The following is a 144,179-nucleotide window of genomic DNA, read 5'->3' on the forward strand; positions in this document are numbered from 1 at the left end:
TCCACTTATTTATTTCAGCTTATTTTTCTAGGAAAGTTTTCAACTGTTCATTAAGAACTATTTGTTTTAGCCACTGCTCTTCAGTTCACCCTAGAGTAGAGAAGAGAAGAGAAGAGAAGGCTCTATGTACCCCTACATACAGGGAAACTGAGGCAAGACCTGAAAGAGGAAAAATGATGTGTGTAGAGTCACAAGGGGTGCGAGAGTCAGAAGCCAGAGGCATCCTCTCTCAACTGGGTCACTGGACTGAACGGACAACAGAGAACATTTCAGTCAGGAATGGGCTCAACATTAATAATACATAGCCTACATTTTTAAAATCTTAATTTCCTGAGACAAAAATGAGCTATCATTGTCATCAAGGGTAAAAGAGTGATGATTTTTAAACATATAATAAACATATAGAACACATACTATTAAAGAGCAAAGTAAAAAATAGTGATACCTTTGTTAAAGTAATTGGTCACCCTTGGAATAGAAACATAAATTATTGCTGCCCATGGAGAAGCAGATGCATCCTACCTTCCACCAAGTACTTGTTGAACACAAGGCAAGAAAGAGATAAAAGGAAAACTGAGACAGAAAGCCCTAACTGTGGCTGGTTGTTGTTGTTGTTGTTGTTGTCCTTGTTGTTGTTTTGAGCTTGCTTGTTGTAGTTCTATTTAACAACTATTCAGATGGCACTTTCTAAGCAAGTATCTGTTCCTTGCTTAAGATCACAACACATCCTTGCAAAAGGACCATAAAATCCTTTGAGGAAGGTGATGTAGTAACCCTTTTCCTGAGAGAGTTTAATGCTAAAGTTATGCAATGAAAAGTGCCAAACCCAAGGAACCTTGGGTTCCTCCCCAGAGCCCTTCTCAGAACTCAGCCCTGAACTGTGTCTTACCTTCTCCATAGAAGTAACAGTTGCCTAAACCCTCAGTGTTTGCTGACGGTTGAAGCATTCTTGAAAGTCTCATTAATCTCCTCTCCATGTGCTGTAGGCAAAAGTTTCAGAACATTATAGAGTTTTCTTAATTGTAAGACAACAAATTAATAAAGTAAAGAACTTCAAGAATGCCACACTGGTCAGATGCCCTATCCAATCTCTTTAACTGTAAAATCCTACGCACACCCTATTTTTTTTTTTTTCTGATAAACTTGAAAACTCACTTTTAATAATCCATTAACACATTTCTTGGGTAACTATTTTGCTTATAATACAGAATTATGAACTATGGAAGATTTTTGCCAACTGCAATGCTCTGTTTTGAAGATTGTAGTTTTGTTGGAACAGTAAAATAGATTTCCCTAAAAAAGGAACTAACAGACAAGTAATAGCAAAATTACACAGAAATAAGAACTAAGAAGTTAGGGACTTGCTTTTCTCAGCTACCACAGTTTCCTCAACATATATTAATTATTAATTTTAGCTATTAACTTACTGTGTCTCACTTCCCTATATGTTTCCTCCATTAGAATATTAGCCCCTTGAGAACAAGAATCAATTCTATTCATTATTCTATACTCTGTACTTGGTATGTTATTTGGTACATAATGTATCCCCAATATGTACTTGATGGATGAAAAATAAAAAGAAGGAATAAGTAACAAATGCTTATGGGAGGCAGTGTCCAGTGTAGTAGATTGGCTAACCTATCAACTCAGGCAGAATTTCTAGTCTACCTTTGAAAACAGAAGATTCTGATGTTTTTTTATCTGTCTTCCCCATCTTAGATTATCATTATTAAAATGATAGTGGTATCTGTCCTTATCAGGTGATCTCACTATGGAATGAATCTCCCTAAACAGTAAAGACTTGGAACAACATGGGTATACTTAGCTGAGGGTTATATGGATAAATAATCCAGGCCATCCTGTGGCTGTCTTCTTGCTCTGGCTCTTTTGCGAATTTGTGTTCAGTTACCAGGTGAGCTGGAGAATGTCTGGCCCACGTAGGGTCTCACCTTCTAACCAAATTAGCCTGGGGGAGGGTCTCTCACGCAGCAGCTTTTAGAGCTCAAGTGTTGACTTGGGGACAGTTAAAAGCATATAATGTCTCTTAAGGCTTAGACTCAGAATTAGCACAAAGTCACTTCTGGCACATTCCATTGTTCTAAGAAAGTAGCTATGGCAGTTCACATTCAAGGAGTGGGGAATAGATCCAGTCCCAATGGAGGCAGGGAAGCCCTTGCAATCTACCAAACTCAGAATTAGCAAGAGGAGTAAGAAACCAAAACATTGGAAGGATTTATACCAGTGTCCACCACACAGATCACAAACTCGATGAGCAATACTGGTTGTTACTGCTTGAAGCTGCCTTTAAAAAAAGAGAAGTACTTGAGAATTTTATTTGTAGGGCTCAAACCCTCTTCCAAGAACAAAACATAGCCATATGTGTTTTATGCATGAGCCAGAGTGTCTACAGAGCAGCTACCAGTGAGCAGTATCCCCAGAGGAGCAAGAACTGTTCACACATCTGGAACCAACAATGTCTAGAGCCAAGTCCAGTCCTTGGAGCAACAGTAAACCTTTGGGTTTGGGTAAAATTCTAGCCAATAGGGCCATTGCTTTTACTTCTATCTTGAGAGCTCTTTGCTCTCCATTAAACCACATGTTGGTCATGACTTGAGGATATCTCAGACCATGTCTAACCGAGATTTAAATTTTTAAAACCTACTGAGTTTGTGTCTGGTCTCTTTGTTCTTTTGTTTGGAGGGAGCTGTGTGGTCTTTCCTTTACTGAATTTTATTCTACCTGTAACATGGAATCACCACTTCCCCGTTTTTGCATTTTTGCATGTATTCTACATGGCAGCAGTCACAAGGGTCAATTCTCATGAAGTAGTATTCATGAAAAGGGTCAATTCTTTCATGAAGTTGTACTCATGAAAGAAACACAGTGGAGGCCAGGCTATGATGTTTATACAATTTGGTTATCCCTCAGAAAAAATATGCATTAGAAAAGTTACTAGGCAGGAAAATATTTACAGCAAAACAGTCCGTCATGCTAGGCACCCAAGCAAGCCTAGAACTGCTTTACAGATGTTCTTACTCTGTCCAGTCCAACACAATGTCTGTGGACAACTGGAGCTCCCATAAGCCTGGATCTCGGCCACCTAAAAGGCTGGTGAGAGCACTCAGAGCTGAAGGCTGCTCCCTTAGACAGTGTGGTTATTTCAGGGTCTTCCCACTATACACAGCTCAATGCAGATTAGCTGATGAGTACGTCTGATAATTCTGCGGAAGTATAAAGACTGCCTAGATTAGATGACGACATGATTGTTGTTATTGTTGTTGTTTTTTCACAGACAATCCTCTTCTGCCATGTGAAATCTATCCTGCTGGGTGCTCTTGAAGAGTCCCGTCCTTCCTACCATTTTAAAAACAACAGTGGCAGAGTTGCAAGCCACTGATAGCGCTCAGCGGGATAGATCAAACACACAGATGCAATTTCTGTATGTTGAACAGTGAAGTGGGATAAAATTCAAATGCTTACAATCGCTTAGTAGCTGCCATCTGATTGCTGCAAATTGAATCTTTCATAACAGGATTTATTGTAAATAGTGCCATTGCATTTGAGAGTCCAGCAAGCATTGCAGTCAACGCCTATGCAAGACACTAGAAATATGAGGTTTACAAGATATGCATGGTCATTTGCTCACTGATAACCAGTGGATTTTTTTGTTTGCTAGTTGGTTTTAATATTGGTTGCTTACAGAATACCCACAGTTGTTGCTATTTTCCCTCTGAAATGATGAAACATTATCATATTTACTAGCTTTAAGATGCAGAAGGCAATGCACCAAGCACTTCATCTCAAGACCTGCTTCACCATGAGAAGTTCCTACTTCTACTTTCCCTTTCCAATAGATATTAGATCTATCTAATTAACAAAATCACAGGTAGATACAAATTCTTAAAATGTGCCTTTTACACTGTTGGAAAGCACGTCAAAGCACGGCAACTCTAATATTCATAATCAGTGAATATTATCTATTAATATTATCTATATTAATAGTAAAAAGAAAAAAGTTTTAAAAAATTCAAAACAGAATTTAATCCCTCCAAAGTATGTTTTAATTCCCTCATGATACAATGCGAAGGCTGTAATTTAAATGATCTTGTCATTATTCTATGTTGGGTTGAGTTCCAAGTATGACCAACAGGAAATAGAAGTTGAGCATGCACTTTGCATGCATGAGAATGTGGTTAATACTCCACATACTTAGTATCTTTAACTCTTAATGGCATTGAACCAACCCCCAAAAGGCAGTGTGATGCAATCAAGCAGTCTTTCTTTGCAAGACCCCCATAAGAAATGTTCAAAAATGAAAAGGATTTTAGAATTTGGACCAGATAACTTCATTTGTTTTCTTTCTTTCCTTGGTCCTAAAGAGCAACAACAACAATTAGATCCTATTTGTGTCTTGTTATGTGTTCAGTTTTGCTGGTAAATGTGAGGGGAGAATGCAAGACCTCAACTGGACCAGAATACAGGAGTCTTACTCTCCAGTAAGGCAGAAACCTGGAGAGCAAAGGGCCTTTGCAAGGGTTTTGGTTTTATTCCCCTTCATTTATTTGAGTAAACATCTCACATGCATGTTAATGTTATCATTCTAGCTGGGAAATTCCCCATTTCTAAGCCTTGAAAATTTCAGCTTCCCCCCCCCCCCACTTAAGCAGGTGTCTTTCCATCTCTCATGAATCGAAGGAGGGGGGTTGTAAGAAGACAACCCTTGGGTGATTTTAATAAGTTTACTAACCAGAGCACATTAGAGTGGATCATATTCTATATTTATTGACAAACAAAACTCAATTTAATTCATGTCTAGCATTGTTGTATAATCATTTTATTCAAGGGCATATTTTTCTCTTTCTGCCCATCCTAGTGTGGGGTGTGCATGAGGAAGTGGGGGTTCTTGGACACCTCCAACTCCCATTGACAGCCTAAATGAGGGTACCATACATCATGAAGAACATGTCCTCTACTAAAATGCACATGTCTTTCTGGTCTTAGAAATGCACATGTCTTTCTTTAAGGTCCTAGAATCAGGCTGAGGTCTATTCTGAATGCTAAGCAAAGCCAACAGTGTGAGCCCTATGGGATGGCCCTTATATATCAAGTGAACTCCCAAGTTGAAAGGTTACATTTATGAAATTGCGGCTGGGTCCCCTAACAGTTAATCCTAGCTCCTGCAAACCAAAGACTCTTAATTGAAATACAAATCTGACAATATGATAATGTTTTAATAAAAATGTGGTTTCTGTACTCTTATGTGTCAAAGGCTGACAGAGAACTTCAAAAGAGGTTGTTTAACCAGACGAAAATAATAAGAGAAAAAATATGTTTTCCAACAAAACCATAAAGCTTGAATAGTACACAGAGAAAAAAAAAAAAGCAAGAACTGTCCTCTGTTTTACCAACTCTGCTTCCCCCACCCCTGGCGTGTGCCCTCAGCCCTCCTAGGCAAGGACTGGTATCTTGCAAGTCAGCCCCATGCCCTAGATACCAAGACAGGCTAAAGTGGCATCCTAGCATACTTTGGGATCAGACAGCTTCTGCATTTGAGAGTATGAGGGGGGCTGGGGGGTGGGAGGGAAAACCCAGCATACCGATGTTGTGAAAGCTGCAAACAACAGCATATACACAGACACAAAAAAAGTTTGCATATTGCACAGAGCGCTTGAAGATCATAAATCTATGCATGAGAAAGATGTAGTGGAAATTTTGGGGGGGATTAGAGTTTATTTTTGTCATCTCTGTGAGACAGCTACTCATTCATCCAGATCACAGCTAAGAAAAAAGCTGGTCACAGAAATTAGCAGTTTCAGCTCAGCAGCGAAGTCGCCAGCCTGTGAAGGCAGAGAGAAATTGACTAATTAGCAATGCGCACTAAAACTTGACGGTTCTTTATAGAGAGAAGAGAAGAGAGAGGGAGAGAGAGGGAGAGGGAGGGAGGGGGGGCTCGCTTTTTCCCCTTCTTTCTTCCAAAGATGTTTGAAATCGCAGTCATTTACGCTCGACAATTTTTACAATAGCCTTGAGCCATAATTTTGCGAGTCTCTCCAGCATCCATCCCCCTGTATGGTCTCTCTCTGCTGCCCAAGCACGACCATTTCTCTCCCCAACCGTGGATTTCCTATTACTCTCGTTACGACTCACTGAGCCCCAGGCCCAAGGATAATGATGTGTTGTTTCTTGGTAGCATAATTTGTCACACGTACATTTTTTCTTCTTCTTCTCTTGCAGAAAGCTCTGCTCCCTCTCTCTCTCCCTCTCTCTCCCTCTCTCTCCTTTCTCTCTTTTCTCCCTCTCCTATATTTTCTTGCTGTTGCTAATTCATGGTGATCAAATGATGTACGACAAAATAAATTGTACAGAGTGACTGCCTGGAGTTGGGAGCCAGAAGGTGTGTTCCCCTCCCAAGGAGAGAACAAACCTTTAAAAGGGAAGGACAATTGATTTTGGGGGGAGCTTAAGTGAGCCCTGACTTTGCAGCTGGCTGACAGCAGGTAAGTTTCTGGCCTTGGGTTTGCCTTGCCTGTATTTTCCTTGTCTTTTGGGGTTGTTGTGGGTGCGGGAGGGGGGTACTTATGGGGGGGGTCGGGTATCAAACGCTTATAAAGAATAAAACTCCCATTGCAAGAAATAAGCAGATGGGAGGTGGAAGCAAGGGGGGAGAGAACAAGAAGGAAAGACTAGGAAAAGATGGGGGGGGGGGGGGGTGGCTAGACAACGAAGCTGGGAGAGCAAGAGAGAGGTATGACCGGGGCCACTTCCAGTGAGGACTTAAATGTTTCCCAGCAAGCCCGAGCTTTAGGGGAGGGGGCTTGTCGCCGGGGGAGAGAGGTTAGGGTCCACCTGGAACAGGATGGGAAAGTGAGTGGAGAGGAGCCCAGTCTGATAGCAATGAGAAGCCGGCGATCCAGAAGCGGCGCCGGGCAAGGCAGAGTGAGCCGCAGCGGAAGGGGCAGGTCCGGCGGGTCCCTCGGAGCCGGGCGGCGGCGGCGGTGGTCCCGGCGGGCGCGCGGGCGGGACGCGGGCAAGATCCCTTCCTGTTCAGCCCTGAAAGGTGCAATTACAGATTAAGGACTCGGTGTGTGGATTTCACCTGGCCTCCCCCTCCCCGGCCTCATACCACCTAGAAGCGGGAGGCTCAGACTTTTTACAGAAGTACTTCCAGGGCTGGGGGAGTAGGGGGTGCTCGAGTGGGGGACCTCTGGAAGCTGAAACCCGGGGATAGTAGGGATGCTTGTCAACCCAAGATCCTTCTGGGTGCCGAGCAGAGACCCCTCCGCACTGGACCGCGACCCCACCCCCACCCCATTCCCGGGCCGCCACCCCTCCCCCAACACCTGCCTTCTAACTTGAACTTCTCATAGTTCCTCCTGTTAAAGCGACTGCTCACGGTGCTCGAGAGAGAGGGAGACCAGTCTACACCAATCCCTCCTGGCCTCTAGTCCCCTGCTCCAAATCCATCCTAGCACCCCAACTTGGCCCCAATCATCCTCGGGGCCGCCCCGCACTGGAAGGGGAACTAGATGACTGAACTTCCGTGCTCTGATATATAGCAAAGGTGCAGGGGGGGGGGGGTCCGAGGTGGGGTGAGTACTGTGGGTGGAAGGAGTCTCTGGCCAGGTTTAAAGGCGTCTCTGGAAAATTAGCAAAACGGGGTGGCGGCGAGGGAAGCCAACAGTTTGCGAAGCGGGGAAGCGGGCAGGGCCGGGGTGAGGGAAATGAGCTAGAATTGATAAGGACAGCTCCCGCCTCTGCCGAGTCCACTGAGCGGGTCCCCATCGCGCTCCGCTGCACTTCCCCGGGAGAAGAAAGGGCTTTATCTCCTCCCTCAGACTGTGAGCCTAGGACTTTTTCGGGGCAGCGCGGATAACCGAAGGTGTCCCCAGCTTTTAGAGAGCTAAGAATCGCCCACCCTCACGCCTGCCCCCCCTTTTCCCACCCCACCCCCAAACTGGGCCAACTAAGAAAAAGCAAAGCTTCCAGCACCAGTTGACCTGGAACCGCCGCCGTCGGTCGCCTCTGAGCTCTCGGGGCACCCCCTGACTCCCCACTCCCGGCCTTTCCGTTCATCCAGCCGGGCATGGACTCGAGCCCACGAGGTGTCACGGCCTCAGCCTCCACTTTTGCCGCCGCTGCTGTCACCGCTGTCGCTGCCAAGAGAGGAGCCTGGGTGCTTTTAGGAAAGTGAGGGGCGAAGTGTGTAAGAGGTAGCAGGGAGCAGAACCGGAGTCCCGACCCCAGACGAGGACCCTTCTGGAGGCGCTCAGGACCAGGCGCCTTCACACATCCCTCTTAGGTTCGGATCCTAAGCGCACAGGGAGGGAGCCAAGCAGGGGCCTTGATTGTTGTTCCTCTCTCCCCTCCACACCCTTCCCCACCCCGGCCACACCCCACCCCCTACACCTCCCTGCTCCCCCTCCCATCCCCCACCCCTGTCTGCCAGGTTGGAGGAGGGTTTAAAGCCAGGTGCGCAGAGTCAGCTCGCCATGTCCAGATCCGGGGACAGGACCTCCACCTTCGACCCCAGCCACAGTGACAACCTGCTGCACGGTCTCAACCTGCTGTGGAGGAAGCAGCTATTTTGCGACGTGACCCTGACAGCCCAAGGCCAACAGTTCCACTGCCACAAGGCCGTGCTGGCCTCCTGCTCGCAGTACTTCCGATCACTCTTCTCCAGCCACCCCCCTCTCGGGGGAGGGGTCGGCGGCCAGGACGGCCTGGGGGCCCCCAAGGACCAGCAGCAGCAGCAGCCGCAGCAGCAGCCTCCACAGCAGCAGCAGCCGCCGCCACAGGAGGAGCCCGGGACTCCTTCCTCCTCCCCCGACGACAAGCTGCTGACCAGTCCCCGAGCCATCAACAACCTAGTACTGCAGGGCTGTTCGTCCATCGGGCTGCGCCTAGTGCTTGAATACCTCTACACGGCCAACGTGACCCTCTCCCTGGACACCGTAGAGGAAGTGCTGTCGGTCAGCAAAATCCTGCACATTCCTCAGGTCACCAAGCTCTGCGTTCAGTTCCTCAACGACCAGATCTCGGTGCAGAACTACAAGCAGGTGTGCAAGATCGCCGCACTGCACGGCCTGGAGGAAACCAAGAAGCTGGCCAACAAGTACCTGGTGGAGGATGTGTTGTTGCTTAACTTCGAGGAGATGCGTGCCCTGCTGGACTCGCTGCCGCCCCCCGTGGAGTCGGAGCTGGCACTTTTCCAGATGTCCGTGCTATGGCTGGAGCACGACCGTGAGACCCGCATGCAGTACGCGCCCGACCTCATGAAGCGCCTCCGCTTTGCGCTCATCCCCGCCCCGGAGCTGGTGGAGCGGGTCCAGTCGGTGGATTTCATGCGCACCGACCCGGTCTGCCAGAAGCTGCTGCTGGACGCCATGAACTACCACCTGATGCCCTTCAGGCAGCACTGCAGGCAGAGCCTGGCCAGCAGGTAGGAGACAACAAAGAGGAAGGCGGGGTGGGATGGGGTGGGGGGTTGGGGGGAGTTGGAGAGGCCGGAGGGAGGGGAGGGGGCAGGGAGGAGGGGAGAACTGGGCGGGCTGGGTGGAAGGCTCCTGCACGTGGAAAACCATTTCAAACACTTCAGCTGGTGTGAGGAAAGTTGATTTTAGTGTGTCAGAAGGGGCAACCTGACCTAATAGCATCCCTGAGCACTTGAACGCCCAGGTTCCCAAATCTTCAGGGCAAGAAACATTGAAGATTTCAGACTCAGGTTCAAACTGAACAGATAGGTGGGGCCCGAAGGCCTATGCAGTTTAGATGGGCAGCTCAGGGCATCTTGGTCGGTCAGATCTTGCTCTGCCCGCCCCTTAAAGTGGACCTGTTCAAGGAGACGGAGTCTGTGGTGCAGAGCTTTCTTGCTCCTTCCTTGAGCCAGGAGGAACTCTCAGACAGGGTCAACAGAAGAGAACTGTGAAGTCTTTCTGTCATGCACTCAAGTTTTTAACTGTTTGTTTGGTTTTTGTGCTGTGACTGAGATCTGCTCTTTCTAGACTGAACGCCCAAAAGGAGTTGTGGATTCCTATTGTTAGTTCTAAGGATGGCATCCTGTGGCCAAATGAACTTTTCTACCTTGCAGAAAACACTTTCTTTTCACTCTTTAAAGGAGAGCAAAGGTCATGGTTTCAGGGTGGTGGGCTGAATCTTGCCTGCTAACATCTATCCCCAGGAAGTCTAAGGAATTGACAGTTTGGAGTCGAAAGACAGGGAGCAGGGTCTTGCACCTCCAGTTGCTCTGTGTGTCTAGCGGGAGTCACAAAGAAGTTAGGGAACTGTAGATGCTGTCTACCATTGCCCTTTAGAAAGTACCTGTGTGCGTTGCAAACAGCAACTCATGTCCAAAAGGAGAGAGAAACCATGCTTTTGTAAAGTGCCGCAGAGATGAGAAGACTGCAGAAACTGACAATCCTGTTTGATTGACTCCAATTTCAAAATCCTTTTAAATGGGCAAAGGACTCTTCTGTTGTTTGTTGTTGTTGTTGTTGTTTGTTTGTTTGTTTTTTGAAGAGGCATGGTATCCCCTCCTTTTCATGATTAAGCATCCTGTTTTCAGATGCCAGGCTGCAAAAGAACATGACTTGAAAATCTGCCAGGGCTAAGTCCCATACAGAGTGATGCCTGAGACCACTCTAGGCAACCTTAGAGAGTAGATGCTTTTGTGTGTGTGTGTGTGTGTGTGTGTGTGTGTGTGTGTGTGTGTGTGTTTTCCTGTATGTGTTTCCTTACACTATTTCTACCAGTCTGAGGTAACAGAAATTTAAAGGCATTGACGTTATCTCCAGTTGTTTGGCAACACTGCTGTTAAGTTTAAGTCCACAGGAGGGATGGGAAATCTTGAACTTGTAACTGTGGATTGACTTTTTTTGTATCGTTCTGGGAGATGGGTTTGTGTATTGTGGTGTCAAGAGGTGTCTGTAGCAGAAAGAGTAACACAAAGCCCCCTGTACATCAACAATGAGTGCACGACTCCATGTCAGAACAAAATAGGGAATGTGTTATGTGTTTTCACACGCCTAAAGATTAAAATGACAAGCTCACTGTGATAGGCAGATATTGCCATGCCTAAGGGGATTGGCAAGTAACCGTCCACTATGTTAGATTTTATCATTGCTGATGACCTATGACTATATTCATTAAGCACATATGCTACACAGTCATGAATTCAGATTATATAGTTAGACACTTGAGACTACCTTTTACATTAAAACACATATAATTTAGGATCACTTCAGAAACCCAAAGGAGTTAATCAATTTTTAAGAATAAACTTGTTGCCCGATGAGTAATTTGGGCAGACAAGCTTTGTAAACTAGATCTAGTAAATAATTTCTGGCATGCTCAATGCACTCTTCTAAGTAAGTATGCCCCAAAATTCAATGTCAGGAGAGTTCACTTTCAAAATGCAAAATGTTAGTCAGAAATCCTACCTTAGTCTGGAATCAGCACACCAGCTGGGGCCTGCTGGCTCTGTCCTGGTGGACGGCTAAGATACCAGGCTGCCTGGCTCCGTGACAGTACCTCACAGCTTCACTGGGCCACATCATTTGAAGGGTATGTAGTGGTGTCTGACCACTGAATGCTTACAAGTGTCATGATGCTGCAGGGATCTGATACTTCAGCAGGAGGAGGAAACTGTATTTTCTCCTTTAGAAGAGGAAGATGTAGAAAGAAAAATAGTTCAGCAAACCTATTGCCGATCGATCTCAGGAATATAATTTCAACTCCATTTTGCCATTGGTAACTGTGGCATTTTCAATTTTAGGGACCAATCACATTATTCTAATTTTAAATCGTAGAAGAATGCAAAATTTTAACTTGAATGTAGACACAAAATATTCTAGGTTAAAACCCTTTTCTATTAAATGAGCTCCAAGTTATACCAGTGTGATAGAAAATGGTCCTCTCTGTCTTGCATGGAGGTCAACAAGAAGTTAGATATGTCACGGTATTGTTGTTGAGATTATGTCACTTTCATGAAAGACAACTGAACAGAAGGGCATTCTATTTATTACTTTTCCTTTACCTGTAGTTTTTAAGAGTCCAAATATGAATTCATGCCTCAAATTTAGAGAGGAGACGGGGGAATTATAATTGACCAGTTGGTCATAATGAACAGGAAATACAACCAAATAGAGTAGATGAAAGAATTCATGTGTTTAAGAACATATGTGGTATCTGCAGAAAATAAAGACTTTAATATAATAATTTAAAATATGACTTCAAATATGATTAAGTAATTCTGAATTTGTATTATCTGGAAAAATAAGCAGCCGAGGAAGTCTTTAGGGAAGAGTGGAATCGATTTTTAGTTTTCTCTAGTTGCTCAGTTCTGATAATGTCATATGAACTCAGGCGCATGTTCCATTTAATAAAGTAAGCATTAGTTCAATGAATGAAATAAGATACTTGCTGTCCCATCTTCGAGTAATTAGAAATTTAAAATGACAAGACTTGACAAAGGATATGAAATTTTAGACAAGAGGAATGCATTCTAGTGGTTTGTTGCATGGGATAGTAAGTATAGATAATAATAACAATAGCTAAATTAGATTAGAGACCTTAACATTTTCATAGAAAATGAGAGAAAAGAAGATAATAAATATGTTAGATAGCTTACCTTAATCTTTGCATATTATATACATATACCAAAATATCACATTATGCCCCAAAATGCACATCGTTTATCAGGTTTTTTTTTTTTTTTGAAAGTGTTTAAACATATACACATAAAACGTTTTGAAGTCAGATTTCTTGACTGTTTTCTTTAGGTTTATTATAATATGAGGACAACTATGTCCATTTAAAGAAAAATATGAATTAAGCTCGGGGAAAAGTTCCTGGGAAAGTCACCACTAGATTCTTCTATAGTGTGAATATTTCATGTAATACAGTCAGTTAGCACTGAAGAATATCTAGCTGAAGATGTGTGGACTAATGGAGAATAAACCTAGTTACATGTCCACTTACAATACTGAAGGTCTCAGTCTAAATCACCTAAAGTAACCAAAAGTTTCTTTTCTCTTTGCATTTTTTAATTTTATTGCATAATTTAGTAATGATATCAAATTGGACCGTGGTAGTTGACTTTTGCCTCTATTTTCATTGCAGATTCTACAATCTAAGCTAAATAGATGTTGTGCTACTGATGTTTGAATGAACTAAGATTATGAAGCAAGAAAGATGTGTCATTCATGTGTTGATCAGGCCATAGTTACTGTTGACATATAAAGAAAACACAAGTGTGGGAAACATCCATGAAAACAATGATGTAGCTAGTATCTTGTTCTTTATAGAGCCACATACTGAAGTGTGTCTTCAAGCAGTTTTATTACATAAAATACAGAAAGCAACCACACAAAGCTTTTACTTTCTGTCTGTCTGTTTAAAGATTGCACGTGTTAATATTAAAATCTATTTTCATATTTAGAGTCCTAAGTGTCTAATCCTAGCATGTCTTGCAGTGCTAAAAAGCAATGGCCTTTGCTAACAGGAAAGTGCAGCTCCTGACCTTGGTGCCTGCCAGCTGCACTGCAGGACAGTGGCTTTTACTGGCTCTCTTCCTAAGAATGACAGGCCGTGCACAGCACACCAATCGACATTCTGTAAACTGTTGCTTCCCTTCATGCCAATTTGATACCCTCAGATTAGAAGTTGTTAGGTAGTTAGATTTTGTATCAGAAGTTACTCAACCATTCAGAATACAATTTGTTTATTATATGAAACAAGGCCATTGATTACAAAATCATATCACAGGTATGGGAGGCCAACAGTTCTCCTAGAATTCAAAGGCAATTAGAGTACATACTGGTGTATTCTCTACAGGTAGACAACTTACTGACAAAAATGGACATTTTCAATTTTTTTCATTCTTGGATTTCTTCTTCTGTTATAAACAAATTGAGATTCACTCTTTAATTGGCCCATTTGTCGAGTATCTGAAATTTCCTAACAGGAAAATCCTGGTTAAAATTGTGTTGCCTTAGTTAAGTATGGTGGCTCGTGCCTGTTACCACAAATACTTAGGAGGCAGAGGCAGAGGCAGGGGGATGATGAATTTAAGACCAACCTGATCTACCCAGCAAAACCTCATCTAGAAAGAAAGAAAGAAAGAAAGAAAGAAAGAAAGAAAGAAAGAAAGAAAGAAAGAAAGGAAGGAAGGAAGGAAGGAAGGGAAGCTACTTATACCAAATGCTATTGTAAATACTTTACAAACATCAATTTTATATTCTTATCATTAGCCTGATCTTGTAGATGAAGTTGTTGATGCACAGCGATGTCAAGCCTGGTGCCCAGGCTTGCACAGAGAGGTCAAGCAGTGTGGTACCTCAGTCTGTCCTCTTTGATACACTAGGTACTTCTAATGATGATCACCTCTACCCTAGGCCACTATTCTGTGACTGACCTCGGACTCACATGTAGAGTTAAAGCTTTCCTTTTGGAAAGGGTTAAACATCAATGTATCTGACTTTAAAAGTACTTAGGGAGGGTTGGGGAGGAAGCTTGCAGCACAAGGTGAGGATCTGAGTTTGACCCCCAGCCCTCACACAAAGCCAAATGTGGTCCCGAGCTCTTGTAATCTCGACACCAGAAAGTCAAAGACAGACAGTGTGATCCCAGCAGGGATAGCTGAACCAGTGAACTCCAAGTTCAGTGAGAGATTCTGTCTTTAAAAAGTAAAGGGCATCTGAGGAAAACACCTGGCATTGACCTCTGACCCATGCGCACATGTGTGCGCACATGCAGACATGTTGGCACAAACATACAAATATGTACTACACATGCATAGAACACACACACACACACACACACACACACTCAAAGAGAAGTGTTGTTCCTGTTGTCAGCAACTCCTTTTTGTATAAAAAGCCAAAGAATAATGTTTGGCTATTAGGACCCAAACTCTCCACTGTAACAATGCTATTCTCACAGCACAACAGCAGAGTAGACTGTATCTGTGACTAAGCACAGGTACGCTCTAGTAAAGCTGCCTTTGTAGATAATGAACCTTCAGGTAATTCTCACATCAGTATTTTTTGACCACTTAAAAGCATGCGAACCATTCTCAGTTTTGGAGCTGCGCAAAACTAGGAAGTGGACTCATTTTACTCATTGGGCCATGGTTTGTCAACCTTTCTTCTAGGCACTAAGGTTGTATCAGTGAACAAAACAGACAAAAACTAACCAGATATGGCAACACGCTCCTGTGATCCTAGCATTCCAGAGGCTGAAGCAGGATTGCTACAAGTTTTAGGTCAGTCTGAATAGAGTACCAGGCTAACCAGGACTACATAGTTCAACCGTTATCTTACTGTACGAAGCAAAAGGAAACTAGAAAAGCAAATGATCTTATTCTAATGGAAGCTTCCCATTAGTCCTCTGCCTTCCATTTCGAAGTTTCATGACTAATTCTACCATGTCAAGTTAGAATTTTATGTTTCCGTGGTAAGACCTAAGAACTTATCAGCAATCCTAGACAACTATAGAATAATCAATCCAAAAAAAAAAAAAAAATGAGTTAAATGCAATGCTCAACTTTTATAATCACATGAGATCCAGAACCTGCAAAAAGTAAACACTTCCTCCTTCCCTCCTGCTGTCTGTCTGTCTGTATCTCTGTCTCCTTGTCTCTGTCTCTCTGTGTCTCTCTTCCCCGTCCACATGGTTTTTATCAGTATAGTAACTACCACTAATTGAACCTTCTCTAGGAGCTTCACATACTACTTCTATAGTTCATATTGAACTCTTTCAATCTTTCGAGAGACTAGGAAACTGAAGTGTGGTTTGCCGATCATTAGAACAATGTTTATGTTGAATACTCAGCGTGGGGAGAATACCCACTCATGCTGAATGTGTATTGTAGATATGGCTAAAATCAAATGCCGATCTATACCTTCTGCATACTGGCTTTACCACACCACAACATGGACTAAACTTGGCAACCTTTTAACCCCTACAGTTATCCAGTCAAGAGAAAAAGCAAGAAAATACAATAGAAAGCCAGAATTCCAGCCTTCTGGTCTACCGCGTTCTAATTATTAGTCTTCAGAATATGGAGCTTTCAGAATGCTGAGAAATTAAAGGCAAATGCACTTAAACACATATGAGAACTTTCAATCTAACTATGAAAAATAATTACAAAAATACAATAAAACTACACAGCTCAAGTTTGAACCAAAAATCACTTTCCTGGGACTGCTGTGGTCTAGAGCTTTAGGGTGACAGCTTTTTTCAGTGAGACAACAGAATTCTATTCATGTGAATGGTATTTCAAGGAACTGTGTACAAGAGGTACAATGAGCTACAACTATAAAGGTGCTCACACACTTTAATAATGTAAAACAAGATGCCCTCATTGGAAATACCTTTTGTTAATTGTGTTTCAAGAAAATTATTTTGTTCACTGTTTTTGGCACAACTGCTTATGCCATTTGTCATTCTAGAATTTCAAGAACACATTTATTTCCTACATCTTTTGCATTGACTTCCAAGATACTTTATGAGACTTAAATTATTAGTGATAACATCTTTAATAAAAACAGAAAGCAGTCATATTTTATATAAAATAAGTAGGGATAAGAACTGTTAGTTTCACAATATATGATATATGGAATATGGAGTTTTTAGCTGTAAATATCAGAGGGTTTTATCTGTTCACAAATAATATGAATGGAAATGAGTTAGAACAGTTTGTAGTGTTGGAAGGAAAATGATCGACATGGTCGAAAGCCAATGATGGGGGGAGAGAAAGAAATCATGGGGAAAGGCAAAAAGAATAAGAAATAGCAAGAAAACTACAAAATACAGGGAGGCAGAGAAGGTATTAGTCGACAAACTACACAAACAAGGGAAAAACGAGAACCAATAATACAGGAAGATGGGGGAGGAAACTCTAGAGATTAAGGTTTTGGTGTTGGGCAGGTTTATACAACTCAAGAAGCACTTGCAACCCCTTATATACACTCACCTTATACACTCATCTTATACACTCACCTTATACACTCACCTTATACACTCACCTTATACACACCTTAAAGTTAGCATCACAATCCATTGTAAGGTAAAGAGTTGTTACTTCTTAAAACAACAACAACAACAAAAATATGTTTACAAAGAAGTCTACCATGCTATCTTAAGCCCTATGATTTGATTCAGTTCAACAATTACAGTTGTCCACTAAGTGTTATGTCATTAAAAGACCAAGTGACTAAGATGTCATTAAAATAAATGCAAACCTTTATTCTTATGTTTCATAATGCAGTCGTTTTAGAAGTGTCAGAGATCAAAGATAACACTGTCAAATATAGAAGGTGAAAATATAACTGTATTTTATGCAAAACTATCTCAATTCCCAGCATCCTTTGAACTGAAAAGCAAGGTGACATTCACTACCTTGGGTGGCTTCTCTAAATCTACATGCATGAGTAGATCACCCCCACAAAGGGAATTTTGGGTGAGACACTGCAGTCTGTCACTAACAAAAAGCTGTGCTGTGGAGTAGCTGCACATTTTCAGTGGACTGTGCAGGGGCCCAACTCCAGACTGGGCTCCGAGATACAGAGCTGGACAACAAGAACACATTCCTGAAATTTCACAGCTTACAGTGAAAAGAAATAAGAGAAGGAGGTGGGGGAGGATATGGGGGGGACAAAGGTTAGTCAAACTAGTGCTAGATTAGCACGGAGTAAATACCTTCTTATGAGAAATCTGAAATAGAGGGTTCTGACCTTATCTGACTACCCAAAGATGACTTTCTCTGCAGACAAGGTTGAAGATGAGTCTTGAACAATGAGCTACCCAAGGAACAAGGTAACAGATCTGGGGAAAGCCAGGATATGTGACTGGGTGAGGCCAAGGCAAGGCAACACATGCAAAGCCCCCAGGCAGAAAAGAGTTAGGCACCTTCCAGGAACCAAAAAAGAATTTGTGTCTAGAGGCTGTAGTAGAGACTGTCTCATCACAGAGAAAGATGCAGTCCCTGCGTAAGAGCTCCCACCACAGAGGCGCATTCTACAGAGGAAAATCAGCTTACTTTTTAGTTGAACTGTGAAAATAGGCAAACAATTATGCAAATGCTGTTGCCTTTGAGTTCATAGACCTAAATGACTGCCATTGCTTTTCTTTAGCAGAGTCCTGTATCCATAAAATGGGCTTTACTGTAGTTTGATTTCCTGGAGTTCTGGTTTGGACCAATTGAGGTAAAAAAAAAAAATACTGCTCAACAACAGATGAAGAAATCAGAGAGAGAGAGAGAGAGAGAGAGAGAGAGAGAGAGAGAGAGAGAGAGAGAGAGAGAAAGGAAGAAGTATAAACAAAACATTACTAAAATGTATTTATAATTAATTTTTAAAGCCACAGGAACCTGAATTTTCCTAAATACACATTTGCTTATCAAGGAGACTCTGGGAGATATTTGTAATTTCATCTTCAGCATAAAATTTTAAGATCAACAGAAGGAAGTAGAAGGGGCCTAAAGGTGAAACCAAGGGCATCAGCCAGGGGGAGAATTAGAATTCCTGGTGGCTTTCAGCAGCCGTATGTAATCCATCAGAGGGCAATAGTGGCCTTTAAGACTCCAGAGTTTCCGTTTCATAGGGAGGAGTGGTCTCCTTTCAGTCTCCTACGTGCCAACTCCAGAGTCCCCCCCACATTCACACATCTTCTCTCCTCCCAGAGTGCCTGTGAGCAGGGCTGGTAAATTGCACCTGTGCAAGGACTCTGAACTTCTCAGAGCTCAGCTGGGCCACCGTATGGAGCCTGGCTCACTGGAGGCTGCAGAGAAGTGAACTGAAGAATTACAGTCGGTTTCACTTCCCTGCCTTATGTCTCTTCAGGTGCCTCTGAAGACAGGCAAGGCCAGTGAAACGGAGAGGGGGAGGAAGAGAGAAAGCATCAGTATCCAAAAGGAGTCCTTGAAAACACAGAAACACTGTAGAAAAATGTGAACTGGAGGATGTTTGCATGTGTCTGTGTGTGTCCACAACTAATGTTCTTTGTTGGCTTCTAGTTTCCTGTACAGTGACTTCTGTGAGTTTTTTAAGAAAAGCAAATGAACATTTGTTTGGTTTATGCATTGGAAATGAGGTAGTGGTCCATTCTTAGTCTAACATGGTGTTGGGGAATTGCTGGGTTGGGAGGGTCAATTTGTTGTCCAAAAGAAAATTGTCTTATTTATAAAAATCCCTCTTAGAACAAAGCAACGGAATGCAGTTTAGCCCTGATGTTTAGCATCCCTTAAAAACAAGTAACACACAGATATACTGTGTAAAATGAAAGGGTTGCAAGATGGGGGATAAAATAAGGGAGTCGGTAGGGCAAACTTTGGAGAGAACGCTTTCATGCTGCGCACACACAGTTGACTGTCAGCCTGTTCTGTTTCCTATGCTTTTACAGGGGTTTGCTGGGGCCGGGGAAGCATCCTAGTCAGCATGGGAGTATTGCAGAGGCAGAAGTGTGTGCCTAGTAGCACAGACCAATTTGGTGGATTGGTTACTATAGCAACTGTACCATCACTGTCAGTGGCAGTTTCTGTAATCTCCGTCTCTTAAGGAGTTCACAAGCATCCGTTCCAAAATGACAAAAGGACGAAATAGAGGGACATCATGGAAGAGACACACGAAAGGTCAAGTTTATAATGTAAATATCCTAAACAGCTTTGCTGCATTCTTCGTGCTACCTAAAAGTCAGACAGATGTGGGTTCAAATCCCACCTCAGTCTTTTATAAGCTGTCTCTACCTTGGGTAATTTACTTAACCTATTTTCAGATTCCCCACCTACATCACACACATAATACTACTCACCTTGCTTTTCAATTCTAAATGTTTGGCTGCTGAATGCAAAACATAGGCATTTTGTGCTATGAAGCCTGGCCAGGAATTCTTACAGAAATAGCTCTATAGTGCATCTTAGATATTTATCTATGTTCCTTTTAGGGAGGATGCATAACCTATCTAGGGCAGAACTCATAGCCTCAGTCCTGTCACTGTGCTGGTAGCAGGATGCCTCTGCAGAAAGAACGCTGCCTGTTTTACCTGCTGCCTCTTGATTCACATTATGCTCCTTTTACCCATCTCTGAGTTACCAGCAGTGCTCTGTTCATCCTTGAGTGACCTCTGTCCTCTTGGTCTGTGTCAGCAGTCAGAAAGGCTGGACAAACCATGGTAGCTTCATACATAACAGGCTTATTGAGTTCTAACGCACATGCTGTACCCCTTGTCCATCCAAAGTGTGTGGTTTAGTGAGCGTGTTGTGCTAGAAGAATTGTGAAGACGTCATCACACCAGGACATTTTATCACTCCTTCTCTGAGAATCCCATACCTATTGGATCCTCATCCCTCACCAGCTCCCTCTCGCTCCATCACAGCAATGTGAGTATTCAAATACTGTGTGAGCATCTCATATAAAGCCTGGCTGGGGATACTTAGAGGGTAACTACCAATCTAAGGTTTGTTCTCACCGATTTGCCAGTTCTGACATTTCACATAAGAAAAAATAGGAAAATATATAATCTGCTTTGATTGACTTCTTTAATGTGGCGTAGCACATACAAGTATCCACATCATAACATGCAAAGTTGCGATACTTCGCGTGTTTCCGTGTCTGCTTGTAATACTATAGGTTTTCCTTTGAACATTCTCTTTATCTCTGAGCAGTAGTGATCTGTTGCATGAATGTGCCAGGTTTTATCTTTAGGCAAGTTGATGAACAATTGGACTGTTTTCTGCTTTTTGCTATTATAAATTGCACTGCTATAGGCGCCCATGTACAATTCTTTAGGGACCTATGTTGTTGGGGTTTTGGTCTTGCTTTTAATGTTTCTCTTACTTACTGTGTATGTGTGTGTGTGTGTGTGTGTGTGTGTGTTCCTGAAGAGCCTGCGTTTGTCAGAAGATGCATTGAGTCCCTGGGAAATGGAGTTAGCAAACTACTTTGAGCTGCCATGTGGAGAAACCTGAGTCTTCCTAAAGGGCAGCAAGCATTCTAAACCATTACGCCATCTCTCCAGGCACTGGGGCTATGTTTTTATTTCCCATGAGTAGATTTGCTGCTGTCTCATAGAGCAACTCAGCTGGCCTAAGCCAAGGGGAGCCTTTGGAGGGACTGTGCACCATTTTGCGTGTGGGGAGCAGAGTGTGAGGTTCCAGCTTTCCCACAGCTTCAACCATACTTACATCTTTTGTTGTAGCTTCCCTGTGAAATGTGGAGTGTGAAATGCTGTGTCACTGTGGTTTGCATTTCCTGACTGGCTACCATACCAAATGCCTTTTCATTTGCTTATTGGTCCCATATTTGGTCTTAGAAATGCCTAGCCAAATACTTTGGACATTTGTGTGTGGGGGGGGATTCAGGGGTTTATTATTTGTCTCTTTAATATGGAACTACACATGTTCTTTCAGCTTTGTAGGAAGGCATCTTATAGCTTCTTAGTCACAGCCCAGACAGCTTTCTGCAGGAATTGGATGTTGTTGCTGACAAAAGTTGAAAAGAAAATTCACATAGAGATACTGTGGAGGTTGTTCTGCATTTGGTGCAGATGACTGTTACTAAAAATATTGATGTTTGGTGTGACCAAAAAAAAAAAAATACCCATTATTGATGTTGGCATTGTTTGCTTTTATCTTTGTGTGAGTATTTTGACTTTGTTGATTCAGCCATTGTATTTCTCAAATGGTAGTCTAGACTTAGCTAAGTCTTTAATTGTAAAAATAAATTCTTTATCCCAGAAATAATTTACTTAAATACCCTTAAAGGCACACAAGTATTTATTTCAACACTGTTGAATAATTGTGTGTAATAGTTATTCTAGAGGAATGAAGTGGAATTTCTCTTTGACTGCTGAGACAGTGGTGACTCAAAAGAGTCACTTCAGGAGAAGAAATGATGTCAAAAGAAAAACAAAACAAAGCCAGGGGACTCTGAGTTTAACAGAGATGCAGTGCTTTCCTGTGTCAGCAGGGAGGAGCAGAGCAGTGGACCTTTAGTGGTGTTTGAGCCACTGCTGCAGAAGGCTTCACCATGGTCTGCCAAGGCAGAGTCTGAGCTGGAAAAGCTAAATTCTCCATCAGAATAGCTTGGCAGCTTTCTCTTTCCTACAGTCTCTTTGCAGATTTCCTTGAGGACAAAGGAATCCCTAGGTTTGAAAAGAAATAACTCTTTCTACTCTTGCTCCCTTGGGCACTGTTATTCCACTGTGGTTAGAGTCTGTCACCACGTGGGAGCACTGCACCAAATGATTTGGGAGGTTTAATCTAATATTTTTGGGCAGAGCACTTTCTAAATTATTATGAACAACTAATTTTGTTTCTGTTAAGACATACACACTTCCGTTAGAGAATGGGGCGTTGATCAGTTTTTGGGGTGCTTGCCTATCATTCGTGGGTTTGTTCCCCAGTACCACATAAACCCAGCATGGCCCCACATATCTATAATCCTAGAATTTGGGAAGTAGAGGCAGAAATAAGCAGAAGTTCAAGGTCATCCTTTACAACTTACAAAGATAAGACATTCAAGGTCAGCTTGGGATGCGTGAGATGCCTGTCTCAAAAACGAACAAACAACAATACCGTAGACTTCTGGCATAGTTCTGAGTTTGAAATGTTGGGGACTTAGAATTTAAACCAAAATTTCTTTATCTAGACATTCAAGGGAATTGAGGTATTAATTAAAAGCAAAGGAGAACATAGTTTCTAAAATGCACTACCTAGGGTTTGTTATTGTTCTGGGTTTGTGGTTGTTTCCAGGGGCTGGATTCGTTGTTTGTTCAGCCTGTAGTGAGCATCATCTACCCTGAACTGAAGTTTTAGAAAAGATGCCCAACTCCAGATAGAACCCTTAGAATCATGAAAGGCCTTAACTGGCACCCCGGCCTTCTCAGATTGAAACAAGAGGGAGCAGATACTACAAAACTAAAATACTTAGGTGCCACCTTTAATGCATTCAAAGAAATTCCAGAACTAGAGAGCAGCAAGTGTAGGTGGTAGCAGGTAGGGTAATGAAACTAGATCCCTAAGAAGGGGACATCCCCTGTGCAAAAGAAGAACCTTGTTCACAGCTCACAAAGACTGGAGTGGCAGTCTCCGAGCCTGCATGGGTCTGCTCTAGGTCATCTGCATATATGTTATGGTTGCTTGCTTGGTGTCTTTGTAAGAGTCTTAACAATGGGAGTAGGTGTGTATCTGACTCTTACACATGCCTTTTGAACCCTTTTCCTTTTACCTAGTTGCCTCACTCAGCCTTGATAGGAGGGTTTGGGCCTCGTCTTACTGTAAATGTTATGCTGTATTCGGTTAACATCTGAGGGAGGCTTGCTTGTTTCTGAAGAGAAATGGAGGAGCGGTGGATCTGGGGAAGAGAGTCAGTGCTAAAAGGTGGTTCTGGAAGGAGTGGAGGGAGGGTAACTTCAGTCAAGGTGTATTATATGAGAGAAGAATTTTAAAAAGAGCCCTGGAGCCTTCCATCAATGCAGCCAAACTATAGTCCAGGCTCCAGAAAACAACAGTGTCCTATAAAGAATCTACTAGAATATTCTAGAAAGAATTTTTTCTAGAGAGTGCTTTGATTTTTTTGTTTGTTTGTTTGTTTGTTTTCAAGGAAACTTCAGCCAGAGTCAGAGTATGAGAATCATTCAAAATTTGTGAAAGCTCAAAGAAATGGAGATGTATAATTTTACAGATCCTAGACTCCACCACAAAAGTTTTATCTGTTTCCCCAGCTTCCCTTTATCACAACACTATCCTGAAGACTCACCATACACATACAGCTTCAGAACACCAAAGAAGTACTAAGGACCGGACTATGTCGTTGCATATTATATGCAATCCTTTCACAGTGCAGGTGACACAACACAGGGCTCTAAGATGGAGTGAGCATATGTGAACTCCGGAGCTTTCTCAAGGAAGCCATACACGTCTCATCAGGATGACCCTTCTCTCATATCTGTTCCCAAAACTGAACATGAGACTCACTCACTGATCCTTGTCAGTCCTTTGTGTGTATGTGACAGTTCTTCCAGGGAGGCTTGTATTAACCCATTTGATCTGTGATAACTTATCTTCACAGATGTGGTGACTGGAAGCTGCACATTTAAGGCCAAATATAGCAGGGCTATTTTTAGGTGCTCCTCTCTACCTACATGGAAGGTCTCCTCCATCCTGTTTATGGTCTTTTCTCCATGTTTTATGCAGTCTCCTGTCTTCTTCTCTTCTTACCAAAAATTAGTACTGTTAGATCAGAGTTTCTTCTGTAGAAGTTACTTAACCTGATTGCTTCCTTTAAAGGCACATAGACAAGTGAGTCCAATTCAGGTTTAGAACTTAGGTGTCTGTCTGAATTTGGAGGTGACACAATTCAATTTCTCACAAACACCAAAACTAAGACACAGAGTTAGACAACAGGAGACAAAGTAACCTAGGTTACCAAGAATTCCCACAATGTCTCCTAAACTTTGAATAAAAAAAAAAAAAAAAGACCCCACAGGGCTGAAAGAATTTGTTTCTATTTTCCATCTCTCTGTAGAAGTCAGGAGAAAGTAACAATACTAACTTATTGAAAAGTAAGTATGAAAAAATCTGTTAGAATTTGTATTTTAAAATTTGGATTTATTAACATGAGCAAAGGGGAAATATTTCTGAGGGAACATTTTGAAATTATTAGTCCTTAGGGAATCTACTGCCTTTTGATGAAATTTGGGTACCTGCTGCCCTCAGGCATTTGGGGAACAATTCAAACCTCACAGCGGGGTGTCCACAATTCAGTTTTAGGTATGCAGTAAACTTTGTCAGAATAATTTGTTTCAACGAGTTAGAGATCTGACGATTGTATAGGTTATTGCAGTGGACTGACTTTGATTAGATCTCAGAGGCCCTTGTTAATGTCCCTTCAGAGGGGCCCATGGGAAGGTCTCCTAGACCTCACTGTCTTCCAGCTAGGGTTCTCTTTGGCACCATTGCCCCCTCCCCCTTGGGTTGTTGAAGCAGCAAAGAACCTAAACAACTGGCTCCCTATAGGGAGAGAAAGGAAAAGAAGAGGAAGATAAGAGATTCCTATTTCACTCACAACAGCAGGGTGTCCCTAAGCTGGATCCCACAGGCCACAGCTCATTGTCTCTGCAGCACACCCACCTGCGCTCCCCTCACTCCCAGGTGACAGATCTTCCTCAAACAAGAAAGAACATCATCTTCCTTTACTTTAGCCCTAGGATGCTTTCCTGGAATCACCTCCCCATCCTTCAAACACACCCGGGCCTCCTTAGACAGTAGCAGGCCAACTTCTTGTAAAGAGACACCTCTGCCTTGCCAGAGAAAGCCTGGAGTCAACATAGCCAGTTACTAACTAACTTTTCTTGCTGTCTCCCTCCCTGCATGGCCACTCCTGCAGTGACTCTCCAACTGGAAAGAGCCTGCTTGGCAGGAGGCTGGCTCCAGTGCCTCCAAGCCAGCTTCAGAGTTTCCCCACGAGGAATCTCTCTCTCTCCAAAGTTACAGTAATGGAGAAAAACAGCTCTGGATCACACAGTGGGACACTACCACTGTTCCTTTAAGGTCTTTTGAACAGTGGACTTTCTTTTCTTCAGCGTATCATTTTGTTAAAACTCGACTCTGAGAGACATTATGTTAGTGGGGTATGCTAAAATCTAACTTGACTTTTCTTCATTATTCCATGTGTCTTTCTGTCTTTCTGTCGTTCTGCAGCTTTTGCATGCTCCAGATGTCAAGCTTTCCTTAGCTCAGAGAGGCATCTATGTTTCTTCTGAAATCCAGCTACACAGGAGACAGAGAGCGAGAGAGAAGTCTCAGCAGTGAGACTTGTTCTTAGGAAGGACGTGTAGTCTCAAACATTAAATTCAGGCATTACTTGGGAGTGCATTGCTCTGTAAGCTAAACAGAGCCTAAAGGGCTTTTTCATGGAGCTCTGTAGAACCTCCTCTTCTCCCAGATACAGGAGAAGACCTTTCTCCTCTTGCATAGGCATTGAATATTGGTAGCACATTGTGTCCCAAGAGTAGAGAGACCCTGCCTTGTAAATGGGAGGGCTGAGCTGAGAGCTAATATTTGCCATGCAGCTTCCTCACAGGGATGTGGGGAGGATTAATGAGATGTTATTTCTGTTACAACTGATGCTCTTCAAAAGAGAGACACTAAGCACTAGCTACTGGAATTAAGAATATATATAGTTAATCAAGCAAAGGAGATATCCAACTACTTCTAGTTTACAAAAGGCTGAGTGTGGTTCAGTTTAACCGAAGCTTGCCTTACAAATGTGAGGACCTGAGTTTGATCCCAGAAGTTATGTAAGAATAACTCTACTTGGTGGCATGCTTGTAATCATAGCACCAAGGAGGTAGAAACAGGAGGATCCAGAGGCTTAAGGCCAGGAAACTAGCTTGAGAGCTTCAAGCCAATGACAATCCCTGTCTCTAGGAAGGTGAACTATGGTTCTGAGATGACACCCAAGGTTTTCTTCCACAGTCAGGAACACACACATGCACACATGTGTATACACACACACACACACAGAGAGAGAGAGAGAGAGAGAGAGAGAGAGAGAGAGAGAGAAACAGAGAGAGAGAGAGAGAGAGAGAGAGAGAGACTTAAAAATAAATCAATCTGTAAATAGTAAAATGTAAAAATGAACCAAGGATTGCTGTTTTCTGGGAAAGGAAGAAGGGGGATAGAAACAAATAAGTAAGCAGTTTGCTGAACGTTGGAGTAAGAATGGGGTATCCAGATAGATCTGTCCTGACCTTAGGATTAGGATTTAAGTCAGGAGCAGGGACTATACTTCACAGACTCTGATGTAGACATTAACCCTTTCCGGTCCTATCTGCCTCAGTTGTCATCAGCTGGTATGCAGATTTGGTGACAAAGAAGTGGTAAAGGCAGAAACAATACATCCCATGTGCATGCTGAAGGACAGACATAGTACCCTTCTGGGATGAGTATGTGCTGGGCACTGTGCTGATGATGTCTGTGAGCTAAGGGTGCTGAGGTAAAGAGTCAAGGCACACACACACACACACACACACACACACACACACACACACACGAGAGAGAGAGAGAGAGAGAGAGAGAGAGAGAGAGAGAGAGAGAGAGAGAGAATATACAAAGGTGTTGTTGAGCCAGGCACACCTGAAATCCCAGCTCTTAGGAGCTGAGGCCGAATAAGAATGTGAGGCTAAGCTCTATTATGAGCTCCTATTTCAAAAAACAAAATAAGGGCAAAGGTCGTGGCTCAGTGTGTAGAATGTTTGCTTCATAGGTACATAGATCTGGGTTCAGTCCCAAGTACTGCAGAAAACTGGGCATGATAGTGCAAGCCCAGAATCCCAGCAGTAGGGTTATAGAGGCCGGGGGAATCAGGAGGTCAAATTCATTCTCAGCTCTGAGAGTTGTGAGTCTAACAAAACACTAAATAGTACTACGTAATAGTAACTTAATAGTACTATTTATCTAGGTACACTAAATAGGGTACCCAGATAGTAGAGTCCTAGATAGTGGTATGCTCTCAAGATTGTACTTGTTGAAAGTACAGAGTTGGGATGCCAGCCAGGTTTCAGAGCTCCAGGTTTCAATGTGCTGGCCTCTAGTTGTTATCCTGTAAGAGGTGAGATAATTCTGGGTGGTATGTGAGAAACTTTTTAAAAATAATAGATCGTATTGCTGAGATTTAACAAGTATTGAAAATAAAACACTGTGACAAAGCCCATGACCTTATAAACACAACTGCTCAAAGGCATGCTTTGTAGTACTGGCTGCACAGCACTATCACCCAGGGCAATGCTTTTATATAAAACAAACAAGCAACGACAAGAAAATGATATGGGGTCTTAGCCTACATCATTACACCAGAAATGAGGTGCCCCTACTTAGACAGTCTCTATAATTTCTAACCTGCACTGGAAGCACTAAGGTTGGCTAGGAGAACTGTTTTGAAAGTATTGTTTAAGTGAGAGAATATATATATATATATATATATATATATATATATATGTATATGTATATGTATATATGTATATATACTTATATGTATACATATATACGTATATATGCGTATATGTATACATATATATGTATATGTATATATATACATATATGTATATATATATATATGTATGACATAAATATACCTTATATCTAGTATGTGTGTCCTAAGTGATAACTAAAGCCTTGCAGTGCAGTAGGTAGCTGTCATTCTGTGAAACAAAACTGAACCAAAGCAACCAAGGGAAATTTTAGGGATACAAATGCCTGTCATCCCAGTACCCAGGAGCTGGAGGGAGGATAATCATAACTTCAAGGCTATTTCTGTCTAAGTGATGAGTTTGAGGCTAGCCTAGGCTATGTTTTTGAATAAAAATAAAAATAAAAAAAATAAAAAAAATAAAAAAAAAAAAAAAAAAAAAAAACCAAAAACCACCAACCCCAAAGTAAAGAGTAGGGTAAATGTTCAAGAAAAACAACAACAACAAAAGCAAAGCAAAACTAACAAACGATGACAACAAAACAACAAACACAGAGGGTGTGGTCATGACAACAGCAATTGGTTGATCTTGCTCCAGTAGGAATAAAATCAGGAACACAGTACATAATAAAGATTGGGTTGGATTTGGGCATCAGTCAGTATAGTTAGGTTTTGCTGAGACAGTCAACTTAAAAACAAGAAAGGCTTATTGGAGGTCCCAGGAGGCTTCAGTCATCCATAGACCTGTTGTTTTCTTTTGGGAGACTTCCTAACAGAATAAAAAACAGGTCCAAAGCAAATGTCTGACTAGTGAAACAATGAGAAACTAGTATCCTGTATTCCCAATCAAAACACACACCACACACACGCGCACACACACACACACAGAGAGAGAGAGAGAGAGAGAGAGAGAGAGAGAGAGAGAGAGAGAGAGAGCTAAAGCCATACCTACTGAAGATTCAAAAGCTTTCCATAACTCTTGGCTAAAAACCAAGCATTTATCACACAGGCCTTCATGTGGTATTTCACACAACTTCCTTTCTTCAACACACCACCTGATTTCCTTTCTATCCTTTGCTCTTTGGACCCTCCTTCCTTACTTCCCACTCACTGGATCCTACAACAGGTGAGAAGCCAATGATACAAACAATTTAATGTGTTTCCGACTGTCAATTTTACAAGGGACTTCAAATTGCACCTTTCGTTCTTGTATTTATCACAGCGGAACTTCAATCACATAGCAGCATTTATTGAACACCTTCTGTGTACTCCATCTGTGTTTGCTTTTGAGTGTAGTTGGCAATTTTCTCAGCCTGCATTGTCATGATGGTGGGATTGACCAACTCTCACACTTCTATCACATGAAGTCTATATCATACACAGGACTGATGCTTCTCCAGTCATGGTACAGCTAGACTTGTGGTGAGAGGAAAGGGTGACTCTAAAGCAGAGTGTGGGAAGCTAAGACAACACAGTCACCTCAGAGTCACAGGAGAGCACTGGGAGAAACCCCTAGGGGCATGCCTGAATGAGATGGAGAAAACCAAAGCACCCAGAGAAGCTGGAAAAGGTGCCCACACCCCTTCCTCTAGTCTTTGGTCTGTTAAATGGGGATAATGACACTGTGTTTACCTACCTTGGAGAGACATTATCAGCTCTATTTAAAGGCTCTTCCCATGAAAGCTGTGTGTAATTACCAAGAACAGCTATGATAAAGAAACCTAAATACAACAGCGAATCAGCTGGAACCAATTCTCAGGAGAGTTTACTTCTCTGGAAATTTTTAAGAAAAGGGTAGCTAGCAGCCCTTCTGTGAGAGTGCTGGGTCGCATTTGGCTTTAGGTTTCTGGAAAGCTAGCTGACTTTTGAAATCTCCTCCTGACCAAGGACTCAGGCTCTTCCTCTGCCTGACTCTTCACTAGAGTCTAAGAGATTTCAAGCTTTTTGTGTGTCTGATTTTTGTTTGTTTGTTTGTTTGTTTTTCCCATTTTGAATCACCAAGTCGCTTGCATCAAAAATGAATTTCAAGCGAGGTTTTTACCTACAGAACAGGAAAAGAGAGGACACAGATATTGTAATACAAGAGAAAACATGCACCTCATAGATGGCAGGTAATAAAAGCATCTGTGACAGCTTTGAGGAGGATTGAGGATTGGGGAAATGGCTGTTGGGAAAAGGACTTGCAGTTCAAGTGAGGACCTGGGTTCTAATCCTAAACACTCATGTAAAGGCAAGCACAATAATTCTAGCACCCCTGTAGTGAAATGGGAGGCAGAGATTAGGCAGAAGTCTGTAGGTCAGCTAGCTGAGCACACCCAGGAGCAAACAAGAGAAACCCAGTTTTAAATGAGGTAGAAGAGGTGCACAGACTGCCCTCTAAGCTTCACATCCATGTTGTGACAGGCTCACACTGGCACACACAAAACCACGAACATGCATACACACATATCGCACACACATTTTTAAAAGAAGAGGGTTGAAGTAATTTATCATTAGTATCAAGCTGTGCTAAGATTCATTGACAAACTATGGACACGCAGGAGTGCAGAAAACAGGGATCCGGCTCTAATTTGCTTGACAGAATCTACTCCAGTAGAAGCAGACTGAAGATAGGTCGCTGGAAGGAAGAGGTTCAGGAGTGGTGAGATGACTTTTGGTTGGTTGGTTGGTTGGTTAGTTGGTTGGTTGGTTGGTTGGTTGGTTGGTTTGGGGATATTTTGGGGGTTTTGTTGTTAATTTTCTTTTGTTTTGGTATAGGGTATGTGAATTGAGTCATCAGGGTGTACATGCGTGATGGAATTAGTGGGCTCTAAATAGGAGACAGAAAAGAGATTGCTTTCTCCTCCCACTCCTAATTCCTCTACCTCCTGAGGGATAAACAAAAGGTTGGCCAAAAGGAAGAGTTAACTCTGCTGAAACTTCAACTTCTTAGTCTCCAAAGTGAGATATAAAGGTCCATTGTTCACCTGAACTCACTTGTTACACAGTCTGAACTGTCTCAGACACCACCCTTATTCCTGTAACTCTTGGGAGCTTGGGTTCTCCCGCCCCTACCAGGCCCTTCTCATACATGGCTGCCATAGTCTCAGATATAAAATGACTTTCATAAATTCTCAGCGCTAATGGGCGTGGTCAAGACCACAGGACTTTGAAGTGCTAGAAATAAGTCACAAATTCTTTCCATCTTTTCCAACCTCTCGTTACTGGATAAGGTTGAGGGCATCAATTTCTTATCTCCCTTCACCAGGCAAAGAAAATTTTTTTTGGGGTGTCATTCTCTAAGAAGTAGCTTTATTATCAGAAGTAACATTCACTACCTTATAATACCTGCATGTCTTCATGAGGCAGCCGAGGCCAAGAGTGGACTCAGGGATAGAAACCTCAGACGTGGTAGAAAAGGAACTTAAATGTAGCTGAACAGATCCTTCACTCAAAGTTAATCCAGCCCTTTAAAGATGGGATAATAACTATCTAATCTAATTTAGATTAGTCTTCAAATATCTTTTTTAATCAAACCTTTGTAGAAAAAAAGAGGAAAGAAATCACTTCTTCTAAACATTATCTGCAAGAAGTTACAGAGCCAACTTCTCAATATTATATATAACATTTTAGAAGGCAGAATGATTTAATAATAATTAGTTAACAGTATAGTAGTATTTAATAATAATTTAAATAATCTAACTAGAGCTGAGGAGCTGACTCAGTGGGTAAGGAGCTTGCTGAGCAAAGTAATGGACTGAGTTCTAATCCCCAGGAACCACATACAGCCCAGGTACGGTAGTGTGCATATGTAACCCTACTGGTTCTATGGCAAAACTGGAAGAAGAAAGTAGAATTCGCAGAAGCTTGAAGGTCAGCAGTGAATGACAGAGAGACTGGAAACCCGCCTAAAACAAGGTAGAAGGAGAGGGTCGACATTGAATATGATGCAGACCTCCAGGGGGATGCAAGGCTTTATCGTTTCTAAGTGATCTCATTTGGATGCAGATGCCAAACATGGGAATGATACAGAGGAACATTCTGTGACGACAATGACACAAAACACTGCTTTGAATAAATACTTATTACAACTGGCTGTCCTGGCACTCACCTTTAATCCCAGCAGAGGCAGGCAGATCTCTGTGAGTTTGAAGCCAGCCTGGTCTACGTGAGTTTCAGGACAACTGTCTTAAAAATCTTAAATATTAAGTACTAAGTACTTAGTACTTTAGTACTTAATACTAAGTACTAAATAAATAAAATTTAGTACAAATGATAGAAATAAGTTTGGCACCATTTCATAAATTGTTAAAATTCTGCCTTAATTCTGAGTCAGAATTAATTAATTAATTATATATATTATAATAAGTTTCATATATATATATATATATATATATATGAAACTTAAACCAACAACTCCAACAGCAATTTTCAACATCAAACATTCTAACACAATACAATCCAAAAGTATACCAATTACAAAGTCTACGTTTCTCATAAGTGAGCCGTGTGTTTCTATAAGACACAAAGCATGTATGTAGAGAAGATGCTGCCGCCCTTAGCAGTCAGTGTCTTAACTCTGAGCTGAGCTGTGCAGACAGAGCTGCCGGTGCTGTGGTATGACGGAACCCACAGTGCAAGCACACACATGCTGACCACACATGTTCAAGGCACACATGTCCTATGTCATGTCAGAACAAGAGCCGCAGAAAAGTCACCAGATGCAGCATGGGCGAGCACTGCTCAAATCACCCAGATTCTTTACCAATATTGAATTAATTTTTGGTCATTGTGGGTCCAGAAGCCTTTTTCCTGTTGTCAATTCCTTTTTTAAGAAGCTATACTATAAAAGTTCTGTGAGGGTTATTCAATTTACCACAAACAAGGGGTTAATTTAACATACCCAGTACTTTCAACAAGACAGTGGATTTGAAAAGTAAAGTCTATTTCATCATAAACTTCTAAAAAGTTAAGAAAGATTGCTGATTTAAAAAATTACGGTTGGAGATATGGCTCAGCAGTTTGCAGGGTTTACAGCTCTTGCAGAGGAGCAGAAGTTGGTTGCCAACACTCACATGGGACAGCTCACAACTGCCAATAACTACAGTTCCAATCTGACACCTTCTTCTGCCTTCTGTCACACGAGAACATTCAGGCAAAACAGTCACACACATAAAATAGAAACAAAAAAATCTTTAAAAAGCAAAATAGTTTTGTGTGATGTTGAGAGCTAAACCAGGTCAGTAGCCCCAAGTCTAGATGTGTAGCTGTTAAGATCTTTACGAAGGCTGATATCTTAGTTACTTTTCTATTGTTGTAAAAAGATACCATGACCAAGGCAATTTATAAAAAGAAAGAGTGTACTGGGGGCATGCTTACAGTTTCAGAGCATGAGTCCATGACCACCATGATAGGGAACATGACGGCAAGCAGGCAGGCATGGCGCTGGAGCACATGCTGACAGTTTACATGTTGAGACTACAAGCACCAGGCAGAGAGAGAGAACCAAATGGAATGGTTTGATTTTTGAAACCTCAAAGCCCACCCTCGGTGACACACCTCTTTCAACAAGGCTACACCTCCTAATCCTTCCCAAACATTCTACCAACTAGGGACCAAGCATTCAAATGTATGAGCTTATAGAACCATTCTCATCTAACCCATCCCAGTTGAGAAACACTGTTGTTGTTTTTTTAGTTTTATGTGTATGAGTGTTTGCCTGTATGTGTCTGTGCACCACATGCATGCCTGCTGCCCTGAAAGGCCAGTAGTAGACCTTGGATCCCCTGGAACTAAAGTTATAGATATTTGTGAGCTGTATCATGTGGGTGCTAGCAACTAGCCCCTGGTCTTCTACAAGACCAGTAAGCTCTCTTAAATGCTAAGCCATCTCTCCAGCCCCACATTACTGACATTTTTAAAAAGGCTTCATCCAATGGGCTCAGATCTTTGAGAAGTAGAAACTAAGACTCTTTACTATGACGCTAAAATGTTCAAGCCCCTCAGGTAATCCTGGAAACCTGATAAACTTGAGAATCACTAAACTTCATTGTCTCAATGTTATCTTCCAATTTCATGATTTAATCATTTGTAGACTTGCAGAATGCCTTGTTTTACAAACATGAAAATTATATAACATTTAAGAGATAAGTTTTGTGCAAGTGACTATAAACCCCCTGAATTTTTCAGCGGGTTAAAATTCTTGTAATCGCAAGAGTCGGATCTTTTTTCGTGTATCATGGGACAGATCACTTCTCTGGTCTGTGTCCCAATTATAAAAGTTCCAAATCATTGAGATATAAATAAATGAGACTTTACCATACTTAGAGCACCAGTATGATGAAAAATTTGTTTACACCAAGAGGTTTTAGGTCATCTTTCAATCATTCATCCCTTGAACCAAAGTAGATATGCAAGAAAGTGCACACACACACCCAAATGTGACACATGGTAAATGTTGGGTGGCCACTGAGTCGGAATGAAGGAGACCTTCAAATCCAACACTTTCCTCACCTTATTTTTCAGATGCAAGAATCTAGGAACTCAAATCAAAGGCATCCCAATACTGTTTACATTTCTCTCATTTCTTATTTTTTTTTTTAAAAAAAATACTAGTAATATTTTTGGTCTTGGTAATGATACTGGAGTTATGAAAGGAATATTTTTAAATAATAAATGTCATAAACTGAACATGTTAATGAAGACTACACTATGGGAAGAGCTTCTAAAACGTGTTCCACCTTGCTCTAATAAGGAGTTCAAATTGTTGCAATAACACAACACCTATAGATTTTGCCTAAATTTGAGCTTGAAAGCTCTGCTGGAATTATTTAGAAAAATAAATCATTAAAACTTCCTTCAGCTCACTAGTACAGATTCCTCGAGTTTTAGTTTTGCAGTTAACACGATATATATTGTATACATTGTGTATATTCATTGTATGAAGTGCTAGGTTTCATACAGACAATTTCTTTCAAGTATGTCATGTATGTTGACAAAGCAGAGCTTTAAGTTTTGTTTAGTGTTAAAAGTTGTTGATACTGGGTAGGACAATGGAGTTACAAGCTTTAGAAATGTATTGAATAAACAACCATATAAATACATTAGTACAAAGGGTTAAAACATGTCCTTGTCCTGCAAGAAAGCGCTGTATGTCAACTGCAAGTCCTACTCTCTGGTGGAAACATAAAACCAATGAAGGAAATGGGGATTCTCTTTCTCCCATGTAATTCTCCACTGTATTTCCTATGGAGAGTTGGATGGGTTGGGGATTTGTCTCACTTAGGTAGAGTCTTTTAATGTTCTGGCTAGCTAGCCCTCCAATTGTGTGATTGTTGACAAGGTTGGAGGCTTTGGCCATTTATAAACTGTTCAGGATCCTCTGTGTTGAAAGAAAATCCAATTCTTGAGAACACATGGACATTTTGAATAGATGCCACAAAGACTCTGGGCCTTGTTTCATCCTCAATATGATGGACATCAACACCACTGTAGAAAAACATTAGCAAATTTGGTCCAGGGAAACTGGCTTTACCAGGGAATAAGATGACTTCAACAACATACATGGGCCAAGCATGTATCTCTTTTGGTCATCTATTAAACATATTTTAAAACAGTACTTAAAAATTAATATAAGATAGCTTTATTACTTTCTTTTAGCAAACTCCACTTCTTAGAGCCCTTTCTTCCATATCAGTTATGTGGAGACTGGTCTGCCCTGGGCTCTGACAGCATGTATATATAGGGTGTTAGGACAGCCACACAACTGTGACTTCCATTGACCAGGCTACTGTCACTAATTTACAAACACCAAACTGCTTTCATCAGGACTTCTCTTACACAAATAGAATGCTTGATCATTTGAACCCCAAATAACAGTTTAAAGATAAGAAACCCCATATAATCAATTCTGTGACTGCATTTACAGAATTGCGTGGCACATGAATCACATGTGTATTACTGACAAATAGGAAAGAAGAAAAGCCTGATGCAGATATTCATTTGTCTTACAAGTCACTGATGACTGAAATTCACACCATATGGTAATCTTTGTCACATTGCCTATTTGTAAGTGCCAGCTAGTGGTCCGGAAGTCAGGGTGCCGGTTGAATGTATATATAAGCAGTTGGGCCAGTGTGTTTTTCACTTTTGTTCACTTATATCCAAAGGATGAAAAACTGATCGCTTCAAGCTGCTGTGTGAGTTATTTATCTATTGATACAGCTCCCTCTGTTGATGGCTAGGCATGTCATTTTTCTGGAAGGTACTTTTCCTACCTAGGCATGCTCAACGCACTCCATGCATCCAAACAGAGTTTCATTAAAGGAATTCTCTTGTTCCCTTCCTTCATATGGAAATGCCATTAGCTTCAGTTAACTCTGAGTATCCGTTCCTAAGAAACACACAAAGCTTCTCTGCAGAGCCTATTTCACCAGGCATCCTTGAGTCAGAACAGACTGGATATGTCATCATGAATCCAGAGTCACATTGTGGGCTGCGGTTAGGTTTAAGAGGAACCCTTTTGTATCTATTGACTTTTCCCCTTCAATCATGGTTGTTCCATTTCTCTCCCCGCCGACCACCTTGAGACTTTCAGGTAAATGAAAAGTTCAATTATATGTAAAGTGAGTGTTAAATCAGCAGGCCCCTTGTGGGGGTCTGGGCTTTCTCTCCCTGCTTCAGTGGCAAGTGTGCTCAATCCATTACTGTTCCTAAGGATTGTACATCCATCAGGTCATGTGGGCCGGCCAGGGTGCATCTTATAGCTTTTACTGCATATGAGACGTTGCAGGCCTGTTCTCAGGAACTGCCAGGCAGACTGGGAATCACAGTCACGGTTAATAGCAGCGAATTGCCAGCTCTTGATGGGTGGGTAGTCACTCCTTTCAGTGGTTGCCCCCTGGGGGAGAAGGTAGAAAAACAGAGGGAGGGAATTAGAGTGGCTTTGCACAGTTGAGCAGGTTCATGCCGCTGGATCAGTGGCAAGCATTGGCAGGGCTCTACTCTGGGGAGGCTCACAACGACATCACAGTCTCATTTTTACCAATTGGTGCTGCTGTATTACCAGTGGAGCACAGGGGGAGAGCAGAGGGGAGGGCTAGCCAAAGTGGGGGTGGGGTGGCGATGGAGGCAGACGTCTAAGCTAAATTAAACAAACAAAAACAAAAATGCATGCTCAGACAGGTTTGCACACCCTCCCTCCCTCCCCAGTTAGCGCCCATACTAATTGTACCAAACTGGTATTTGAAGTTCCCTGGGTGATTAAAGGGTAGACTCCCAAACTCTCTGCATAACCTTAATTTTTTCAAGGTTCTTTGAGTGGAGAATGGCTTATAATAATGATTTTGACTAATACATTTTTTGACATGCAACTTGAATGCTTAGCCCGAGTACAACTTTAGAGCATTTCATGTGTACTCAGCTGTAAAGAGTGATGATTTAAAGCGCTAATATAAGGGAAAGGTCGTTCTAGAATGAACCTCTAACAAATTGCATAAAGGAGGCTTATTATTCCATGAGTATAGGGATATGAAGCTCTTCCGATCATTTTTCTCCTTGGTTCAAAAAGAATGGTTGAGATATGAATGGGAAAAGAAGGAAGGAATAAAAGGAAACAGAAATGTGCAAGCAAGAAACGGTATTTGATGGTTATGATTTCGTTGCCATCTAAAGGACTCTACGATAATGCGGTTATTTCTCTCCTCTTTTGTTTTGGGTGAAGAATTCGCTCTAACAAGAAAATGTTGCTGTTGGTTGGAGGGTTGCCTCCCGGACCAGACCGGCTCCCCAGCAATCTGGTTCAGTATTATGATGACGAAAAGAAGACATGGAAAATACTCACAAGTGAGTGCACTTGCTTATTTCCTTGGCTGTTTATTTCAGGTTGGAGTTGTCTTGATGAATTAAAAAAACACAGTTAAATCAAATCAGACACTGTATCGATCTGCTACCCTTTGGGGGTTTGTTTATGTATCATGGGAGACAGAGTAAAAGACTAAATTAACATTGCCGAGGTAGCCAATTTGGTAGACGAACCGGCCCAAATTAAAACTGGCCTGGTTTGTGTTTCTGTGTGTTGGAATGGATGGGGGTGGCGCAGGGAGTAAAAAATATCCCCTAGAAGTGCTTCAGTTGGAGATTTTTGTTGTCCTTGAAACAAAAGTGACAGGTTGTTTAGTAACACTAGTAAAATGGTAGGTAGCTTAGTTCATTATCTCTGTTACCAATATCAATTTGCCCTTTAAGCATCCTTGCTCACCTTTAGTCCGGAAGACCAGGTATTTTCAGAAATGGCCTCCTTAGGCTGCTCGGAAGCTTGATGGACAGATATATTCATGGCTTCCCTCAGCTGCATTAAACTGTGCTTGCAAACGTCCAGCCAAGGCTCTCTTCTCCTCTTAAAGGGTGATTGTGTTTTACAGCAGAACTCTTGCCTTGGGCACTGAGATTTGGAACGTATTGTTGTATCGGTTATGATTCCTGATCTGATGCAGTCACGGAATCAAAAATCATCGTTTCTTGAGTGCAGTAGGCTGCTCACACTAGTCCCCTTGTGGGCACAGTGGCTGCACTGGTCAATAAAACTAAATTTTAACTGTCAAAATTGCCCGGAGCTGTATAGATAAAATAATAAATGAGCAATTTTGATCCATGAATCAAAGCCATACATTTAAAACCAACAAAAGTGAAACTTAACTTCCTTGTGTGTACATCTTTAAAGCATTTGTGTATTTTAGCAGATCGTTCTTGTAAAAGCATTTCCTTGGCTCTTCCTGAAAGTCCCTTAAACTAATAGAAGCCGTGGACCTTCTCCCTTAAGAGCAGAATAGGAGAGAAGACATATAAGGTGGGGCTGAAACAACACACTTAGGAGCCGGCCTATGCCCAGCAAAGCCTGCAGTAGTGCGATCCAGGCACTGCTCAAGAAGGCTCCCTCGACGCCACTAGACTATAGTTTCAGGAAGGAGGTGGCTGGCAAGAAACAGCAAGATTAAGCAGGGAAAGGAGGAATAAAAATAAGTTAATGAGGTCTTTAAAATGCTTTTGATTCTCTTTGGGGTGAAAATAGCGGCTGCTACCACTGTTTAGCTATGTTAATAAGAACGCTACTTAAAGCCAGCTGTATTTTGAAGGTTCTTCAGAAACTAAAGGCAAAGTAAAACACACAAACAACCTCCCCCCCAAAAACAAACAAACAAACAAAAAAAAAACAATAACAAAAACAGAGAAGGGGTGTTTTGACAGCACCTGATTGACAGAGAACTCCTGTACAGATGACATCCAAACTCAAAGAATAGATGGGAAAGGGACAAAGAGGTTTCTGGAAAGAAAAAAAAAAAAAAACATAAGAAGAACATAAGGGACAGCAAGATTTTAAACTCCACTAATAAAAGATAATTATTGACAAACCCATCTGCTTTCCCAAATACTCCACACTACACCCAATTTGGGATTTATTTGAGACCCTCCAGGCCAATGAGAAGGATCACAAACAGCATCTCCAGAAAGTCATGTGCCTGATTTTTTTACATTTACTTATTGGTTTGTTTATTTGTTTGTGGTGTGTGGAGAGGGACGACAAGGCGTGCCTGGGGAGGTCAGTACGCAGCTTGGAGGGGTCTGTTTTTTCCCTTGACCAAGTGGGAGATCAAACAGATCATCAGACTTGGCAGCAAGAACCTTTATCCACTGAACCATTTCATCAGCCTCTTATCTTCATTTTAAGCCATGCTCAGAGATAACAGGTTTGTTGCCCAAACTGAGACAGTTTTGAGCATGAAAAGGGATCTTTTAATTGTGTCATAGGCTGCAACATACAGTCAACTGATTTAGAGCTTTCATCGTGCCCACAAGTACCTGCCTTCATGGCTGTAAAGCAGGAGCTTTCAAATCTGGACTTGAACACAGAACTCTCACTTTGACCAAGTCCTACAAACATTCTGGGTCACTTTCTTATTTGTCAGTCACTTGAGTGTTCTAAAATAACATTGCACATATACATCATCCAGCACTCAGCGCGTACTCAATAAATTGTTTCGCTATTGTCACTGCTACTGCCAGTGTTAGCACAAGAGTTGTGTTTTTATACGGGTTGTATGCCAATCACTACAACTTCTCCATGCAAAGAGTAGAAAATAGTACTTTTCAGCCTGCTCCTCCTGAGTAGAAAATTTATTTTCCTTAGTTTTCATGTGTGAGATGGAATAATTTACAGACTAGGTAAAAATACTGGATGGTCACCTATCAACACAACTCATCTAGAATGAGGTAAAGATGTACACACAATGACATGAGTGAGTTCCTACAATGAGAACGTGCTTACACATCTTGACCCTTCCTTTTATTCCGAGGCACACTCAGAGCTCTGAAATGAAAATGTGCTTTCCTAGTACTCTTTATTTCTCTGGGATTTGTGCATTAAAACTATACTTTATTTCCAGAGGGATTAGGACCCTGTGACCCCAAGTGACAGCCTCGTTTTCACATTTGTTAAAGAAATGATGCTAATTTAACATGGATAATTTTTATTTGTATTTTTTTTTAACTACATTTGAAATTTATTCAAATCTGGGGGGAAAATTCATAGCCATTGCAGGGTTCCATTATTTGAGACAGGAAATTATAAATGAAAAACAAAAGTCTCTCATTAGTAAACAAAAGTATTCAAAGTTTCCCCAAATATTAGGGATTGTAGGTTCCACTGCCATTCTTTTGACCTAGAAGTGCAAATCTAGTTCTCAAAGGGGCAGGTTGGCAGTTGAGGGTAAAGGTCTCCTCAGTCTCTTTTCATTGAAAGACTGTTTTCATGCAAACTAACAAATTAGCCATCAAGCTCCTGGAGTTAGCTAGTCTCTGAGCCTTGGAGTATTTTTTCCCACTTAGCTGGAGTAAGAATTTCTCACTGTCTTTAAGACACACCCCTCCTCCAAAGAGACTGCTACCTAGCCAGTCACACACATACACACACACACACACACACACACACACACACACACACGTTGCCTTGTGGGAGCTACCTCATTTGTATACATTATACAACAAAGAGGAAGTGAAAGGACTTAGGGATCATTACCTAAGAAATAATAAACTGAAGAGCACAGGTGAGCTCTTCCTTCAGGAGGGAAAGAGCATCAGGCTAACACTGAAATAAGACTTCCAACATCGTGGCTGTATCCCAGTGATAGAGCACGTGCCTAGAATGCATAAGCGCCTAAGTTCAAATCCTGCCATTACAAAATTCATCATTAACTAGAGGAGCGGAAGCTTGAGCCACCAAACAGCTACTCTTCCAGAGAACCCAGTTTCAATTCCCAGTGCCAACATCAGGATTCACATTGTTATTATGTTAGTTACATAACGTAGTTAGCACCTGCGGCATTCGTTTGACCTCCATGAACACCAGACACACAGGCAGTGAACAGACATACATGCAAGAAAAACATACACATAGAGTAAATAAATCTTTTTAGAAGAAAGGGGAAATTGAGATGCACTCTTATTCATTTCTATTTTTGCAGAGTTCTTTCTTAGTCCTCAAAGTTCTCCACTTCTTTTTTTTTTTAAGATTTATTTATGTATTTATTTATTTATTTAATGTATGTGAGTACACTGTTGCTATCTTCAGATACAACAGAAAAAGGCATCAGATCCTATTACAGGTGGTTGTGAGCCACCACATGGTTGCTGAGAATTGAACTCATGATCTTTGGAAGAGCAGTCAGTGCTCATTACCGCTGAGCCTTCTCTCCAGCCTCGCCTCCCCCCATGTTATTCTTAATTTCTTAGAAAGGAGTAGGGAAGCATAAATACTATGATGGCTGAGGGAGAAAATCAGGTCTCCTGCCTTGTAAGCCCTCAGTCTTTGGCACAAAGTTCAAACCAGTCAACTCCTTTGGCCTCTGTGTACTTCCCCCTCCCCCCTTTCTTTTATTGGGTATTTTCTTTATTTACATTTCAGATATTATTCCCTTTCCTGATTTCCCCTCTGGAAATCCCCTATCCCATCCCTCCTACCCTGCTTCTGTGAGAGTGCTCCTCCACCCACCCACCTACCCACTAACCCACTCACCCACTCTTGCCTCCCTGCCCTGGCATTCTCCTACACTGGGGCATTGAGCCTACACAGGACCAAGGGCCTCTCCTCCCATTGATGCCCGACAAGGCCATCCTCTGCTACATATGCAGCGGGAGCCATGGGTCCCTCTATGTGTACTCTTTGGTGGGTGATTTAGTCCCTGGGAGCTCTGTGTACTTTTTATAACAGAGTTCTTGGTATACACTCAAGTTTTCACAGAGCTCACATGTAGAAGGCCCTGGACAGTTTTCCAGGGGACAGTGTTGAAAACCTGGGGATTTCACTCCTGTTCTCAACAGGCTTGTTAAGGCAAACTCCCTTTCTCCTTCATTTCAGATAAGGGCTTCTATTTAGTGTGTGTGTGTGTGTGTGCCTCTGTGTGTGTGTATGTTTGTGTGTGTGTGCCTCTGTGTGTATGTATGTTTGTGTGTGTGTGTGTGTGTACAGTACACAGTGCATGTGTGGTCAGAGTACAGTTTGTGGGAATCAGTTCTCTTGTACTGTGCAATCCCACAGATCCACCTCAAGCTGTCAGGCTTGGCAACAAGCACTTTTTCCTGCTCAGCCTTCTTACAAGGCCTAATAATTGTTTCTTATGAAAATAAGTAAGTTCAGTTGTTGTGTGTGTGTATGTGTGTATGTGTGTGTTTCCTTTTATTTATAGTGGCTTTCTTACCAGAAACTCCAAGCTCCAAATTATTTAAAATAATCAGACCACTTGACAGGAAGATAATCCATAGAGAGTGAATTCTGCACTTCAGGAGAAACTGAGAAAAACACTGAGATGCTTCTAAATTATTTGAGAAATGCCCTAGCAGCCTTCACCTGTCCACATAGCAAAGAGTTGGCTGATCACAGGTGAATCATGACTTCATTCTTTCCTCTCAGCAACCCCAGGGGATCACTACAACATCCAGTGAGCTACAGACTAGAAAACACAAGGCTACTGTGGGAATATAAAGTGGGGGGCCCTCACCTAAACAAGGGTGTTATGGGAGCTCTCTTAAAGTGACCCTTAATTTGGAGAAAATGGAAAAGAGTTAACTAGGTGAAGAGGTGAAAGTAAAAGCATTTTGGTAAGAGGAGCTAGCTTTTAGAATACCTCAGAATGCCAGAGAGCATTTTGACACCAATAGAAATGTAAGTTCTAGGAGAATCTAAGCTTGGTACAAATAGTACATGACAGACCTGAAAGCTTAACAAGACTCATGTCACATCAAGAAATTGTACAGACTGGTTCAAGAATTAAGAATTTGGAACTAGCTGATTCACTGGAAGGGTGTTGGTCAAGCATGTGCAAGGCTATTGGCTCTTCGGGTACACAGGGAGAGATGACACACTAGTTATTTGGTATGACTACCTTTCTAGATTGATTTAGGGGTTAGTGAAAACATAGCGATCTAAGGAATTTATATCACGGTGTGGCAATTGTCTCCCAGCTTGGAATCTGAGATCATGAAACAATTGTTCCCATGGCTTTTGGCAAAAAATAAGAAAAGGAAGAATTGTGCCTTGAGTTTTTAAATATGTTACCATCTAATTCTACCTTCAATGAGCTCATTCTAATTGGAAATACACGGCTGCGCATTACTATATATCTTGAATTATTTGCTGCTGAAGATTCATGCACCAATGCTTTAGTGGATTTTTCATAGATTTTTCTTAAATGTATGTGTGGTGGCCACTCCCAGTCCTGTGTTTCAAGGGAGCTGAATGCTTCAAAAAGCCAGTAGGCTGGCTTTGACTTTCTCTTGTTTATTTCCAGCTTATACTTCCCTTAAATATAGTAATTGCTTTTTCTCCAGAGAGTAGCATGTGTACAAATAATTCCAACGCCTTCTTCACACACAGGCTGTGGGATTTGCTATTGAGTGTGGCTTGGGGGTATAATTCATTACGGCTCCTTAGATGGCCTATAGCACTTGTGGGTAAACTACAGACAGAGTGTGGGGACCTCTTAAATATAAGCACTGACTTCCTGAAGTCATCACCCAACCAGCTTTATTCCCTTACCGAATAATTGATGTCTCCTCTGTTACACGAGCTGAAACAGAGATTACCATGCCCTTGCCTAGTTTAGACTTTTGTGGACAAAACCAGCATTGACCAAAGTATCAGTACATTATACCAAAGCATGACAGTGTCCTAGAATAATAATAATATAGAAAGTCTCAGACTGGAGGGACATGATACAGTGTAGGAGTTGTGGAGAGTATCACCAAGGAAGAGGCATTCAGGCTGAGAATTAAAAGGCAGGCAGAGGTCCAGGTAGACATGGGAAGGGAGACTGCTCAAATGGTTAAAACTAAGTACAAAGGTCCTTCAAGAAGAAGATTCGGAGGCTGGAAAGATGGCTCTGTCAGTACAGAGCTTGCTGTGTAGCCAGAAAGACCAGAGTTCTGTCTGAACACATGTGTGGAAATGTGCACAAGTGATCCACATGGTTATGTAAGCACCAAGAGAGGAGAATGCCTGCAACTCATGGACCAGCCAGCCGACCTAAAAGTGGCAAGCCCCAAGTCCCAGCAAGCCGTCCCACCTCAAAAAGAAAGGTGGGAAGGAGGCAAGGCACTCATGATTAATCTCTGGCTGCCGCATGTGAACATGTGGACATACATATGAACACTTACCAACACACAAAGGTGTGTCCCAGCACAAACACACATCTGCACCTACACACACACACACACACACACACACAACATTTGGGGAAGAAGATGCATGGCTAAACTCAGAAGGTGAGCTGAGGGACTAGGAACGACGTGGCTCAAGGGCTCAGTAGAATCCAGCCACATAGCAACTCCTACGGCAGGCTCCCAGTTTCAGACTCCATGTCACATGTGGAGAGGAGGTGCCATGCACCGAGTCACATTTTCACTGCAGAGCAGAAAAGAGAGCAATAGCCTCTGGGTCTACATCAAACCATGGTATGTCAGTCCATCTGACCACAAAGTGCTATTAGTCACCCAAGTCCAAGCACACGAGATTTAATCTGTGCTGACCCACTGTAACCATGAAGATCTACACGGAGCCAGTGTTCCTGGCATAGTAGCAGGTTTATAAAATAGAACTAATACAGGTTAAATGAACCAAAACAATTGATGCTTAGGGGTCAAGAATATGATCTAGGTTTAAGGAGGAAATTGCACATTTTGATATGTGAGCCACCGGGTTTGCATACATGAGTTCTGGAAAGTTATAGTTCAATGCAATTTGTCTGTGTCTTGGAAGCCATGCATGCACATGTGAATACTCATACACGTGCATACATACATACACACAAATTAACATTCTTAGAAACAGGTAGATCTAAGCTGAAGCATACCTTCAGGCATTTGTTGCCTGTAACACGAGTTTCTTACTCTCTGATCCTTTTTTCTCATTTGCAAACTGAAGCTAATTATACTCACTTCACAGGATTCTTCCTGGAATCTAACTATTTAAATAAATCTCCAGGTTCAATACATAGACTGGAGTTGTTCTCAATCAATTTTATCCTACTTTAATTTATATTATTTAAATTAAAAAAATATTTTATGTATGCTACTGTTTTGCCTGCATTGATATTTGTGCACTATGAGTGTGCCTGGTGCCCATGGATATCAGAAGAGGACATGGGATCCCCTGGGAGTGCACATGTGAGACTTCGTCTGTGTTCTGGGGATCAAGCCCAGGCAGGTCTTTTGGAATTGCATCTGGTGCTCTTAACCACTGGGCCATCCCTCCAGCCCAACTAATGTTCTTTCATAACCAAGTAGAAAAAAAGTTTGACTCTTATGTTCAGAAAGATTTGGGAAATTAGACACACCATAACCGATCCCATGGAGAGTCTGTGCATCGCTCACGAGGGCTTGGCAGCACTCTGGAGATAAAGGACTAAAATTTTAGAAACTGAAAATAACAAACAAAAAAATCAGTTCCTCACTCAAGTTACACACTGAACACATGAGGCTCTGCTCCACAGGACCGTTTAGGGGTCCAAGCACATGGGTTCCAGACACGCACAGAGGGAAGGATATGGTACTTGGACCTGTGCTGGAGCAGAGACGGAGTTGTCGGTTTGACTCTATCACATGACTGCACTTCCCGTGAAGGCACTGCCATCCTCAGAGGGAAAAGAACCAGAGAACTGGACGGACCAGGCATTGCTCGTTCTACATCTTTCATTCCCACAAGTACTCATGCTCCTCATGTTATGCTCAGAGCAGCCAAGTCCCTTCCCCAAGGGGACATCACCGCCATCATCCAATCTCCTCGTGTGGAGAGCACTAGGTGATAGCCTCCAGTCTCCTCATGTAAAGAGTTCTGGGTAATGGCCTCCAGTCTCCTCCTGTGGAGAACTCTGGACGATGATGCATCATCTTACCATCCAGCTTATTTGAGATTTTTCTTGATCTGGACCCAAAACAAAAAGGCAAGAGAGTGAGAAGGGGATCTGTTGAGGGATGGCTCTGTTCTACTGCTGGGCCTCCTTCAGCTTCCAATCCTTTGTTCTTTGCAGCCACAGGCTCAACTCCATGGAGACAATTTTCCATTCCCCTCCTTGGGCATACCTGAAGTGAGGCTGAGGCATGTCCTCTTAGGATGTGCATTTTGGGGAGAACAAAATAATTTCCTAGGTACACTTAACATTAATAAATAATTAGAGGGCAAGGCATGGTGGTGCACACCTTTAATCCCTGCACTTGGGAGACAGAGGCAGGCAGGTTAACCCTGTAGTACAACCAGTTTAAGCTTATCCCCAACTAGCTTACAAATAAATGAGACTCAGACTATGGTTATTTTATGTGGCCTTGACAATTACTGGGGGTCACCCTTAGTCTACTTTTCTAACTGCTGGATGGCTATCTCCCCAGTACTGTTTCCCAAATACTTTCTGTTTCTCCTAGCCATGTGCTCATGGTACAACACCTCTCATGGCAACTGCCTTCTCCTCTCTCCTCCTCATTCCCTCCCTTCTCCCATGCTCAACCAGATAACTCAAAAAAAAAAAAAAAAAAAAAAAAAAAAAAAACCCGCAAAAAACCTCTAATCCCTCCAGTAATTGGCTATAGCCATGTTTATTTAACCAATAGTTTTAAATTAAGGAATGAGGTTTGCACAACAAAAGCTGGGAACCAAGAGAATTCATTTGTAGGCCCATAATTTAGCATTACAATACATAGGAACAAATCAAACCTCAGTAAATCCCTAGGCCTCAGCAAATCCCTGTAGGCCAGCCTGGTCTACATAGTGAGTTCCAGGCCAGCCAGGGCTATGTACCCTTTCTTTAAAACAAATAAATAAATAGATAAATAAATAAATAAATAAATAAGGGACATTTGTGGTTTTAGTGTGTGATCCTTAGCAGCTCCTTTGAAGCGTGTTGGTGGATCTTTGAGAATTTAAGGGTTTAGAAATGACAATGGTGTCATATGTTTTCATCCACTGCATGACCTACAATGTTCACATTTATTTTCTGATATATTTTAAGGTTACGTTTCTTGTTTTGTTTGCCTCTGTTTACTACCCTTGCACACAAAGGCACATGTGTGTATGCACACACACTTTCTAATACTCTCTTGGTATATTTTTTTTTCACTCTGTTTTCTGAGTACAGGTTACTGGGTGTCTCATTATTAATGGAAACTTTCTTTTTAAAATTTTATTTATTACGATTTTATTTGTGTGTTTGTATATGTTGGGGTGAGAGTATAGTGTATTTCTGGTATAGCAAATGTGTGGAGGTCAGAAGACAACCTTGGGACTTAGTTCTCTCCTTCCACCATCAAATTAAAATCACAGCAAGCACCTGTACCTCCCGAGCCTTCTCACCAGCCCCTTTACCAGAAATTTTCTTCCGACATCCAAACTCAATGAAATTACTGTGGAAAATGTAGCTTTATTTTGTATTTGTCATAATCAAGGTTTAGTTTACACATTTGCTTAAAATTCTCAGTTTCATCTTTTGCCAGATAGGGGACATTTAAAACTGTGTTCATGAACACACATACACACACACACACACACACACACACACACACACACACACACAGAAGCAGGGCTAAGACAGAGACAGACAGACAGACAGACAGACAGACAGACAGACTGACAGACACAGAGATTTCTGGATTCTGTTTCCTTTCAGTCCCATTTAGAAATGAGCAAAGTATTTCCTGAGATCTTTTTTTAAGCTTATCAAGTGCAGCTGACAGCAGCAACCAACACATGTGACCAACAGTGTGTTTTCCAAGCTCTGCCTTAAAGCCAGAGGTGCACTAAACAATCGATTAGTCTTCCAACAAGGAACAGATGTCACTAAGTAGTCTTTCTATGCCCCAGCAAACCCCTCCTCCTTTCCTGCACCCTATAGGAATTCCCTCATCATTGGCCAGGGGACCCTTTTGGGATCCACACCTGCATCTGTCAATTAAACATTCATAATAACCTCAAAACTGTATCAAGATATGTACATATGTATGGCAGGTTAAGCAGGGGTTTGTTCTATTTCCCGTTCTCATGCTCAGGTTGCTAGAAATTGATTCTTAAAGTTTCTCATTAAAACATCATATTATTCCCCCCAACAATTACAAGGCCACACCTAACTCCAATGTACATCAAGGACTGTCTTGCCAAGGTATCAGAAGGATCAAAATATTTGTTTGTTAATTTTGTTTCTTCTATATCCTGTTTTAGCCACTCTAGTTTCCAGTGAATCCATACTCTGGAAACAGAAAATGGTGAACATACACCTTGATAGACTCCTTTTTATGTAGTCCAAGTCAAAGCCCGGGGATGGCACTGAGCATGTCTTGGTAGTCTTTCCAGCTCAGTTAATCTAATCAAGGCAGTCTCTCACAGGTATTCCCAGAGCTTTTTCTCCTAGGTGACTGTAGAGCTTGTCAAGTTGACAATCAGTATCCTCCTTCACGACCTCCCACTACACAACTTTTATCTAATTTGTTGTTGGTTTGTGGTTGTTGCTGGGTTTTTTTTTTCAATGCTTACTTGTTCTACAGTGCTAGAGAATAAACACAGTGCTTTGCATACGCTATGCAAGTGCACCCCCTGGGCTCCATCTGCAACCCCATAATATTTAATATCCTGTCTTATTTTATTATTTTTTTACTGCTAATAACTCAATACTAGAAATGGGGTAAGTTCTAAAGAGGTTGACTGTAGCTCACAGTTATTGTCCAAGGTCAAAAGATCGATCTTGCCGGGTGACTTCTTCTTGGCTGAGTCCCAAAGTAGCACAAAGCATCACAAATGTGCTCTGGCCCCTCCAACCTCTGTAGAGTACCATGGAGTTTCCTCTCTGATAGCCTTATGCAAACCCCATTATGTCCCACAGCAAGGATTAACTTTGAATGTGAACCTTGGAGGAAGTCTTCAAACCCAAATCAATACAACACAGCATCTTATATTCTGCATACATTGGGCTCACTCTTGCAGCATGCAAAATATTCTCACTTATTCAATGAAAAATTTTTAGTAAAGATAAATAGGTGTCTCATGCGCTTTCTGCATCTTCTGGCTCAGAACAGCTTCTTTCAGGGCCGATGCTAATTATAGATGCCTCTCTAGTAAAGAAAGAGTTTAGAAGAACATTCCAAATGTTATTATATTATTATGCTCTCAGATATAACTTTTCAAATATTCAAATCCTTCAAACAATTTAAATGTGTTTGAGTTAAGACAGTGTGTCTATTTTTGCTATTTATTATGTCAAATGTGCATCCATACTACAGTCACACAAATACATACTGCTGTAGATAAAAATTACACAGATATACTCAATTCTTATGGAACCAGGGAATTCTTATTTAAACAAACGAGGAGACAGGTGGTGGTATACACTGGTAACCCCAGCACTCAATAGGCTGAGGCAGAAAGATTAAGAGTTTGTGGCCAGCATAAGCTACAAGGTGAGCGTGAAACAAGTCTGGGCTACAAAGTAAGATTCTGTATCCCCCAAATAAAATGAGAATGGAAATAGCTTTAACAATAACTACCAAGAGTAATAAAAAGATGGCTTTGATGATAAGTGAATGTTATATGTGAATATCTGCATTTAAAAAAAAAGTAGAAGGGCCAAATTTAGTGTCATGTCTGTAATTCACTGAGGCAGGAGGATTGCATGAATTCAAGGACAGCCTGGGCTACATAGTGAGAAGTATTGGAAGGAAAACACACAGAGGGATACTGTTGCTTTCTAGCCCATGAGATAGCCCTGTGCGGATGTCATTTATCATATGTATCTGCTATGAATTGGAGGTTTTCTGCATCACAGGCAAACTGACTCCTACTCTAGGGAATGCATGGCCACTCTGCCACCACACCTCCATTCTCATTAAATGTTTTGACTGCTATGAACTGCTGTGATGCTGTAAGATCGTAGGAATCGTGTGTGTCTATGTAATTTGCATCTACGGTAATGTAGATTGTTTGCATATGGAACAGATGGATGAAGACTGGACTTAGCTGGCATAAAGGTTGCTTTCCTGAAAGGAGGGGCAGACACATCCTTGTATCTAAGCCTAACAAACAAGGCAGAATACTCTTCTTCGCCAGACATGCTAATTCGTCATTCTTGTCTAGTCATTAAAGTCTTAATTTATTAAAGAAGAAAATTAAGATTGAATTCCAGTTATCTAACTAGAATGAAAATCATTGCGAGCTTCAAAGATGAAAATGTTGCCACATTTCTAATGTTGAGAACGGCTAAAACACTTTCAGAAAGCCTACTGCTAAGGCAATGATGTATCACTTTTCCTTCCATTATATGTTTTTAATCAGAGCGTGACTTCACACTAGACAAAGCGATGCTTTATGCATGGGCTCACTTGTTTTTGCTAAAATCTCCTGACATGATTAATTTTACTTTAATGCTTTTGTCTTGTTGTAATGGTAAGGATGATGGGTATAAACCAGGCACAAATACATGCTTTTCCATTATAATGCCTCTGAGCATTAAAAATATCTTAGATGAAAGGGAAAAAAATCACAGGAGACTGGTCCGACTGGAATTAAATTTCTTGCTACCTGAACACACAGTGCATGAGATTAAAAAAAATGATTCAGTCATTGTTTTTAGTTTTATTTTGGGTATTTTTATAGCAATTTATTCATCTGTATGATGAGATCTGAGGAGGAGGAGAGAAACTGAAGTGCACAGATTTCTTGATCGCATTTGTTGCTTTGCAGCGTTCACCTCCTTCACAGTGCAAAGAGACTGAAAAATTAACCAGTTCTATGCCAGGAGTATATATCCACCAGGTCAAAGGACAGCAAGCAGGTGATAGCATCTCCAGTTGATGCTTGGACTCAGATATAGGCTAATTTTCACTCATATTGATTTGCAACTTAAAATAATTGTATAAAATATATATGATTCATTCAATGTACATAAGGCAAGGATAGATAATTTGAAGAAGGAAACTATAGATCATTCAACAAGTAAGACCCTCTTTGTGAGCAGCCATTGAAGGAGTGGTTCCACTACAGGCATGTTTTCCTCTTTCCCTGATAACTACTAGCCACTTAAATGAGGCTAGACACTTAAATGAGGATAATATGACCGATTGAAACACTGATTTTTTTTCTCTTTTCATTTCACCATAATGAGGTTAGGTTTAAGCCACCCTCTTATACCAAGCGGCTTCTGTATCAGTAGCACAGCCCTGAGTAGTTAAAGCTGAGTGGTGGCCCTGTCTGCCATTTCAACCCAATCTATTCCCCGAAGGCAAGACAAAAGTGACTTTTGTAGTTTTATTTCTGTTGCTATGAAGAAATGTCCTGACAGTGAGCAACATAGGGAAGAAAGAGTTTATCTGCTTAAACTAGTTCCAAGTTACAGATGCTTGGGGAAGCCAATACGGGAGCATCATACCTGCGGTCAAGAGCAAAGTGAAAGCAAACCCATCCTTGCTTGCTTGCTCTCCCATGGCTTTCCTTACTCAGACACAGTTCAGGACCACGATCACGAGATGGTAGTGCCCATGCTGGGCTGCGTCAATTCATTAACAATCAAGACTGCCTCCTAGGCATTCCATCGACCAACGTGATCTAGACAATTTGTCAATCGATGTTCTCTTCGTGGGTGATTTTTTTTTTTTTTTTTTGTGAGTTGTGGAACACTGACAGTGTAAGCTTTATCATCCCAGTGAGCTCCGTGTGTAGAATCTAAACTGAAAAACAAGGATACCCTGTACTGGGACTTCTTTACCTTCTGCCTTCTCATGCTAATTTCATGAACCCTCTTGTTTGCATTACCTGGTATATTGTCAAGAGCTATCATGATTATGCACTGGATCCCTTAAGACAATACCAAAAAGCTGTAGACAAATTCACGGAAGTTCACAAAGATACACTGAGAAGCCAAGTGGTAAGAAAGAATCTGGTTTTGCTTTCTATCAGTGGTTCTCAACCTTCCCAATGCTGCAACGCTGTGGTGACCCCCTAACCATAACATTATTTTTGATGCTACTTCATAATTGTAATTTTGCTACTGTTATGATTCACAAAGCAAATGTCTGACATGCAGGATGTCTAATATGTGACCCCCCGTAAAAGGGTCGTTCTACTCCCCCCTCAATAGGGTCATGACCCACAGGTTGAGAAACACTGCCTTAGAGGAGTTGGATACCGGTATGGGAACTGGGCTGCCTGATGTCTATATTTCCAAGAGCCGACATGATAAATATACTAAGCACCTAAAACAACAACAAAAAATATTTTCTCTCTGTTTTGGAAGGTAGGAAGCTTAGAGTTTCTGCAGGAGACATGCTGGGACCCAAATCTCTAAGGAAATTCCTACTTGACCTCTGGTAAAGTGCCTAGCTTCTGGTGATTCCGCGCAGCCCTCAGCGCTCTCTAGACCGCAGCCTCACTACCCTATGCCTGTCTGCTTCTTGCGTGACATTCTTTCCTGTGCCGCTCTTCCGTAGCTGATGTTTTTCTCATCTCTCTTACAAGCATAAGTGCCTTTGTGCTTAGAGTCCGCCCTGACGTAGCATGGCCTCCTCTTCTCTTGATTTTTATCTCTAAAGACACTGTTTCCAAATTAGGTCACATATACTGGTCCGAGGTATCAGAATTTGACCTTTCTTTTCTTGGAGATACAATCAGCTCCCTGCACCAACATAAGAACACATGCAAAGCAAAACAAAATCCTAGTCAGCTCGCTCATATTTATCCATTTACTTCTACGATAGCTTGCTACAGCAATAGGCATCGCTTTCCTTTATGCTTCTGATGTCTACATGGAAGCACAGAGACATGCAGTGATTTGCTCAAGGTCACACAGATGGTAAATGGCAAAGCCAGAATGTATACCAAATAAAGCCCCAGAGCCGGCACCCTTGCTGCTTCTCATTACTCTGCTAATAGCAGAGTATGTGCTGTTAAAAGAAGTTAGAGCTAGAACTGTCGGCAAGCTCCTTGATCGGTTCCCACAGAAGAAAAGGGAGGATGTCCCGCACAAATGGAGTGTGTTACATCACAGGCATGCTTACCTACTGATCCATCCCTGCTCACTTTGCTTTTAATTGAAGACTGAAGAAAGAATACAGCAAGGGATTCTAGCAAATGCCTTTTCCATATCTCTTGATCCCGTCATCTATTAGATGATATCTACTGTATAATTTGCTGAATTATCCTACTAATATTATGGGTTACTTCAATTTGTTTGTAATAATTCCCTTGCTTCCCTAGAATAAATTAAATCATAAAATAGCTTTAAAATAAGACATAAGGAAGGGAAAGGAGGCTTTGTGTTATTTTCTGGTTTAAGTTATTTTAGTATAATATGTTCTTTATTCCCAGAACACTAGAAATTTCCACCATCCCTTTTTTGTAGACTCCTTCTCTTTCAAATATGCTAACTCTAAGGTCTATGTGCCAAGACCTCTAAGGAAGATATGCCTCAGTCTAGTATAGTGGTGCACACCTTTATTCTAAGCAATTGAGAAACAGAAGCAGACAGATGAGTTGCAGGCCAGCCAGGGTTACACAGCTATAGCCTGTGTTATAAAAAGAAAGGAAAAGATATTTTATCTCATGATGTGCTAATGATACAAAGGTACACTTTGTGGAATGTTAGGGGACTTCAGACCTCTCAGATAATCGACATTCTCTTCATAGGAGATTGTGGGGTGTGGAACATTGGCAATGTAAACTTTACCATCCCAGTGAACTCCACGGATAAAATCTAAACTGAAAAGCATGGATACGCCCATGGGATCCACAGTCCTGTACTAAGACTTCACCTTCTGCCTTCTCATGCTAATTTCATGAACCCCTGTGAGTGTATTCCCTGATATATTCATTTTCAAGGGTTGTCATGATTATGCACTGGATTCCTTAAGACAACACCAGAATTCACTCACAAATCTGGTTGAAGTTTTCCAATACTGTAACTTTACCAACTATCAGGATCTGCTTTTGTGTGTGCATAAATATTTCATGGAACAAAACTCTTCCGCTTTATGGTCTTCGGGGATTTTTTTAAACAATAAGACATCCTTTTACTCTTTATTATTGTCAAAAAACCTGAGTCATTTGCCTCAACTAAGCAACAATCAAAAAACAGGCAGTGAATTAAGGGGATATGCAATGGCTGCTTGCTTCAATTATATCATGAAATTTATAGAGGTTTGATATGCCATATTGTGGCTATCACAAATACATGCAAATAGGTTTCTAAATATAATCCAGGCAACAATCCAGGCTGGCTCTCATAATTGACTTGAATTTCTAATGTCCAGCTCAGTTCTGAATCCTGCCTTGCAGCTCCATCTTCTATTCTTTCCTTAATTTCTGCCCCCAAACTGAGAAGTATCAGTAAACACAGGCACAGCACACAGCCAGGAGACCAGGGCTACCAAACTCCTTTGCTACACTGAGTCACTTTTGTTGACCTTTAGAAATAGTTAGGTTTCCTGTACTTTGTTAGAAAAATGAAGCTAAAACAGGGTCTGATGAAATTTGGTTAAATTACATCAGTCCCACAAAGAGAAATAGTATGTGTTGTCTCTCGCCTGTGGGGCAGGGTTGAGATGGGAGAGGATAAGGGTTTTGGAGGGAATATGCTCAAAGTACATTGAATACCTTCGTGAAAACCAATTTCTGAAAGTTGATGAAATATAAATTTTAAAAACAGAAACAAAATGCATATTTTTAAAGAAGTTGCCTAGTACAGACTATTTTTCAGTCACTTATAAATATGATAACTGATGGGCTGCATAAAGCCAACAATGAGAGTTCAGTGCCTTTCTCAGCTCAGCTGGCTTTCTACACAGGGAAAATCAAACCTGCAAGCCCTAGGCTGTGTGTACCCCAACCAGCCCCTTATAAGTAAATGTGGCTGTTGAAAGCAACAGTTTATGGGAAGACAGGAAGAGTATCACAAGCCCATTAATACTCCTGGAAAATAGCAGGACATCTCTTCTGCTGACAGTGGTTCTCTAGCATCATCCTCATGCATGCTAATTCATTAAGCAGAACTGATGGGGACAGAGAGAGTCCAGGGCTCTACGAGGGCGTCTGTTTTCCTTGTTTGCAGAATACAACATGTCACTTGAAGGAATGCAAATAGCAAATGCATGCATACAAACATATTTTCCAAGATAAATAATTCCACCGCCAACTTTTTCTTCTGAGAAAATGTGTTAGCAGTCATTGTTTATCCAGTTGTCAGCAAAGATTTCCTGTAAAGAGCCAGCTTGTAAATATTTGGGGCTTTGCAGCCATAAGGTCCCTGTTGCAACTACTCAACTTTGTCCTTGTAGCACAAAAGCAGCCATGAACAATCAATGAATAAGCACAGTTGTATTCCAGTAGAACTTTATCAGCAAAGCAGAGCAAAGGCAGGGTTTGGCTAGCAGGCTGTAGTTAGCCACTACTCTCTAGACTAGCAATTCTCAACCTCTGGGTTACAAGCCTTTCACAGCGGTCACCCAAGACACTGGAAAGTGCAGATATTCACATTATGATTCATAACAGTAGCAAAATTGCAGTTATGAAGTAGCAACAAATAATTTTATGGTTGGGGGGTCATCACAAAAACAGAAACTTTATTAAAGGGTCTCAGCATTAGGAAGGCTAAGAACCACTGCTCCAGACAAAGCATCTATTAATTTGTTCACAAATTATACCACTTGGTTATGAAACAATGGTTATTGTAATATATTAATAATTAATATTTATTACACTGCCCAAGTCCTCTGCATGTATTAATTCATTTAGTGCTCACTCCATACTCTGATGTCAGTTCAATGACTTCCATTATCTAAAAGAAGACTCCAGGGCAAAGAACAGTCAGAGAACTTGTCAGATTCCACAAGTCAGAAGCACAGGCATATTCTGAGAGTATCTTCCAGAGCTCAATCTGTATACCACACAGGCAAGTGACTCCCAAGAAATTGGCTGACCTTGATCTTCAACTTCATAGGTAGACACTGTTCAGAATACAAACAAAATTATTTCTTCTCCAGTAACATGAGGATAGATACTATGTATATCACTGGCTTTCCCATGCCTGGCTCATGCACACAGTTGAGTCAGAGGATTATATCTCATGCTGAAGTACTAGAAACAGACAAACATGACTTCAGAAAACAGAGTCTCCAAGAGGGCAAATACAGAATGAAACAGTATGTGCACAGTAGCTCAATAGATGTAGTTGGTTACATACATTATGCATTTGCAAATATCTATTTCATAACCAAGGCTTATTTGAGGATTATATATGCAGAAGAAGTAGGGGATGAAAAATCGAGGGAGAAGAGTTTTTATTTTTGCAGCACCAAAATGGGCAATGAACACTTAATTTAACAGTTAACATGGAGTCAGCGTTACTACTCTCCCATCTTCCTGATGAGAAATCAGTAATGTGAGCATCACTACTTCCTGGTGAGGCAGCAGAGAAGTTGGGTCCAGAGCCTGCCTCAGCCCTGTGCACCATCACTTTTACATTGAATTTATAATTTTAAAAGATTAAAAATCATATTTACTGTTTATTTATATAATGCCTGTATGTATGAGCACACGGAAGTGTGCGCTCATTCACTCTCATGCCACAGTGACTGTGTAGAGGCCAGAGGACAACTTAAGGGCATCTGTTCTCTCCCCCTACCTTGCAAACCCTGTGGATCAGACTGACGTCGGATCATCAGATTTGGCCACTAGCTGCTTTATCCACTGAATCTTATCACTAATTCCTGCTTGTGATTTTAATTGTGGTCAGGTATTAAGGACCCTTTGGAAGTGTGTGCGTTTATTTATTAAATGAAGTTAATCTTCATAACAGCTCTAGGTAACACTTTGTATGTCTTCTCAGTTGCAAGGCACTTTCAGTGCTATTAGTCAATGGGTACCCGTAATATCCCATGAGATAAACAGGTCACCATTTATTACTCGTATTTGACATTTCTGGAAACTAAAGTTCAGAGTGGTTAAGTGACTTGTCAAGGTCACACAATAATTGATGAATTTGTGGCTCAAGCCCTTGGCTTCTGACCTAATTTGGTTCAGTATTCTTTCTATTAAGCCAAGTTCTGTAAAACCTTACTAGGATTTCTCTGACCTGTAACTGACATCATTTGATCTCTTTCTAACATGATTTTTTTTCTTCCAACCAGATTATTTAGAAAACTATTTCTATATCAGAAGTATTTAAATCACTATAACTAAGCCAAGTATTGTGGTACACACTGGTAAATCTAGCAATGGAACAGCAGAGGCAGAAGAATCATTACAAATTCAAGGCCAGACTGGTTTACTTAGGTAGTGAGTTCCAGTCCATTCATAGCTACACAATGGGACTGTGTCTCCAAAATACCATAAAATAAAATTATCATCATAGCCATTGTGAATGGAAAATAATTCCAAGCTTAAAAATGCAGAAGTGAACACACACAATGTTATATTAAAATTTAGGCACCCCAGTGGTTTATAACTCAAATTCTAGCAGGAAACAGACAATATCCTGTAGTAGAAAAAGAGCTTCTTGGAGACCTGCAGCAAGAGGAAGACACACTGCTCATCCCCCACCTAGGGACAGTATCTGCACCCCCTGCCCTGCCCCAGCATTGTGACCACCATCATTCTGAAAGGCAAGTAAAGGAGGAGAAGCTTCCAGACTGGACACAGACAGACATGTATGGATAGGGCCCATTCACACAAATTAGGACAGCCTACAGAAGGGCCCAAGAAGAACAAAACCTTGTCTTTTCCCCTTTCCTCCATCAGCCTGAGACCTCACTTAGCTGGAAGCTAGCAGCCACAAGAAGTGCAGAGTCAGGTCACAGAGGAGTGGAAACAATCAGAAGATGTCCAGCATATCGTTTGTGACCATTACCCTATGTCAGAGGCCCAAATCAATAACTGAGAATGTCAAAGTGCAGATATATTTTCAGTTCTTGGGAACTGTGTTATCGGGTTTGGCTCACTTAAGCTTCCTTCAAATCTTTACAACTTTAGATTTTTTTATGTGGGGTCAATTGGACCAAATGCAAGTAAGCAAATTGGAATGGAAGAAGGTTGACCAACTAGGGATGGGTTAAGTCCGCACAAGTGACTGTGCTGCCAAAAAGGTGGGCAACCTGTCTGTCCTAGGCCCATCCTCTGTAGCAAGTCTGACCACCAGTGTTGGAGAGGTTTTATCCCCTTCTACCATGTTTTCCTCTAAAAATGAAGACACTGCCCAAAGTATAGCTTGTGTTTTGTGCACATTGACTATGAACTGAAAACTGTGGTTCACTTCAGTTTTACAGAATACACATATATCATTCACGTTTACAGATTATGTCATGGCATCTGCAGTGAGTCTAATGCCTCTGCATCAATAGCAATGGCAGATGACTGCTGCTGTCCCTCATCTCCTTTATTTTGCAGAGTAAAGTCTGCCCAGTGTACAGCTCCATTGGTCTAAGTTCTCTCCTCACTGTTGCTCATATTTATTTGACTCCGGGCTGTTTCTGACCAAAGAAAGGCAGCATATCTGAGGGATGCTACAGGCTTGAACAGGGAGCTTGTGAGAACTATCAAATACAGAATAAAAAACCAGGGGATCAGGTCACTCCCAGAGAGAGGCACAGTGCCTACATTTTTGATCACATGAATATTTGTGGCGCTCAACAGGTAATCGGGTGTCTGTTTGTAATCTGAAGGAAGGGAGGTATGGGGCAAGATAGCACCAAACTTGTTTAGCTAGCAAGTTGAGAATTTTCTTTTCCACATAGAAATTTTCCAATTGATAACTGAGGAAACTCAGTCATGTGAAAAAGAAGAGTTTGAAGAAAAGCTTGATTAATTGCCCATTAAAAAGAAATGTATCAACTGCATCAGTAAAGGCCCATTAGAGGGAAACTACTTAGTTATGGACAGGCAAATGAACTCTCAGTCCTGGATGGAAACCTAACATTCTAATCTGTCTAACCCATAAATGTAGTTCAGTGGAGTCATCTGCCTAAGAGCCCACCCTTCATGAAGGAGGGATCACTGGTAGGAAAGCAGGCTGACATTAAGCCCAGGTTAAAAAGATAGGCATAATAATTATAGACCCCCAGAGTTATTAAATTAACAGGCTGGCAAGCCAAGGAAGGGTAAGATTCTGCACAGAGCCTTACCAACCTAAGACATAAGTGCATTGTTTTGGATAATGCATATTCCATTACAGGTAAGGAAGGTATTCTTGTCAGAATGACCTAAGATAGGCTTAGTCTTGTTAATGAAATAAAAAAGGGGGAGAGGCAGAGAGCCTTTGGTTCTGGTTGGCAAGAATCTGACATGGGCCAAGGACAAGGAAATGGGCTGCTTGACAGGAATTGGCCAAGGACAAGGAAGTAGGCTTCAGGCAGGAATCTGACATTAGGCTAGAACAAAGAAGTAATTTCAGACAGGAATCTAAATTTTAGGCTAGATCAAAGAAGTAGGCTTCAGACATGAAAATGACTTTGGGCTAGGACAGGGAAGTAGGCTCAGATATTTTGGTCATCCTGATAAGCCCTTAAAACAGTGATCATGGGAGTGTTCACGGAACTTTGTTTATTGCCTTGCTTGTTCTTTGACTATTTGTGTTTATTGTCTTGCTTGTTCCTTAACTATTTGTATCTATTGTATTGCTAGACTCTCAACCTAGAACTGACTTTAATACATGCATGTAATTAAAATGGTATAAAAGCACAAAGAAGGAGGGGGATAGGAGAGGAGGTTCTAGGTAGGGGAAATGGTGAAAGGGAATGATATCTAAAATGTAAATAAATAAAATATCCAATAAAAAGTAATTATGCCTTTAATTAGATAATCTTCTTTTCAGTCCCAGAATTCTCTGCCCTCTAGTACAGTTGCTACAAGTCACCTAGAGCTTTGCAGGCCCTGTTCACTTTTCCAATTCAGACAGGCACAACTTTTTTCTTTCCCTTTGCTCTCATTTTCTTTCTGATCTGGACAAAGTATAAGTATGTTTCTCTGGTACTATGGGCTTCCTTTCTCTCTCTCTCTCTGTCTTAGTTACTGTTCAATTGCTATGAGAAGACTGTAAAAGTAATTTTTATTCACTAGATATAATTGTGGTCTTGGCTACAATTGATGAGTAAACTCACCCTTTCTAGCTCTTTCTGAACTCTGGGCCTCAACTCAGCTGTTCTGGCTCAAAACTCTTCTCCAAAGCTAACTGATTCAAACTGGCTTCTTTCAACTTCTAAATGAATTGCTCTACTTGGTCTCAAACTAACTCTGCCCATATGTTCTAATCTTCTTGCTCATTCTCTTACTCATTCTGTCTTCACCTACAACCTGTGTCTATAAAACTGTCCTAATAAATCTGCCTCCTCTTTCTCATCTCTCTTTTTGTCTCCCTCCCTCCCTCTCTGTACTGCTCTCTTAAGTTCTCTCTTTCCTCTGTTGCTCTGTTAAGTAGTCTCTCTTTCCTATCCATTCTTCTGAGAGTTGGATGTATCCTATGCCATTCATTCTGTCAAATCTTTGAGGTGGCCTGTTCAAACATGGCTGCTTCCTTCTACAAAATAACTGTACCTTGTTAGGTAAAACATGTGTACTGAAGGCATATCCATGGCTTTGTGAGATTATACTGTAATCCAGGGCATGTCTACATTTTGACTGGATCTTATCTTTGGATGTGATTCCTTGCCAGAGCATCCATGTTGCTGGCTTAAAATTCACCTACAGAAGACACCATGACTAAGGCAACTCTTATTTTTCAAAAAAGTGTTTAGTTTGGGGCTTCATTACAGTTTTAGAGGCTTAATCCATGATCACCATGGCAGGAAGTAAATAGGAACAAAGCTGGAACCATACCTGAGAACTCTACATCCTGATCCACAGGCAGAGAAAAAGACACTGGAGCTAGCTGGGTATTTGAAACCCTGAAGCCCACCCTCAGTGATACAGTTCCCTCCAGCAACATCACACCTCCTAACTCTAATCTTTCTCACATACTCCCACTTCCTGATGACTGTGGATTCAAATATATGATTGGGGGTGGGGAGAGCATCTTCATCAAGCCACAGCATGCTCTATATCCTCCCTTTTCACCACTGGCTGGTTGACCTCCATGGTGCTTTAACTCAAACCTAGCTGTTTTTTTTTCCTTCTCTTCTCTGTTCTCCTCCTCTGGCAGCTACTGTCATTTATAGTTTGCCTTCCCTGGAGGGTTTTTTTTTCCAAGCTCTAATGAAATGGTCCTCCAACTTCTGTTAGAGTCCATTTTTAAATACTTTTATTTTTTCTAGTGTCATCTCATACCCCAAATGGGACTCCAGATCTGTATACTCTCCACTCCTTCCTGAAAAGTCCGCTTCTCTTCTTATTACTTTTGCTATGAATGGATAGTGGCCTTGTTTGACTTTCAAGAAGTAATGTGTCCAGGTTATGAAGAGGTTTTCTTCCCTTTGGGGAGCAGAAAACGTGTGACAGGAATTGCTTTGATGCTTTCGTTAACTTTAATAAAATCAAATCTTAAAGTCACTCGTTGAGACATTGTCTCACTATATAGCCTGAAATGGCATGGAACTTGCTATGTAGCCCAGGCTAATCTCAAAAACATCATTTTCCTCGTTCGGCATCTCTCATGTTGAGATCATAGACATGCAACACCATACATGTTTCTGAAAGTCATTCTGTCCCACATTAAATACATGGCTCCTATCAGGCATATTTAGCCTCACCAGTTATACTGTCCTCTGATGCCAAGCACTAGGGCATCAGGGAAACCCTTCCATATGCCACCAGCTGATCTCACACTGTCCACAGGTAAATGTTGCTTTACAATCAACCATATATACCCAGAATTTCTCTGGGCAGGATTTCAAGGGTGGATTTTGTTACTTTGTTATCCTCTACCTGCTTGTGTCATTTCAGTGCCCAGAGAATTTGGAACAACCATACTGTGGTCAAGAAAGGTCAAAAGCAGCCAATCTTATCACACCACTGCATCCTCACTCACAAGGCAGAAGAGCCTCACTACCCAGAACCTCCTTTGCTTACATTGCTACTTTCCCTCCTGTCTGTCCTTCATTTTGTCAGATGTCTATATGTCCAGTCTTAAATTCCTCATACTTCAGAAGACGAGATGGAGAACTTGAGGAAAAGGAGAATAGCAGCCATTTTGAGCATATGTGAGAAAGCATGGTGAGTGTGGCATGGAAGTCGGGCAGACCAAAATGTCAAGTGGACTTCTGGTCCAGAGAGAACCAATTCTGCACATTTTAGAACTAGCTGTGCATCCTTCATCTTGATGACAGTCATCAATGAGAAGACAGCTTTGGGAAAGCTGTGCTTCCTTGAGTATCTTTCTGATGCCTTTTCCAACTTAATGTTCCAGTGTTTGGCAAAATGTCACCCCTAGCTCTCTTCCCTCTGCATATGTGGCCAGTGCGGTGGCATCTATAATAGCTGGTGGTGATTTTTCTTTCAAATTCCTTTCTCTTGAGACACACTGCTGCACTGCTCCTGACCATTTCCATTCGGCCTTAATACCAGGCCTTCAGATCTACTCTATCTTCGTTGTTCTCTATTTAAAAAATGGCATCTTCTTCTCCACATCCTGAAAACTCACATCATCCCCAAAGTCTCTTCTCCAAGTCTTTCCACAGCCCATCAACAAATGCTGTCACTGTTACCTTCTATATCCATTCTGATCCACTGTCTCAGCTCCATTCACACCATCAAGCCCAAGGGTAGAATCTATCAATGAATCCGAAAGACACTCAGGATGAAACTTACCTCAGGGCACCTCAACTTCCTCAGATTCATTTTCCGCTATTTCTGCTCTTTCACATATTTTCCTTCAAATTTTCCAACCTGATTCTTACAGATTCCTGAAAGAGAGCCCTCACGATATTCTGGACCACTGTTTACACTTTCTTCTCAGTGTAGAACATTTTGTCTATTTAATTTCAGATTAAGATCTCTACAGTTTTTACAAACAACTTGCTTTCTAGAACACCAAGATAAAGTAGATACCGGATGTTAGGAAAGCTCGTGCATTTCATTCTATCCAAGAGCTGGGGAATCTCTGAACCCACCTCTAATAACATATCATCCACCTCTTCCATTATGTCTTATACCCTGCCTGTACTTACCGTGGAAAGATGATTGCTGCTGCAGCCACTCAAATATCTGCCTCCCTTCCTAAACTGGAAGCAAGGATATTGTGCCTTGTTGTTGTTTTTGTTATAGCCATTCTGTGTCAGGCATATGTCGTAATTATTGAAAAAATGAGCAAGCAGTCCCAAGACAGTAAGATCAGCTTACGCCACCCCAGGAATCAATAAAGAGACATCAAAGTCATCTCACCCCAACATACTATTTATACAGTGAATTGTCTCATCTTTATAAAATGTTATACTGGAAGGCTCAAAATATTGTTAGCAGCAAGCAAAATATCAGAAGTTCATCCTGAACTTGGGCTCTCTGGGAGCGGGGGATGCAGGAGATACTACTGTTCAAGTTTGAAACTTGTGGGTAAACTTTGAAATGTCCCTGTGGACCCTTAATTTGGCAGAGCAGGGACTAAACACATATTGAAAGTCTGTGCTTCCAGCAAGTTATGGGTCTGTATGTATGGTGCATTTTGATATTACTAGGTACTGATTTTACAGAATATTTTGGAATCTATATTGGGCCCTTATTTTCAGTAATCACTATTAAATGGAATGGAGATGATCACAGAGGCTAGGAATGAGACATTGATATGCTCCAAACTCTCGTTATAAATCAAAAGTATATGAATTATAAGTTAGCTGTCTATATAAAAGAATTTCTTAGATTAGAATATATAATATTAAATATTGATGGAAACCAGTGTTCTGAGTTCATTTTCTTCATCCCTATCTGGTGGTTGAGGTAGTGGTATTTGTGATAATTTGGTTTGGTTGTTTTGTTTTCTGCTGCCCGCTGATGTTTAATCTCTGGGATTTCCTGCTAAGTATCACTGAGATTAGCTTGCTAGGTAGGTCACCTGTATATTTAGAAACATAAGTTCTACCAGCTTTAAATTCAGAGGAAGATAGTTCTTTCTATACTGAAAAGTGTCCCACCAGTGTGATACATCCTTACTATATCCAGCAAAGAGAGGACAGCCTGAACAGAGGCAGACTGTGACAGACTGTGACATTGCATTTTCAATTTAGGAAATGGCAGAATTGGGAACTGTTAAAAGGTGAGTTAAGATCAGGTGTAATGGATTATATGAAACACATTCGGATCTTATACTGCAGTCAGTAGGGAGCCACCAAATATCTTTGAGCAGGAAAATAACATAATTAAGTTTATGTTTAAGAAGTTAATTTTGGATGAATTGGAAGAGGAGGGATTGGAGCCAGGATAACCATTTATTATACAACCCAGGAAGAGGCTAATAAGGGCCTGATTTATAGTGAGAGTTACAGAAGCTAAGATTAGCCAATTTGAAGGTAACTTTATAAGTGGAGTTAAACATCACTTGCTAACTTCTAAGCAGCATAAGGTGAGAAGCTTTGGTTGACCAGATGAAGCTGATACCATTGAGTCAAAAAGCAAGATGTGACATATTCAGAGGTAGAAAGAATGGGTTTGGTATCAAACTTTCGTGTGTGTGTGTGTGTGTGTGTGTGTGTGTGTGATAATCAGCCATATGCATGGAATTTTGGGAGCCATTCATGTATCAATAAAGAAAGAGAAATATTGACTAAGATATTTTCAGGAATTTTTTCACATAGGTCTAGAAAATGTATTCATCAACAAAGTAAAAGGAGTTAGAAACACAAATTCAGAAGTCAGTACGTACATCATTGAGATCTGGGGAAAAGAGTTGGGCAGTGAGGAGAGCTAATGACTCACCTCTAAGATCACAGGATTACGTAAGCTTATTGTCTTGCATAAAGAGTGAATTCATAAATTCTGTGAATATGATTGAAAGAATGAATGAATACCCATTTTCAAAGATAGATTAAAAAGGTGAAGTAAACTGAAATTTTTTAAAACATAATTTATATTATTTTAACTTTAGCCATCACATTCTTTCTGCCCACAAAATAAAATAAATTTTCATAGCTGATATCTGACTGAGTTATTCACATTAACCACTGCCCTTTGCCTTTTTCTCTGAGGAATTGGATTACCAAAGAACATGGCAAAAGAAACACTAATGAGCAGGAGATGCAGCAGACCACTGGTCAGTCATTGAATCATCATAAGTTGACTCTGTAGTTTTAAAACAGTCATCATTCATCATTATTCTGTAAGAATCCTGTTACCCAGTTAATAAAAACCTTCCCCTTAAAATGATGTCAGATGACCGGAACTCAAAATGAAAGCATAAAATTATCATATTCTATCAGAAGCATGTTCTATCAGAAGCACCACTATGGCCTTTTTAGTAATCTTGCCGACTTTTCTGATCTTTGCAATCGAAGGTCCATATAGAGACAACACATCTCATCTCATCAGTGTGCACTGAAGTTGGGCTTGGAGCATCCCTTGCCAGCCCGCATTCTCTGATTGGCTTGAGAGTGAGTTTCTATATGAAGAGTGAGTTCACAGAGTTGCCATCGTTATCTCTGACTGTTAATGGCTCAAAATATTATTTGTGGATCAGATGAGAGGTATAACCTATAAAGGGTCTAAGCTAAGATGGCAAGAGAGAATAAAATGAACATTTAACTTAATTAATTTCAAAAATATTGGGGAAGCAGAGATTTCTCAGTGATTGAGGGGATTTGTTGTTCTTTCAGAGTACTGAAGTACAGCTCCCAACTCCAAGAGAGAGATGGGGGGGGGGCTTAGGTAAATGTCTGTGCATGTATGAAATCATACATGCTTTAAGGTAAGAAATAGGATTTTTGTTCTGCCAAATTTTCTACAATGTTTATTTCTTAAATAGAATCAACTTTCCATTTTAAAACCTGGGCTTAATGATATTTAACTCTTGAATGAAACTATTGACTAAGAAAGTAAAGAAACAAACAACCAAATTAAAACCAACTAAAGAATCACTTACAAATACAGAAAAGTAGATTTATACTGAAAATGGATTAAAGTTGCTTATGGGCTGGATGTCAGCATTAAAGTCTACCCTGTTTCATCTTCACAATATAGATAGCACAGAAGTTCATTTTAAAATCTTCCAAGTTATTGAGAAATGCAGTTTATTTTTTATACAAATCTATCCTTAACAATTTAACATAGGGCACCCATGCTTGAGACCTGCCCATATGAACTTCTGAAAATTAAAAATAATTGTCTTATGTTGCCTCAGAACTATAATGTTTAAAAAGCAGGCTGTTGTGAATATCTAAAGAATCAGAGTTAGATTTTGGTCCCACTCCAATATTTGGAATTTATTTAGGAAGATAAAATAATATTTAACAGTATTGTCCAAATCAGCATAATACACATCAAAATAGGTAAACACGAGACTTTCTAATAGATCCCTACGTTCTGCCTTACCGGAGAAGTTTGCCTTTTTATTGTTGTTGGTTGTGGCCTTAGTGCTGAGTGTCTGAGCAGAGTTCTTGCTGCTGCTTCCTGGGGGGGAAGTGAAGAACAGCATCCACCATCTAGTGGTTCAAATGAGAACTGCACTGACGAAGTGCGTTTTGAATGGGATGCAGTAAAGGGTGTCTGCAGCCCTGGCAGTTAACAAGCTTCCTTCTTCCTTCAGCCTTTCTCCTGGGGTCTGGGAAAAGCTGCCGTGGATGCCATGACTTCCACCAGAAAGACGAAATCTAGGAAACGAGGTGAAAATCCCACTTTGTTCCCATGATGGATCGATAATGACTCTGTTTTAATGAGGGCCTTTACGAGTCTGCTAGAACCAAATTAATACTATCCGTATACCATGCTGCTGTATGGTGCAGTGAGGGACTTGGATGAGAGAGAAAATGTGTTTCTTTTGTGATCACACGCTAAATGGGTCCTTTGCTTTTATGACTTTTTACTACAAAAGCAGTGGTTGCCAGTCTGTAGGTTTCTACAGGGCTATAGAGTAAACACTGCAGGTTTCCTTAGCTCCACAGGCTGGGGATACATGCTATTTAGGTTGACTATATAATGTCTCTACATAATCTGGACTTCTGACAGCTGTTTTGAATGTAATTAGCAACAAAGTAGTTCTAAACTACCTATAATTTATTCACAGTATAATTTTTACCATTCATCCAGGAATGTGCAAAAATGTACTTATCTATATTTAAATATATATGTAAATACAAAACTGTGTTTTAACACACGCAGTGGTCTTGGTGGTCTTGAGTTCTACAGCCTCATGTTGAGGTATTACTCAGGAAACAATTATCTACAGATTACAGGATAATCCTCTCAGTATTGTTTGGAACAGCAAGACTTCAGTCTGAATTTGTTTGACTATCATGAGATTGCTGAATAAGTTCAGCGATACAAAAGGTAGCACTGTACTGTTCAAAGCTAACGAAGGTCTATATTTATTGAAATGAAAGTTCACCATGTATCCATGGTGACAGAAAACAAAAGCATACATAACATGATCCATTTTAGGTATTTGTGAATAAACTCAAAAAATCTACAGTGATTTGTTTTACGAGAAGAGCGTTTGAATGAGGAAGCCAGGGTATGTTTGTGGGTGTGGTGTCTTGGGAGGTCTACATTAGCTGTCAGACAAGAGTATCTGTACTCATAGATTAGATATAGATATAGATATAGATATAGATATATAGATATTGCTGTGTGGTTGGAAGATCACCAAGACTTCATTTTATGAATGAAGATAAACAAAGTCTTAAGGGCAAGGCAGAATTCACTAGTTGAGAACACAAAGAACACTCAGTAAAATCAAGAGTGGAGGTGGAGAGCCAGCAAGATGTCTTCATGGTTAAAGGTGCTTGCTGCCAAGCTTGATGGCTTGAGTTTGATCCTTGTGATCCACATGGTGGAAGGAATGAGCCAACTAGCACAGGTTGTCCTCTGATCTCCACACTTGTACATGTCATGCTTACCCACATATGTACATACACATTCACATGCTCATACAATAAATAAAAACAAATAAACAATTGTAATGTAAAAGAATTTAAAGACATAAATGCAGGAAAAAATGCCTATTGGGTAGACAGATCCAGAGAAAGTTCAAAGTTCAAGTTTCTGTTGTCTGGTGCTTCAGATCACCATCACGTGAGGTGATCGTAGAAGATGCACTGGATTTAGAAACCTGAGGATTAATGTAACAGCAATTGTTTCTGTAGAATGGTGGAGTTAAACATCTAATTAGAAATGGGGAGAGGACTTACATAAGGGGTTGCTGGGAGAAGAGGAAGGTCTAATATTGGTGAATAAATAAGTGAATTTAGTAACAATAATAATAAAAGAAAGGGCTAATAGGAGATTGAATGCTTTGAATAAAGATAACTTTTTGTGATTTATGTAACAAAAAGAAGAGAAATGAAATTGGTAGGAAGAAGAGTGTATTGACTGAAGAAGCTTTCTTCTTTGAGGTGAGATATAACAGCATGCCTCTGTGATGCTAGAAGAGATCTGATAAAAAGGGAAAAGTTAATGACACAAGACACAATAAAATCAGTGGGAAAAATACTCTTGAGTGGCTGAGAAGAAATGGGGCTGGGTGCACACTGGAAGGCTTGGCTTTGGGGGTAAACGTGGACAGCCCATTCACAGTAACAGAAGACAAGGTGGTGTATAATGACACCTTGTTAAGTGCTATCTTGTTAAGTGTCAGGGTGGGAACCTGTGGGAGTGTGTTTCTAAATGTGCCTCTCTCCACAGAGAAACAGAAATCATGGCTTTCAAACAGAAGTAAGCCAGGTAGATGTTAGAGTTGAGGAAAGACAAAATGTGTGGAAGAGGAATTAGTGAGCAAACTTCTTCTTGTAAATATTTTAGACTTTGTGAGATCCTAGGTCTGTGTGGAAATGATTCAGTTCCACCGCGGTAGCACAAAAGTAGTCATTGGCTATAACAGCTATTGAGTGTGGCTATTAGCAAATCAAACTTTATTTATAAAAATAAAATGGGTGCTGGGTCAACCAAAACACAGCTGTTGTCCATTCACAATGTGTTCCTTTTTCATCACTGTGATGGAGGACTTGAGTGAAACAGCTTAGGATATAAATGGTTTATTTAGGCTCACTGGTTCAGACGTGTCAGACTGGAGTGAATGAGGCAAGACCTTCAGGGCCCCAGGGAGCAGAGGCAGAATATATGTCCTGAATGGCTTCCTCTTGTTCCCCTTTCTATTCCATCCAGAATTCCCAACCAATGGGGTAGGGTGTGGTCCACGTTCCTGGTGGGCTTTATCTTCTCAGTTAATCCCCTCTGGAAGTACTCTCACAGACATACCAAGCACCAGGCTTTGTCAAGATCCTAGAAGTGTCTCAACCAAATCAAACTGACCATCAAGATTAAGCATCCCAGTGGTGCAGTCTTCTCTAGTCACTCCCAGCTGTGTGGGAACAGGCATGGGATTTTGTTTTCTAATATAGCCATCCAGAGTGTAGAAAGGGACGTGAAGGTGACGTGTGTGTGTGTGTGTGTGTGTGTGTGTGTGTGTGTGTGTGGCAGAAAATTAAAGAAAAGCTATGGAATCTAAGCTGAGTTATGAGGCAGATAAGGGCTTCACCGATGCCTTGATGCTTAGATACGTCTCATGAGGCAAACAGACAGCTCATTAGCTGTTTTAGTAAAGAGTATGTGCTAAGTAGCAACTCATACATTGTGCTCATTCTACAATGTCTGCAGCAGAGTAGGTATGGTAGCCATTGTCAGTGTGATACTCTGAATGGAGTTAGAAGTGACGTCTGAATGGCATTATTTATCATAATATCTGTTCATTAGTTAATAACAATACTCTTTTTTCCTTTTTTATTGCATAAAATTTTTTGATTGGTGTTTCTCTTCAAATACTACTTACATCCATTATTATATGTTGTTATCTATCTGTCTGTCCATCTATGTATCTATCTGTCATTTCTATCATTTGTCTATCATCTATCTTCTGTCTATCACCTATCTATCTATCTATCTATCTATCTATCTATCTATCTATCTATGTCATCTATCATCCATCTATCCCATCCCCTCATTTCTCCATCTTAGTCATTGCATGTGGCCATGTTTCTCTTTGAGACAACATCTAAAATTTTGTTTTGTTTTTCATACTCTTCATCTTTTTCCTATTAGATGCCTTTCTCTTTGTGCTGTCTGAATTTTAAAATTATGACTTTTATTTTAGCAGAGGCATGCCCAAGTAATAGAGGAATGTAGCAAAATCTGAGGAAAGTACCTCCCCCCTGTTTGCATGGCTGTTTGCATTTATCACCTCAATCTCCTCTACGCTTTTCAGACCAAGCTACTAAGAGCAGCGTGTATACGGTCTTCAGCAGCCTCCACCGCTGGTCTCTTGATGCTTTTTACCTTGCATCCCATTGCTCTTCATTTTCACTCTAGCCCTGAAAAGCGACAGAACACTACCCCAGACACAAAGCCTTTGTGTCTACTGATAGCAACCAGATCTCTCAAGACTCCCTTCAAAGACCCAATACAAATCCACCTTAACCATAGTTTTCCAAGATGACTACTTATTCATTACTGTGATAGAACATCACAACCAATGCAACAATAGAAGAGAGGGCTTGTTGGGGCTTATGTCCCAGAGCAACAAGAGTCTATCACTATCATGGTAGGGAAACACGGCAGTAGGCAGGCACGGTGACAGGAGCAGCAAGCTGAGAGTTCAGATCTTAAACATCAAGGAAGAAAGAGCTCCACTGGAAATAGCATGAACTTTTGAAACCTCAAATGAAATATTTCCTCCAACAACGTCATACTTCCAAAGCCTCCCCAAACTGTACCACCAACTGGGGACCAGAGAATATGGGGAAATCTCAGCAAAGCCACTATAATAATTAAAAATTTAGTCCTGTCCCTCATCTTTCTCTGTACATTAGACTTTGACAGCAGTGTTAGTATCATGTACAGTATTCTGCTACCAAATGTAAGATTGCAATCATCATGTTCTGCACATAGACTCTTGTGTTTCACATACAGCACCTAGTTAATGTCTTGATATATTTTAGTCAAATTAAATGCCCTTCCTTCTTTTGCAATGCAAGAGTTGAACTTAAACCACCCTTACATTGCCAATATAACTCTTGAGATTTGTAAATCTGTGCCACTTCCTTCTCCCTATGTATCCAGATGTGATCTCCTTCTGGAAACTGTAGTATTGTTTCAATAAATAAATACCATATTTTATTCAATTCCACTCTAAATCCATGGTTGATTATGAAATCCACTGTTGGGCAATTGCGTATCTTCAATATGTATTTGATATCTTAAGTAAAATATTCTTGTTTGTTTGGAAATATTCTTCTTTATGAAATTAAATAAGGTAAGAATATTTGGTGGAGGAGCTAGAGACAGAGGACAAGAAAAGAGTCATGTTTTATGTTTGTCTGTAATGAACCTTGTGCTTTACATAAGTTTCCCAATTTAATTGAACTCTCACAATAGCTCTATGAGGTGGATGCTATAATCAACATTCTACTGATGAACAGAAAAAAGGCTCTTAAACTCATAGTTAAATTATGTCAAACATGATCTTGGAGTGAAATGTACCTAGATATGTGCTTAGCATGTTTAAGGCCCTGAGTTTAATGTAATGTACACACACACACACACACACACTCACTTCCATTACTAATCACAAGATATACACATAACTCTATTATTGGGCCACGAACACTAAAACTGTGCATTATCATCTTAACCTAACTGCTTACTTTCTCTATTTGAATTTTAACATATTGGATCTATGTAAGAAGACCATAATCAGTATACTAAAATTATTGTGTCACTGGGTTATCAAATGTTCACTGGGTATTCACCAAGGGCTAAGTATTTTTGTAAGTACCAAAGATTGAGCAGTGAGCAAGACAGGCTGTTAACAACTGTTAACAAGCCATGGTTTGAAGGAGATGCCCCCATAAGCACCAGTGTTGGAATACTCGATTCCCAGTTGGTTGCCCAGTTTGGGCACCTTTAGGACATGTGGTCTAGCTCAAGGAAGTGTGTCATTTGGGATGGGCTTTGATGTTTCAAAGCCACACACCAATCACATTTTGCTCCTGCTTGGTGCTCGCAGTTCAAGATGTGAGCCTTGAGCTTCCTGCTCCTGCCACCATGCCTTTAGCCAAGGATTCTAACCCTCTGAAACTTGGACTCAAATAAACTCTTCCTTCTATAAGTTGTTTGGTCATGGTGTTTTATCGCAGCAATAGAAAAGCAGTTAATGAATAGGTCAATATAGAAGTAGATACTGCAGTAGAATCACCTGTATAATTATGGGAACCATCAAGCACTATTAAGAAACCACAAAGCAAGTGAAAGAGTGATAGTGTCTCGGAAGATCCTTCTAGATGGAGTTGCTGTGGCCAGTCTTTCTCTAGCAGAATCTCGAGTTACAGAACAGGGTAAACCATTGAGATATACAAAAACAAAGCAAAACAAAAAAACAAAAAAAATAGTTACCATGTCTCCGAAATGGGAAGGTATCTGGGGTTGTGGTACACAGGAGATTGGGAAGATAAACTATATGGTCCACACAGGGCACCCTAAAACTTTAAAGTATATGGCAGAGTTACAAATGGTAAGGAATGATGCAAATACAATCGATTGTCACCAACCAGCTCAAGTATACAAAGAACCCCAAAAATGAAAGAATGAGAAATCAAATAATCCAGTTAGTAAATGGAATAATGAAATGAACAAAAAGTTCTCAAAAGACAAAGTACAAATAGCCAATAAGTATATGTAAAATCATCCGATTTAACTAGCCATCATAACAATGCAAAGTGAAACTACACAGAGATTCCATCTTATGCCAATCAGAATTCCACTCATTAATAAACCAAATAACAACAAATGCTGTTGAGGATGCAGAGAAAAGGCAATCCTCACACACTGCTGGTAGAAACGTAAATAAGTCCAAAAACTATGGACTCAAAATTTAAGAACAAATCTACCCTCTGACACAGATGTGTCAGTCCTGTATATTTACCGAAGAGATTCCTCATTGACACATTACAGAGAAGGAAACAGATCAACATCTACTGCAACACCACTATCCACCATAGGTAAATTAAGAAACCCATCAAAGGTATCCATCCGTGGGCACAAGAAAATGCAGATTATACTCACATGGAATTTTTTAACCTAAAGATAACAAAGAGGACTAACAGGAGGGTGATGGGGAGGAGGAAAGGGCAATACGAGCAAAATCAAAGCATGTGATATTCTAGTATAAAAATGTCTGCATGTAGCCCAATACCATGTGCAACAAACGTACATGAATGAAAAGGGAAAAAGAACCATTCTGAGTACTTTGTGAAGAAGAAACCCAAACAAACATGAACACAGGAGAGCCAGAGAGGGCTATAGCTTAGGTCACGGGAAGCATAAAAGACTAGGGGGCTGGTCTGGCCTTTATGACAAAGAAACACTTGAGGCTCCTAGCAGGACTTTCTCTCTCTGTGGGTCCCACAGTTCCTCCCACCATGAGCTCTTTCTTTGTCCAGGTCATTGTCAAGATGTATTCAGGACATGTGAAAAGAAAGGAAAGCCTTCATGGCTGGCATGACAACACCATGGAAAACTCTGCTGGATAACGGCCCCATCTCTAAACCCATTGCTCACCATGTCTACTGCTGTGTATGTGGGTCTGGTTTGAGGTCCCAGGAAATAGAACACTCTTGTGGCTGGTAGAAAGGACAACAGGAAAGAGGAAATTTTTCATTTTGTTTTGCTTTTAAAAATAAAGCAATGGACCCCGTGAGGACAAGCCAAAGAAGTGATGGCTGGGGACAGGCTGAAGATGGCACATGGTTACCTAAGCCATGCCCCAATGCTTTCTCTTTTCTCTAGATTTCTTTGACATAAAACCCCTGGGCCATTGTAATGCTGCATCCAAATGCTCTCCCACATGCCTGTAGCAGTGTTTTGAATAGAGAAGTAAGTGTCCCAAGGAAACAAAATGGCCCGTGGTGTCAATTACTCTGATAAACATTACCAAACCAGGAACCTCTTAGACAACTCCCAGGTGCCATGTAAATCGTAGCTCACAGGAAGTTCCCAGGTACTGTCACTCTTTCTAATGCAGACATGAAGGTCACCTCTGCCCCAGCTCTCATTTTACATTCCTGTCACAGTTAGTTGCCACCACTTTCTTTCCTCCAAATCTCTACCCTCATGCCTGTCTTCCATGTTCCAGGAAGCATTAGAACATCTGGCAAAAGAGTTATCTGTTTCATCTTCGGGTGGAGCATGGGGTCTTCACACAGCCACTCAGTTAAATAAGAAATAATTGTCTTTCATATCATTGTATATATAAGCTGAGTGCATATGCGTGTGAATATACACACTCATATGACAGTACCAGTCAGAATCAGTTCTGAGGACACCTCTAGTCAGACAGAGAGTTTGATTTATACCTTGAGAATTAGGGTTTCCACCTATGTTCTAAGGCTGAAAATTTACAAAGCAGTTTTACACCTTCAAGACTACATTCATAAACAAGAATCACCTAGTATACAATCGATATCTAGTTTTGCCACCAAAAAACAATGTGAAAATTAAGAACATGAATTCATTATATTAGCTCCACATTTCTGTCCTATGATCCACACACAGCCATAGGGACAACAGAATAGTATCAAAGGGCAGTTCTGTGTCACCTAAAATAGCCACAACCAGGACCTGGAGCTCATCTGCCTTGGGGGACAAAGCTATTGAGTCAATGTAATCTTGACCTCCCAGGCAAGCTGCAGTGGTGTACACACACACACACACACACACACACACACACACACACACATGTGCACAATGAAATTACCCAACAGAGGACTGTGCAACACAATCTGAGGCCTTGCAGTGAAGTTTCTTGAAAATGAAATAAATGCAAAGCCACCATTAGTACACCGCATCAGGAGGAGATGTAATGATGGATAACCCAAAGGAATAAAAAGTATCACTCAGAGTTTCTGTAATGCTTCTAGAAGAACATGGTGGCTCCACATGTCAAGAGACACGTGCAGAAGCCGTGACTACCAGACTGCTTCAGAAGAGATTTGGGGAGGGAAGAAGAACCACCGTCTTCAAAGATAGCACCAAGTTCATTCCTTTAATTTGCTCCTCTCTCCAAAGATGTTTTCTCAACCCTCCATGGAAATTAATATAATTACATAACTACAATGAAGAAAAAAACTATGGTTACAATATGAGAATGTTTTAATGAATTTCACTTTAATCATGAATATTTTTGGAAGTGAGCTAATTAAAATCAAACTGATATGATATAGCATAGCCTGAGCCTGGTACATGGTAGGAGCTCAAAAAAATAATATTTGTTGAAGCAGTGTTACTTTTACTAACAATGAATTTTTTTCTTCTATTGTTGTCTTGAAAAATATCTATGACTTGACTGAAAGGCACTTCCTCCCTGGACATTCCTTTCCTCCCCTGAGGATACAGTGCCCTTCTCTTATTCGCATTCATATTCTCTCTCTGTCTCTCATTCTGTCTGTGTGTCTCTCTGTCTGTCTCTGTATGTTTTTCTGTGTCCCTGTGTCTCTTTGTGTTTCTCTGTCTCTCTACCTTTCTCTCTGTCTCTGTCTCTGCCTCTTGCTCCATAAGCTTTGCAGTACAGTAATCATGTCCAGTTACTATGTACCCATTCACATTGCAGCACAGTAATAGTTAATAATGAATTAATGATACAATTAATTACAATGAATTAATGAAAGGCCACCTGATACCTCATGGATGTTCATGGGACCCGCTGGTGCTCACTTTCTAACACTGAGAACCTGTGATCATCAGAAGATGTCTGTTGTAATTCCTTGTTGTATGGATTACCCCCTTCCTTTCCTCTGATCTCAGTAAGAGAACTTAAACTGCCTGACGGCCATTTTGCCATCCTCTTGCCATGCTATCCATAGTGAAAAGTTTTGTCGAGCTCTTTAGCTTCAAACATTTAAACAATATGTTATTGCTTGATTTGTTGAGACATTTTACTAATATTATTTAAATAAAATAAAGCTGCCATTTCTGACTCCTCCAGGAAGATGTGTGCAGCAAGCCATTATGCTGAGGTAAGTGCAGACATCCCAGCACTAACATGCTTCATCAACATGTCTGATTAATGCGATGAGATGGATACACATCAAAACAAGTGTAAGACTGAGCTTTAAAAGGGATTGCTGGTATCAGTATCAGGGATTTGCTTTAACCTTCTAAACATAAAAATAAAACTGTGGGGCTGGAGAGCTGATTCAACAGTGAAGAGAGTACTTGATGGTCTTCCAGATGATCCGGGTTCGATCCCCACACCCACATAGCAGCTCACAACCATCTGAAACTCAAGTTTCAGAGGATATGACGCCCTCCTCTGTCCTTTACAGACATGTACATGATGCGGACATACATGCAGCCAACACAGCCATACACATAAAGAATAAGGTAAACAAAATGATTAAATATGTATTTGTCACAGCCAGCACAGCAGATGCGTCCAAAGGAAGTAGCTGATATCATAATAATGCATCTAAAGTCTGGGAACATATTAATATAAGTGTTCTAACTAAAATAAATAGAAGACACTAGAAGCCAGCTTCATTTAAATTACTAACAAAATCCTACTTTAAACTACTGGTGAATGTGGTTCAGTGATAGAGCAGTTACCCTGCATGTGTGAGATCCTAAGTTCAGTCCCCAGTAGTGACAAAACAAAACAAAAGCCCTGCAGTCCTATTTGAAGTTGATTATGTCTTGTGGTCATTAGCAGTTACCCAGGCTGAAGAATCAGAGCAGAGCTACATCATTAAGGGTAGACTGAAAACCTCTAACCTTGGCACAAGTAGGTACTAAGATAGTGTTTGGAAGAATCTATGACCAACCCTTGAAGAGTTTATGAGCCCCTCTTTGCTTTAAGCAGACAATTGTGTTCCATAGGGTAATGTTTATCTTAGAAATCCCAGGATTCTGGTCTAAGACACGTCTCATCCTCCTCTGCTCTTCTCTTCCTTCAAGACCTCTGAGATACCTCATTTTTAAAAATTTATTTTATTTTTAATTGTGTCCACATGTCAGTATGTAGGTTTGTACACATGAGGTCAGGGGCCAACAGAAACCGATAGAGAGCAATGGCTGACTCGAAATATAGTTACAAGTGCTCACAAGTCATCACATACAGGTCACAGGTCTCTTGCAGGATCAGCAAGCATTCTTAACTCCTGAGCCATCTCCAGCACATACTTAGTATAATTTCCAAAGAAGTAAATCACATGGTTTTTCTTTATCACAAACATTCACTCATTCATGCCACTGATATTTATTGATTCATTAATATTCTGAATATTTTGTCAAGTGTAGCAGCTAGAGGAATTCCAGAGATTTAAAGTTCCATGTCCTGTGCTTCAGTGCTAATCATGAAGTTACTAAGATATAGTCTGGTTTCAAGGAGCTCAGAGATCCTTTGACAAGCAAAAGACAGCTACATTTCACATACTATATTATCATATAGAAAATGCTTCCATAATTGCATGCATTTATGCTGATACGTGCAGAGGATGGGAGCTATAAAGCAATCCCTGTCGTCAGGAAGACGCCTTTAAACATAACCTTGAACTGTAAAAGAGAACAAAACTCTCTTGAGTCTCACACACTCTATCTAACATGTGCTCTTTTGGATTTATGCATCTTGAAGCCACTTAAGTAAAATTGTGTAGTAAGTGAGATCCTAGCTTTCTTTGTGCAAAACAAATTGGAGTTGAGAGGAAAGGTGTGGGAAAATATTGGGCTAATTCGAGACCCTCCAGGTGCTTACCAGATTTAGACCATGTGCATCCATCCTCTAGAAGGTCGGTTTTCCAGACTGCCCATAATAATTAAAGTATCTCCATATATACAAAATTCCTCCACTTACTGGTAGTTTCCATATGTAGCATGTCTTAAACATAACAGGAAAAAGTACAAGAATATGGTGGGGTGGAGGTTCAGTGCATAAAGGACATTTTGTGCAATCATGAGTACCCAAGTTCAGATCCCCAACAACCATGTCAGAAATGGTGGTATTGGTATGTGCCTGTAATCCTGGAGTTAAGACGCATAGATTGTAGGCTTTCCCAGACATCCATTCTAGCCAATGAATGTCAGGTTCTAAGACAGAGACCTTGGTTCAAGGAACAAAACAGACAATGCTTGAGGAACACACCCAACATTGACCTCTGACCTACACACACACACACACACACACACACACACAAACACACACATACATACTCAAAATGACACAACACCATATATATATATATATATATATATATATATATATATATATATACATATATGTATATAATGTATAAAGCACTGCTACAGTATAACATGCTTTGCTGTGTATATATTCTACTTCCTTGGAAACATTGGCCAAGTTGCTCTATCTTTTCGCATAGATTAAAGAGTATGATGAAACTAACTTGTAAATTTTAAAACTTTTGATTTTCAAATGTGCTTACCATAAAGTTGAAGGAATGAGGTTTTTTAACACCCATCAGGATCTGATGACAAGTATTCTTCATTCACTTTTGGGAAAGTGAGGTTTCTTCCTTTCAAGTTAGATTTCTTTTCAGCAGCATGTAATTTCTATTTTAATTTGCTTCAATGAGTAAATACTTTACAATACATATTTTGGCAATATTGCGCTTCCAAAATATCATTTATTTTTTTTCTCCTGCTTACAGAACTCCCTGGGGGAAAAACACCTTCGAAACTATATATATATATATATATATATATATATATATATATATATATATATATATATATAATTGTATCAGGAAATTTAAACCCAGTAGAAGAATGTATAGACTACAAATGGATTTTAAATGTGTGACAATATTCTCTTTCTATGTTTTAATAAATGAATGCAGATCTGAATTTTAACTAGATACCAACTGCTCACAATTAATGAACCAGCCATGTAGAGTGGAGTGCAGTGTGAAAGCCTTATCAACATAGCAAGGGTACCTACTGTCTGACTCATCAGTTCCATGTACACGTGTAGAGAGCTTCATCCTTACACATAAATTCTTGTGTGTGTGTGTGTTTATGTGTGTCTGTGTGTGTCTGTGTGGTGTGTGTGTGTTTATGTGTGTCTGTGTGTGTCTGTGTGGTGTGTGTGTGTGTGTGTGTGTGCATGCATCACAAGGTCTTCCACACAATGCCATATACACACGATACACAACACATTATAGCAACAAACATTTTTAACGATACATTAATGTGTAATATTAATATAAAATTATATATTTACATCAAACGATATATAGACTTTATATATTTATATATTGCCTGTTTATATATTATAAATTTATATATTGCTGCTATTATAGGCTTATATACACACAAACACACAAGTGTTTGTATCATATACACTACAACAGCATGGAATGGCTATGTGTTGTTTTAATCAGTGTTAATACACAATAGCCAATACGGTGTAGTAGCAGGAAAAGAGATAGAGGCATGAGGCTCACAGATTCACTCCTTCCTAGGTAGGGTCTCCTGCACCTTTATATTTTATTCTATCACATATTACATGCCAACCATAGTTTCCCCTTTCTCCTCTCTTTCCGGTTCCTCCTTCCACCTCCCCTCTATGGCCCTCCAATCCACCCCTCCTCCATTTTCCTCCAGACAAGGGCCCTGTACCCCTTTGTAGCATTGTCCTGATTCTGACTCAGCCATTATCAATGACTTTATTTTTTAGAAAACACTGTAGCCGGTGCCTTCATGGGCCTTGCAGTTTGGAGTGAATGGACATGCTAGCAGATGGTAGCAGTGAGTGTGATTAACACTTTGGTGGTGGCTTTTGGCCTTTGTCCCATGTCCCTGGAAAGTCTTGGTTCTGGTCAATCATGTCCCCTCATCAATTTACAGCAATTATCAACACACGTTCCTTCTCTCCATCCATGGACCCGTCTCCATCATCCTTCAGCTGGGTCAAGGGATATTTTCCTCTTCTACTCTTTCTAATCAGTAATAGACTAAGTGATGTTTCATTAGCTAAATGAATGTGTCACCCTTCCTCTGCATTCTCCAAATAGATTTCTGTCATGCTTAGAACAAGAGCCACAGAGTTTATCCTAACTCATGCTGACCCCTATGCCAGTCTCTAGCAGACTACTGACATCATCCCATTGTCTAGGTATTCCCCACACAAATCTCTCTCTTCTCACACCACTCGTCTCATGCCACTGTGTCTGGACCTCTTGCCTTTAGGCAGATAGCGTCTTTCCACTCTTTAGATTCAACTTTAAATATCACTCTACTAGAACAACAGTCCCTGACAACCCCAATTAAGGCCATCACCAGAGCCATCATCTGGCCTGCTCTTCTTGGTTGTCTATATTTGTGCCCTTTCTCCTTATAAGGCAGGATGTACCCAGAAAGCAGGGGTACATGGGACTTCATTCATTACCACATAATCAGTAGAAAAGTATCTGCACATAAAAAATATTTAGTAAATGGTCATTAAAGACATTAACAAACAGCCACCAGTAATGAGCAAAATCAATAATAGAGCTTGCTTGCTGCAGGGAAGACAGGTATAGTATCATCTCCTGACAGTTTTCTCCAGCATCAAGGGGTCTGCTCTGTATCCCTCTCCTCACATTCTACTGTGCTGGCATCCTATTGTTCTGAAGACATCACCAGCCAGCGCTCTGAGACTTCTGCACTTGCTATTCCTGTTACTACTTCCTACATGGTGTCCACACTACAGTGTTTGCTCACCTTGCAGGTCATCCACTTGGCCATTCAGAAGGTCTCCTCCCAGCCTCTGTCAGAACTCCCTATTGTTCCCTCACAGCAGCCTTGATTTCTGTATCTTCACTGCATTTAGCTTTTGAGACAAAAAGCCTGTTTTGTTGCCTGTGATGTGTGTTCTCTGAGTAGACATCTTCTAGACACTGTTCCCGGGACTTGCAGCAGGAACAGTGCTGCCTAGTGAGGAATAGACACACAGCAAATGAGGATTGAATCTGCACACAATTTAGTGCAAAACAGCAATATGCTAAAGGGTGCACCACGTTAGGATAATGCTTCTGTCTGTGTTAGACAAGGAATCTGTGTTAGACACAGTATCTGCGTTAGATACTCCCAGACACAGACATGTGATTCCAGCTACTCAAAACACTGCAGTAGGAAGTTAACAAGTTTAAGGCCAGTTTGGGAAACTTAGTGATACCCTGCCTAAAACCGAAACATAAGAACTAGAAAATGGCTTGAACACAGCCTGGTGGTTGAATGCTTGCCTAGCACACAAGCTATCCTAAATTCAATGACAAATACAAATAAATAGATAGATAGATAGATAGATAGATAGATAGATAGATAGATAAATAAATTTAATATGTGTAATCTTTCTGAAAGGAAGAGCCAAGTACACAGTTCCAGTAATGCCTTCCAAGACAGAAAACTGACTGGCTAAGGTTCAGGAACACATACTTAATATATATATATGTATATATATACATATATATATGTATATATATACATATGTGATATATATTTATTATATAATAAATATATATTTATTATATAACATGTATAAACACCTGTGATATGATATATACATATATATCACAGGTGTTTATACATGTTATATAATAAATATATATTTAATATATGAACACTTATATACTTATGAACAAAATTGAATTTATAAAAACTTAAAATATGCCATTTTGGTTGGCATATTTTGTAAGCTTGTTTTTCTGAAGTCACAAGGATATCAAGGACCCCATATCTGTCGTATCTAAACAACAAACCTACAACTCCTACTGAATTGACAATCCTTCCATATTCTGGGCTTGGCTCAAGCAACCTCTCACTTTTTGTTCATGAATGTCGTGAGTTCTGAGATGTACATGCTTTCTACTAAAAGATAGTTACATTTCCTGGAGGTGTAACAAGGAAGAAGACAGGCTAATTTGCATCTCTAGGAGAATAAGGCCTTTGTAGAAAGAAGTGAGCCCTCTGGATACTTGATATGCCATCAGAGGACCCTGTGCCTTTACATCCAAGTTTAAAACAGGCACTATTTGTTTAACAATAGGCATAACCCATTGTCAGTAGACTCTACCTATCTTCATGGACCATTTTGTTCTGTTTTGTTTTGTTTCTGACTCCATAAAGCAAGTGTACTTATTTTAATAGGCAAATGAATTGAATAGCCTCCTTTTGAATGAAGAAATATAGTGGCAAACACATTAAAAAATCTTCAAACTTTGGCCATCAGAGAAATGAAATTCAAAGTGAAATAGGGACTCTATCTCCCTCCACTCAGAGTGGCTGGCATCAAGTAAACAAGAAGCTGTGGATGTCAGTGAGGGCTCTAGGAGTAAAGGATGGGAATGTGAGAGAAACAATATCTACCACTGATGAGCATGTGACTTAGTCCTGCCTCTATGGAACTCAACATAGAGGGTTTTCATCTACAAAATAAGATGTCCGCAAGATCCGGCTACTTACTCAACCTCAAATAACCAAAGGTGACATGGAATAGAGAAACCTGTTCCAGCCATATTTACTGAAGCAATGACAGCCAAGTCATGGAACCTCCCATGTGCCCAACAGCAGACAACATATAAAGAAAATGTAGTGTATATATACAGTGGAGTTTTATTTATTCAAAAAGAACAAGTCATGTTACCTGCAAGGAAAAAAAAACAGAACTGGGAATCACCATGTTAAGGGAAAGAGGTTAAACTCAGAAAAAAAAAAAACTATTATGAGTTTTCTGTCAGATGTGGAATACAGGAAGGGTACAGAAGAATTGACATTAAAGTAAAAGGACTGTTTAGGATATAGAAATGGAATGAGGGTAAGAGAAAGAGTAGAAATGAAAACAACAAAGGGCACGAACAGGTCAAAACATACTATGTGCAGGTATGAAACATGAAAATGAAATCCTTTACTTTGTACAGTTACTACATGCTAATAAAAACACATCTTAAGAAAACCGACCACTTTCATATTTGTATGTACAGAAAAAAATTGAAGTAGCACTCGCATTTTAAATATCTAAGTAATAAGCACATTTAAAGTATGAAGCAGTATAAAATTATATATGAATCTCAGGGACACTATCATTGAACACTCAGGAACTCAGTAATTATTTTCTGGTTGGCCGAACACACCTATTGAAAGTCAGTAGAGTGAAATGCATAAGACCATGGGTCGGGGTCCAGACATCCCCACGTTTGGAGTAAAGCTGTGGTATTCATTAGCTGAGTATGACCTTCAACAAGTGACTTACCCTCCGAAGGCCTCAGTATTTCTCCTAGAAATACGGTGGTTGACTTATGTCTGATCCACAGTTACATGGATAAAGTGAAACATAAAAATAAATATACTTAAAGACAATTTCTGTTTTACTATATATTCTCATCATGCATTGTAATTTTAATATCATTAATTAGTCAGTTCATCTGATTATATATTTTTTCTTAAATGGGAACAAATTAGTAGCAAGGGATAAACATGTGTATTTTCAGAGATATAATTTCTGTAAACATACAAACATAATTATATATTCAATTTAACATATGACACCTGGTCAATGGTAAATGGTGGTTATTATAACAAAAAGCAACACATTACACCATGAGGACTCCATGCTCCTTTCTCATCCAGGTACAGTTTTGTGCACAGGGTCCTGAAGCATTTTATTGCAGTGGCACAGGGAGGGGTGAAAGACTGTGTGTCTGAGATTTATATGGCTTTAAAATCATGGGAAAACAATTAACGGGTATAGGAGTTCACTGTAGCAGCGATCAGGCTTGTAGCAATTGCTGACATCTGTTTTACGTGTGACGATCCGTCATTTCACAGGGTCAATACTGTGACTAGCCCTCTCGAGTTCCCACTTCCACAGCATCTCCCTACTACTTTCTACTTGTTTGATTTAAAATATTAAATATTATCAAATGCTTGATTGGATTGCTCAGACCAGAACAAAACTTCAGGGGCATGGGATGCGGATAGCATAATAACAAAGAAACAGAATCAAAACAGAACAGAACAAACAAACAAAAACCTGCATCAGACTTGGAGACCCGTCGAAACCCATCGAAGTGCGCTCTCTCTCTCTCTCTCTCTCTCTCTCTCTCTCTCTCTCTCTCTCTCTCTCTCTCAGCATTTTCTTCTGTGATTTTTCTGGCTTCTGCCCCATTTTTTTCCTTCTAAGCACAACTCGTTTGTGTGAGATAAAGTTGAGACTCCTCACGAAGGGCCTTATAAACATGTGTTATTCGATTTTAAATCTGATTTGAAAGTGCCTCTCTCCTGCTCCCTCAGAGTAAAGTGACCTTTTTAAATGGAGGGAAAGTGGCTTTAGATGACAGACTTGATAAATGCGGTCGTGTTCACTCAATAAAATAAGGCCCAGTGCATTTGAGGATAAATCAGTGAAATGTACAGCCCCACCTGTCTGTCTCCATCACTCATTTCCACTGTCACTTTCACAGTGGCTGATGGATCACAGTTGCTGTAAAATTAGACAGCCTTTAATCTCATTTCATCCTGATTAGCTTCTCTGTCCCCTTTCCCTCTAACTCACTGACTGACACGCTAAAAACTCAGAGCGGGCTGTGCATGAGCGTGGAGGGCCAACCTCCTCCACCACCTGCTTGTGCACACACACAGGTGTCCACCAATACATAAGTCTGGAAAGGACAGGGGCTGGCCTTGGGGTGACTTCAAAGAGAATGGGTGTGTGCAGAATGCAGTGACCTTCTCAATGGACTGCTGGATGTCATTGCTTGCCCTGTTTACTTTTCCTTTCCTTCTGGTTTAATCAGAAGTCAAAGGAGTTAGAGCCCTTTCAAAATTCAAACATTGATCAAATATTTTATTTGTAATAAATTTGGGAGTGCTTTACATTCAGCCATGATCTCAAAGCGTCATGTGTGTCTGTTTATAGCCTTCCACTTTACAATGAGAATTCAGAAAGGATAATAATTCACAAATGTGAATACTGCATTGCCAAACCAAGAAGTATAATATGCAGGACTGTCAAAAATAAAAACATGCAAAGAAATAGGACCATCACCACAAACCCGTCCCATCAGGACTTAAGGAACGTCTTTGCCCTGATTTTGAGGAGTTCGGTAGTTAGCTTAGAGTAATAGCTTCATTTGTTTGCACAAAGCATAACAATAGGGGTAATCAAATGAGAAAGAGGCTTAGGAATAAATCATGTATTTCCTTCACTTAATTTTTGCCTGAATGGGAACAAATGCATAGCAGGAGCAAACACTAGTGTTGATACATTTCCAGAGATTTTGTTTTATTATGAGGCTGGGCTCATGCCTAAAAAGAAGAAAATACCATTTTTTCTTAAAAAAAATGTGAACACCAACAAATAAAATTTTAAAAAATAAGTATATGAAGCATGGTGTCTGTCCATAAGGCGAGTAAAGTAAGCTGCTAGGTTCTATTCTGCACAATGCTACTTGTAACTAGATGCGTGCAAGGATAACTAATGCTGTGTAAGTTCACAGGTCAGAGGTCATTATGTCAAGCTGAAACAGCCAGTCACAGCAAGTGATGGGGTAGCCTAGTTTTCCTTCCAATAGTTTGGAAGAGGTATCATCATTTAAACTGCAGTGACTTAATTGGCTTGATTTTAAAAATACAGCTTCAAAGCATAATCAAAGTTAATTGCTCAGTGAACCGAACAGACAGACATACACCAAGGAATTCAGAGTCGTGGCTCAACAAGAACTATCAGCCGAGGGCATTCTCTGAAGATTAAAGTGAGCTTTGGGGGGGTCTAAGGACATTTGTAAGATGAAGTCCCCTGATGAAGCTCTTAACTGCACACGCCACTTTAAACCCCTTTTCTTCAACTCCCTAAATTAGCCATATACATATGAATACTTAATTAATGAATCAAAATTCTTACAACCTTTTGCCACTTTAGTAAGAAGCTTAAAAGATGCACTTATAAAACTATTTGCTGAGTTCTCTTTCTAAAAGTCATGCCTTATATTGAGGTATCTATACCTCAATATAAGTTATCTCTGAGAAAGCTAGGAGATACTTAAACCAAAATGAAATGAGAGATGTATATATTTCCCTCAAAATAAGTCAGATGAAAGATAAGTTCTTCCTCAGGTATGCAATAAGCTCTTCCCCCTCTCTCTCTCTACCTCTCATTCTCTCTCTCTCTCTCTCTCTCTCTCTCTCTCTCTCTCTCTCTCTCTCTCTCTCCCTCCCCCTCTCCCTCTCCCTCTCTCTCTCTCTACATTGGCAAAGGAGCGCAGAGTAAGAATTGGCTGGGATTCATATTGATTTCCCACTGCACTGGTTTCTTAAGTGCTCTGTTGATCCGTGTCAAGCAATAAGTTCCCTGCCTGAACAGGCACATCACCTCCCCATTTGTCCTCACCTAGATTTAAGGTGCCCATATGATGAGCTGAACAAGGGCATCATTTTTCCTACTGGTGTCACTGGGCCCAGACCACTGCATGTCCTCTGATAACTAATGCTGCACACATCCCCAGTCACCCTATGCTATTACACCAGCAGGGACCAACACTGCACAGCACCGGAAATGCAGCAGCACCGGAAATGCAGCAGCACCCTGCTTGGTACAGCGTGACTTTCCGAAGGAGATGCAAATGTCACAGAAACCTGACTTTTGTGGGTTTATGAGTAACACCCCTCCACGCAGCCTCTGTGGCTGGGTGCAGAAGAAGGAGAGTGTGGGGAATGGATATGCATGACATTCCTGACAGTTCTCATCTCTGCTACAGAAGAGCTCCAATGCAGATAGATGAAAAGCATGTGATTGTGCTGCTAATGACATCGTACAGGAAATTAAGCGTATACATTTGGAGGAGGCATTAAATCAGCAGGACCTTAATTTAAAAACTTAAAACTGTATGGAAATTCAGCCTGCTCACTGCTGTGGAGTAGAAAGCCACCCAGCACCCCAGTCTGTTTGTGGAAAGATTGCCAGCAAATGGTTCTGCATTATTCAGAGTTACTTCTCTCAGAAAGTAGCTGCCAGCCCTGACCATTTGGGAGTGTCAGTCATTGCCATAGAAACTCTATCCTTCACCATTGGGCAGATGAGGAGAGCTCAAGGATGGAAAGCAGCATGCAGGTTGTTCTTGACTAATTCTCGGAATAACATTATGCAAAATTTATCAAAAGGGGTTGGGTTTGAAACTGCTGGCAACCCACCACTGAGCCAGGGCATGTGGATCATAGGAGTTGTGGGTAGCTACGGTGTTGTCTGTTGATAGAGTCTCGTGTTCTGTACAAACTTTGGTGAAGTATATAGCTGGTAAGCTGAGGCGTTGGAAATTTTTATATGTCCTTTTTTCTTGATTCCAGTTATGCCTTACAACAGTGCCCACCACTGCGTTGTAGAGGTAGAAAACTTCCTGTTCGTGTTGGGTGGAGAGGACCAGTGGAACCCAAATGGTAACTATTGAACAGTTGCTTTGAACAACTCAGCTTTATGTAACTACAACAAAGTATTGGAGGCGACTAACTTTAAAGAGAAAAGATTCCTCCAGTTCAGAGTTTTGGAGGTACACAACTGTGTTGTAGTACAGTTTTGGTGACCCACCATGGAAGGAGTGATCCAGTGATACCATCAACAAGGCCATGAAAAGGAAAGAAGATGGGTGGGGTCCTAGAATACCTTCTGAGGACATGGCTCTGATAACTGAGGACCGTCCATGGGTCTACCTCCTAAACTTCCCATCTGTTAACCCTATCATCTTGTAAAACCAAACCTTTACCGTGCAGATGAGCTTTGGGTGAACAGTGTTTTGTCCATTTACCATAGCAATGCTGAACAACTACACACACTGTGAAAAAAGATTACTATCCATCCCTTTTATACTTAATGTTGAAAATACAGTTCTATGTAACATGGGCAAATGGAGAGTCCATGAGGTTAGCTGATGGAGGGAGGAGACTCGTGGAGCTAGCTGAGGACATATGTAACAGAGCATTCAAGTGCCAATTCTCTGGGGACTTAGATTCACAGTGATGCCAGCCCTTGTCCTTATCCATCCCCCGAGGAATGCCATAAGCAGAAGCAAGGACTCCCCAGAGGAAGGTTGAGTCAGCTGCAGCTGTTCAGATCTTCACCCACTACTCTCCTCCCACTCTGTCTATATGAGAAAAAGGTTGAAATACACATTCTCTCACCCAGGAAGCATGGAACTCAAATTCAAGTTACTTTGCAGCAAGTAGGACCTTAAACCCAGCACACTCACTCTCCTCACTGTAGCCTTTACAATCATGTCCTCCATAGTTGTCCACCATCTTTCCCATAACTGTGATTCCTTCCTAAATTAAAGACTTTTTGATACACATTCCAAACCAAACACAAGAGCACTATGTCTTGCAGAATATGCAAAAACATCGTGGTGTTTTTAGAAAGCTTGCAAGTGAGGGCAGAGCCACAGTTGTAGCCTTCTGTGTTACAGAAGAGATAATTATAACTGAGAAGCCATAAAACAGCTTGCAGGTACACATTTTTACTTTAAAATCCCAGAACATCCCACTGAAATTACATATACTGCATATATTTTACTGTGAATGCTCTCTTTCAGCATCTGCACCGAGGTAAATTGTGTAAAAAATAACAACATCTGCTCTTTCTAGAAAATTGTAAAGGAAAACAAGGCAGGCTGCCCACTCATAAGAAAGGGAGAGAGTTGGGGAGACAGCTCAATCATTAAACTGACTACCACAGGTTGTCCTGACTTTTACAAGTATACCATGACACGCATGCATTCACACTCCCTAACACACACACACGCGCACACACACACACACACACACACACACAGAGACAATATACACACAAACACACACACATAGGCAACACACACACAAACACACACAAATAAATAAATTAAAAAAAAAAAAAACTAAACATGAGAAAAGTTTAGGGAGTCCTATTTCAGACCTCAAAGAACTTCCCAGCCATTCCTCTACAGGCCTCTGTTAAAACAATAATTCTCCTTACTCAGCTTTCAAAAACAAAACAAAATGTAAAACTTTCCACATAACTGAGTCGTCCCTTTAAAAAAGAAAAAAGACAGTCTCACTGTGCAGCACAGGGCATCCCCAAACTCAGGACTGTCCTGCCTGTTTCTCAAGTGCTAGGATTACACGCAAGAGCCATGATGCCTGGCTTTTTTTTTCCAGTGCTAGGGATTAACCCCAAGCCTTGTCCCCATTGTGAAAGCACTTTAGCTTAGTACTAAGCACCATAGTCCAAGCATTATCCTAATCAATAACTGATAAAACAACTCCTGGGAGCCTGGGCGGGACCTCAGGTGATAACATGCTTGCTGCACTAGCAGGAAGTCCTGACTTTGACCTTCAGGGCACATAGAAAAGGCTAGGTCTGGTGGTAAAAGCTTTAATTTTAGTGCTGCGGTTGGTTTGAAGACAGATAGATATCTGGACTCACTAGCCAGCCAACCTGGCCTGTTCAAGCCCAGGTTAGTAAGCAAACCTGTCACAACAAGGTGAAGGGCACCTGAAGAACACCACCTAAGTGTGACCTCTGGTTTCTGCAAACATTCACACACCTGCACACTTGCAGGGACCTGCACGCGCCCGCGCGTGCGCGCACACACACACACACACACACACACACACACACACACACACACAGGTACTCCATTAGCATAGGCTAGAAAATATAACTGTTACCTGCTTGCTTTTCAACTTCAAATCAAAAATGTATCCCAGAGGACTAGGTGGGAAGTTGGGGAGAATTTAGAGGATATTCCAATCCCTAGTCAAGAGGATTAAGGCTTTTTTCTTTGAATTAATTCAGAGACCCATACTACCCCCATTTGACTGTAATGATTTCACTCTACCTACACCTGAAGCAAACAGCAACCAGAATATAAAACCTTGAACGAACACACTGACAGAAAGGCTATCAACCCCGAACCACACTTAAAGCTAGAATCACTCACTGGAAACGCAGGGTGCATCATGTGGATGCTTACGTGGCAGTCGCTTGTCATGCCAGAGCACCAAGGCATGGCTTGCCTGTGTGCGCATGAGCAGCGGCATCCCTGATCGTGTTCATAGCTGTCTCCTCTCTGTTTTAGCTGCTAGGAAGCTCAGAGTGAAGTTTTAGTATGTTAACCTCACCATTCCCCTCAGCTACAGGCCTGGAAGCTCCCTCTGTCTATAAAGTTCCTTTTTAGAATCTTGAAAACTTCCAGATGGAAATTTGGTTTCTTTAAACAGAGGAGAGTTTATTATGTCAGAGGCAAGTAAGCTTGCCTTTGGTTCTCCGTGTCAATTAAAATGGTATTTTAATTGAAAATGCTCTAAAAAGTTGCTGACTGGCATCTTCAAGTGGGAGATAAAAACAGAAGACAAGGCAGCCTATTCAGTGAGGGTTGTGTCTGTGGCCGCCATCAGCCAACATTACAGCTAAGAAACGGGCCACATCTCTTTCTGAGAGATCTAGGCTATGTACCATAACTATCTACCACAATTCCACAAATACTTTGCATGTAGCTACAAATTCTGTCCATCTGGTCAATCACAGTAGGCTCTGATAGTATTGGCAGTTGGTGAGCTCTCAATATTTCAGCCAAAGAAAAATGATTGTTGAAATTTCAATTAATCCTCAGAAGCACTTTGTGAGCCATAATCTATGATAACTCCAGTTTTTCTATGCAAAGAGAGTAACCCTGAAGATTATCCTCTTCGGAATACACTGTTCACAAGAGGAATGGAGCTGATTCCATCATAGGTTTGTCTGATTTCAAGGTCTTGGCCCACAACAACTATTACATTGCCTTTCACCTTCTCATCAATCTGGTCAACTGTGGTTTAAAAGAGAATATGATTTTTGCCATTGGTCTTAAAAATTGCTGCATCAATGAGAAGTGGCTTTCACTTGCTCCCAAGAACTCTAATCACTCCACATCTTCTAAAAATATTAAAAAGACTTGAACCACTCAGAAATGTGGAGTTTTCATATTATGATGCCCTGTGCAACTAATACCGACAAAAAGATAAATATGCTAATATAAAAATACTTTTATGTAATAGCTATGCAAGAGAACAATTAAACACATGGTTCAAATGTTATGCACACATATTTCTGTTCTAAAAATTAGAGCTCAAATTCAATGTTAATTCATATGAGAATAGTTTATGAGGAGTGTATCCTGAGCAAAATACAAAATTGTAATCTTAGATTGTGCTCTATTGGTGGTCTTGATTGCATGACCAAAATTGAAGTAAGAAAACTACTATTAATTACTGGACCAATAACCAACATATATACATTTCTACTCAGCTATGGTGTAAATATCCTGTCAACTTGTTCCATGTTGTAGTAATAGGAATATATCTATAGATGCTTTCAGAATACATAGAAATTTGGTTTACATTTACCACTTGAACTAACTCCTCAAACAACTAAGAGATTTTTGTTCCCTATTCCGTCCCCACCATTGGCTGAAAATTTTTCCCAGTTCCTCATTTATCTCTTCATACACTAATACTCATCAATGGTGTCTGGCAGAAGGGCATCATCACAAGAAGAGAAGTAAAGGAAAAGCCAGAAAGAAAATGAAGACCCAGATAGGCTGAGGCAACCTGTAATCAAGTGCTAAGAGAGAGAGGATGGAAGGATCCGAGGTTTGAAGCCAGTCTAGACAGCTCCCGAAAACCCTACTGGAATGAATGGAGAAGGAAAATCTAAGACAGGTGAAAGAAAGGAAAATGGGAAAGAGTGAGGAGAGAAAATGGAGTAGAAAGAAGCAGAGAGGATGAATTGGAAGAAGTGGGGAAGGAAAGGAACTGGAAATGGGAGGAGAAAATGGTAGAGGAGGGAATAGGGGAGGGAAGAAAAGGAGGGGAGGGGAGAAGAGGGGAGGAGGAGAGGAGGGAAGTAGAAGGGAGGCAGAGCAGGGCGGGGTGAGAGATGAATAATTATAGGAAACAATGGAAGAAGAAAGAAGAAAGATGGTAGAGGGTGAAGAAAAGGGGAAGAAACGTGTGGGAAGAGTAAACTATTTTCCAAAATTTCATCATATGCATCCACCACTCTGAAGCCTCTAGAAGAGTCTTAACAGTAAGCCCCATGACAGCAAATTAAGTCCACTTTAACTCATTTTCACTTCTTATAAGGCTCTTTATCTCTCTGCTTCTCCCCTGCCACTCTCAGAACTTCTTTTTATAATCCCAGTCCTCAACCTGTCTCTCTTGAACACCACCATCTTGGCCTCTGGAGATACTCTCTAATCCCAAACCCCTTCAAACCAGGCTCTCCTGAGCCTTTCTTCTGAATTAATTCCACTTCCATTCTATAAGAAATCAAGATTTATGGTTTTTACCACTGCTGCTTAGCACATGAAGGCCCTTTCAACCCCATTACGAGAAGTGGCAGATTCCTTCTTCCAAACAGAAACTCTGGCCCAAACTTCATAGAGAAACAGTATTATGCATGGTGGATGAGTTCTAACTCTTGTCAATATTTTTAGTTTTCAGATGCTGTTTGGAAATTTGAGCACCAAAGAAAATGTATTTTCCTACAGGGAAATTATGACAAATTTGGCCACCAAAAGTTACTCAAAAAACTAGCTCTAGACACAGTCTGTACTTGAGTTGGATCCTTCCTATTTGAAGTTTCTGCGTCATTCTTACCATTCTTATTTTTCTGTAGGACACCAGATAAAACCAATCTGTCATGACTTGTCAACACTTCCACATGGGAAGGAACACCTGATTTCAAATCACACAATCCCTGGAATGCCTTGACATCTCTTTTGACTGGTTTCATTAATTTCCTATCTACTCAAAACCAGGATATCTTTTGAGAAGACCACTCCCAGTCACCCTTTGTAGTAAGAACCTGGATTCTCTCTTCCACATACTACTAGCCCACTCAATGATAAACTTGTCAATAGATTAATCCTTTGTTGTCATTAGCACACTCAAGATCCAGTCTTCTCCCAACAACACCAGGGACCAAGCTTTCAACACATAGGCTTCCAAGGAAAATTCAGACTCCTAGCATAAACTACACATTTCCTTCTTATTTCTCTTTCTATACAGATCTAAAGTCTGTTTCTTGGTCCCAATTGCCTTTTCAAGAACTTTTCATATTCTTGAGCTAAAAATTTTTAAAATGACCACCAAACACTCCCTTGATCTGTGTCTTGTAGTTTATAGTCTTCTGTTGGTTTAGGAAGTGCTGGGAAGCATTGTGCGGCCACTTACCTCCATGTCTGTATTTTAGTCTCTCCTGAGTTGTCCCCATTGCCTTTCAACATCAGTTCACTGTAAGAACACTTGTCAGGGCCACCAACACCATTCATAGTCTCAGTTGCTTGCTCCCTTCTTTCTTTCTTTCTTTCTTTTTTTAATTTATTTTTTTTTATTTTTTTTATTTTTTTTATTTTTTTATTAGATATTTTATTTACACTTCAGATGCCATCCCCTTTCCCCATTCTCCCCCCCTTAGAAAACCCCTATCCCATGCCCCCTTTTCCTTTTTGCATTTATACATTTTTTTTAAAATAATGTTAATCATAAGCGTTATAAGTTTGGAATTGTTCAATCAGAGGTGTAACCCACTGACCAACCTAGATATAACAACTATCTTTGACTGGTGGAGATACATGAATATCTGCCTCCCTGTCTCCCCCCTCTTTCTCTCTTTCATCACCTAGCTTCTCCTCTCCTCCTTCTCCTCTTCTTACTCCTTTTCTTCCTCTCAGTACTCCTCCTACCTTAACTCCTCCTACACATCACCCTTCCTGTTAAAATGAAACTTTTCTCTCAAAATACAATTAGAGCATAATTATGCCAATTTGTAAAAGTGAGGTACAAGATAGTCCTAATACCCCATCCATCCTTTTGTTGACTAACCAGCACCTCTGTCATTTATCCTAACTAAAACATTTAGTTCTGAACCTGGCTTTAGGATGAATGTCAGCTGACGACCATCCACTCAAATCTTTTCTCTTATGGTAAATAGCTGTAAGTTTTCAACCCCATCAGAAATCCAGAATGACTGAGTTAACTATAATTGTGGGAAGCACAAAGCATAGCTTCTAAAACTTAGCCAATTTATAGAGACCTTTGAACACCTGAAAAGCCCCTATACTACTGAACGTTGGAGCATCAAATCTTCAGCCTTCTGGCCCAGAATCATCTGACAGACCTTGGTGATGCAGGATTATTAAGGACTGATTACTCTGTCTAGGCAGATATAATCAGTCAACTATTCTGCATGTGTGTCCTTTTCTGGACAGTAATTTGTCTGTAGATGGAGAGGGGCAATTCTTGCCTAGTGGCTGTTACCACACAACTGGAGTAACTCCAAGGATGCTCAATTTCTTCTTAGAATCCACGACAGGAAGCTGTCAGGAGCAGACAGGTCTCTAATCAATATGAACATTAATATATAAATATTTGTAGCGTCAGTTCTATGGACTTCTGATGTTTTGAAAACCAACTATCCATGTAAGGTAACCTGGACTGTTGTCTGTTCACTCCTCTCAGCTATTTCTAAATAAAATATGGGAAACACCCTAACAATAAACTCAAAAATATGAATTTGCTATAGTCCCTTAACTCATAGGTTAAGCGTCCCAAATCAGTTAAAAAGGTTAAAAAAGGGTTGGGTCTAGGCATTGTATTCCTAAATGTGTTATACAGGCACAATGCCCATGAGCGTATCAATATTCATCTCATTTTTATATTAATAAGAGGCTTGTACCAATGAAAACCTTAAATTTGAGATCAAAGTAAATTTTGTACCATTTAAGAAATTATAACTTCATCTTGATAATAATTATACAGATTTCTACCAATAGGTTATGGCTATGCAATAAGTCCTAGCTAATCCCCCCTGTTCCAACAAAACCACTACTTGTCCCTAGAAAGACAGACCATTATTAACCACATTAGTCCCCAAGCTCAGGGAATAGGGGTGCTGACTCTTCTTTAACTTCTTTATGCTGATTAAGGGCGTTGAGATTTTAGAAGAGGGGTTGGGGGGAAGAGTAAGTTGATAAGCCTCTAATGCTGTGTCTTCACTGAATCCAGATGGAATTCCAGGACATCAGAGGTTTGAGCAGGTCTGCTCAGTATGCTTGATGAGTAGATACACCAAGGCTGTGTATTCTGCAATATACAATTCTCAGAACAAGTTTTAGTATCAAGAAAAAAAAAATTTTTCCACCCCCAGGGGGCTGACATTTTTTTTTAAAGATGTTGGTTCTGAAGACTTTTTTCCCCTGCTTGTTAAAATTGGTTGTAGTATTTACATTTCAGATTTTATCCTCTTAGCCTACTTCCTCCCACCACCCAGAAACCTCCTATCCCATCCCCCTCCTCATGCTTCTATGAGGCAGTGACTGCACCTACCCCCCCCACTATCCTCTCCCCATCCTCACATCATTCCCCCCCCCCACTGTGTGTTCATTTTTTTTTTTTTATGGGACCAAGAAACTCCTCTCACACCTATGTCCGACAAGGCCATCCTCCCCTACATATACCTCTGGAGTCTTGGGTCCCTCCCTATGTGTCCATGTTTTGTTTCCCTATTTGCTCCCTTGAGCATTTTTGTTTCTCGTTCTAAGTAGAACTGAGGCATCCCCTCTTGGTCTTCCTTCTTCATGAGCTTCATGTGGTCTGTGGGTTGAGTCTTCACTAATCCAAGCTTTTGGGCTATCATCCGTGGAGATATGTTTGTGTAACTATCTTCTTTTGGGGTTTTTGGAAGATTACTTTCTAGCTTTTTCTAGGTTATAGTTTCCCTCCTTGTGTTGGAGTTTTCCACCAATTATTCTTTGAAGTGCTGGATTTGTGTTGAGATACTGTGTAAATTTGGATTTGTCATGGAATATTTTGGTTTCTCCATCAATAATGATTGACAGTTTTGCTGGGTATAGTAGTCTGGGCTGGCATTTGTGTTCTCTTAGGGTCTGTATGATATCGGTCCAGGATCTTCTGGCTTTTATGGTCTCTGGTGAGAAGTCTGGTGTAATTCTTATAGGTCTGCCTTTATACGTTACTTTGCCTTTTTCCCTTACTGCTTTTAGTATTTTTTCTTTGTTTTGTACATTTGATGTTTTGACTATTATATGGTGGGAAGTATTTCTTTTCTGGTCTAAACTATTTGGAGTTCTGTAAGCTTCTTGTATATTTATGGACATCTCTTTCTTTAGGTTAGGGAAGTTTTCCTCTATAATTTTGTTGAGGATATTTACTGGTCCTTTTAGTTGGGAGTCTTCCCCCTCATCTATACCTATTATCCTTAGGTTTGGCCTTCTCATTGTGTCTTGGATTTCTTGTATATTTTGGGTTAGTAGCTTTTTGTATTTTGCATTTTCTTTGACAGTTGTGTCAATGTTTTCCATGGTATCTTCTGCACATGAGATTCTCTCTTCCATCTCTTGTATTCTGTTGGTGATACTTGTGTCTATGACTCCTGATCTTTTTTTTAGGTTTTCTATCTCCAGGGTATTGTCCCTTTGTGATTTCTTTATTGTTTCTACTTCCATTTTTAGATCCTGCATGGTTCTGTTTAATTCCTTTTCCCGTTTGGTTGCATTTTCTTGCAATTCCTTAAGGGATTTTTGTGTTTCCTCTTTAAGGGTTTCTATCTGTCTACCAGTGCTCTCCTTAAGTTCTTTGAGAGCGTTATTTATGTCTTTCTTAAAGCCTTCTATCATCATCATGAGAAGTGATTTTAATTCTGATTCCTGCTTTTCTGGTGTGATGGGGTGTTCAGGGCTTGCTCTGATGGGGGAGCTGGGTTCTGATGATGCCATGTAACTTTGGTTTCTGTTGCTTATGTTCTTGCTCTTGCCTTTTGCCATCTGGTTAACTCTAGTGCTGCCTGTACTTGCTGTCTCTGACTGAAGCCTGTCTTTCTAGTTATCTAGCTTGTGTCTGATCTCCTAGGGGTCCAGATGTCTCTGTGATCTTTTCCAGCTGTACTGATTATAGTGGTACCTCTAGGATGCCTCAGGATATGGTGCCTCCAAGGTAGTAGTCCAGCTAGGTGTCTGCTGTTCTGGGTGCAGTGTCTCCTCTAGAATATCTCTGGATATGTTGTCTGAAGCTCTGAGTTCATTTGTTCCTCTGTGGCTCTGGATTGAGTGGACCTTCCAGTATGTCTCAGGTGGAATCCGGGGTTGACACAATGGCAGACCTAGCAGAGGTCTGATCCAGGCCTCAGATCTGGGAACTAGTTTCTAAGACACTGTCCAAGTTAGAGCGCCTGGGATCCCTGCTTCCTCTGGGTTCTTGGAGGTTGGGGACAGAGCTGCCACCCAAGATCTGCTCAGTGCTCTGGCCCAGACTGGAAGGAACCCGCTCCCTTCTTTCACAAGTACTATTTAAGTTGCCTTTCAAAATATCATTCTTTCCTTTGTTGTTTTATTTTTTCCTACCCCAGAGGTCACTCCTAAGACCCTTTATCTTACAATTCCAACTTCTTTTCTTAAGTAGTTTCATCCAGTCCTATACATTTAAATAGTAACTCTGCACTATGGCCTCCCAAACTTGCAGTGGTAACATCATCTAGCCACTAGGTTAGCATTTATCTCCCTTTGGCATTCTGTAGGTTTCTCTGGGCTAAAAGCAAAACTGATCACATTAGGGAAATTCTATACTCTAATATTGAAGAGTGTTTCTGAACACAAATGCCTGACTTTATTCAGAGGATGAGCCTGAGTGAAGCTCAGTGCAAGCACTGCATAACTCAGCACCTAAGTCCTGCTTTGTTCTCCTGCCCATATGATAGTTAGGTACTGTGTTACGACCAATCAGCCCTTTCCACAATACTCCTATAAGCCCTGACATACCCTAACCTTGAAACAGTAAAATAGAGCTGTCTATGCTGTCTCACTGAAAAAAGAAAAGAAAAGAAAAGAAAAGAAAAGAAAAGAAAAGAAAAAGCTGACTTCATAAGTTATTCCTTAGTTTCTACTTGTTCCCTACTTATTTTTTGTCAACCCAACAACTGTGTGACCTTCAAGCCATTCACTCAGGATAAAAACCAGACAGCCATGCTTAGTGGTGCACCTTCTCTTGAACAACAACAACAAAAAAAGGATGCTGTTTGGATGCCCCTGTCCAATAGATTTCAAACTTGACCATGTCTCAGCCATTTGAGCACACATGTGTGTGCATTCTATTTATTCATGGGGCAAAATCTGATATCTTTGCCTAGTTACAAAGCATGAGCAAAGCTAGTGTTTAGGGTTGAGGCCTTGGATGTGAGTTGGTTTCTATCTCTAGTGTTACATGTAAAATTTTGTGTGTTTGTTTGCTTGCATTTCTTGCTTTGATGTCAATATGTATGTAAAATAAGATTCATTTTAATACCTTGGAAGCACTAATGTGCTTTTTAAGCTCAACGGAGGGGAGGGGATAAGATGGTTAAGTAGCTCAGAAGGTACACGCTTGCTCCCCCTACAGCACTAGTGCTTACGTCGCAACAATGGTGCATCTCTCAGATGCACACAGAGCTTCTGTGATAAGCACGACTCATTATCACCATTGGTATTATTTCCATGGGGAGACACAAATCTCTACCACAGTCAGGTTTTGGGTCAGTAAAAATAAATGCTAATAGTGGGGAATTGGGCAAGTGTGGAAAGTATTTTCGCGTATGGAAAATATTTTACTTTTCTCTTAACCTTGCTGTTATGATGTTACTTCTCTAGAAAATAACATTTTAATATTTTTAGGACAAAAAACTCTATTCATAAAAAAGACTAGCCAGATATATCATGCAAGGAATTCTCTAAAATGGAGAATTTGGGGACAGTAATTTCTTGTTTTTGAAACATAAAAATATCAAAACACAAAAAAAATTATCCTGATATGCTGATAGTGTAGTAAACATGCATTTGGCATGGTTGATCAGGTTGAATCAGTTCACAACAATTAAAAAAAAAATAAGGAAAAGGAAACACATCTGAGGAAAGACCTTCTGCCTCTCACGCCCTGCTGCAGGATCCTTGAACGTAATTCATGCTTGTTAAACCTGATAACAGAGATGTTTAAAACTGATAAATATGCAAACCAAGAAGAGAGTTCTAAGTTTTAAATATCTCAAAATGTATTTTTACAGGAAAACATAGTACAAATTTTGTCAGCCGGTATGATCCCCGATTTAATAGTTGGATCCAGCTTCCACCCATGCAAGAAAGGTAAGTGTTTGTTTCTTTTGTCTGAGATATGTAGGAGTGCCGAACAGACACATGGGTGATGCGTGTTAAGGAAAGCTAAGCAGAGTCCATGAAAGTCATGTGAGGCGAAGTACCAATCACGGCTTACCCAAGTTAGGTTGTTGATCATGTTAATGCAAAAGAAACTAATAAACGAACTATTTATCCTAACATGAGGATAAAAATGTTTGTAGTGTGTCTTCTTTGACCACAGTGATAACATTTGGAAACGACTGTGTAGTTACTCGTTATGTGGTTCTTATCAATGGTAATGTATCTAGGTCCTCAAAACTTAGTCTGCCATCCCCATAGTGGTCTGCATGGCAGTATAAAAGCTTCTATATTAAATATTTAAACATTCAATATTAGATTTAATATTTAACATTAAAACTTGACATTTAACATTTAAATCTGTATTTAAGTTTAATATTTCAAGAAGTTGGATCATTTATATGTGTCTTTTCAAGAATAGGTCATTTATTAACTTTAAAATATTAATCCTAACCAGCCATGCTGGCACATTCCTGTAATCCCAGCACTTGGGAGATAGAGGCAAGACGATCCAAAATTTCAAAGGCTAGGAAGTACACAGTAATCTCAAGGCCAGTATGAAGTATATGAGACCCCAAACAAAGCAAAACATTGCGATCTCATATTTTCAGACACAGAATATTTATCTCTAGTCTCTTAGATACCAAAGGACAGCATGAGTAATGTATGTATGAATATTTTCATTTCTGTATCCAATCATGATACCATGTCTTTGTATGCATCTGATAATGTATACGCGAGTTAGATTTTAGCCACTTAACTCTTTGACAGCCTTTTAAGCAAATCATCCAATAAGATAATGATAATAAAACCACAACTTCTTTTCTCCTCTCCTCAAGAATTTAAAAAGCAGTAGGCTGTGTTCTTCTTCCTGTTAAAAAAAAAAAAAAGAACTCCCTTCACATTCCATCATTCAAGTAGGTTGCACTGAGATCAAAGTAGATCCTTAGCATACATTTCATGTAACAGTAATCTTCATGAAGTAGCATTTATTCCAAAATGAGTGTCTCTGCTGCAAGACAGTATGAATCTATTTAAATGTATTGAGAAGCTCAATATCTTCCCACCCCATATGAGTGAATTAAAACTCTCTTAGATGGGCACAGTAGTGCATGTTTACAATCTCAGCACTCAGAAGCCTGAATCACAGGGATTGTGACTTGGAGGCCAGCCTGGGCTGTATTGTGACACCCTGTCTCAAATATATAAATAATCCTTCGAAATAATACGATAAAAAATGAGACTCTTTAAGGAGATGCCACACTATAAGCTGGAAAGATCCAGACAATATGTTCAGTACCACGAGCTCATTGAAGAAAACCTCTCTCATGCTCTCCACTGTACCTCAAGAAATACGGCCAAGTCAAACAATATCCTGACAAACCTCATGAGCCTGGCTTTCTCGAGCACACTTCAGCGCTTCCTTTTGGGTTTGAGCTCCTAGTGACTGTTATAGTAACTGTCTCACTTTGCCCTTTAATCAAAACCATTCTAGAAAGTTCTATTTGAGAAAGAATCATCAACACATGTTTGAAATGTCATTGTCTCATCACCAGCGTCCCCTTTGCTGGGGGCTGTACACCACGATAATTAACCTTCACGCCTTCAGCTTGGAAGGCGTAACTCACGTCGCGGTCAATTATCTCACTATAGAGCCCCTAAGGATGGAAAGTATTGCTACAAAACCTAATTAGTAATTTTTTTTAGAATGTGTATTGTTTACTTGATAGTCTATAATGACTTCCTCTGAGGCAGGGTGGCCTATCATGGCAAGGTCCTACTTAGACAAGTTTTAGCAGTTCATTGACCTGACGAAAAGAACTGCCATGGTCTGTCGGCGCTCGGCAGCCACCGTTGACAGGATGGACTGTTTAGCGTTTCTCTCAAAGTCATTATGATATATCATGTCAGGTCCTCAGAAAAAGAACTTTTCTTTTCTTTCTTCCTTCCTTTCTTCCTTCTCTTTCTTTCTTCTTTCTTTCTTTCTTTCTTTCTTTCTTTATTTATTTTTTCTTTCTTTCTTTTTTCTTTCTTTGTTTAAAGATTTAGAACAATCAACCCGGTAGAGTGCATAACTCCTTGCAGATCTGAATAGGAACATACAAACCTCACGAATACCCAGTACTTTTCTAGTGCTCTCTCTCCTGTAGGCTGCTTGGCCCATGTAGCAATCCATCACTTCAAATGAAATGTGTCTTCTACCATTGCCAAGCTTCCATTCAAAAGAGCAATGACCACCGGTGCCATACATGGATGTTAAACATAGAAGGAAGGAACGCAAGATAGATGAGCAATTCAACATCAGATACTTATTGAAACATTTAAGTTAATTTTACAAGACATAGATCATGAATCAAACCACAAATTCTTCATCTACCTGTTTCTATTATTCTCCTGCCAAAGGGCTGAGACATTCTTATGCTGAGAAGTTATCAGATTGACTGAGAATAAGAGAAAAGTGTTGTGAGCCATCTCAGGGGTAAATCACCCTTACAGAACTGGGAACTGACTCTTAGGCTATTTTACCTTGTCAGTTCTTCTAGTTGGGTCTAATAAATCTTCTGAGTATCCTTCCTGTTCAGCAGGGGGGTAGACATACGACCTCTAGGCTTACTCAACCAGAGATGAGCTCACAAACCCTGTGCTTTCTAGCTATGAATTTACAATCAAAAGATTGAATGAAATACAATTTTAAATGTACACCATGGAAACCAATGGCTACTTCTCCTGAGAATCTTCCAATAGCCAATAGTTCAGCAAGGAAGGATAACTCCCCCCCATAAGCCTTGATTGTGTCTGGCTGATGACAGGTCCAGTGGTGTACTTACATGTGAACCCACCAGGACCCAATGGGCAGTTCCAAACTCATTCTCACACAGAGGGCCCTGAATATACTCAGTGGGCCACACAATGAACAAAAAGATATGAAATAGATTTATAAGAAGGAGGTTATGGGGGGCAGGGAAATGGGGAGGGTGGGGGTAAGAGTAGCCACAGTACATCTTATTCATGCATAAAATGATCAATGCATACATTTAATTAAGTTATAATAATAAAAATAAGTACTGATGAACTATCCGGGTCTTAGATTTAGGATTTGATTCTGCTTCAAGAAAGGGAAAACTTGAAAGCTCAGACCAAAAGAAATGCTCTGGCAGCTTCTATTTTTTTTTTTAAAGGTAAAATAGACATTTTATATTTAGTAATAAAGCAAAAGATTTTACCACTAGCTAATTTGTAAGATGTTAGGAACAACAACAGCTCTCTGTCTCACTGACTGAAAAACTAGAAGCTAAGTTGATTCCCAAACTTAAATAGTATTGGAGCAACTATGGGAGACAATATTCAGTTTGAAAAATCTCTTGTATTTAACTTGATGATGCAAGTCAATGATGCAAAGTAGGTTAAGATTACAGTAATTCAGTATTATGCTTTAGGATAAATATTGCTTAATACAGCTCGATGATAATACATAGACATATATAGATAGATGATAAGTGGACAGATAAATGATAGAAAATTATGAATGACAGATGAATAAGTGATAGATATATAAATGATAGATGGTAGATCTATAGATGATGATGATGAAGATAGGCGATAGATAGATAGATAGATAGATAGATAGATAGATAGATAGATAGATAGATAAATAGATAGAATATTGGTAGATCTTCCCGAGACATAGCAGGACTTTTAAAGACCTTAGTATAAGCAGAGTTTAAAGTATACTTGTAAAAGGTATTTGTTAGCCTTTCTAATCATATCTTAGAAGCCTTGTTAAATATTGCTTCTGGCAGTGAGAGGAAGAAGAAAAGAACAATGTGAAATCATGACAATATAATTCCATTAAGGAATATTTTAATAGGATTGAACTAACTTTTCAAAAAATAGTATAAGCCAAATGTGGTTTTTTTGTTTTGTTTTGTTTTTTGTTTGCTTGTTTGTTTTCTACAGAGAGGAGAGAAAAACTAGTCTAGTAATATCTGAGCCTGGAACTCAGTGTTGACAGATCACCAAGCCCTTGTTTCTGTAATGTATTTTAGGAATGCAGAAGTTGGCCATGAGAAGGAATCTGGGGGAGAATCACCAGCATCACTGTAGGAATTTCTACACACAGATTACATTTTGAATCAGGAACTGAAACCTTTTCCATTTAGAGCTCAAATCCACTGTGTGTATAGGGCAAGGAGTTCAGGAGGATCATTAAACCAGTTCTGACAGGCTGACTTGGTATCAGAGGTCAAGAAACCAGTTTAGAACAAAATGAGAAAACTGAAATGTAGAGCAGAAAATGGGAAAGAAGACTGCCAGAGGGAGTCTCTTCTTCACAACCTCAACAGCTATCCAGATTACCTGCCATCTTATGTATCAGTACTAAGAATTCACCATCCCCAACCTAGTCAGTAGTCCAATTATGCACTGGTGATTCTCTAGTGTGATCAGTAAAAGTATCCTTTCAAAGACCTCAAAGTCCATCACAGAACCATCTGGAAGAAGTACACTGACCTGTCTTGTCTCCACAATGTAATGAGATGTGTGTCTTCTGAACACCCATGTAATTATTTTCAATGAAACATTTAAACTTGAAAAGAAAATAGCATTAAATAATTTTGACAGATCATGATCATTAGAAAGCAATTGGAATCTGTCTATTCAAGTGAAAGAAGTCAGTGGACCATCTCTTTGAACCTTATTTTGCAACTTTTAAAATCCTAATTTTAAAATCCTTAGATGAGATTCTCTCCTCTCCCCCTCTCTCTCTCTCTCTCTCTCTCTCTCTCTCTCTCTCTCTCTCTCTCTCTCTCTCTCTCTCTCTCTCACACACACACACATACACGCACACACACCAGTATTGAAGTTTCTGAACCCAAAAGATAGTCTTCACTTTATGAAATCTGACTACCTTTTTCTTTTCTGTCCCACTTTTCTGCTGATAATTCTTCCCATTATTACTGTTCTCTATCACCTTTCAAATCTTCTACTGCATACATTTCTTTCAAAAGTAATGAAATATAGAAAAGAGGACATACTAAAATATCAACCTAAAATGATCAATAATGACTATCAGAACAATGTAAGGCTATGGTAAAAAGCTGAACACAGGATCGTCTCCAAACAGTATTACACTTAAGTAGTGATAAATCATGTGTGCAAACAAGGCACTTTGGCCACCCCTTCATTATCACAAGCTGAGCATCTGTAATCTGAAATTTAGTCAGTGTGATTTACATGTGACTTCAGGCCACATGCTCACTGTAAAACACAAGCACATTGAAAGTATTGTATAAAATCACCCAGAACTGGTAAAAGCACTGAGAATCAACAATTGTGAGTACCCAGCCATATGAATAGCATCTGTATCAACCCCACTTCCATGAAATCTCAGGGAATGTTGCTAAAGGTGTTGGCAGGAGGTGAGGGAGAAGATGGTAGGAATGCGAGGACGGGAGGAAGATTGTGAAATACTGTCATCTGAACATGGTGTAGCTGTTGCACATGCAGACTCTCTGTCACTGTAGTTATCTCCTCAAGACCTGAACAAGATCAAACCAGCCACAATTCTAGCATGGAAGGGGAGACCCATCCCTAGCTAAAGAGCTATTGGTAGCTGTCACATTTTTCAGGCATGTGACCCATATTCGAGAAGATGGCCCCATACTCATGCACGTAGGGGCGGTGCTAATTAGATTCAGTGGATGCTATAAAAAAGAGTATTTTGTGCATGTAACTACTTGTTTAAAGATGGAATGAAGAATAATTGTGTAAAGTTAACTGAAATGTATTTTATGTTTAGACTTGGGTCCTTTTCCTCACCTTCTTTATATAAATATTTCTGAAAATAAAGAGTCCTGAAATCCAAAGCATTTCTGGTCCTAAGCACTAATACAAGAGCATTGGACTATATTAGCAAGAGCTCATGAGAGCCAACTTTTAAGAGTTTTTTATCCAGGTAGAGATGACCTGACAGTTTCTGAAAAGAAACAAATGGTGGGCACATAACTGCACGTACGCAGTGGGAAGGGTACTGACTGTCCCTGTGGTCCTGGAGAGCAGTCTGATACTGAGGGCAGTTATGTGCTACACCAAAAGTCCCACACGTAGTAAAACACACCAGGCCTTCTTGTTTTGTATGTCACACATTGGTCGTCAAGGTGGCATGCACATGCTCCTACATGTTTCAGTATTTTATACACACAACTTAGAAAACTCAAAGTAATATAGGTAGCATGATATTTCCAGCGCTCTCCATATTGAAATTGATGCTGCACAAGAATCTTATCATCAATTTTTATAGTCTATTAATTCATCCAGTGTCAATCATGTCCTTCAGGGTCTTAGCACTTACCAATAATATTTATTCAGTACTGGACCACAGGTATGCCATCCTGGCCACCATAAGTCTGTCCATCATAGCTAAATGTCTTAGGCCTCTGAGCCCCTCATCTTTCCTACTCCTCTGTCTGACTAGCTCTGCATTCCATGTTCTGGCAAGAGCACGGTTTTCATATTACTTCTTTCCATTTCTTCTACTGAAAGTCTAAATCCACCTCTCAATATCTCCTCCCTAAGTCATAGACTACCACAACTGCTCACCTATCCTTTCAATCAATTTCACACATTTTTCCTTTGAAAGGATATCAGGCAAATACTGTCAGTAGCCTCTCTTGATCAGAAAACTAAAATCATTTGGAAGCCTTGTTAGAATCAATACCAAAAGCTCCCTAGAAGAAATTCCTGGGATTGGTGTTAGAAGGCAAATATATAGAAAGACTATACAAAGTTCACAAAAGTTATCCTATTTGCAGTGGTACTAGGAGGGGAAAAATGATAATTGAAGAGAAATTTTGATGATGCAGTTTTCTAATAAATTGGGAACAATGACCCTTGAAGGACCATAAAGAAAGTGAATGTCAAGATAATTTATTATTGTTACATTGTCTACCTCATTTTTCACTTTGTCTTACTGAACTATGATATCCTTAGAAACCAGCAAACATCCCTAACATTAATGAACATTTGAGCAGCGCATTAAAAAGCCAGAAGAAAAGACCTGACCCAAAGCGTTGCTGACTTTCTCATTTCTTTGAATTTCAACAGCAAAAGCGTTAACTGGGGTGAGTGATGCATAGGATCCTTATGGATGGGCTTGGATTCAGAAGGCAGATGAGTAATGGTCAAAGGTCACAGCCCTCTCTGAAGACATACCCCCCTTTCACAGGCAGACCCAGTATCCCTCACCGCATTTCAAAGGATATCCAGAGACTTACTGAGAGCTGTTGTTTTCATTGTAGAAGAGCCAGTTTCTATGCATGCCGCTTGGACAAGCATTTATATGTGATTGGCGGAAGGAACGAAACCGGTTACCTGTCCAGTGTGGAGTGCTACAACCTGGACACAAATGAGTGGCGCTATGTGTCATCTCTGCCTCAGCCACTGGCAGCCCATGCAGGAGCAGTGCACAATGGGAAAATATACATTTCAGGCAAGCCGTTCTTCCATCTTTCTTTGCAAAGCTCACTCACTGTCCAAGGCATTGACTTGACCCAGATGTGTCTGTCCTTCCACAGGGGGTGTGCACAATGGAGAGTACGTGCCCTGGTTGTATTGCTATGACCCCGTCATGGATGTCTGGGCCCGCAAACAGGACATGAACACGAAACGTGCTATCCACACTCTGGCTGTGATGAATGATCGCTTGTACGCGATTGGAGGGAATCATTTGAAAGGTGTTTTCTTGTTTGTTTGGCGTCATTTTGTTTTGTTTTGTTTTGTTTTTATGGCCAAGTAACATTTGCATCACATGCTCTTTGCTAAGGCTTTTCTTGTTACATAATCACAGATAACTATGTAAAAAGCACATTAACCAAGTATAATCCACTGTGTGTAAATTAACACTTCCCTAGAGCGAGCACTTATTGTGTTTCAATTCCACAGATAGGATTATGTTTAAGTTACTATACACATTAAAGAAATGAATAATGACGTCTGGGGGAAACAGGAGCATTAATAACTAAAAATGCACAATTTGTTATAACAGTGAAGCCGGTGAAATAAATTACTCTTTATCTCCAAAGTTGTAGTAATGAATTGTCCTCCAGAAAATTGTTTTTTGCTGCAATCGTAAAAAACTGTGCTCACAGGTTCACAGAACTAATGTATAGATTTTTTTCTTAAAGCAAAAACTTGGAGTCTAAATTTAGAATTATTTAAGTATTGAACATCAAATGATCTATGATTCTCAAATTGAATTGCTTTTTTGGACTTAAAACAAAAGCACAGTATTTGTAAAGCCATTGCTTGGCTGTTTTCCTTTCCTGGATATGTGTTTATGTCACTTTATAGAATTTCAGATGTGGATAACCCACATTTGGTGGGAAACAGATCCATGATGCTGAAATTTACCCGACCTACCTTGAGTCTCAGTTTCCTCAACTCAACACTAGGAAATTGTTCTAAAGTGAACTCTAAAATCTCTGCAAGCTCCTGAACGCACCAGAAACAGGCTGTGCTGAGAGTGGTAAACCCAATGTATTCACTTTTCCTACCACAACAGGAGTCCAGAGGAAAGTCAGCCATGGAAAGGCTTTCTAATACATATTTACCCATAAATTTAATAAAAATCACATGACCTAACTTTTATGTCTATAATTTGAGTTCTTGTTCACCCAGAAAAGTTGATAGCCTAGTGTGTGCCTGCTGTCCACCTCCATGACCCCCACAATGGGAAAGGATTCTCCTTCTAACTGCCACAGTTCCATTAGTTTGTTTGTTTGTTTGTTCATTCCTTTCAATGATTTAGATTAATCTTTTGGCTTTTGAAATAAAGTATGATGTTTTTTCTCATTTCATTTTCATGAGACACTATATGTCTCAGTGACTTTTATATTCAAGATTATGATTGGACAGAGACTGCATAGTAACACACTGAGTAAGAAAACATGTGAATGCACACACATGAGCATGGACATGCATGCATCAAAAGTCTAGAGGGTGGAGGACATAGTTCAGATAGTGGTGTTTGCCTAGCTATGATGCATAAAGCCCTGGACTAAAGACGTAGCATCAAAGAAAACAGACATGATGAGGTACACCTATAATCCCAGCACTGAGAAGGTAGAGGCAAAAAAAAAATCTAAATTTGGGATCATCCTTGGCAACAAATATACCATATTGGAGGTCAGCCTGGACTACCTGAGACATTCATATTCATTCTCTCTCTCTCTCTCTCTCTCTCTCTCTCTCTCTCTCTCTCTCTCTCTCTCTCTCAGATATGTACATAGATTTGTGTGTGTGTATGTGTGTGTGTCTGTGTGTCTGTATGTGATTTCAGGAGGCATAATGAAAAGAGAAAGTTATGATTGGAATCCCAGTTTGAAATAAATTAAATGTTGTAGCATCCCATTTAAGACATGTATTAAAGCATGTCTGTAAAAGAGGAATAATAACTGTATCCTTTTGTGATACTTGAACTCAAAATCTATAGTACATATGAAATGAGGCATAGAGAAGGTGTACATGCCCCCTAAACAACACCTTAGAATTTCAGGATTTAGATATTTTCCCATATGCTCATTTTAAGTAGATATAAAATTTGCAGTAGGCATATTGTTCTATTGTAATACCACTTGTGTGTTTATTTTGTATAAGAAATTAGTGATCTGAAATCACCTGTCTGCTTTCTCAAGAATGAAAATTATTCCTTTGAGGTTGTCTTCTCAAATATGTTTGAAGAATCATGGTATTAATGTATGCATATAGATTGTCAGCTAGAACTCCATAGCATGCATTTAAGCAAACAAAATACAATCTTTACTGCTCCTCTTTCTTACTATGTAGCCCAGACTGTCCTTGAAACCATGATCTCCCTACTCAGTTTGCAGAAGGATAAGCTCACAGCCCTGTGCTCCTCCTTCTACCTCTTAGAGGAGTCTTCCATAGCTGGGGTAGTGATGAGGTCACTGAGAACAATGTACGTTCTGGGCCTTAGTGGAACCTTTATGGCCACCTGGACAAGCCTGTCTCAAAAGACAAAGTGGGTCCCATCCAAAAAATGATATCTGAAGTTCATCTCTAGCCTACACACATATACTCACACACATACACACTCAACACAGACTCAAACACAGTCACACAGACACATACACATTTATGCATACACTCACACACAGATACACACAGACACACATAGACACACATATACACACACTCACAGAGACACAGATACACACACAGACACACACACAGACACACAGACACACACACACACACACACACGAGTAGGGAAGCAGCAGAGACAAAGACCCTCAGAGCTTTCAGCCCCAGCCCCAAACCTTGATCCTTGAAAACTACTCCACTAATCACTGAAGTTGTCTATACACATAAGCAGATTCTAGAAAAGGCTTAAGATTCTAAACAATGAATTTAATTGACTAAACTACTTTGAGAGAACCAAACATTTAAGAAAAGCAATAAACCTTAGTCTGTGGAAGTCTGAGCTCTGATGCACGTGCATCTGTATTCAGATGCTGCCTTTATAAAGCACAAGCATGCTAGTTGTGTTGTTGTCTTGAGTCTTTTAAAATAATGTTATAATAAATAATTTTAATAAGGCCTACTCCTGTGTAATCAACCTTATGACACCTGCTTAGGCTAATGTAAAATATCCAAAGACTATTGTGTGTTGTTTGTTGTTTTTAGAAGTTTTGATGCCTCCCAATTTCACTAATGCATTATGCATTTGTGTCTTCAAAATCACAATTGTATTGTCTTCAAAGTTACTTCTTAGCCACAGCACTGTTTTAAAGAGAAGTAGCCTCAAACGGACTGTGGAAGTCACTCTGTCCTCCATGCCGCCCCCTCCCGTCACCTAGGTTTCTCCCACCTTGACGTCATGCTTGTGGAGTGCTATGACCCAAAAGGCGACCAGTGGAATATTCTCCAAACTCCCATCCTGGAGGGTCGAAGTGGCCCCGGCTGTGCAGTGCTTGACGACAGCATTTATCTAGTTGGGGGCTACAGCTGGAGTATGGTATGTATTTGTGTTTCTCTCATCCTACTCCTGTGTGTGCTTGCTTCTGTTGTTTCCTGCAGTATACCATCATGCTGTATGTGCCCTTAAGTATGTCGGGTTTATGTGCAATGGCACAGCACTGTGAAAGGGGACAGAACTGCATGATGCAGTAGACATGGTTGCTAGTCTCCCACCTGTCCGACAGCAGGCACAGCATCCCCAGATTGCTCCTACATCCGTGTGTTTATGATTCTGGTTTTCCAACTCAAAGCCAAATGGAATGATTTTCCATGTATTCTGTAGAAATTAAATATGGAACTCTGAAAAGTTTCTGACTAGAACAGGGAAAGCATGGAAATTAATTCTTCAATGTCTGTGAATTCTATTTAGGGCATGAGAGTTGCTTTTCACCCCTTCCCATCTTGAAAATTTCCAAACATAAACAAAAATTGAAAGGGCAGTGGATTCTCCTTCCCTGATCACCCAGTGATGTCATTCTTTAAGTTTGACTGAAAAAAAAAAAAATGTGAATCAAATCCACAATGTCCTATTTCACCTTAAAGGTCTCAGTATTTATCTTTTAAAATGTTATTCACTTACATCATCACTTATCATGCCAAAGAGTTACAATAATTGCTTTATGTCCAAACCAAACTTAAGTTTTTCCAATTGTCTTAAAAATTGATTAAAAAAATCAAAACATTCAAATCAAGATTTGATACATCTCACAAATATTTGATTATCATGTTCCATAGATCCCCACCATCTAGAACATTACCTCTGGGCCACATTTGGTTTCTTGACTTGTTGACAAAATAATCTTATTGTCACGCAGAATACCCCACATTGTGGGAATGGCAAATAACCTCCTTGTACTGTCGTTTAAAATAGTTCTTCAGACTAGATGTTAGTCAGGAGTTGATCAGGCTTTAACTTTCTATTATTTATTTATATTTTTTATTTTTCTGTAAAAAGAAAAGAAGGGAGGGAGGGAGGAAGGGAGGGAGGGAGAAAAACTAAATATTTGAAAAAAGAGCCTGTGTGTTTGGATTACATATCAGGAGATAGATCAGGGCTAGGAGTCAATTTGATTATTCTTATAGTGATGCCTATTTTTATATTGCCTTATTTATTGCTGTTAGTTTTATAAGATCAGTTTGAAGTTCTAATAACATAAGTTTTTCTTTTTTTAATTTTGCTTCAAGCAAGATTATGATGTAAGTTTTGTGCCACTTTTAAAAAATTAGTTATATAAAGGCAAATATGATTTGACAGATAAGCCTAGATTTTCAGACATGTGCCTGTTTTCTGGAGCAAATTGCTCACTACAAGAGTAAACATGCATCCAAGCAGACATCAAGAATATACATTCAGAAAATACCATGAGTTTTGTTGGGGGATTTTGTTTCTTGTGGTTATATTTGGAAAGGAAAATATTACTCAAGCATGAACCTTAAAGTTGACAAAGACACCAAAATTAAAGCCATTGTTCATTTGCTGTGTGACCTCTTGAAAATAATTAAATCAGTATATGGATACATTCTCAGTCTACTCTAAAATGCCCTGCTACCCCTTTGCTCCATTGTTCCCAGTGAAAAAAACATAAAAGCAAAGAAATGTTATAACAGTCTAGTATCCACTTTGCTTCAATTATTTAAATAAAAATGTGAATTTATCTTTATTCTTCTTTAATTTAAACCTACTGGACAAATTCCCATTTCAGGTCAATTATTTGAAAGCAACCACTGAGCATTAAGGATGTCTTAGGTATTTATTTGAGTTTGATTACCAGCTATCAAAAACACACCACAAGGGCCAGAGAGGTAGCTTGGTCAGTCAAGTTCTGTTTTGCCTGCCTGAAGACCTAAATGTCATCTCCAGAACTCTTGTACAAATGATTTTAGTGTAAGCATTGGAAGGCAGATGAGGCAGACATTAGCCTACTTGGCAAGTCCTAAGTCCAGAAGAGATCCTGTCTTGAGAAAGAAAGGGTGAACACTTGTGAGGACCAACACTAGAGGTTGTTTTCTGTCCTCCACAAATATGTGCAGGCAAGCATGCTCACTTCACACACACACACACACACACACACACACACACGCTCGCACACACACATTCACACACAAGCTTACAAGATTTTGAAGTGTCAATTTCAAATATTTCTGTAGAATGCAACAGTTGAAAGCCTGTTGAGTTGATTTGAAGTGTTTTAGGTTGAGCAGAGGTCTTCCCAGTGTAGCTATGGAGAGTGACATTACTGTTCTGCTCTGAGTACCCTCCCCTAAGTATTCCCTGCTCTGCCGTTCCAGGGTGCCTACAAGTCATCTACAATCTGCTATTGTCCAGAAAAAGGAACCTGGACAGAACTTGAAGGCGATGTGGCTGAACCCCTCGCAGGCCCAGCCTGTGCAACAGTCATTCTACCAGCCTGTGTACCCTACAACAAATGACAGCAGGAAGTTCTGGCATAGTGCCACATCTAGGATGCAGGGACAGATGATGTACTGTCCTGTATTCAAATGGTACAACTGCCCAAATCCACCTTTGGTTTCTGATGACTTACAAGTGACTACAAAAACAGAGATCTGGTCTTGAGCAGAGACTATTGTTCACAACTCAGATCACACTCAACTTGTGGTGACAGACTCTTCCATATCAGGCTGGTTTTAACTTGTTCCGCCTTTACACAAACTCATGTGGAGCTGAACTTTCAAAAAGGGAAGATAAACCACAGAAGTTTGGCCCCAGAGACCTAAGATCTGTATTGTGCATTGTTTCCTAACTGCATGTGATAGAATTGGACATTTGGAGAATATTTTGTACATGAATGATTCAAAATCCAACCCACCAAATGGTTACCCTGTATTCCAGAAACTCACTTGATTCTGTACTGGTAAACACTTGGCTTCTTCACCAACTCCATAGGTAACACAGCAAAGGAAAACCACAGAAGATGGAAGACAGGCATCTTTGTTCCCACACAATCATACCTTCTATTCCTTACAGCTTCCCGTGGGATTGGGAAAAGTAAGTTGTTGGTCTTTTGGGCAATTGTTCTCTGCCAGACTCTTAACTTTGTGTCTTTGATACTCCTTGAAAATTAAAACTAAGTACACCCTGTTACTCTTCAGCTCCCAGAAACTTATGCTTCCTCATTTCTTAAAGTATTTTAAGTAGTGAACATAAGGACAATTTGCCTCAAAATAGAAGACCAACAACTCCATCATGGAATATCGCAGCAATTCTGTTAGATAGCAATTTGTTCCAAATTTAATCCATAATAAAAACTGACAAATCACTCTCAGAAATTTGGGTACACAAGGGAAACATTCTCTCAAGTACAACACAATTATCTATCTATCTTTAATATTCTTAAAGCACATGACTTCCGGTTGCAGAAATGGCTCAGTGGTTCAGAGCACTTGCTTCTCAGGCAAAGGACCTGGGTTTGGTTCTCAGCAACCATGTGGCAACTTAAAATCATCCATAATTTCAAATCCAGGGTGCCCATTGTTCCAGGTACACATGCAGTGCACTTACAAACTTGTACGCATAAAATAAAAATAAATAACTCTTTTAAAATAATTATTTTTTAAAAACCAGACTTAGAAACTCATAGTACATGACGGCACACGTCCTCACTTTTGTCTGGCTCTAGATACCTGATTCTCATTCTTCCTCCAATCACCCATTGTTTGTGATCACTGGAGATGCCTGGACTTGCTCAAGTGAGCAATTGATTCTTCTTTTTAGGAACTCAAAACATAAAAAGATCAGGAGAGCATGACATGGTCTCTTTATGGCCAATCAGAAAAGCAAAACTAACAGAAATGTGAATTAGACTTTAAAGCTTGTCTGAGTTTGACCAACACTGTCAGGCACGTACAAGAACCTAAATGGTTTTTTTTTTTTTTTAAATCACAAAGAAATATTGAACCTTTCAACAAATGTGATATTAAAATACCAAGCAGGGGTAGCCACAGGTGAGAACAAATGCCTTCATGGGAAGCTTTCACGAGCATCTCAAGGTGGCTGGGCATACCAGAATCCAATGATGTTTCTACAGAAAAGTGCAATCTTTGTTGTTTTTGTATTTATTTGTATGTTCAGATCCAAAGGATCCGTTGTAAAAATATATATGTGAATATATATACATAACCAGTGCAATCAGCTTTCATTTTCTTTTTCTTTTTTTGAAAACATACGGATATACAGAAAGACAATAAGAACGTGAGAAACGCCCACCATCACCTGGAGAGCACAAGCTGTTTCTGAAACCTTATTCTCAGCTGTCACCACTTCTTCCCAAAGCCACTGTTTATACAAGGGTGTCGGCTTTTCCTTAGATTTGTTCTTTCCTTTATTTTTTATCACTAACCAAATTAAATAAAAGCATATATGAGAACTCTAAAGCTTTCTGTATTTCAGAGAGATGCAAACTTCTAGAGTAAAAAGTGAATCAAAAGTCACAGAGGATGTAAATTTTGTACAGAACTAGAATGTAAATGAAGCTTGCTTGGAAGGGGAAAAGTTTAAATAAAACTTTATGTACAAATTTGACTGTCTCTCATAGACGTCCTTATAAAACATTCATAGATTGGATTGTTTCAAGGTTTATAATATATAGATGCCTAAATAGTTTTATTTTTTATATTTTTACTCTACAGATCTACTTAACTTCCTCATTGAATGTTACAACATATAGTACAGACAATGTGAAAAATTATGAAAGGCTTCTAAAAAAACTTTTATGAATTGTAAATTATGCAAGTGAATTTAAGTTTTCTATCACAAGTTCATGACAATAAGACAGAATTTATTCAAAATTGAATAACTAAATGTTTATGGGCATTTTTATAGATACCTTAGCAACCAACTGTCCATGTAGATGAGATTAAAAATAGCTGCATGCTTCCTACAGAATAAGGGGAGCCCATATTAACTAAGTCAATTTTATAAATGCAAAGTAGTTGATCTTCCTTTAAAGCAAGTCTGTCAAAGAAGTTGAACATGATAATTAGAGGACATGTGGCTGAGACAGAGGGAAACCAGACCTTACAGCTAAAAGGTGCAGCTGAGTCACTGTCTTAGTTTGGTTTCTATTGTTATAATAAAATGCTGGCCAAAGCCAACTAGGGGAGGATACAGTTTATTTGACTTCCTGCTCCATATCACAGTCTGATACCGAGGAAAGTCAGGGTACAAAATCAAAGTACAAACCTAGAGGCAGGAGCTGAGGCGGAGCCCATGGAGGAGTGCTGCTTACTGGCTTGCTCCTCGTGGCTTGTTCAGTCTGCTTTCTTATACACCTCAGAAACACCTGATCAGGGGTGGTCCTACCCTGAGTGGATTGATCCCTTCCACAAAATCATTAATCAAAACCAATGCCCTATAGGCTTGCTTTTGGGCCAATCTTATGCAAGCATTTTCTCAACTAAGAGACTTTCTTCCCAGAAATGTCTAGGTTTGTGTCAAAGTGACAAAACCCAACCTGGCAAAGAACATTGTGAAGTCTGAAGCCTGCAAGCTGGAAAGAACTGATCTGCCACTTCCTAGAACATTGTTGAAGTGATTAAATTCACAAAGGACGGATGCCCTTTCTTCCTTACTAGTTTCTGAAAGTGGGAGCAATGGATTTCTTTTTCCTCTGACTGCACCTCTTTTTCTGTATAATATGCTTTTTTTTATGAAAAAAAAAAAAAGTTTTCTAAACACAGTCTCCACTTGCACCTTGTAAGCCAAGCAGAAAAGTAGGGCTTCTTCCAAATACCCTGAGAGCAACTTTTATAGGCACGTGAGGACATGCTTGTCTTTTTTTTTTTTTTAATCTCAAGGAACCACTGAGTTTGGGTCAACAAGTAGGCTGTAGTTTAACTCTGACAAACAGTTACCTAATACTTGATCAAATCTGAGGTCAGAAGAGAAAATATTCTGAAGAAAACAACACACCCTTTCCAGGAATATTTCTCATAACTGATAGACATTAGGGGAATAGGCTTAGGAACATCTTTCTCACTAAGTAAGCTGTCTGTCACCTTAAAGTCTGTATCTGTTCTCTCAAAGCTGATCTTTTCTCAACCATTGGACCCTTGTCAACATGGTACTAAGTATTTATTGTTGTTGTCCCAGAGGACATTGTTAGGAATGTCCCCTTCCAATTAAACTTGATTCTTTACATCGAAATGTAGGTGCTTTTAATCTGATGGCCTGGTTATATCCTGCCAGAGAATTATAGGTTGAAAATATTGTAACTTTGAAGTGTGTCCTACTTATATTACTGAAATATCCTAGCAATACAATTCACTGAAGAAAATCACCCTAAAGCCAATGGGCTGCCTGGTACCCATAGTTCATTACCAATGTCCAGCATCATTTAAAGAAATTATACAGTGTATGACCAATCTAAAAAAAAAAAAATCAAAACTCAAACTGTGAAGTATAGTTGTTGTTGTTGTCTCTGAACACATCTTGCCTTTACACGATCTCAAACCAAAAGCCAGGGACATCTGTATTTAAAAACCAAACACACACACACATGCTCTCTCTCTCTCTCTCTCTCTCTCTCTCTCTCTCTCTCTCTCTCTCACACACACACACACACACACACACACACACACACACACACACACAAGACTAGCATGGCATATCAACACCAGCTATTATACTTTAAAGGTTTGGTAGGAAATAAAAATAAGGAAAGGTTAACAGTGAGCGTGAGAAGAAACTGAACTTAATAGCAGGGTCTGTATAGCCATAGCTATAGAGTGCAGATCTAAACAACACAATGAAGAGGTACTGATTACTGGCTGGGATTTCTTTGTGGCTATTTAGTCCATTAAGTGTTGCTATAACAGGGTACACTGGAATATAGTGGACAGAATCAGTGGCTGTAGTGATTTGTTGTCAAATTGACACTTAGCATCACCTAGGAGACACACTGATGGGTGTGTCTGTGAATGTGTTTCCAGAGAGATTTAACTGAGGAAAGAAGATCTACTTCCTTCACATGTGAGTGGCACAATCCTGTTGACTGTGTCCAAGACTGAATAGAAATGAAGAGAAGGAAAGTCAGGTGAGCACCCGCATCAATGCCCCTCTGTTTACTAACTATGAATATATTATAATTACTATAATATAACTTGCCCAATGCCCTTCTCATCATGAGGGACTGTATGCACTGAAACGATGACCCAACGTAATCCTTCTTTACCGAAGTCAACTTATCAGGTATTTTGTCACAACAGCAAGACAAATAAAATCAATGCGGTATCTCATTCATCTAGAGGTTAAGAAGTCTAATATCAAAGAGGTGTCATCTAGCAAAAAGCCTTCTTGTCCTGTCATTTTATGCATTGAAAGAAAGGACGCTTACAACCACACATTGTGATAAGGTTAAGTACCTTATCTGGAGCAAAGCTTGGACTCATACCAAGACTTGAAGGTCATTCCCTAACTGTCAGGCCCAGCTGCCTACAAAAAGTGTTTTCTACCAGTCTCTTCATTATCATGGAATTTAATGGGGACTGTTGTTTCTCCCCAAATAAATAGCATGTGCTATTGCATAAAATGGACACTTATGATCTACTTGGCAAGGGCTATAGTGGTGTGAACGAAAAGCTGGGAAGGCTAACAGGGCAGAGAGGAGACTGGCTTTGTAACCTTGGAAGGTTACGTTTTCTCGCTTATAGTTCTAGTCTTCATATAAAAGTAATAATCTGTTCCTGATCACAAATACGAGAAGCAGATGTAAAGTACCTTGTAAAATGCATACACCAACTATCCAATGCAGTGACCAAGTGCACCATTTAGCCTAGCATGCCAGACGCCTTCCTGTCGGCCCCAGCCTCACTTTCATTGTGCCTTTTTCTTTTCTTACTTCATTGAGCAACATGAATTTTGACTGTTCCACAAATACAGCTATGTTCCTCCATCTTTTTCCTTACTTGTGAATTTTCTCCAAAAGAGCATCATTTCAGGCCCCATACGCTCTACAAAAAGCCTGTCCTTCAAGGTCCAGTTCAAACTCTACTGTTTTCAGTCAGCCTTTGGGATCATGAATACTGTTCCTCCTGCTTCCTTTTAACCAAAGGCTTCTTTGACTTTCTCTAACCTGTGCTATCTGCAAGGTCTAATAATCTGACCCTTTTACTAGATTTGAGGTTCTTTGAATTTAATGATGAAGCATAACACTGAGCTACAAAATATTTGCTTAATAAAAATGAAATTGTAGTCATCATTAACACGCTTTAACTGTGTAAATGTTGCCAAGAACAAGGGGAAGAAATGTAATCACCTTTAATGCACTATCTAAAATAGCTCCTGTATTTTGGAGTCTGAGCTCTCTACAGCCTTTTTTATTTATATGTTTATGCAGTCTATAACAGCTAGATATATACTTTTAATAAGAATTTATTTTTTCAACTTATAATTACATCATTACCCTCTTTTTTTCCTCCTCCAAACTCCTCTGATGAAACTTTTTTGCTCTTTCTCTGAATCATAGTCTCTTTAACTTGAATTATTGTTACACACATCATATATACATGTGTATAAATGTCTATTACTGAAGAATAAATGCATCCTGCTCAGTTCATATGCTACTTATATGTAGATGATCTCAGGGCTGAACAATTGGTATTGAATAAGCAGTTGGGTGGATTTCCACTGAAGACTACCTCTCCCACTTTCAACATTTCCCAGTTGTTTATAGTTCTGGTTTTAGAGTTGAAACGCCATGAGCACTCTCCTTCCATGTTAGCACGTCCATTGCTGTTATCCTTGTTCAGGTCTTGCCTGGGCAGCCATGTTGATTAGACTTCAGAGATGTGGTGTTTTGAAGAAAAATGGCCCCATGGGTCCACAGGGAGTGGCACTACTAAGCAGTGTGGGCTTTTTGAAGTAGATGTGGCTTTGTTAGAGGAAGTGTCATGGGGTTGGGGTGGGGGATGAGCTTTGAAGTCTCAGAAGCTCAAGCCAGGCCCAGTGGCTCACTGTCTCTTCCTGATGCCTGCGCATCCAGATGTAAAACTCTCAGCTGCCTCTCCAGTACCATGGCTTCCTGCATTCCATCACGATTCCTGCCATGATAATAATGGACTAAACCTCTGAACTGTAAGCCAGCCCTAATTAATTTATATATATATATAAAAAAAAAAAACTTCCTTTATGAGATTTGCTGTGATCACGGTGTCTCTTCACAGCAATAAAACCCAAACTAAGACAATAGGCGTGGCATGTATGACATTTCTAGGAGACACAACCTCACAGCTCTTACAATCTTTCTGCCCCCTCTTCCCCAAAGATCCCTGAGCCTTAGGTGCAGGAATTGTGCTGTAAATTTATCAGGTTGGACTGAGTACTACACAGTCTCTCACCACCTGCATTTTGGTGTGTTGTGGTTTTCTGAAATGGCCCACATCTGTTGCAAAGAGAAGTTTCTTTGGTAAGGGGTGAAACTACATTTATCTGTGGGTATAAAAATACATATTTTTAAGATAGTTAGGAATTACCCAGTAGGTTCTCTTCTAGAATCCATGGCTTCACTATCCCTGAGCAGTTGGCTAGGTTTCCAGTACCAGGTATAGCTCCATCATGTTGAATGGGCCTTAAGTCCAATTAGAGAGTTCGGTTGACACCAAGGTGTGGTTGCTACTACTGCACCCTTATTGTTACCATGCCATGCTGGTCATGGTTGGTGTTCATAGGCCCCAACAGCAGGAATGAAAGGGTCTTTTTTTTTTTTTTTTTTGAGTTGTTGGCCAAGGTTTTTGGAGAGACTCTCAAGTCACTACAGACCATTGCTGTTCCACCCAGAGGTGGGAGATAAGTCTTATTGCTGAAGATACCAGGACTCAGGGGACTTGAGACACATATGACCTGGAAACCTCCTCTCTGAGGGCTAGCCTTGATAGTACCAGAAGATACCACACAAACTTCTAAAGGAGAAAAACAAACAGCTCTCCTACTAGCTATGAACATGTGATCTTATAGCCTAAGTTTTTGGCATTTTGCCACATGACTCCATGTCATGAGGTAGTGTGTATGGTGATTTCCTATCATACTGTGTGAACGGACACTAGCAAAAGATATATGGTCATGTCACAGCACTCTGGCATGTTCTTGGTGGTTCCCACAAATTTACTCCTACCAGTTACGAGGACTGTGACAGCATTCAGCTTGAAAAAGGCCCAAGTTCTATTTCTCCAGTGACATAGTTCATTTGGCTCATCTCTGACTCTTTTCCTCATTTAACATTTCTGATGAGACGTGCTACAACCCTCCCTGCACTACAACCCTCCCTGTGCTACAACCCTTGCCCTGTTTCCAGGCCTTTCTAGAATTGCTGTGGTAAGCTGTTCTTTCCTTGTGAATGGAATTAGACCAAGACCCCACTTGAAGCCAGATGGCATTCATATAGTTCACAGGAAATTCTTTACTTGTCTTACAAGCTTTCCTTAAAAGCTATTCAGATTATTAAAGCCATCTGAAATGAGATGCTTTATTAAATTAATCCATGTCTGTTCAGTATGAATGGTCATATTAATCTAACACACAGGAAAGAAAGAAAAGACATTAAAGTCAAAATTCCCTGGGGGATAAATGAGCTACATGAAATCCAAAAACACGATTGAATCCAGGCCTTTAGCTAGACCACCCCAGGATGGTCATCTTCTCAAATCCGTAGAATATTTACTATCTGTACTATTCACATAACTTCTAGAATATGCTTCCTTATGTTGATGGTAATACATATGTTTTATACAAATATTATATACATATTATATACATATATAATCTATACATATATGTAATACATACACACACTCACACATACACATGCTCTCGCACACATGTCTTGTTTTAATTAAGCTTTGTCATATAGAACAGGCAAATCCTGAATGTTTTCTCACAAGGTTTATGCCCAGTACCACAAAATATAAGGAAGTAGCTGAGGTATGAGAATTCTTGTTATAATAGAAATATATAATATACCTATTCAAAAGGTTATCCTTACCCTTTTGAGAATATAATCTTTGTGTGTGATTGCCACAATTTCTAAAATAGTTTTTGATAAAAAGTATGTAAGTAGCTTCAATGTAATTGCCATTTTCATATTTAATGCTTTTCTACTATTTAATAGTCCTGAAAGCGAGAATTTTAACCCTACTGTGAAATCCCCCTACAGTACAAAAATAAAATAGCACCAGTAGAGTTCCGGTCCCACACCAGAAAATATTGCTTGAGATGTTCTCTTTATAATGAAAATGAGTCTGAACTTACTCTCATAGAATCCCCAGTCTTAGGCTAACAGTCTTTTATTTATTCCTTCTGCCCACTATACACAAATCTCTTTGGTGTACACTGTGAAGAATATGAATATGCATGAATAACTATATACATGGTCCATGTGCATAAAAACACGCAAACAAGTACTGTGGGGTTTCCAGACAGAAAGCATTTAGAAGAGAGAGGGGAAAAGGTTCATGTAACATCAGTTCCTAAAATAAGTAAGAAAACATTGATTTTTTTCTATTAATGTTTGTAAGCTAATCATTAAGAATACATTAAATAAAACAACCATGCCATTTTCTTATGCAAAAGCATTAGGGTAAAGATGTATTACTACACGTAACTCCAGGTTAGTGTGTTGAGTGGCAGCCTAACTGGTGAAGAAAGCATGAAGATCAGGAGCATGAAGCCATGTGACCCACAGCAAACCAACTATATTATAAGGCCTTGCTAGGGAATTATAAGAATAAATTAGAATTAAGTTTATTAAAATCAATTAATTAATGTTCTTCATAAGTACAACATTCCAACACAAGCTAATATTTTAATCTCTAAGGTTATTTTCCAGTTTTGTTCTCAAGTTGATCAACCTTGTTTCAGGACAGAGACTAATGATACACAGATGGGAAAGCAACAGCCTGGTAGTTGTCACAGAGAAGTAAAGTGATAAAATCCAATCTTAGGGGACCTCGACCATGCAGCCAAAAGAAACCCAGAGCTTGGGGATACAGAGTTCTGAAAGAAGATGAAAACCAACCTCCAAAACTTCCAGAAAGCAGAGGAGAGAAAGCTACAATAACAGTCAATAACCGTCTAGGTGAACACAGCTGCTCACTGCCTCGAGACATGAGAATCTGGGATTGAAGATACTCCTCAGTGGCCCAGCTCTTGCCTGCCAAGTATGAAGTTTGAGCTCAAGCCCAAGCACCAGCAAAACCAACCAAACAAACAGACAGACAAAAATGTGTGGGAGACATAAAAGATGGAGTTAAATATTTCTGAAGCGGGGACATATGGGGTACATTTGAGAGGAGATAAGGGTAAAGCTCAGGCAACAGTCTGAGGATTTGCCCTCAGGACAGCCTCGATCGAAACACGGGCTGGCTGAGTGGACCTACGAGGCTCAGCCCTTGATAAAACATGGAGTTAGGTGCTTGCTTCTTCACTTGACCTACATAAGAGGAAGTCAAAACACAAAATGCCAAAGCATCACATCCAGCCGAAATCTATTGAAATTTCGAAAAATTAGTTTCATGACTTAGAGCTAACAGAATAAAACAGGAAATAGAAAAGGAGTCGCTTCTGATGTGGACTTTGAAGTAAAGAAGCAAAACTAGTAGATATGTGTGATAAATGCATTAGTAAAATATGTGAAAAGCTAGCAAAAATAAAACAACACAGAACTGTGCTATAGCATTAGAATCTAATTTAAAAATTAGAATTTTTAAAACAATTAGTATTCTACAACTAGAAATGTCACATCTTAAACTGTCAGTATAAGAGCCTGAATTAGTCACTTTCTTTGTTGCTAAAATGTAATGCCTGACAGAAGCAAGTGCATGGAAGAAGGTTGATCTGGTCTTAGAGCCTGAGGTAGGGAGGAGCTGAGGTCATGAAGGAGCTTGAGGCATTTGGCCACATGGCAGCCACAGGCAGGAAGCAGAAAAAAAAAAATCAATGTTGGCGCTTAGCTTACTCTCTCCTTTGTTTTTAGTGTGGGACCTCAGCCCTAGTGTCATCCACACTCAGGGTGAGTACTCCCACTTCAAGTAATCTACTCTAGAAACAGTCTCACAGGTGTGCCCAGAGGTATGGCTCCTAAATGAATCTACATCATGTCAAGTTGACAGCCAAGATCCACCAGATCCACCAGAGAGCTAGCAAGCTTGAAGAGAGACCAAAAAAGAAAAAAAGATAAAAATTGATGTACAGAGAGAACAAATAGGTATAGGTATTAAAGTGGAAAAGACTTATGAAATCTACTCAAAATGTATCACTATATTTTTAAAGAGAAGAGGGGCAATAGGAAGGTAGTATTCTACTCTTGGCCCAAGCCAAATGTCAAGAAATAACAGCAAAGAGGTACTTTTCAAATGGCAAAAGTTTGCCAAGGCTAATAAAGGATATCAAGACTGGTTAAAGAAGTTCAAGGCAGGATAAGGACAAAGCCATATAGCACTGTCCTATAAAGCAATGTGTTAAAAGTAGTTACATTCCCGAAAACAGAAGAAATAAGCCTTAAAAATAGAAAAGGGGAAAAAAAATCACAGTATTGTCAAAGGAGAAACAATGTGGCTTTCAACCTAGTTTGTGAAGGAAATAATAAAAGCCAGACATGTCCGGATAATATTATGAAAGTGCTAAAAGAGAAGCCAGCTCAGAATTCTATATCTGGTGAAAATCTATTCTTCTAAGTAAAAACAAAAGACAGAGGAAAAAAACCTAAGAGGCTTCATTAGTAGATGGTCTACACTCAAATGAATGGCAAAGGGGAATTTCACACAAACCAAGATGACCACAGAAGAGAGTACCTAGGAATGAAGGACAAAGGAAGAAACACTGCACATATGACCAAAAATGAGTTTGGGATCTATAATTATGAGGTTTCCTGATGCTTAAAACGCATCAACAACTAAAGTGTCTGAATCATCCAAAAAGCTGGGAAGAGCAATAAATGGTGGATAAATTTCTGGAAACACTAAACTATTGATAAGCCAAATTTCAAGAAAAAGGCTAAAGTAACCATTTGTAATGTTAAATATATACATTGCAGTTTCTAGGTTAAACATTAATACAGTAATAACATACAAAATTAATACATGAATAATTAAAATGAAAAATGTAATTAGTTTACAAGGAAAAAAAGAGAGGAGAAAAGAAAATAGAAAATACCTTTAAAAAAACTCTCTGCTAATCACAAGAGACAGATAGTCATATGTCTGTCAAACATAGTGATGTAGTCATGTTAGCAGCAGAGCATGAAGCCAAGATAAAAAAATTCTTCACAGCGAGTGTGTCTCTGTCCTCCAGCAACAGCCCCTGCATTGATTTTTAAATACATTGTGACACTCTTAGAACTAAACACAACATGTCAGCATTATGACATCCTGTTTTACATACTATACTTTACTTGTAGTTAAACAGTGTTTTAAGAAACTATTTTTTGGGAGTCAAGGATTGGTGCATCACCCCCACACACACCACAGAAGGCAGCCTGGACACCTGCCTCCCAGGATGTCTGCTCCAACCTGGGATGCCCAGGCCAGCCAACACGAGAGACAACTGGATGGCAAATGGCGAGTGCAAGACCATATTCTACAGAAGCCAATGCAATATGGTACCATCAGAACCCAGCTCTTTTACTATAGCGAGCACTGGATATCCTAACACACCCAAGCAATAAGACTTAAATCTTATCTCATGAAGATGATAGAGGGCTCTAAAGAGGATATAAATAATTCTCTGAAAGAAATAGAGAAAACCACAATCAAACAGGTAGAAGCTCTTAAAGAGAAAACAAGGAAATCCCTTCAAGAAACACAGGAAAATACAATTAGGTAAAAGAAATGAATATAATGATCCCAGACCTAAAAATGGAAATTGAAAACACAAATGGAGGCAACCCTGGAGATAAAAAACCTAGGAAAGAGAAAGGGAACTACAGATGCAAGCAACACCAACAGAATACAAGAGATGGAAGAGAGAATCTCAGACATAAAAGATACCATGGAAGAAATTGTTACATCAGTCAAAGAAAATGCCAAATGTAAAAAGTTCCTCAAAACATCCAGGAAATTTGGGACACTATCGAATGGCCAAACCTAAGAATAATAGGTATAGAAGAGAGTGAAGATTCCCAGCTCAAAGAGCCAGCAAATATCCTCCACAAAATCATAGAAGAAAATATCCCTAACCTAAAGAGATAGCTATAAACATACAAGAATCTTACAGAACACCAAATAGATTTGACGAGAAAAAAAAATCCTCCTGATACATAATACTCAAAATACTAAATGTACAGAACAAGGAAAGAATATTAAAAGATGCAAGGGAAAAAGGCCAAGTAACATATAAAGGGAGATGTATCAGAATTATACCAAATTTCTCTACAAAGAGAGACTCTAAAAACCAGAAGATCCTGGACAAATGTCCTGCAGAACCTAAGAGATCACAGATGCCAGCTGCAACTATTATATCCAGCAAAACTGTCAATTACCATAAATGGAGAAACCAATATATTCCATGACAAAATCAAATTTAGACAATATATTTCTACCAATCCAACCCTACAGAGGATACTAGAAGAAAAACTCCAACACAAAAAGAATAACCACACCTAAGAAAATACAAGAAATGAAACATCTCACAGCAAAGCCAAAAGAAGAGAGTCACACACTTAGTATCACCTCCAACATCAAAATAACAGGAACTAACAATCATTGGTCAGTAATATCTCTCTACATCAATGGACTCAATTCACCAATAAAAAGACACAGATTAACAGACTGGATATGTAAACAGGATTCATCATTCTACTGCATACAGTAAACTCACCTCAGCAACAAAGGTAGACACTAGCTCAGAGTAAACGGCTGGAAATGGGTTTTCCAAGCAACTGGACCCAAGAAACAAGCTGGAGTTGCCATTCTAATATCTAGTAAAATAAGACCTTGAACTAAAAGTTATCAAAAGGGATGAAGGACACTTCACACTCACCAAAGGAAAAATCCACCAAGATGAAGTCTCAGTTCTGAACATCTATGCCCCAAATGCAAGGACACCCACATTCATAAGCCTTACTAAAGCTCAAAACATACATTGAACTCAACACAATAATACTGGGAGACTGCAACATTCCACTCTCACCAATGGACAGGTCAGCAAAACGAAACAAATAGAGAAGCCATGCAACTAACAGATGTTATGAACCAAGGACATATGCTCCACTATGTCCATAGCAGCTTTATTGGTAATAACCAGAAACTAGAAACAACCCAAATGTTCCTCAACCAAAAAATGGATACAGAAAATGTAGTTCATTTATATAATGGAATTCTATTCAGGTATTAAAAACAGGAACATCATGAATTTTGCAGGTAAATAAATAAAGCTAGACAATATCATCCTGAGTGAGGTAACCCAGACTCACAAGGACATCCATGGTATATACTCACTGATAAATAGATATTAGCCATAAAGTACAGTATATCCATGATACACCCCACAGACCTACAGAAGTTAAACAAGGAGGAAGGCCTACTGAGGATGCTTGAATCTCACTTAGAAATGGGAACAAAATATTCATAAGAGGCAGAGGGGCAGAGGGAAGTTGGTCAGAGGGAAGAGGGGAGTGAGGGGGACAGGATCAGGTTTAGAGAGAGACAAAAGAGAGGTCCAGAGTGCCAGGAGAATGAATGGAAATCTGCACTTGCTGGAGGTGGAGGGTTGGGGAGAATCTCTAGGAAGTCCAAGAGTCCTGAGATGGTAGAGGTTCCCAGGAGTCAATGCAGGTGAGTTTAGCCAAGATGCCTAACAATAGAGGTATGGAACCTTAAGATATCACCTCCTGTAGCCAGGTAGGACCCACAGTGGAGGGATAAGAACAACAACTCACCCACAAATTTTTGACCCCAAATTTGTCCTGTCTAAAAGAAATTCAGGGACAAAGATGGAGCAGAGATGAAGAGAATGGCCAACCAATAACTGGCCCAACTTGAGGCACATCCCATTGGCAAGCACCAGTCCCTGACACTATTAATGATACTCTGCTATGCTTGCAGACAGAAGCCTAGCATAACTGTCCTCTGAGAGGCTCTACCCAGCAGCTGACTGAAACAGACACAGGCATTCACAGCGAAACATTGGACAGAGGTCAGAGACTCTTATGAAAAAGTTAGGATAAGGATTGAAGTCCCTGAAAGGGTTCAGAATCCCACGGGAAGAGCAACAGAATCAACTAACCTGGGCTCCGGAGAGCTCTCAGAGACTGTCACTAACCAAAGAGCCTACATGGGCTGGATGGAGGTACCCTGGCATGGAAGTAGCAGACAGGCAGCTAAGTCTCCATGTGGGCCCCAAACAACTAGAGCTGAGACTCTCCTGAAAGCTATAGCCTGACTGTGGGATCTCTTCCCCAACAGGGCTGCCTTGTCTGGCCTCAGTGGGAGAGGATATGCCTAATTCTGCAGAGACTTGATGCAGGATTGATTCCCAGGATGGACCCTACCTTCTCAGAAGAGGATCAGGGATGGAAGATGGAACTTTGTGAGGGGGGACCAGGAGGAACAGTGTTTGGAATATAGATAGACAGACAGACAGACAGACAGACAGACAGACAGACAGACAGACAGACAGACAGATAGATAGGTAGGTAGATAGATAGATGACAGATAGATAGATAGATAGATAGATAGATAGATAGATAGATAGATAGATAGATAGATAGATAGATAGATAGATACTGTTTTGGATAAAAACTCATGTGACTATGAGGCTAGACAGTTCAGTAGTGAAAAGCACATGCTGCTCTTGTAGGAGGCCTGCATTCAACTTTGAGAACCGATGTTGGGTGATTTATAACCACCGGTTTTTCTAGCTGCACAGAATCCAACACCTTCTTCTGACCTCCACCAGCACTTCATTGATATCCAAATAACCACACACATATATGATTGAAATAAAATAAATATTTTTAAAAGAAATTATTGATTAGAAAGCAAAAAAGAAGAAAATCAGATGCAGCATGTGTGTGCGTGTGTGTGCATGTGTGTATGTGTGTGTGCATATACGTGTGTGTGTGTGTGTGTGTGTGTGTGTGTGTTCTTAGCCTTTTAGACCATTTTCACTGTGCTTTTTTATGGTTCTTTTATCTTTAAAATATGGTCAAAGCACCCATGATGTCTATACTGCAGAGCACCCAGTGACCAGCCTCCACACACATGTAAGTCTCTCATCTGCCTTGCGGAGAGTGATCACAACCCAAATAACTCCAGAACTTGGCCAGAGTGAGAGTGAAGTGATTTTGAAGACACAAACGTAGAAGAATGAAAAAAGGAGGGTTTGACTTCAGAAAAAGCAGCACAGTTTTTTCTTTAAAAAATTAAAGAGGTTTGTTCACAGGGGAAAGGTCAAGAGTCGCATTAATTGGGGTATCTATTATACCTTTATTCAAGGTTGACCCTTTCAGTGCCAGCAGAGGCAGATCAGAGGAATTAAGTGGGCAATGAGAGGTTAATGCAGAAGCAGATAGCGCTAATAAGCTCCAAGGGGCCCGTTTTACCAAGGCTCTGTTAATCTGCAGCGGCCTCGCTCATTCTCAGAGTGTCAGTGTTCCACACCAATTACAGATTTCTGAAGGGTCACCCAAGCAAAACTGTGCCCTTAATATGTAAGCCAACACTGCTGTAACTAAGATTGCTATTGGACTGCGACAAATCTCCATGATCTTGATATTTGAAAATCCAAATAGATGGTTTCCATAGAAATGAATAAAAACATTTTCAAATTACTTATTCAGGATTAATCCACTGTAGCTCTGCAAAGCAAATACATTTGATGAGGCTTAGTAAAGCAGCCAATGAAAAGTAAACTAAGATTGTCCAATAAGGTGATCCCAACCACTAATAGGAAATATCTAGGCAAGGTTAAAATATGGGTTTAGACAAAGTGTTATTTTTTAATTCCAAGTGTATAGATCCATAAAATTAATTATTGGGAATGCCATAAAGATTATCAGATGTGGTTCTAAACAGAAGAAAAGAACAAAGACAACACAGTCACTAATATTTCTATCCAGTTTTGAGTCGGTTGTGTCCTAGCTGGGTTGACTTGATCCGGATAAAGTCTTCTTTTCCGGCCTTGGTGTCATCAGTTTCAAAATGGGAACGACAGGGCTTTGCTCTTGTCTAATCAAATAGTTTTGTATTTTCCATATATGGGAAGATGAAGGAATACTTTCAAGACCATTGTTAGTAAAGAAAAGAAATAAATCTTTGAATTGTAAAGCTGGCCTCATGGCCACAGATAGATCCTTTTGTAGTGTTGTGCTGTTTCTATTTATTCAAGCAGAGTAAGCTACAAGCTGGAGAATTCTCTGAGGAATCAAAACCAAAATAATTTGTTTTCAAATGTTGTATTGCTTTAAGCCTACATACATACACAGATGATGATGATGGTGATGGTGATGGTGATGGTGATGGTGATGGTGATGGTGATGGTGATGATGATAATGATAACAATGTTTAGTTTTAAGTCTTTCATTATGTTAAATATTGCAAAATATTTACACCTACAACATATATACCAGAATGTTAAGTGCAGTTTTTCACATTGTCCTCAATTTAAATTTGTTCAAAGTCTTTGAAACTGCAGACAGTAGATTCTTAGCACCAATGTGTGTTAGTCTAGATTCTCTGAGAATCAAACACCAAGATGAGGATAGAAACATAAGAAATATGCTGGGCAGGGAGTGTCTGTTAAGAAGAAAGAGAGTGTATTAATGGAGATAGGATAACCTCAAGAATGCCATTCTGGCCTGTGTTCTCTGAAGGAGAGAGAGGAAGAGATCTAACTATGAATATACTGAGCCTAGAGCAAAACCCTAAGATTAGAGACAGGACAGTGGGGATTCTTAGAGGTTATGTCACTATTCATAGGTTCTGTAGGTAGTAAAACTAGCTTTGTTTTGTTGTCCATATTGTCTGTGTAATCCACTCAACTATTGGCGAGGAGCAGCCCATGGGGCTATGTCATTGGCCTAAATGTGATTATGGATTCAGAGCAAGTAGCTGGGGCTGTCAGCAAAATGTGCAAGACATTTAAACACACATTTTCATGAGTGGTTCACCAGATTATCTCTGAGAACCATAAACTCTAAGAGTGGCTAAGAAGCAGGTAAACAGATACAGTGGCTATCTCTACCACTGCTCTGTTGCTGAGACAGCACATAATGACTGAGACAACTCAAAGAAAGCGTGTAATTGGGTTTTGCTTACAGTTTCAGAGGGTTAGTCCTTGACCATCATGGTGGAAAGCATGGGGTCAGGCAGACATGACACATGAGTAGTAGATGACAGCTTATGTCCTGATCCACACACAGGAGGCAGAGAGTTAATTGAAACCACTGTGGGTTTTTGAAAACTCAAAGCCCACCCCCTCCCCCTGTGACATGCATTCTCCAACAGAATCATAACATCCTAAACCCTTCCAAAAAGTTCCTCCAACTAGGGACTAAGCTTTCAAGCATATGATCCCATAAGGGTCATTCTCATTTAAACCACCACAATAGCTACAACCTCAAACACCTTTATTTGATTTTGTTTTTAAGACAAGGTCTCACTCTGTAGCACAGGCTCACCTGCAACTCTCTATGTAGCCCAAATTGGCTTCAAACTTATGGAGATCTTCTTGCCTTGGCCCCCACAGTCCTGGAATTACAGGTGCCATACCTGGTTAACCTTCAAGTGCTTCTAAAAGCAAAGATTGGTTAGAGGAAGACCATCATAGGAAATGTATAAAAGTGAAAGATGCTAAAACAACAAAACAGTAACCATGAGCTTGTCCACCCAGCCACTTTGTTCCCAAAATAATGACTCTGAGAGTAAATATTTATTAATGAAGGCCTAGGCTAAAAGCTCTGCCTTATTCCCCAACTAGCTCATAAGTTATATAACCTGTTTAAACTATCCTGTGTCTTCCGCATGGTTTGTTACCACTCCTTCTGTTTCACTAATCTATCTCCTCCAGAGATCAGGACAAATCTCCCCCATGCCCGACTCTACTCAAGAATTCCAATCTCTTTCCCAGATGTTCCACCTTCCATTTCCTGCCTCAGATCCTTGACTAATCAGCTTTTTTATTGACAGCTGATGCTTCCATACAGTACATGAGAGATTCTCTTTACATTTCTAATAAAAGTCTTTCTTTTTCAATAATAAACTATAAACAATAATAATAATTATGAAAATTATCAGGTAAGATTACATTCACAATGTCCGGTCAATATGTATTTGGCAACCTTGGAAAAGCATTCTACTCTCTATCTTATGGTAGTGAGTTCAGAATTCTGTACCTAAATCACTTTCTACCATAACTTGTGTTAGCAACTTAAAAACAACTTATTAAACCTTAAAATATTTTCATAAATACTTAACAACTTAAGCTTAACTGTGAGACTATAAGTATCTAGTCTTCAACCTCATCAGAGATCTGAGAAGGAATAAACAATAACTGAGCATGCAGGAAGTACAGGAAAGCAGTTTCGAAAACTATAGAAATGACAGGGAAAACTGGCTACCTGGACAGTCCCTCCAAATTTCTCTGTGTCATTGGAGCATTCATATTCAGCTTCCTGGCACAAAATATCTGACAGACATTTCTGTGAAGCAGGAATTATGAAGGACTGCTCACCCTGCGCTGGCAAAACTCAACATCTCATTTGTCCGGTTTGGACAACATACTGTCAGCAACTAAAGCAAGGACAGTTTCTTGCCCAGTGGCTAACTTGCAATTTCTGAAGCAAACTCCATATGGAGATTCTTAAATACAAATCATCTTCCTTAAAGTAGAATGAGTGTTGCCAAGAGCAGATATGTCTTATTGTCAGAAGGGGGATGGGCTAATAATGAAACATTTTTAAGTGCTATATTCTGTGGATCTCTAAGGTTTTTAAAGACTATCTATAGTGTATCTGAACAGGTAAACATTGCTTGTTTTTAGCTATTTACCCTATGTTCAACCTTGGAAACATTGTAATTCACTAGATTACTATCTAACATAACTATGAGTTTGATTGATTTACTATTAACTTGCATTTCTTAAATACCCTAAACAGTTTGTAATAGCAGCTATCAAGGACTTCATATTACATTTTTAAATAAATTGCAAAGTCCAATACCTTAAAAAGAATTGAAACAGATATACATAGTATGTTGTAAAAAAATACAACCTTAATTTTGTATCAATATGCAAGATCTATACCAATGTAACCAAATGTACCCTTAATGTTGTATTAATGTACAAAGAGCTATGCCAATATAATAGTATTTGGCTTGTTGATGTTCTTTGGTCTAACAGTGAATTCAATAATCTACCCTTTATCCTATTGTTTTTATATACTCCCTTTTTCTTCCCATCTCTTCTCCCTCCTTTTCTCTCTAACACTAGATTAGGGAGAAAGAAGGGTAAAGAAAAAGAAATCCCAGAATCTAACCTCCCTTCTTTTGTTTCCTCCCTGTCTAAGACCATAACAACTTGTAACCACCCCCCTTAAACTATGACAGATATCCACCATCCATTGAACAACCAAAACCCATCCATCCCATCTCTTGAAACTGGAGGCATCACTCTCTTAAAATTGCTTCCTGCTAATTTGGGGCACTATTCTGGCCAATATTAAGAAAGCTAGCTTTAGCATTTGCTGTCCAGTCTCTTCATGCTGAGAAAGTTCAGGGCGTAAGTGAAGCCCTGACTAGAATAGTCTGTGGTGCTGGATGATCTAGCTAGCAATTTTGAAATTGTCCCCTTGCATATTTTTGATGAAACAGCATGAAGGCCATCTAAGGTAGGATCACCTGGGCTACTTACCTTCCTTGGTGTTCAGTCCTTTTTTCTGCAATCATATAAACATTCAAATGTATTATACATTTCTGCATTGACACAACTATGGAATGTGCAGTGTGAATAATTAAGTTAAGGATGATTCTCTTCTCTCTGTTCATGTAGGTAAGGCATCTATCTTTTTATATGTTAGTTTAACAAAACTATGATATAAAATTTTATCTATATCACTTGAAAGGATGGAGGGTCCTGTAGCCAACAAGATTTATTGGCTGTGCATAGCTGAGGTTCTGACCGGAGACATTTTCATGTCTCAGTCAGTCTCAGAGCTGTTCCAATGTAGAGAGATCAGCAATACATATCACCTGTTTTAATTTAAATTTAATATTTTTTCTTCCTCATAACTGTCTATATTCAGGCTTTAAGTTTTGTATTTGATCTTTTGATCCTTTGCATTTACTCCTTTTTAGACTTTGTTTCACCTGAACCAGTGTTCCATTACTGGGTGCAGTGTAGAGATCTGTGAAGTGACTGACTTGGACTCCAGGAATCTTGTGCAAAAATTATTACATTGCTTCTGTATCCCTTAAGCCTTTAACTTCGATCTCATCTCATTATAATTTTAATTTTGATCTTATCTTTTATATCAGTTTTCCAAAATACTTGTTTTCTTTTTTGTTTGTTTGGTTGGTTGGTTTTTGTTTGTAGGTCTTTCCTGAGCTTTCTGTCTTATTTATTGTTGCTCTGGCTTTGATATCTGGGTCATTAATGTTTATATCCAAAGCTATGTTGTTTAATTGTTCTGCGGATGAGTTTCTCCACTGTTGACCTGAATGGCCAACTTGAACTTGATATTGGGGCATCTTGGAGCATTTCCTGACAAGGGGTGACCTTTTTTGTCCTTGTTGATCTACATTTATTAGCCCAGTGTCAACTTTTACCACACCTTTGGCTTATTCCAGAAGGGTGAGGCCTTCATTTTGGATTACCTCTAGAAATAACATTTTTTATTTTAGGAATACCTTGTCTACAATCCCCCTTTTAAATGACTTTATTTGCCACAATTAAAATAGTTGACAGTTTAGCTTTCCTGAAAACTTTTTGAGACTACTTTTCAATTAAAGTTTCATCCTTTAATATTTTTTAAATCTAGCCTTTCTATGGAATGTCATTTAAGACATTTGTTGAACAGTATCTGGATAAGTAAAAGTTGGTTTTCTAACAAACTTTGACTGATTTTCCTGATTTTCATTACATGATGGTGCTTCAGGCTCTGACCCGGTTTTTGGTTTTTTGGTTTTTGTTTGTTTGTTTGTTTTTGGGTTTTTTGTTTTGTTTTGTTTTTTGTTTTGTTTTTGTATCTTAGTATCTTCCTCAATTTTATTTATAAGCTTTCCTAAATCTTCTTCTAAGGCCTGTCTTTATTTGTCTTTATTTTGTATTTCCATTATCTAAGTATTTTCTTCATTTTTATTCATATTTTTCTAATCTTCCTTCCACAGCCCGTCTCCATTTTTTTCATTATTTTCTTTTTCTTGTGCTTTTTCTACAGCAAGCACCCCCCCCACACACACACACACACCTTTGAAAGAAGGCCTAAAAAGCTATCTTGGCTATCAGGATTAAAATAAGGATTACCAATGTGATGGTAATGGTAATCAGTAATGTGTCAGTTCCAATTAAGTCATTTACCACTTTCTCTTTTCTTTCTCTCCTTAAGCCATTTAAAACTGCATTACACAGGGTCTGAAACATTCAGTTCTGTGTCGTTTTGCCTCTCATCTTTATGTGTCTTATTTCTTTAAATTTATTTAATTCTCTCTCTAAGGACCTCAGTTTACAAATTTCAAAATATTTTTCCTGTGCTTATTTATACCAAATTTCTTTTCTTTTTTTTATTGTTTTCAAATTTAATACTTTGCCAGTTCAGAAGTTTGGAGCTTTCTTAGTCCCAAAGAAGCTCTGGGAAAATGTTCCACTTGCCCTTCTGTGCATTTTAGGCTCCTAGGGCCATCACATGTCTATGGCAGCTAAGTCCACCCCTCCATTTGATACAGCATCCTGCCCTTGCTGGTTCTGGGCTGGAGCCACTATTTGCCCTCTGTGAGAGGTAAGGGTCACATGCATGCATGGCTTCCAGCTGGGAGCCAAGCTTGTTGTTTTTATTTTTAAAAAAAGAGCCAAGATACGTTTTTTGTAGGATGTGGTATGGTGAGGTGGGAGAGGCGCCTCAGTGGGCCCACACTAAGGCACCCCTTCCCCCTAAGGTACCAGTCACATAAAGGTTATATAGTATGAGATAGAGTTTATTTAGGGCATGAGAAGGCGAGTTGAGAAGGGAGTAGAGGCAGAGAAAGAGTGGGAACAGAGAAGGATGGGGTGGGGTGGGGAAGCAAATAGCCCCTTTTGTAGAGAGTGGGACTACCTGGCTGTTGCTAAGTAACTGCTGGGCGGAGCTTAGAAGGAACGCTAAGGAAGCCTATCTGACTCAGCTCTGGGAAGTGTTTCTCCTATGGAGTGTTCCTGAGGCTCTGGTTCCCTGCTTGATATCCATTGTTCACAGGCCTCTGCTTGCTCTCTCTTATAGGGATTCAGCCTCCTGTCTGGTTAAGAAACTGCGTCTAACTCTGGAAAGTGCTTGTTTGTTGTCTTTGCAGACATTTTCATGACTTTCTGAGTTGTCTCAGGCCCTGTGCTTGAATAATGTGGCCCTTGTTTGACATCATTTCTAATGGCAGGCTTTTCCACCCATGCCCCAGTCTCCAAAATAATGGCTCTGAGACTTAATTGTATATGAATAAATTCCTAGGCTTGGGCTTCTTCCCCAACTAGCTCATAACTTAATCAACCCGTTTACTCTATTCTATGAGTGCTACAAGGCTGGTTATCTGTTCTCAGTTTTGTGTGCCTGTCTCCTCAGAGTTCAGGACAAAAATCCCCTTCACCTGACTCTATCCCAAACTTCCAATCTCTCTGCTGGATATCCCACCTCCTATTTTCTGGTCATCACATTGGTCAAACGGCTTTTTATCGGCCGGTGATGCTTCTATATGGAACATAAGAGATTCTCTCTATACAACATGCCACAAAATTCACAGACCTGGGGTCCACCTGGTTGAATCGTTGTTGAGACTTAGACTGCCTATCCACTAGAATAGTGTGCCTGCCCAGTCTTGTTTATAGAGTAGAAAGGAAAGGTACTTTTGTAAGGGTCTATAACATCCCCTAGAGAAACCTACAGGTAGAATTCTTATTTTTTCTGTAAAAAAATAAAGTATGTGTGCATGTATGAGTGTGTGTGTGTATGTGTGTGTGTATGTGTGTAATCACAATAATTATAGTAGAAGAGGTCATAGATTCCACAGGAAGCAGAAACAATAGAAGTTGGAGGTAGCAGTGGTAGAAATTATGCAAACACAGTATATTCACATATGCAATTCTCAATAAATTTATTTTGGAAGTTTAAAAGAATACTGATAGAATTCACTCCTAAAGTACAACTTTTCTTCTTGTTCTCTCTCTCTCTCTCTCTCTCTCTCTCTCTCTCTCTCTCTCTCTTTCCCTTTCTCTCTTTTATTTTATTGATATGGATGTTTTGATGATATGCATGTATGTCTGTGTATCACAAGCATCCTAGATACTCACAGAGGCCAGATAGGATACTGCATTTCCTGAAGTTAGAGTTGTGAGCCACCATATGGGTCCTGGAAATTGATATTGAGTTGACTTTGTGTCTTTCAGAAGAGCAACCAGTTCTCTTCTCTGGTTCCAAAATACAACTTTTCATCTCCATGGAAGCTTTATGGGTAAGTCTGTGTACCTAATCTCTAAAAAGCACAAAGACACAGCCTCATTCCGGTCCCAAAGCCTACAAATTCTTTTTGTGTGCCAGGGACACTTTTTAGAACTAGCTCCAGACCCTTGATTTGAGAGCCCTCTGTCCCTGTTGAATTAAACAGCTCATTCACCATCTTTACCTTTCCTAGCTCATGTCACCCAATTCCTGCCCTCATACAATTTAAGGAAGTCCATCAGACACACAACCAAAGAAAGAAGTCCATATGCCCAGGTAAAATCACAGAAACAAGAACAGCATGAATGTCAGAACAACAGACCTCCTATCAAAGCCACTAACTCTATAGAAGTGTTCCCTAATGAGAACAAATGATTTAAAAGAACAATCTTAAATCTTACCAAAATGTAAGGAATACTTCATTTCAGATATTTCATTGATCTCCAAGAAGATAACAATAAAAGTTTGAGTGATGTTCAAAAAATAAAAGTACAGTTAAATGTAATAATGAAAATAATTCAATATCTGAAAATTAAATATAATAAATTGAAACATTGATGAGCACACAAACTGAAATAAAAATGGAATTGAATAACTTAGTGTCCCAATTAGAAAACTCAGGAGAAAGCCTTATAAGTAGAATGAATTAAGAAAAAAATAGAATATCAAGACTCTAAGATAAAGGAAAGGAACTAGACAAAATTTAAAAAGCACTGGAAAGAAACAGACAGGAAATGTAGGACACCATCAGACCAACAAGTCTTCCAATTGTAGGCATAGATGAGGGGAAATGACAGGACAGTGGCTTAGAACATATCTTTAACAAGACCACAGAAGAAAACTTCCCGAACTAAAAAAAAAAAAAAAAAAAAAAAAAAAAAAAAAAAAAAAAAAAAAAAAAAAAAGTGTATATACGAAGCACACAGAACTCCAACTAGATAAGATCTAAAATAAAACAATTCATAGCATATTATAGTTAAAACACTAAGTATACAAAACAAATAAAAATATTGAAAGCTGCAAAGAAAAATATGTAAGTCACATACAAAGGAAAAGCCACCTAATTTCCCAGTGGAAAATGTGAAATCCAGAAGAGCCTGCAGCAATACACTTTGAGTTCTAAAAGACCATAACTGTTAATAGACTACTATACCCAGCAAAAATATCTACCAGAGTTGAAGGAGAAAGGAAATATTTCTATGACACACACATCCAAAAAACACTCCATATCTAATAAACAAGAAAAAAACTAACCATAGTACTGAAAGCAATACTTCAAACTGAAGAGAAGAGTAAACACATATCAGATGCTCTATAAAGAAAACAAATGTAGTTGTAATTTAACAAATTACAGAGCACAACTAAGAATATAACCAATTTAATGAAATACGAAGTACAAATAAAGTGTCAAACTAACTGAAGCTACACATATCTTTCAATAATAACTTTAATATTAATGGCTCTAACTCTCTAATTAAAAGCCACAGGCTAGCTGAATGAATTAGGAAAGAAAATTCAACTATCTGATGTCTACAAGAAACTCATCTTAGCTTTGAAGATGAGTTCTTCATCTTCAAAACAGGCCTTGCCATATTGATATCTGATAAAGTTGACTTCACACTAAAAGTATTCAAAAGAGACTAAGAAAACTACTCCATTCTAGGCAATAAATAAATTAATCAATAATAACACAATAATAAACATATGTGCACCAAATTCTAATGCACATAATTTCATTAGAAGCACATGGAAGAAATTAAAGATACAGATTAATACCAGATTAATCAATGTAGGTAATTTCAACATTCAACTTTCTTCAATAGATTGGTCATATGAAAATAAACAACAGGAAAAAAAAACCCTCAGAATAAAATAACATCTTACATCTAATGGTATCCACTAAATATTCCACACAAATACCAAAGAATATATATTCTGCTCAATAGTACATGAAAGCTTCTCTAAAATATACCATATGCTAGGTAGCAAAACAAAGGAGAACTTAAATAATTCCATGCTCATGTTCATGTTCAACTACTATGCAATAAAATTTTAAATCCATATCGAACAAAACTCCAATAAGTATATAAACTCATGGAGATGAAAAAACTCACTGTCGAATGATAAATGTGCCAAAGGAAAAAAGTCAAGAAACAAATGGAAATATTCATGGAACTAAATGAAGATGAAAGTATAGCACAGAAGACCTCTGGACACATTTAAATCAGTTCTAAGAGAGAAACCTATAGACCTAAGTGAAATATTAACAGGCCAAGAAGAGCACAAATTAATTATTTAATGATGCATATCAAGAATTTGGAAAAATAATAACAAACAAAGCCTAAACCCAGTAGGTGGCAAGCAATAATGAAAGTCAAAGCAGAGATTAATGAAATAGAAACAAAAGAATCAATGATTCTAAGAACTGTTTCTTTGAGAAGATAAACAAGGTTGACAGACACTTGGACCAATGAACCAAACAAAAGAGATGGCCCGAATTAACAGATTGGAAACAAACAGGGAAACATTACAACAAACACCAAAGAAATACAGACTACTTTAAGACAGTCCCCAAAGAGCTAAAGAATATATTTACCACATGACTCAGTTATACCATTTCTTGGCATATACTCAAAGGACTTAACATCCTACTCCACAGAAACTTGTTCAGCTGTATTTACTCCTAATAGCTAGGAAATGTAAACAACCTAAATGTTATTCAACAGAAGAATAGATAGTGAAAACGTGATAAACGTACACAGTGGAGTATTACTCAAAGATAAATAAAAACAAAATCAAAATTTGCAGGTAAATGGATGGACCTAGAAAAGACTAGATTGAGTGCGGTAACCCAGACACAGAAAGACAAATGGTGTGTATTCTCCCTCATCTATAGTCCTTAGTTCCAAAGCCTTAGTTACAGATGTGAGGGTAAACATGGAGTAAATGTGGAAACCAGGAAAGTATAAAAGGACCATAGGTGTGGTTGGGGTTTGAGAGAACAGAGTATTCAGGTGTTGTAAAGTGGAAAACAGAAAAATGGGGAGAGGGTTCTAATTGGGGATGAGGGAAGTCGGTCAGTACAGAAGGAGAGACTGAGAACAAAATGACACGGTTACTTGATAAAGCCTCAAGGAATCATATTGTTATATACTTACCTAAAATTATACACAATACATGAGAATGTACATAAACATATGTACACATATACACATATATACATGTATATCTTAAAGGAAGTTAAAACATGAGCTGACAATGTTCCCCACAAAAATTATAGACTAACAAAAACCCAAGTACCATACACAAGAAATGTCCTCTTGAAGATTTGGTCAGGCTAGTGCAAGTGATTCATCAAACAATATAGATTATTAATGTAGCCCCTTGGTCTCCTCTCAGGGCTTGAGGTGCTGCATCCCTATTACTAAAGATATCACACATACAATTCAGAGGACTCAAGGTGGATCTGACCTGAAATATCCTTTCCTAAGCTCCCATAGTTCAGACAATTCTGCACAAGTTGCCAAGGGAGAGAAGCAATTAAACAAACAGTCCTGCTCTGCAGCAACACCTATGAACCACAACTACCAGCATGGGCAAATACACAAAACGGTGAGTGTCTAGAAGTGCCACTCACATGTGGGTGGCAACCAACAGCTGTCTAATAGGCTAAGGGTCTGCTGAACAGAAGGGAAATCATGCCTAGTACTAGAAACCTAGCCAACTTCCTGGGGCTAGTGAGGTTGCAAACCTTAGAAAAAAATCAACATCTCCAATTTGCTAGAGCAGAAGAATTTCTGACTACATTTTAAATCTCCGTTTGTCCACACCTCATCAAGGGAGCATCTCTTTACAGCAAACGGTGGACATCACAGAAAACCACAACTGGACACACAGCAGAAATCAGCAGATTTGAGGGAGCCCAGTCACAATGGATACATCTACATCACAGCTCCTGCAATGTAGGGTTGAGAGAACATTGTAGAAAATTAGGAGGAACTGAAAGAATACTGGTAGTGTGTGTAACAGTATTTCTTACAACCAGCTGCATAGACAAGACCAGAACAATGGCAGTGTCAGTAGACATGCTAAAATAGGAAGGAGAAGGTCTCATAGGTCCCATCCCAGACAAAGAACAATTGGCAACTACTGACTGCTGAGAAAGGGAGGTTTACCCTCTCCCAGTGATGACTCCCCTATTGGTTACCAGTACCAAGTGATGAGCCCAGAAACTATACACATAAGAAAAATGGACTCAGAAAGTTATATATATGTAACTTTCTGTGTGAGTGAAGCAAAATAATAAAAGAAAAAAAACCTATCAATTTGGAGGTAGGCATTGGAAGGGTTAGAGAGGGGGTAACTGGGAAGGGATAAAAGGAAGGCCTAGTGATGTAATTTGATTTTGCTTTAAAATGTATTATTTTAAAACAGCTCAAAAGATATAATGAAAGCAATGGAAAAAAGGCTAAAACTTTTGGAATTTAATAAGGCAATTTTCATGCAGAAAATTGATCTTGAAATGAATCTTCAGGAATGTTACAGAATTTCTTAAGAATTCCATAAACTGATAGTAAGCCTGACTGTCCCAACAAGTCCTCTTCCATACATTTGCATTGAAATGTACACGTTAAATAAATATTTAAAATTAAAACCAATGGCACAACTTCAATTTTTTAAAAAAGATTCTCATTGAGACCCATAGTGTTCTATTTGACCAATTTAGATATATACCCCAAAAGAATGAGCCTTGTACCCAATACTGAATCACTATCACTTGAAAGTCCAGCTTGTATAGCCTGCCTGTCACATCCTGTGACTAGTGTTAATACACTCCATAAACACACTGGGATGGAGAAATTAGGATTCCTGAATTTCCATAAAAAATAAAATGTGAATCAAATGAACCATGTACAGGTATAAAAACTACAAAATACTGATGAAAGAAATCAATTACCTAAATATTAAATAAATAGCATATTCTTGGGTCAATAAATTCTAGGTGGTACAAACAACAATTGCCCCAAATTAACATATCAGTTGATCACAATTCCTATCAAAATCCCAGGATTTGTGGGAGAATATGGGGTGAATATGATCAAAATACATTACTTGAAATTCTCTAATACTTCATAAAAAGATTACTTTTTAGAATTGCAGGATCAATTATAGGCATAGATAAGATTATTTAAAAGGTCACATTATGAGACAAATGAAATAGAAAAAAAAAGACTATTTTATATTAAAGAACAAAATGGGTGGCTTAACCCGTTTAATTTCAGAGTGGTTTTGTTGTTTGTTTGTTCTCTCATATAGTACATCCCAACCTCAGTTTCATCTAATTTGTTATATCAGCATTGTAATAAACACTAGGGCAATCACAGAAAGACACTTGGGTCATAGAAACAGACTAGAGTATCCATAGGAAGCCCATGCATGCTCATCGCCTTTGCAGAGAGAGACGGGAAGACCCATTGATACTGGAGCTACACAGCACCAGAGGTTAACAAGTAAAGAGCTCAGTGTTATAGCTTCCTCAAAAATTAACTCAAAATTGTTTGTGGCCTTAAATGAAAAATATAAAACAAAAAGATTCAGGATCTGAATTTTGGTGAAAAGGCTGTCACCAAAAGCAGACTACACAAATGAAAGAGTTGATCATTTCAACATCAAAAAAGCAAATGTGTCTGCTCTGTGATAGTCTCTGTGAAGACTGACAAGAGTACTGCGCAGCGGGCTAGAGAGATGGTTCAGGGGTTGAGCACTGGCTCCCTCCTCTTCTAGAGGTCCTGGGTTCTCTTCACCCTCATGGTAACCTACAACCATCTATGACCCCAGTTCCAGGGAATCCGATGCCCTCCTCTGGCCTCCACAGGCACCACGTGCACATGTTCCACAGACATAATATGCTGGTAAAACATGCATACACATAAAATTTTAAAATCCGTAATATTGTTCAAAAAGAGAGGGAAATGCAAGGAAAAAATATTTACAAATCTCATATTAAATACTGGAAACGTACATTAAAGAACTCTCAAGAGTCAAAAATAAAAACACTGATAACACGACAAGAAAATAAGAAAAAGACAGCTATTCTGAAGAGAATATAGGGTATAAATAATTGAATTCGAGGAGATCTCACTAGCTTTTGGAGAAATTACCGTAAAATCATGCTGTGACACACTTATCACAGCAGCCAACACAGAATATGAGGAGTCAAAGAGAACCCGAGAACACTTCTGTGGGATGAAAGTTGTCTCTGCCTACAGACCATGCCTTGACTAAAATCTTATTACATGGCTTTGTAAGACTCAAGACTGTTGTCTGTTATGAGAAACCAGAAGCGAGGTACATGCTATCCTCATTCATTACCTACTACCTCCTGTGTGAATCTGCACCTATGTCCTCACAGGAAAATGTTTAATCAAAAATTAAAAGTCCAGGATATGGCCAGGAGTAATGAAGTTTTCTTTTCAAAACTATCTAAATTATGGCTTTCTAGTGCTAAATGAAGACAGGCGGTAAGAAAGGCAAGGACACGCAGTCAAACAGGACTAAAGTTAAATGGAAAAGAAAACCACAGGGATACCTTATACATTGTATTGTAATTTAAAATAAATCAGACTACTGCTCACATCTTTCATAATTCACTGCTTCTGAC

The 144,179-nt window shown here is 39.9% G+C and overlaps 1 protein-coding gene and 1 pseudogene across 4 annotated transcripts; one reads left to right on the forward strand and one right to left on the reverse strand.

Moving 5' to 3' along the window:
* Positions 1-5,558: 5,558 nt before the first annotated feature.
* LOC143434363 (uncharacterized) lies at positions 5,559-8,136 on the reverse strand (annotated as a pseudogene). Its single transcript, XR_013103824.1, has 3 exons — positions 7,998-8,136; positions 6,847-7,050; positions 5,559-5,837 (listed from the first exon to the last, which is right to left on the reverse strand). The product of XR_013103824.1 is annotated as an uncharacterized LOC143434363 (transcript).
* Positions 8,137-8,380: 244 nt separating this feature from the next.
* On the forward strand, positions 8,381-115,435 carry Klhl14 (kelch like family member 14). Of its 3 annotated transcripts, XR_013103823.1 has the most exons (9): positions 8,381-9,439; positions 37,666-37,787; positions 87,949-88,038; positions 99,719-99,797; positions 107,162-107,352; positions 107,438-107,596; positions 110,741-110,898; positions 113,190-113,907; positions 115,096-115,435. XR_013103823.1 is itself a non-coding variant. In XM_034518295.2 (8 exons), the coding sequence occupies exons 1-8, from the start codon at positions 8,490-8,492 to the stop codon at positions 113,328-113,330; spliced, it is 1,890 nt and encodes a 629-aa protein (XP_034374186.1). In that variant the 5' UTR covers positions 8,381-8,489; the 3' UTR covers positions 113,331-115,435. The 3 variants fall into 3 exon arrangements, 2 of the variants coding, with proteins under 2 accessions (XP_034374186.1, XP_076769052.1); XM_034518295.2 differs by having other exon boundaries at positions 113,190-115,435; XM_076912937.1 differs by lacking the exon at positions 87,949-88,038 and having other exon boundaries at positions 113,190-115,435.
* The last annotated feature ends 28,744 nt before the right edge of the window (positions 115,436-144,179 follow it).

Source organism: Arvicanthis niloticus, chromosome 14 (genome assembly GCF_011762505.2).
Source record: "Arvicanthis niloticus isolate mArvNil1 chromosome 14, mArvNil1.pat.X, whole genome shotgun sequence".
Lineage (NCBI taxonomy): Eukaryota > Metazoa > Chordata > Mammalia > Rodentia > Muridae > Arvicanthis > Arvicanthis niloticus.

Coding starts and splice junctions, on each gene's coding strand:
- Klhl14 (XM_034518295.2), top strand. CDS start 8,490: ATGTCCAGATCCGGGGACAGGACCTCCACCTTCGACCCCAGCCACAGT. Junction 88,039..99,718: donor GGACCAGTGGAACCCAAATG/GTAACTATTGAA, acceptor GTATTTTTACAG/GAAAACATAGTACAAATTTT. Junction 99,798..107,161: donor CTTCCACCCATGCAAGAAAG/GTAAGTGTTTGT, acceptor TTTTCATTGTAG/AAGAGCCAGTTTCTATGCAT.